This window comes from Vigna umbellata, chromosome 1, assembly GCF_029865625.1.
Source record: "Vigna umbellata cultivar VRB3 chromosome 1, Vumbellata_1.0, whole genome shotgun sequence".
Lineage (NCBI taxonomy): Eukaryota > Viridiplantae > Streptophyta > Magnoliopsida > Fabales > Fabaceae > Vigna > Vigna umbellata.
The window spans coordinates 4402706-4546884 of NC_142165.1; the positions used below are offsets into that span (position 1 = coordinate 4402706).

A 144179-nucleotide genomic window follows, 5' to 3' on the forward strand; every position below is an offset into this window, starting at 1 on the left:
GGTTAAATTATTCCATTCCTACTTATTTTTCTAGAGAAATTTCAATTTTTTTTTAATTTTCTTTTGTTTGTATTCGTTTTAATTAGGTTTTTATTTTAAAAAATTTGATTATCAATTTTTTTTTGTCATTATTATATTAACACTGTTAAACATATTACGGTCATGATTTTTTTCATATTCATAAATACTTTTTAAATTATTTTTATTTTCATTTTTTATTTCTTATGTTTTTTAATTGTTACATTTCAAGACATACCTTAGTCTCAATTTATTTTTTTTTATTTTTATTTTGTTTTAATTTAGTATATAAAAAATACGATAATTTTATCTCTTTCAAAATTAAAATTAATTAAATTTTTATATAAATGTTACACAAATATTTTTATTAAATTATTGTATATTTTAAAATGAGTATAATTCAATAATTTTTATACAAATTTTGAGTCGGTTTAAAAATAATAATTTTACAAATTCAAATGAAAAATTTAAAAATAATTTTAAACAAATAAATTTAAAAATAATTTTAAATAAAGTTCAATGTAAAATATAAATATTAATAAACTTCATCTAATTAAAAAGTATTTAATAAAAATATTTGTATAATATTTGAATTTGGAGTGGGACAAAATTGATTAAAAAATAAAAAAATTAAATTGAGACAAAATAAAAAAACCAAAACAATGACACCTAGTATGATAATGACATGTGACACTATCGTTGCCCGCATACACTACCAGTACCACGTGGCACTACATCAGTTTGATATGTGACAATTTTTTATCTTTTTTAAATTAAAAAATAAAATAAAAATTAAAAGTATATTAAAAAAACTCATGAATTGACACATAACACATTTTCAATAATGTTAGTGCAATACTATCGAGAATGACTTAATTGCATCAAATTTTTTAAATAGGAACCAAATTGAGAAAAAAAATAAGATAACTGATTTGAGATTTTCTTATAAAAATTAAGATGAATGAAAATGATTTAACTTTTTTAAAAGTTCTCTTATTCAAATTGACTAACATATCCTAATTAATAAAAAAATAGAAATTATGTAATTATACAGATTAAGACAAATATTCAAATTAACATTATTAGCTAACAAATTTAATATTATCAATGTTTATATTACTTAGGGTTAAATATGTTTTTAGTCCCTAAACTATTGGTCGTTTCTGGTTTTCGTCTCTCTTTCAAAGTAAGGTACAATTTGGTCCTCATTCTTTTCGAAACGTTCGTTTTAGTCCTCGGAATTTTGGTTTTAGTCCTCATTTGTTGCTAAATAAGGACCAAATTTTTAAACAGTGTTTAGTTTTCGAGGACTAAAACGAACGTTTCGAAAAGAATGAGGACCAAATTGTAGCTTACTTTGAAACAGGGACGAAAACCAGAAATGACCAATAGTTTAGGGACTAAAAACATATTTAACCCTATTACTTATATAATCTCAATTGTCTAAAGTTAGACTTGATATTCAAAGATGGATGAGACATCCAAAGGCTGACCTAAAGTTTATGACGTGTATGACAAGTTGACATTATATTAACATATATTATTGTATAATAGATATTTGATATTTTGTTATTATCTTTATGTTTTGTTATTATTTTTTTGTAGTTGAAATATTTTCTTATTATACGGATAATATACGATGTATAACCAATTTATTTTATGTTCTTATCAGGATTTCGACTATGACTATGATTTATTGAAGAATCCTTATGTGTACTCCTGAGGGTTGGAACATAGGAAAAAATCCACTTGCAAAAGACTTTCTGACGCTCAAGTCAATAAGAGAGTTTGAATCTTTTAAGTAAAAGAGGGAGTGTGATAATTAATAGAAGAATCATAATAATAATGTTATACCTTAGCTGATTAACAAAATATTATGTAAATATATAGTATTAAAGAATGTTATAACGTAATCAAACTATAGAGATTTGGTCATATATTTTGTTACGCTTAATACCATTTTTTGTCCTTATTTTCGTCAACTTTGTTTAATGTGAGACTCATTTTTTTTAGTGTTTAATTTTGTCCTAATTTGTGTAATTTATGTTCAATTTGGTCATTTTTCATAACGTCGTCTAAATCGTTAACGACACCTAAACAGTGTGTGCCACGTGTTTGGTTGTGGTTTTTTTAATTTTTTATTTTTTCTTAAATATTAATATTTTTTAGATTTTTTCTTAATATTAAAAAAATTGTCCACAGGTCAAATCAATATTGAGCCATATGGTAATGTTAGTGCCATGTGTCAAAACAATATCAATAGCACGTGTCAAGTCAGTACCAATGCCACGTATGAGCGTCAATGCCACATATTAGTGTCTTATATTCAATTTTGTCCTAAATTTTGTTATTTTTGTTCAATTTAGTCCAATTTTTTTTGTTAATTTTGTTTAATTCGGTCTCAATTTTGTTCCTCTATGAATTGAGATTAAATTAAACTTTTATTAAAATTCACGTTATTATTAAATATTTTCATTACTTTTAAACCAACACTATAAAAAAAACCTGGAATTATTAACAAATATAGGCAATCGATAACGTCTGAAATCCATCGGTATTGCATGTTTTTCGACAAATTATCGACGGACTTAGATCCGTTGGTGATTCCATTGTCGGAAACAATTGCCATGACAGTTTATGGTCATTGATAAATTACCAACGGTCTATATCTGCTGATAATTACCGACGCTCTATATTTGTCGGTAATTATCAATGGGCTATATTCGATGATAATTACCTAAGGTTTGTATTCGTCGATAATTATCAACGAATATACTTGTTAGTTATCCATCGGTAAATGACAAAACAGGTTCAAGTGTAGTGGGAAACACGTGTTTCCCACCACATTGAATTTGGACATAATTGTTAAGGTACGACAAGTTCGTCACAGGATAAGCTCGTCCAGGTAGAAAATCGAAAAAAATTGTCAAGGTATTACAAGACAAGATCATCTACAAGAAACCTTGATCTTGATTTTGAAAATTAACTAAATAACATAAATGAAGAAGTCTCTGTGTATGGAAAGCTAACTTTAACTAGAAAAACACTTAGGACAGGAAATCAATCCTTAGAACACTCTAATAGGAAACCATAAAACTATAGAACCATCCTTAGGATAAAAAACACTAAGCTATAAAAACCTCAAGATAGGATAGAGCAGCCAGAAACACCTCAACCCATAAGAGAAAACCAACCCTCTAGACACTAGGACAGAATAACCCTAGAATAGAAGAAAATCACTCTAAAGAAACTTGAAGACATAGGTCAGGAAAAGAAGAACACAAAGCCAAAAGATAATGAAATAAAAACTTCACAAAGGTAGGATAAGAAACAAAACATATCAAGAAGAAAGATTAAAATAGTAAAGAAATCAGGATAAGAAACGTAGGACAAAACACAAGTAGAAAACTTAGATGATAAACACTAAAAACGTAGAGCCAAAACCTCAAACAAACCAAAATTAGAACTTGAACCCCAAACATAGAAATCATAGGAAAACACTTAGATCCTAGGAAATAGAAAAACACTTACGCTAGAACAACCAGACGCATGACTAGATGATGTCTTGTCTAAAGGTGTCTGAGGGAGAACTAAGTTAAACACTCAATACTTAAAATACCTGAAGTAGGTATTTGGTTTCACTCGAAAACAGAAACAGGTCGAGACGATGTCTTTAACTAAAACAATTAAAAGACATAATTGTTAAAACATATAAGAAAGTCTGAGCAAGCTAAACGCCATCTACAAAGAGACAAAAGCAAAAGAAGCGTTTATTTGAATCAAAATGATACCATGAGCGAAATATACATGTCATATTGTGATGAAGTATCTATACATTTAGTATCTTCAAATTAAAAGAACTTAATGGTAAAACACCACCTAACGGTAGGAAATCAAAAAACACCTTATTGTTCTGAACAAACATTGAATGATCTTAAATGTTCAACATTCAAAACCAACAAAAGCAATATCTGATTAACTAATTGCACGATAAGTTCAATCATAAGCAGGTAAAAAGAAAGACATTTTCGAAATGTTTTTCTCATAGAAAACAAGAACAAAAAATCACGTCTAAAAGAAACACCAAAGAAGTAAAACATTAAAATACTCCCAAACAATAACAAGACACAAGAAAGCACAAAACTCTAAAAAAGTTTAAAAGATAAAAGATATATATATATATATATATATATATATATATATATATATTTTACCTTATACAGGACAATCACTACGAACGTTCAAATTATAGATATCAAATGAACGTTAAAGGCAAAAAAGAGTGTTGATCAGCAGTCTCAATGCCAACTTAAAAGACAAGTTTTGTCAACGGTCATGATGTTAACTCAAAAGACAACATGGTCATAACAGCTATAATCACAAGGTGTATAAATAAAAGAAAAGGAGGAAGAAGAAATGGAGGAAGAAAAAAAGAGAATGAGAGAAATGACAAAGTAAAGCATCTCCCTCATACTTCATTGTATTATATGCTTACTTTTGTAAGGAGAGAAAAAGAGAGGTGAGTGAAACACCTGCAAGTGTTTAGACTGCATTGTATTGTAATCAAATCCTCTCATAGAGACATATAGTCTAAATAGTTTGTAAGCAATCTGTGATTGCAATTCTGAAGAGAATCAAAACACTTACAACTTAACTCTTTCAAGTTAAGGAAATCTAGGCGAGATCGTCTAGTACCAAGAGTGGTGCGAATACTTAATTGATTTAGGATAACTGAAAGTTATCCGTTGATCAGGGATACCAAGAGTGGTGCAAATACTCAACTGATCTAGGGTAACTGAAGGTTATTCGCTGATCAGAGGTACCAAGAGTGGTGAAGAATACTGTGCAACCAGGAGTGGGTGAAACTTAGGAAATCTCGGCAGAAAGTTGAGTATCAAGAGTGATGCGAATACTCAATTGATCTAGGGTAACTGGAGGTTATTCACTGATCAGAGATACCAAGAGTGGTGAAGAATACTACACAACTAGAAGTGGGGCAAACTAAACTAAACGAGTCTCAAAAGAATTTAGAGTGTTTAGGGATACTAGGAGTGGTGAATAATACTACGCAATCAAGACTGAGTTAAACTTGACTGTACTTCATTGAATATCTAATGGAACCTTCTAAGTTAATTTAGAGGAGAACTGGATGTAGCCCTAATAGGTGAACCGGTATAAAACATCTTGTGTGTTTTCATCTGTTGATATACGATGTAGTTGTTAAGTGCTCTAAAGCTTACTCCCGCATAACATGCTTTATATTTGTCTATAGTCTACTCTTCATCTTGGATGCGTAAAACTGGTTAAGTAAACGATCCGACTTAGACAACTTTTATTAACCAAATAAAGTATCCAACTAATATAACGTACATCATAATCATATAGTAAGTTACAGAAAGTTTGGAAATACTATTCAACTCACACTTCTAGTGTTTCCCCGCATCTACAATAATCAGAGACACTAAGAAACAATCAAAACCATAGAGACCAGATATATCCAAACATCAATCAACCAATGTAGTGGTGACAATAAAATCCATATAATTAAAAACATAATATAATGTCAATAATACTAATTATATTATTGAAATATAATTATTATATTTATGTTTGATTTTTTCTTCATGTAATAAAAGGGTTAGAGTTTTTTTAAAAAAAATGAATAATTTTTCTTATATTTTTTAAAATTATGAAGAAATTTCCTTATAATTTTAAAAATAATAGAAAAGTTCCTTCTAATTTTAAAAATAACAATGAATTTTTCTTCTAATTTTAAAAATAATGAGGAATTTTTCTTCTAATTTAAAAATAATGAAGAATTTTTCTTCTAGTTTTAAAAATAATGAAGAATTTACCTTCGAATTTTAAAAATAACGAAGAATTATATTTTTAATTTTAAAAATAAAAATAAAAATAAAATATTTTAATTTTAAAATTAATGAAGAAATTTTAATCTAATTTTATAAACAATGAAGATCTTTTCATCTAAAAATTAACAAAAATTGAGACTGAATTGAACAAAATTAACATAAATGGGGACTGAATTGAATACAAGACATTGAGACGTGACACCGATGTAACATTTCATTTTAATAGTATAAAACTACTAAAATAAAACGTTACATATGATAAATTACAACGAATTTGAGGCTACTAGAGCAAAAGATTATACCTTTGAAGAACAAAATCTAACTATCTTACTGCTCTTCTCTCAACCAAACGTTGAATCAACTGAAAATATGTTATCTTCCTAAGCTCACACCAACTAAGGTGATCATTGCAAAAGAGAAAACAACACACAAACATACAAACACGAGCAAGGGTAAGCTAAAGTATCAAAAGAATATACACGCCTTTTTAAAACAATAACAAACACATCCATATTGTAAATCAAACAACACGTAAATAATCCCTTTAACTTTGAAACTTTAATTATCTAAATAAATGTATTGATGTCAAACTCATGGGAAACCGACACTCGTGTATGGTGGAGAAACTTACTCAGAATAGTAATAACCACAACCTCAACCACCACCATAATGCCATACACTAAGGTTAATCTACCAAATAAATATGGTCAAAACTAGTGATCATATACTAGAACCTTCTGTTACTCTCCACGACAAAATCACCCATCTGTACTTTAGATGATGTTATTGAGAGTGTTAGGATGATTCCCCAATCCAGGAGCCCCTACTTCATTACATTACACAACATAACAACCTCAGGATATTCCTCCATGGAATTCCTTTTATATCATACTTAAATCTACACTTTCCATTTCACTTGAACATCATTATACATGTCTCCCACATGTTTTCACCATACTTAATCATATACATAATCTCATGAAAACATCATCATACGATTCACATAAAACATTAAACATCCATCAAGAACAAAAACCATAAGAAATCTCAAAACATCATAAAACATCACAGAAAAACATCTGCAAAGAGGCGCTCAGGCACCTAAGAAGTGGCGCTCAACGCCCTAGCTACTGTAAATTGGCGCTCAGCACCCTAACACACCCTACACCACAACATACATTAATTATACTTCAAAGCAATCAATCAAAACCTTTCCAAAATTAGGACAACAGGCACGTAATCACTCCTTAAACCAAACATCTCAGGTCAATTTTTATTGCACAGAAAAAAGATTGAAGTATATTATGCTAAGGATTTGGTTCAAATATGGTTGTTGCCCTTACTCTCACAGATTTCATTATAAGAAATAATTACCTAACCATATATCTCATCCCATTACAAGCAGTGCACATTCAGAGGATATTCACGTTGGCAATTAACATTTAGGTTCAACCAATCCATCACATGATCATACTAGCCAAAAACAAAAATAGCATACTCTAATTTACAAAATTGAAAGCCAAATTAGAATCCCCTTCTTTGTTTTTCATAAGTTCCTAGGTTAACTAGTGCATAAAACAAAATTGACCAACCAAAGCTTAAAAAATTAATTAAAACCCTCCTAAGTCTATAGCACAAGTTCAAACCTCTTTACCTTAAGTGTTATACAACCATATCATCAAGCTAATCATATATGTACCACACATGTTAATAATAGCATAAATAAAACATTTTATACATTCGTCAAGAATTAAACACAAAACCATTAGCTCAACAAAAAACTCTCATCACCTGAGCTACATAACACTTATGAATAAGATTAAACTTTTCTTATTAATAAACATTAGTCATGCTACAACATCACTTTCATGCACTAAATTTTCCAAGGACTTACACAAACTACCACCAAGTAACTAGAAAGAGTTGCAATTTAAAAAAATAGAAAACAAGTAACTAGACCTATAAGTTGCAGATAGAATGCTCAAACTGAAATGAAAAAAAATTTAACAAGTAACACCTAACTAAGGATCAGAACAAACTCATTGGTTAAAATCATGAATCATAAACAAAAAAGCAAAGATTGGTGCAGAATAGTATTCAATTGCAACTCAGGAAGACATCCTGTAAAATCATACCCTCTTTGGGGTAATTAAGTTCCAATTCAGAACTTAATTTGTGCAAATGTATACTCTCTGTACCAAACCATAGCAATTGTGACTTTGATGCAAGCTTTTAATCAATATCAAATGCACACTCTAGTCTAAATGCACTTAAAACATACAATCTAACTCTAAAAACCTATAAACTTTCAATGAAAACAAACTGCCAGAAACAACTCATCATGAACAACAAATGAAATCAAGTAATAAAACCTAAACTATTATCAACCAATCAAAAAAAATCTATAAAAGGAATCAGAATTGCATTAAACTTTGAAGATAAAAGTACATGATACCAGAAATCACCGAAAATCACGGCCTGTCACCCTCGCAACTCAGTGAAATCTAGAATCGAAGAAAAGCGCGATAAACCCTAGCCTATGAAAGCGATAAACCTAGAACGAAACGTCTGTCACCTGCCACTCTGTACTCTATGAAACTAAAGAATGTAAAAGTTGTCTCTCGTTCTCGCGATCTTCAAGTCTCGTGAGTGGAGTTTGTCACTCTCCACCCTTCACACCTCTCAAAAGCTATTTACATCCCTTTATATAGGGTTAGAAAAATGAAGGAAAATGAAAGAGAACCTTGGCAGCTTGGATGCTTCGCGATTCCCATCGGACGACCTTCGCTTCTCATCCTCTCTAAGCCCTCCGATCATCTTCAACCTTATTACTTCTTCAGCCTCCACACGTGCCTTGCTGTCTCGATCATCTTCTCTTAAGTGACACTTGAGCATTTGGGAGCTTTCTTCCTCTCACACGAGCAAGCCCTAGCTTTTGGGTGTTCTTTCCCTTTCTCTGGAACCTTGCTCGAGGGTGCTTCCTTTTCTGCCAAATGATATGCACAGTTTGGACCCCTTCAAAGGCAGCATCGCCTCTCCACTAAACACACCAGAACGACGTCGTTCCACTAAAGGAGAATCAGCCCATTCCAATGCTTGCAACAGCAACATTTCAGCAGTGGGTTCCAGCAATTTCAGTGGCCCAATTCAAATGTGGCAGCAGCGACCCAAAATCTTTTTCCAATAAACCAAATCTACATCAACAACGTCAGCCAACCCAAATGTTAGTGCACTCAACACTTTACAACAGCAGCAACCCAACTTATTTCATATCTGCACTAAGGAAAAAAAAAATCAATATGAAATTAAAGAAAAGAAAAGGAAATCTAACAATTAAGAAGAAAGATTTTTATCAAAGATTTTCTAAAAAAAATAGAGTTTTCTAATTATTAACAAAAACTAAAAATTATATCTAAAAACCTAATTTTAACTAAATTTATACAAAACTAAAGAATTCAAGGAAAAACCTAAAGCTAGCCTAATTCTAAACAATTAAAAAGAAAAGAATTCTAAGAAAAGATTTTTAACCTAGAAAAATATGCAAATCTAGAGTGTTATCAGTATTGTATTTTTGTTATCTTAGTTTCTTTCCCATGGTTGAATTGTATATTAAGAAGGGATTTTGCTCTAGTTGGCATGGTTTGTCCCGTTTTAAATTGTAAATATTAAGACTACAAATTATTTCAAGTTTTACCAAAATTTGAGTAAAAGAAATAGTGTTTAAGGCATTCAAATTAAGAACAAAGTAACAGTTGTACTTTGACAGGAAATTTTTTGGCACTTGGCAGTTCAATGCAGAGTAAAATATTACTTCTTAATTCTAAATAATATTTACCATATATTTACAGTAATACAAAAGGTACGTAACACAAATGAAGTTTGTTGTTTACGAAGCCTTCCGCATTAACCCTATAGTGCGCTGTAGTTTGGGAGGGCGAAGAGGGACCTTCTAATCGAGAGCCATGATCACGCATTCCAGGAGAAGGATGAGGACCTACTATTCAGGTACCAACCGCTACTAAGGATCCTAGGATCTTCAAGAGGGTCAAGGAATTTGTGGGAGACCGATTCATGGGGGATGAAGGGGAAAAGCTCCTAAAACATGTGTTGTGGTTGAATGGACTCGAAACTAAATCTCCCACACTCGGAAACAAGCAATGTGCTGGGAGGATTTCGTGACCTTGGTCTCAAGGCTTCTTCTTGTTGAGTTTTTTTTATGACTCCTTCGATATTTAGGTTGGAACTTCTTGGTTAGGTTCTAAAGTCACCATAACCTCCCTCAAGAGCATGGAGAAAGGAGGGCTTCATGACACTTTTTTCGATGGGAGGAGGAGAGAGAAGGTTTGGCGGCAGAGGGAGGGAGGAAGGAAAGGACCGATCTTCCATCAGAGACGCTGACGTCGTTGGTGACAAAGGATAAAACAAAGTGGACGTAGTGGTGATTGTGAAGAGAGTGAGAGTTTCTAAGTGTACAACATGACACACCGTTAGCCAGCTTAAATAACATTTAACGTTGTTACTTTTGAAGGATTAAAAATTATCATTTTCTTAAAAAAAATCAAAGTGAAACAAAGTTTGGAAAAGGAACTAACCCGAAAACTTATTTGAGGGATTAAAAATATATTTAATCTTCTATATATATATATATATATATGTATATATATATATATATATATATATATATAGTTGGTTTAAACCCTCATTTAGTCCTCGTATTTGTGTGACAATCTCAAGTGGGTCATCGTTTTTTTTTCGGTCTCAATCGGATCCATAAACTTGTAAAAATGAGCCAATTAAGCCCTCACCGTTAAGTTTTCACTAACAACGTCTAATTGTGATGACATGTTTATGATGACGTGCATTGTTTCATTACATGGAATTTTTATTTAAATTGGTGAAGTTGAAGCCTCCACTCCCCTCTCGCCATTTCCTTCTTTTTTTCTTCTGTTCCCCTTCTATCCTCATCCCACCATTGCCCAATTTCTCTTTCTGAATCAAAACCGGAAAAAGGTTGCAACTTTGGCAAGATTTTGCGACCCCAAAATAAAATTAGATTGTGGGTGCCTAGTTTTGTTGTGGGTGTTGGAGCATTAAGACATAACTGGTCGGGTGCTAACATACGCTTTGTCGTCTAGGAATGGTTGGAATTAGATGGATCACTCAGCGTGAGCGGTTGAAAACTGCACCGTTCCGGTAACTCGCTCTACTCTTTATTCTTCATATTTCGTCCAGGCAATGTGTTTTTCTCCCTTTGCCTTCCGCTCCATATTGAGTTTCTCGCTCTACTCTGTATTCTTCAATTAATTGTAATTGTCATTCAGGCCTTACGTCATTTAAGGCAGATTTCTCAAGAGGTTTCTAAGCCAAGTGTAACAGGATGGGGAAGAAGGCCTGCAACTTTACATGCACTAAGTTAGAGATTGAGCAAGTTTGTGTCACTAATTGTCCTTTGCTTGATATAATTGACTAGTTATTGTATTTTGTTGTCTCATACTCTCTTTGTCCTTGTAGAATGTTCCTCCATCAATTCTTCTTAGATTCCTGAGGGAGCACCGGTCATAATGGGCATACAACAACATTGATGCCTACTTAGCTTCTGCCATTAAAGCCGGTCCCTATAGCTTGCCAGGGGCTCGACCAGGAGGAGGTTTTGGGGGTCAGGTTATTCTTCCGCTAGCTCACACAATCGAGCATGAAGAGGCAAGTTATTTGCTTCTAATGTACTATTTTCCTGCATTGAATATAGTGCTTATTATTTAGCATTTTATTTTCTTTCAAAAGGAAGAGCAAATGGAAAACACATACTTCTTTTGCCTTTGGATTTTGCATTAACATTCTTGTAGAGCTGATAGAGTTTTTGAGATATAATGGCTTGTTTAGCTGATAGAGTTTTTGAGATATAAAAACGTTTATTTCTCAAAATCAGTTATTTATCAAACAGTTTAAATTGGAGAGTGAGTATATAGCACTGAATTTGCGATCGTGTGATCTGGTGACAATTGATAAAGTGTAGTTGCTCTTGACAGTTATATTTGAATGCTAGGCAATGCTGATAAACATGGTGTTAAAGTGGTTGGAGGTTGTAGCGGCGTCAGCGTGAGCGGTTGGTACCAAGGGCGACGAGCCTTGTTCGTGATGGTGGAGGGCGCATCGACGGGGACGACGAAACCTCTCTCTCGTGCGTGAAAGGGTCGAATCGCCGTGTCCAGTGTGGTTGATGGCACCACAGACGTGCTGCAACAGTGACAGTGGCAACCCAGAGGCAAACGACACGGTGGATTCCAAATCCCTAATTCCTTTTTTAATTTTGCCAATTTAAATAAAAATTCCACTTAATGAAACAATGCACATCATCATAAACACGTCATCACAATTAGACACTGTTAGTGAAAGCTTAACGGTGATGGCTTAATTGACTCATTTTTACAAGTTTATGAACTCGATTGAAACCGAAAAAGAAACGATGACCCATTTGAGATTGACACACAAATACGAGGATCAAACGAGAGTTTAAACCTATATAGTTTTGAGAATTTTATTTTGATAATACAATAACATATTGATTAGTGTGTATACTATAGTTATACGGAGTTTTGCATGCTCTCTTATGGGTGCATTCTATTATCTGTATAGAAACCAAATACAAGTGCAGAAAAAAAAAGGTATCTCTATCTTGACGTTACCTTTTAGGGTTAAAAAGCCAAATAAATAAAGGCATCCTGAAAACTGAACCAGTAAAAAGGAAGGCATGGACAGTGAACCACTTTAATTCGAATAATAGCATGTTTTTAGTTATACGTGAAGGTGAAAAAAAAAAAAAATTTAAATTTTTTAGTGGTCGCAATCACATTGCACGCAATGATGAAATATTTTTCTGTTTGTGAAAAAAAAAACATATTGCCTTTGGAACAAAACAAGGCACTGTTTCGTGTCTCCCTGACCCTGATCCCATTCTCCATCGCCTTTGTTACCGACCCATTTTAACTCTCTCTCTCTCTCCCTCTCTCTCTCTCTCTCATACATTTCCCCGTTAATCTCTCTCCATTTTCATTTTCTTCTTCTTCTTCTTCTTCACTGTTTTCTCAGTTATCGTGTGACCTTATCCTAACCCCTTTTTCTGTTGCGGAGGTGCCTCTGGAGCGTTGTGCAGATCAACCCACAATCTTCAATTCTTGTTGGTCTGCTCCTTCTCTCTAAAAATGCTTTCTTTCTTTCTTATCCCTTATTCCCATTTAATATTTTCTACAATACTTTATGTGCCCTCTTTCATTCCCATCCTTTCTACTCTTTGGGTGTTTTTGTACGTGATGAAAAACTATTGCTTTACCTCAGGGATTCATAAAACTCTATCATCATATCACTCGGATGTTTGCCCTGTTTCCCAATCTCTTTTTTGTCTTATCCGTTGCTAAGTGAGGCTCTCCTTACTGCTTGCTGTGATGGGATAGTTTTACATTTTTGGTTTAGCTCGTTATCACGTTTAATTTCCTAGAAACGTGTTTAATTAGAATGAAATGTTGCACTCTATCCTCTACTATCATGTTTTACTATCCTTTCACTTTCCTGATTTTCATGTGTAGTTTGGTTTGCTGAAAGTAATTTGTGTTCTCCTAGTTTAGAGTTGATAATTTGTTTTCATTTTCAATCTGTCATTTTTACTGTCTGCTTCTTCTTGTTTTTACTGCTAGTTTTGTTTGGTTGCCTTTAACAATCTTTCTGGCATTTCCTAGGTGTTTTACCATGGATGGTATTCACGGGGGTGATTCTCGGATACACATCAGTGATGGACAGCATCCTATACATGTGCCATATGTGCAAGAACATGAGCATCATGGATTGCACCATATGAGCAATGGAAATGGGATTGACGAGGATCAGAATGATGGTGGTGATACTAATTGTGGTGGAAGTGAGAGTGTGGAAGGTGATATCCCCTCCAGCCATGGAAATCTCCCTGACAATCACGCTGTAATAATGGATCAAGGGGGTGATGCTGGGGATCAGCTTACGTTGTCTTTTCAGGGCCAAGTTTATGTCTTTGATTCCGTGTCACCAGAAAAGGTGCATCAACTTATGTTTTTTTTTTACTTTTACATTGACATGATATGACATTGCTCCTCATGTCTACAACCTACTATGTCTCGACTTCTCAAGCCTTATTTGGAAATATTGATTTCGAGTTGCTATTCAAGTATGTTCAATTTAAAGACTCTATATTGTTGTTCATCGGAGTATCTACTCTGAGCTTGGATATGCAAACGGATCATAAAAATGATGATGCTTGAGTTATAAATAATAGAATGCATTGATGAAACTATGGTCTAGTAGCACTAGGGTGAAAGTTTTTTTCACAGCCTCTAGACCAGCAGTGTTGTGAGGAACCGAGTATAAGAAAACAATAAACTCCATACACTAGAGGTAAGAAGTGTTGCGATGGATTAGTAGACACACTAGACATGAATGCAATAAAAGGAAAGTTGGAATAACACCTGTGAATGTAAAAGTCAGATGTAGAACAAGAGTGATAGAATCTATATTAGGTGGTTTGGATGTGGAGAAGACTTGTGGAACTCTTAGTAAGAAGAGTAGGTCATCTAGTGAGAAAATCATAGGTAAAGTCATCAAGAAATTTAGTGGTGAATGATTTGTCTTTTAACATGATTAACTATAGAACATGATGTTGTTGCTCAATTCTTGCAGCCAACCTTTCCTATTGGAAAAAATCTTGATTGTCAACTAGTTGTACCTGTCAAAACCATGGTGCTCATTTTATTCTTTTGGAATTTTATTCTTTATAACTGTCGTATCTCGCTGTGAATAATAGGTTTATGTGTTTAATAATAATCCCATGATCGCAGGGATTTGTCTCCTTAAGATTAGTTGTCCATATTTCCTAAACTAGTCTGTAGCTTCATGTATTTATAGGTTCAATGACCTCATAATTGATATAAAGTAGAATATTATTTCTTCTAAATTTGAGAGAATCAATTGAGAAGTGTTGACTAGTTATTTTCCTCTTACCCTTTCCAGCATCTACACAGGCGCAGATGTTTATTGTCAACCTTCAATAAATTCCATGTTAAATTTATCATTGTTTGCAGTTTAACAAGCTTCTTTGTTATGTATTATATTGTGATTGTACAGATGGCTTGAACAATTAAAATCAATAATTTGATCCATTATTGACCAAGTTAGGAACTACTACCAACATTGATTCATTGATGAAAATCCTGCTATGTTTTCCTCAGGTTCAAGCTGTTCTACTGTTATTGGGAGGCCGTGAAATACCTCCAACCATGCCTACCATGCCAGTGTCTCCTCACCATAATAACCGGGTATTACTACTTTATTTGGTTGGAATGCAGTTGATGCTCTTTTTCTTATCAAATAATTGGCTCATGAAGTATTTTATTAGGGATTTACTGGTACTCCGCAAAAATTCAGTGTCCCTCAGAGATTAGCTTCGTTGATTAGGTTTCGTGAAAAGCGAAAGGAACGAAATTTTGACAAAAAAATTCGGTATACTGTTCGGAAAGAAGTAGCATTAAGGTATGGTGTTTCCTATCATTATTTTTTAGATTAAGCTTCCACGTATTCTTGTTAACTTCTTTGGGTTAAAATTGGGACTTTATTGTAGTCCATTTATGTTTGTAATGTTAACACTAGAAGGTGAAAACAGAATCTAGCTGTGAGTTCCTTGAAGGATCTACAATAATCTAAATTTGTTTATTAGGGCATCGTTATAATGTGTCACCTCATTGTACTTTTTGGGATATCATGTCTAAATTCTTTCAGAATCCATGATCTATTATAGTTTGGTTTGTTAGGTTTTTTCAGTCTTTCAAGTTTGCCAAGGGCAAGGATATTTTTCTTTGAGAAAATGATAGGTATTCCAGACTTATATGAATCAACTTGACTAAATTGTAAAATATTATATAACATTCACTGAATTTCCTCTAAAGAAAGGACCCAAAACAACATACAAGTTTCTGGTTATTAGAGAGAACCAGACTCTTCCTCTCTAACTTTCACAAGTTACAAAATAAAGATAGAAACTGCTAAAACTGTCCATTCTGACTTTATAGAAGTCAGATATAACTTATTACAAACAAATAACTACCTTACAAACAGTTACAACTGTCTGTCACACAAAAAACTAACTCATACAACTTTTCTTCTGCTGTAAACCTTCCCTTTGTACCTATCAATACCCCCTCCATGAAGTTTCACCTTGTCCTCAAGGTGAAAAGCAGGAAACTCTGTATTGATGGCTGTTGCAGATTCCCAACTGTTTTCAATGGATGGTAGGTGTTGCCATTTAATTAAAACTTCCAAATATCCCGTTGGAGACGTGCAAACATAAAGCAGCTCCTCTGGAGAGACCTCTAGCATCAATTCTTCTATAAGTGTAGGTGGAAGAGGTTGAACTAGAGTGGTTGGTTGGATAGCACGCTTGAGGAGGGAGACATGAAAGACCGGGTGAATTCTGCTGTGGGCAGGAAGGTCCAACTTATAAGCTACAGGTCCTATGTGTTCCTGGACTACATAAGGACCGTAAAATCTGGGTTGAAGCTTCTCATTAGGTCTGTTAGCCAACGATTTCAGACGATAGGGTTGCAACCTAAGATACACCCAATCACCCACTTGGAACTCCACCTCCCTCCGATGTTTATTAGCCTGTTTATTGTTCTGTTCTTGGGCTTTGCATAAATTGTCTTTCAGCTCCCTCAAGATCTCATCCCGTTCTTGTTGTAATTGATTCACACTTTGCACTTTTGATGGGATAGTAGAACCTTTGAGCAACAAAGGAGGGTCACGGCCATAAAGAGCCTTAAAAAGGGACATCTTAGTAGAACTACTGTAGTTAGTATTAAACCAAAATTCTGCCCAAGACAACCAATGCAGCCACTTCCTAGGATGTGTACCAGTCATGCAACGTAAATAAGTCTATAGGCAGCGATTAACCACCTCTGTTTGGCCATCGGATTGGGGATGATATGCAGTGTTGAATCTGAGTTTTGTACCAGCCTGTTTAAACAATTCTTGCCAAAAATTGCTTAAGAAAATATTGTGTCTATCGGAGACAGTTGTAGAGGGAAGCCCATGAAGTTTTACTATTTCTTTAATGAACAATTGAGTGACTTGTGCTGCTGTAAAGAGGTGAGCAAGGGCCAAAAAGTGAGCATACTTCGTGAGTCTATCCATCACCACGAGGATGGTGTCTTTCCCTTGGACTTTAGGCAGGCCCCCAATGAAATCCATAAAGATGTTAGACCAGACTTGAGTGGGAATAGGTAGAGGCTGTAATAAGCCTGCTGGAGCAAGTGTTTCAGCTTTGTTCCGTTGACAAACTTCACATTGTTGGACCCACTCTTTAATATCTTTTTTCATACCCTCCCAATAAAGGACCCCCGCAATCCTTTTAAATGTCCTAAAATAACCACTATGGCCGCCTGTAGGAGACTCATGCATCTCTTTAATTATAGCAGACAAACCGGAAGAATTTTTTTGTAACACCAATTTACCTTTGTAGAACAATCTACCCTTCTGTAACTCATAACCCTCATGAGATGAAGGGTCCAGCAGTAAATCCTGAATCAGGGCCATCAAACCTGCATCATGTTGTGATTCTTCCAGAAATGGCCTTAAAACAGCCCCTGTGAGACAAGGCATCTGCTACTTAATTGTCTTTGCCAGGTCTAAACCTTATCTCAAAGTCAAACCGAAGAAGCTTGGAAGCCCACTTAACTGCTCCTCTGTCAACAACCTTTGGTTTGTGAGAAACTTTAGGCTTTTCTAGTCTGTGAGTATGATGAAATGGTTGCCCATGAGGTAATGTTTCCACTTTTTAACGGTCTGGACTATGGCCATTAATTCCCGTTCATAGATTGACTTTTGCTATCCTCTTTCCGATAAAGCTTGACTCCAAAAAGCTAAAGGCCTCCCTTCTTGTTACAAAACAACCCCTAGACCATTGTTGGAAGCATCTGTTTCCAAAGTGAATGATTTAGAAAAATCAGGGATTGCCAAAACCGGTAACTGGGAAACAACCTTCTTCAACTCCTCAAAGGCCTGTTGTGCCTCTGCTGTCCAATGAAACCCCTCTTTAGTTAAAGGTTTGACAATCTTACCATAGCCTTTGACAAAACGTCTATAATAATCTGAGAGACCCAAAAATCCCAGCCTTAGGATTTTGTGGAACTGGCCACTTCTCCATGGCCTCAACTTTTTGTGGGTCTGCTGCCACCCCTTGCTGTGAAATAATATGGCCCAGATATTCCAGTTGCAGTTGGCCAAAGACACACTTCTTCTTGTTGAGCTTCAATTTGTGTTGATGCAACACCCCAAAAACCTCATTTAGGTGGGTCACATGAGCAGCTAAGTTTGGACTATAGATCAAATATCATCAAAGAAGACAAGGACAAATTTCCTCAGAAAAGGTTGGAGTATCCGATTCATCAAAGCCTGAAAGGTTGCTGGCGCATTGGTCAATCCAAACGACATGACTAGGAATTCATAATGGCCTTCATGAGTGCGGAAAATATGGTTGCGCCTTCCAATTCATCCAACAACTCCTCTATCACAGGAATGAGAAACTTGTTGGGAATGGTGACCTTGTTTAGAGCCCTATAATCGACGCAAAACCTCCATCCTCCATCTTTCTTTTTGACCAAAATAATGAGGCTAGAATAAGGACTAATGCTAGGCCTAATAACTCCGGCTTGTAACATTTCCTGGACCAACCTCTCAATCTCATTTTTTTGCTGATGAGAGTACTTGTAGGGCCTCAAAGTAGGGATAGCAGCGCCCTCTTGTAAGTGGATAGAATGATCATGTTCTCTGCTAGGGAGTAATCCTTCTATCTCCTGAAAAAGTTCCTCATTGGCTGCCAAAACTGATAGAACCCGTGGTGGTACTGGAACAGTCCCAGAGTCCTTAATTTCTTCCCACTTGACAACAAAACACTCCCTTTGCTGCTTAAAATCTTGCCACAAAGATTTTAAAGAGGATTATGATCTAGACAATGTGGGATCTCCCCTTAAAACATGTTCCTTCAACCCTTTTCGTATAGATAAACGTAAGTTGCCAAAATCAGCCCAAACTTCCCCAAGGGATGCCAACCATTCCAACCCCAACACAATATCAGCATCTCCCAATGAGAAAACAAAGAAATCTTGTTGAATCTTCAACCCCTGAACCTCCAAAATCAACCCCTGGCACTTCCCTTGGCAAGGCACCTTGTGCCCATCCCCTACTTCAACCATATATGGCAGGGTTGGATGCTGTTGCAGCCCACAAATCAATTCTTGTGAAATGAAGTTGTGAGATGCGCCACAATCAATCAAGATCACCACTTTTTCATTGCCAATCATTCCCCATAATTTCCAAGATTTTTTTGTAGTGAGCCCAACCATTGTGCATTGGGATAATTGCAAAGTTTGTGCAGTGTCCTCCCCTTCCTCCGCTGGCAAGGGTAGAATGTCCTGGTTACCTTCCAAATCCTTTATGTCTTCATCAGAAATCAGCAGCATATGAAGCTGTTTGTTCAGCAACATATGAAGTTAGTATTAGATCGCTGCACCACCAAAGATCCTCCCTTGGAAGTGATCTGAACTTTTTCCTCCACCATTAGAGCCTTCATCATTGATTCAACAAGGCTCTTAGGCTCTTAGGCTCATACAACTTAACCTCCACCCTCATTTCGTCCTTCAATCCATTCAGAAAAATGGCAGTCAAATAATCTTGCCTTATACCTTTCAATAACCCCGCATATTACTCAAACTGTTCAATATACTCTCCTACTCGCACAATTTGCCTAATCCCAATTAGGACTTCAAAAGGATTTTGAAGCATTGTTGGTTGGAATCGTTGAACAACCGCCTCTTTGAAAGCCTCCCATGTGGGATTCAGATAACAAGTCTCTCACCACTGGAACCAATTCAGGGCTTTTCCCTCCAAAGCTACCATAACATCCCTCATTTTTTCCTCCTCATTGACTTCTTTCAATCAGAAATATCTCTCCAACCGGTTAGTCCAGCCATAAGCATCTTCTCTTGCAAAAACAAGAATATCTAGCTTCCTCCATTTTTCTCCAATCATTCTTGAACGCCCACTTTCCATCCTTCAATACTGCCTCCGCTGTTTGTTTATCAGAGGATGTGAAACGTTCCACCAACCCTGACAGCCCTGTAATCATTTCCTCCAACCGGTGGAACCTTCTCTGATTTTCATGTTCCTGTTCTTGCACTAGGCGCTCCAAACCATCCAATCTTGCCTTCATTCTCGTATTGACCATGCCTCACAACCACCACAGCACCAGGAAAGTGGCTCTGAATACCAAATGATAGGTATTCCAGACTTATATGAATCAACTTGACTAAACTGTAAAATATTATATAGCATTCACTGAATTTCCTCTAAAGAAAGGACCCAAAACAACATACAAGTTTCTGGTTATTATAGAGAACCAGACTCTCTCCCCCTAACTTTAACAGGTTACAAAATAAAGATAGAAACTGCTAAAACTGTCCATTCTGACTTTATAGAAGTCAGATGTAACTTATTACAGACAATTAACTACCTTACAAACAGTTAAAACTGTCTGTCACACAAAAAACTAACTCATACAGTTTTTCTTCTGCTATAAACCTTCCCTTTGTACCTATTAGAAAACCATAAAAAGCATAACTTTGATAACAAGTACCGATGATGTGGCTTAGGTGTAACTCAGCAATAAATTAGGGATTTGATTGCCAGACAATCCAATGCATCGTAATGTATTGTGCAGTATACGATACAAATCATACAATATGATTATTCTCCCCCAGAATACAAATTGTTGAAACACTCATTTTTGCTCCCAAATCATTCTTGTATTGTGCGAATTGCTCTTAGAATCGTGTGAATTGTGATTGTTGTTTGAATCCCACCTTGAATCGTAGAAAATTGCATTCGGGTTTTGCCACAAACTGGATTAGGTTGTGACCTGGTTTGATAAAAACCCTAAATTTACTTACTTTTTCAGTGTGAACTTAGTGGAAATAGAAGCGTATTGTTCATCCACATAGATGCGTATTGTTCATCTGCTTGTTCGCTCCAACCCTTAGCACAAACTTAGTGGGAACAGCTGAACAGTGGAGGATTGTGAACAATAGAACAGGGTAACAACATAACACTAAAAAGCGGAATAGTCATAGTGAACTGAGTGACTCTTCAACAACACATGCTGGTGCAGTGATGTTGAAGTAGGAGATGAGGAAGAAGTTGAAGACACTGAAGAAGGGGAAGAACTTCTAAAATTACTTGAGTGATGTAGATATTGAAGAGGAAAAGGATGGAATATGATTGATTAGGATAGATTTTTTGTCTTTGTTTTTGAGGTTGTTAAGAAGTGGTCTTTAAGCCTAATTCAACCCCACAAAACCGGCTTGTAAAGTGAGGTTTGCACTCACTTATATACTATAAATTGGTCTTATCTCTAGTCGTTGTGGGACTTCCAACAAAGGTTTAGTATGTGTAAGCAACGACCATAGTATACAGTAAATATGCAGTAGCAGCAGCAACAACACAACACTTTGGATAGTTATTATGCAAGATTTGTTTAGTTGCATATAGCCATGGTTATAGGAATCTTATGCAGCAACAACATTTTTCTTTTGGAGGTTGTGTTGCTGAAATTGCATAGTACATGCACATAGATACAACCACTGTTTTTGACTATGTGGTTGTTTTGTTATTAATTGTATCTTTGCATGTTTAATGTCTTATATATTTAAGAATATGTTGAACTTTTGAATGTTTATGAATACAAAATGTTTCATGCTTTAAAATATAAGTTTTCTTATACATAATTCGTTGCTCGATACAACTACCATGATCCATTGAAGTTCCATCTCAAACCTGTGAAATATGTGCCATCATCTATCTTCTTATCGCTCAAGCTTTCTTAAAGTGATGTAACAGCACAGTGAATGTATGATATCTTGCAAGTTTATGTGTTTGTATTTTTATCATGTAAATATATTTCTAAATCCAGATCCTGACTGGCAATGTTACCTTAATATATCTGCACCACTTGCTAACAAACACAAGTAACTTCTGTAGGATGCAAAGGAATAAAGGTCAGTTTACATCTTCAAAGTCCAATCACGATGAATCTGCATCAGCTGCAACAAGTTGGGGGCCAAATGAAAACTGGTCAGCAGAGAATAACGGATCCCAGCAGCAAGATATTGTGTAAGTTTACTAGTTCATCCTAGGACTAGAGGGAGATTATGTCTTGTATATCATTTAACAAACAGTGTTTTCTGTCAATTTATGTCAGTTGTAGGCATTGTGGCATCAGTGAAAAGTGCACACCAATGATGCGACGTGGGCCTGAAGGGCCAAGAACCCTCTGCAATGCTTGCGGTCTTATGTGGGCAAATAAGGTAAATGAGAGTTATCTTTATTCCTCACGTCCATTGCTATTGTTTTATATATTCCATGTTGCGCCATAAATTTAATTATTGTCTGAACATCACAAAATTAAGGTACATTGTGGTGGTTTATTTTTGTCCAATTCATTATTGACATCCTAATACTTTATTATGGCATGTGTGTATACTAATGCAGTGTCAATAATTTGATGGCTATTAAAATATATCTGTTGACTGTAATGCATAGTCCAGCTGGTCACACAATGATATTAGATGCTGTTATTCTCTATGCTTATTTCATCTACTTATTAAATAAAAATAATAATATGTTTTTGCTCATCAAATTTTAAAAAACTCTGTATTTAGTTCCTTCTCTCTAGAAAGTCTTCCCGGTTTTTAAAGTTAGGAGGTACTAGATGCGCGTGTTTTACAAGTTTGAGGTTCAAATTTATCAATACGGAAGTTTGAGAACCTTGACTATATTTGACTGAAAGTATTGAATAAATATGCCACTGTAAATTATAGCACCTTGGTTCCCATGAGTTAGCTGTGCCTTGGCCCTTTGATAGACCATGTCACCACTTGTGTTACTAGTTTGGAAAAGAGAGAAATAGTGGAAAGTTTTGATAGCTGTTAAGAGAAACCAAACCTTGTGAAACTATGTCATAAATACTTCAATTTGTTTCACATATCCGTTTTTAATATTGTCTCTTGATAAAGAGAAGTTGAAAGCTGTTCAATTTATAAACTATTTCAAGAAAGGAATGAGATTGTGGGTAGTAATTTATGACGACAAGGGTTTATAATTTTTTATTTTAGCAATGTCTAGAATATATTTTTGATATGGATTTTCGTAATTTCAATTATTTATTTATGAATTTTAATACAATTTTAAACAAGAATCTTAATATTTTTAGAATAACTATATCAGAATCTTGTATTATATATGTGAATCAAAGGCATAAACTGACCATTGTTGTTGGAGCTGCCAATAGGCCAACACTAACCCCACAATTGGATCAAAACAAAATGTTATGAAGTTTTATTGTCATTGGCTCAATATCATGTGTATTTATATTATTTAATCACGTGAAGTTAGGAATATGTGAATGTAACTCTGCATAAAATCGGAAATATAAAATTACTTTGAGAAGAAAACAAAGATAATAGATGAAAGCTTTGCAATGAATGTTTTGGCACTGATTTTGAGAGAGAGAACAGCTTCGATAAAAGATTCTATATATCCTTGTGGGGTATGGACCACAATTTGCCAGTTCACTCTCAAGCCTTTAATAGGTTTTGAGGAAAGTATAAAATATTAATTTGTTTTCTTCAGTGGTATCTCACCAAAATGCATTTAGGGACATTACAACACAATCAGTAACTTTCTCTTCTCTTAAATATCTGATCCATTTACTATATGGAGATGAGGAAAATGTTTCTCTTATTTTATTACTAATATAAGTTACATTCAGCAAATTCTTTTTTATGTCGTATATTAATTTAGGGAACCCTGAGGGACCTATCAAGGGCGGCACCCATATCTGGACCAATAAAAAATGAGGTAAGGTAGCATGCATTCAATAAATTTCATGCTGTATTTCTTGCCAACTTAATTTTATGACCTTAATTTTTCCTTGAATTGAATATTTACAGAATAAAAGTTTAGAGACCAACCAGATAGTAGTCCATAGAGTTGCCGGAGAAGCTGATGATTTATCGTGATGAACTTTATTTTGGTCAAAATGGAGAGATTTCAAGAAATAAGGATGGTGGGAGAATGTTTGCACCAAGATAAAAAAAAATGAAATTGTAGAAAGTGGGCTTATTCTACTATATTTTTAGTGAATGAAAATGTTTAAATGAATATTCTGTATTTTTTTTAAAATATATGCAGAAGACCATTATTGTCCGTGACAGCTAGTTTTTTTTTTTTTTGAGATTTTTATTTTGGGTACGTTGAACAGCTTCAATCAATGCACTTGTTGTAGCAGTATTTATATAAAGAAAAAAAGAACGTTCCTTTTTCATTTACACCTTTCAGTGATTAGTGATTTTCATTTGACCTTTTTAAGCTTTTCAACATGGGACAGCTCGTTACCAGGAGCAGAACATGAAAAAGAACCCATCACCCAGGTGTAAAGAACAAATAACTTATACTAATTGAACAAGCAAATTCTGAAAATTGGTACAACAACCTTGATATAAAATCCTTAATCTATCATGATGGGTATATCTATTATAAGTCCTGCAGTAGACGCACTTAAACCGCTTTTAGATTGCCTCTTGTTCCTGCAGTTTCAGGCTACGGTCTGCCCACATAAAATGAAAGCTTGAATTAGGCATTGAGCAGCATGAGTTTGATCTGGTGCTCCAGAGACAATCACCAGACCCTCGGTGGCTCCAGGTTTTGGATCATGAATCGCCACGTTTGCACCAGACGTCTGAGCAAAACCCAATGGAACAAAACTGCTATAAGACAACCGTTCAGCAAACAGTAAGAAAGGAATTACTTATCCGATATAAACAGACCTGTCGAATCTGATTAAGGTTGCCATTCTTCTCTCCATAAACGTGGGCTAAATACATATGAGGAATAGTGATCTCAATTGTTAAGTTATTTGGATTCTGTAATGGGTGTCCATTCCTGCAAATAACAAAACACCAGCATAAGATATTTAGAACAACACCTGCTTTTATAGATGTTGGAAACAGCTATCGACTTAAGATAAAATATATTCACATCCTAAACTCACTTTCCAGGGTTCTCATTTCTGGAGGAAAAACTAGAAGTATCAGCTGTTCCTGGATTTCCTCTGTTAACTGCCTGAAATATAAACCTAAAGCGTTATATAAACATAGTTCCGAAATATAAAGGGCAGGCTGCAGGGAGGTGTAACCCCCCATACCCCTCCTCCCCTCCCCTCCCAAACTCCAAAAAAAAAAAAAAAAAAAGAATCCCCGGGCATTAAACCCTATATTTGAAAGGGAGACTGACCAGAGGATGCCATGATCTTGGAGAAGATGGCCCTTCATAACCACGAGGATAGGGAACTCGATCCATGTTTGGGGGACCACGTCCCATACCATGTACAAATGCATGTTGCTGATGGTCAATAGGCATGGGGGGAACAGTTGAATGGTCGATTCCATGGTGCCCAACTTGAGGAGAAGGAGGAGGGTGGCCAGAGGACATCATGTGATTTCTTGGCCTAAATAAAGGAGGTGGCATTTCTGGATATGGTGGCAAATGTGGCGGTGCATTAAAATTTGGAGGGGTCCTTATTGGGAAAATGGTTTCCCTAATTCTGCTTGTTATGTGAAACAAAGCATCCTGTACGGATTGTAAGCTCCCAATAACCTGTGTAGAACACAATTTTATTTAATCTGATAGAACACAATTTTATTTAACTAGGAATTTTTGTCCAGGAACAAGTATTTCTCAACCCACTAGACTAGAAACAAATTTCGCTCGCAGTTGTAACTGGTGCTAGCAGTTTCGCACACAGCAAAAGATCAAACAAGGGTTATCCGTACAGGATCGTTCCCAAAGTGTGTGAACGCAGGAGAACCAACTACTATGCTAGTCCACAGGTTTTTTTAACTAGGTTTTGAATATTTGGAAGGGATTAAAAGAGCAAAATCAAGGGATTTTATGATTTGAATCTGGATTTTAACTACTATGACACCAGCATAAGAAGTTATCAGCACATCCTTGTACTCATTACAATAAGCATTTATTTGGATTCTTAAAGTGTGAGAAAGAAAGATTAAAAAATTTGTGGGATCCACAAATTTAGCAATCCATCCAAAAAGCGGAGAGAAAGATATTGTAAATGGCCAGAATACCAATATTTTGTATCTATTTCTTAAGAATATTTATGATATTATATAAATATAATTATATATTTCCTACCAAACAACATAAAAAATCATATTTGCATTTGTTCTCTTTCCTTTCATTTTCTTCCCTAAACTGGGAACACGAGGTATTTCAATAGCCGTATGCAGAAAAGCAACTAGCTCAAAACCTGGGCAAAGCTCACACAGGATTGAAACTAAAGTTGAACGGTAGGATACAAAGTTGGAGTAAGCCAAAGAAAATGAAAAGACATAAGTTGCTTTTCCTCACGATACACCAAAAAATTAGAGCAAAACTCAAATTAGAGTCAAATTAGATTCAAGGGAAAGAGTTATACGACATTTCCTAATGACTTGGTAAAATGGGAAATTTTGCACCCTTTATTCTATCTGTCGTACTTTTATCTCTATTTGGTATAGAGGAAAGAAAATGAGGGGAGAAAGAAATGTTGAAATTCAAGTTGAAGAGAAAATGGAAGAAAAATTTTCAATTTTGTTTCTGAAGGTTATCTTTCCTCTTTCTTTTATTTTAATTTTCTCTTTAACAATTGCACACAATGAAAATGCATAATATAATTTCAATAGTACATATCATTAAATGTGCATATAATCCACATGAAAGTGTCTAAAGCACCAATTACCTGTACAACTTCTTCATTTTGGGAAATGAACTTGACTTGTTCCTTTGAAAAAATGCGTATACTGGCACCTGTGGCCCTTCGCATTTCAGATATAACAAGACCTCCCTTGCCCAAGAGGCAGCCCACCTGTGGTGAACGCACAAGAAGCTTAGCAACAACTGCAGCACTTGGCTCAAATCCAATCTCTGTAAGTCGGCAATGAACACGGATGACAGCTTCTTGTGCAGGGGAATGCTTTTGCTCGAACACCTGCAGAAGACTATATCATGTTTAGTTTGTTTACTTGACAAATATCATGGAAATTGTATATCAGGTTTATAATTTTCTCCTACAACACTCTCATAAGCTGCAAGCATGTTTTACAAAGAAAACTACCAATACAGAGAAGTTACCATGATTAGAATAACTCAACAGCAACTCAGAGTAAACACTCTGAAGATGAACCCCAGCCACAAAAATCAGACAAAGGTTACCTGTTTGATTATAACAAAAGAACAATCATATTTTAGATTTTTAACCAAGATCTCCAGAATAACTTGACACCAGAGAGCCAGCTCACAATAACCTCAACAAGCAACCAAAGTTACAAACAAGAAACTTTCCAAGACAGTATACTGAAGATCCGACATAATTTACTCCCATCAAAGCAAAACTTTGCAAACAAAGATATAACAAAGGTCAACTTTGTGTAACAAGCTATCATACACGGGAAGAGCATTGTTTATCAGACAAATAAAGTAGTTGATCTCATACCTCTCGTGCAGATATCACAACAATGCGCTCGTCTGAATCAGGTCCAGCCTCAACAATTTGGATAGAAGCACCAGTTTCATTCTGCAGAGCCCGCACCACAGAACCACCTTTGCCAATAAGACTACCAACTTTATCATGGTGGCACAACAGCTTGAAGACAACCTCCTCTTCCACAAACCTATGAGGAGGTCCACCACTTTCTGGACCCGGAAAAGAAAAACCTCTGGAATGGTGATCAGGTGGAGCATATGAACCAGACGACCCATAACTACGTTGAGAATAACCATCAACCTGAGCAGGAGCTGCTCCAGAAGGTTTAAACGCACCAGAATTTGGCCCATTGTTATCATGAATACAAGTCGAAACAGATAAAATCGCTTTCTTTACTGCCGTAAAGTTTCCTGTTATCTGCACACATCACAAGACCGAACTCATCATCATTGTATCATAGTCTATAGTAAGAAAAAGACCCAAATGTGTTTTAATAAACTTCTCCAAAGCATTTACTAGAGAGAAAAAAACCAGGTTAAGTGTATAATTTAGTCCCGGTACATGTAGTGAATTCTTAATTTGGTCTCGATATCTAAAAATCCATAAATTTAGTACCTATACGTGTCAATTTGGTTTCTGTCACCGTTGTCCCCTTGCACACTCTTAATTTAGTCCGTTTGTAGTGTATTTTTAATTAAATCTTTATTGCAAACGTCAATGGCCACAACTCAACATCATTGAATCATAGTCCATATTAGAAAAAGATCCAGCTCTGTTTTAATAAACCTCTACTAAGCATTTAAAAGGAACAAAAAAAAGGTTAAATGTATAGTTCAGTCCTTGTAATCCTAGTATATGTAGCAAATTCTTAATTTGGGTTTTGTACGTAAAAGTCTACTAAATCGGTTCATATTCGTGTAAACCCTACTTCATTTGGTCTAAGCCACCATTATCCCCTAGCAGCTCAGTTTAGTTCCTAGTAATGTCGCATATTTTTATTTTGATCTTCACACGAGTAAAGCATCTTTTAATTTGGTCACATACATGTATCACATTCTTAATTTGTTGCCTACATAAAAATAAAAGTAAGGAAAGTTTCTCCATAAGCTAATCTGAATTACTTATATACCTTAGTCTTGATTTGGGCAAGAAGATGAACTTATGCTACAAATTCTGTAAGTGTTTACGAAGAAATTTATCAAACGGCAAAGAGTGCGCGCGTTTAGATTAGATAATAGTAGTACCTGAATGAATTCGTCTCCGGTAGGAGGAAGAGGAGGTTGATCTTTGGGCAAAACCCTGATGTGGGCCCCAGTCTCTTGCCTGATCTTTTCGACGATCTTGCCTCCTCGCCCGAGCACGCAACCAACTTGATAGCTGGGCGCCACCAATTTACACGACACTGTAGAATTGCTGGAATTCTTAGTTTCATCTTCCACCGTTCTTTCAAAAACCCTAACCAATGCAGCCTGCGCAGCCGATTCCTCGGAAGAAGTCGCGCCCGCCGCCGCCACGATTACAACAACGCGCTCCTCCGCCGCGCCCAAGTCCTCCACCATAATCTTAGCTCCATCGCCGGACAGAACCATTACGTCTGCCGCCTTCGAGGCCGGACACACGATGCGGAAAACGGCGTCGGCTGCTGGTGGCGGCGGAGCATGGCGGCGCTTCTTGCTGTTGTTGTTCGACATCACATCAAACATCAAACTCACTCCAACCCAACAATCACTTCCTCATCGTTTATTTCGCATCCCAAATGCTATGCAATCTACACGTGTGCACACACGAAGCTGGGTTCGCTGCGTCCGTTTTTCCACGAGACTATGGAGTCAACTAATCAGATCCGTTGGATACGATTTGAATCTAAGTCCTTATTGCATAAACAAATTTTAGTTTCTAAATTTTTTAGAGAAATACGTAAGTTTTACAGTGTTAAATTATGTTTTAAGTTGATATTTGAGTTGAAATATAATAAATTGTATAAATAATTTTTATATCATTGTAGAACATAATGTGATTGAATTAAGATGATTATTTTTATTATTTTTAAAGTTTTATATTATATATGAAAGTTTAAAATAAGAATGAATTTTAATTTTATATCTAAATTAAAAGATAAAAATATATTAAAACAATTATAAGATTTGTGAATGAAATATTATATAATTTTTTTATGTCATATTGGTCTTTGTCATTAGAATATCTTTATGTTATGTTTTAGTAAATGAAAGATAAAAAGTATACTAATTATAAGTAAAATTAACCAAAAAAAGATATGGCCTGAACATGCCTTAAAAGTATAAAGTGAAATAACAGCTATTAATAAAAAAAATAACTATCTAAAAATTAAAATTCTGTTCAGCACAATTAAGTGAAAAAGAACATAATTACTCGGATTTTATTAAATGAAAACTTTAACATGATCTCTCGAATAATCTTTTTATGTATAAGATTGTCCATTTATATATAAAAAATTTGTAGATAACATGTCTGTAATAAATTGTGGTAAAAAAAGTTATGATTAATAGTATAATCTTTTATTTAGTAATAAACACTCAATCCAAAATATTGAATTGGGATAATTATTTAAAAATAATAAAATTATATATATAATATGTGAGTTTGTATATTCTTATATCCATATTTGAGTATATAATTTAGAAGTTGAATATATAAATTTAGAAATGAAAATAAAAACTTATATATTTAGTTGTAATTTTACGAAACGAGAAAGTGCAATTATTCATCCTTGTATTTATTTGACTTACCATTATGAGTTATTATTTTTATCTTTCTTATCTTTGGATTAGATCTTTTATTATAAAGATTATGTCACTTTTTTATAATAATTACTTGCTGATAATTTTACAAAGATTATCTTTATTTTTATTGGATAGCTAATTAAAATTATTAATTAAGAAAATAATGTTTTGTATATGATTTTTCATTTCATTTTATAATTTCACATTTAAATAGAGATAGTCAAATGGAATTATTATATTAGAAACAAAAAATAATCACATTTTTTAATCATGTCATATCGATATGTAAGATGTGGTTAAGAATGATAATTATATATCTTTTAATGGAGGTGGTGAGCCCTTTATCAAAAATAGACTAAAAACAAAGATATCTGTTTAACTTTAAAACTAGAAATTATTTAATGTGTGCTCTTTTTTAAGAGGAGTAATAAAAAGTTCACGTTTTCAAAGATGCAAAAGAAATGTGAGACACACTAGTCATTACATACAAAGGCTCAAATGACATCAAAACAAATAAGTTAAGTTTGTTGACTAGGCAATACGAGTTATTCTCTATTTTGGACACTGAAAGCATGTAGGCTATGTTCAGTAGGTTTCATACGATCGTAAACGAATTAAGATCGTTAGATAAGGCCTATGAAAATTTTGACAATTCTTTAAGGATTCTTGAAAGAAAGTGAAGATTTGAAAACAAGTCCTTTTCAAGAGGGAGTCATGACCAAACACATTCAAGAAGATTCATAATCATTTGTGGCAGGTGGGCCCAAACTCTTATCATCGTGGGTCATCAATGAGTTCTTAGTATAATAGATTTATTTTAAGTCTTATATTATGGGCCAGTAGTATAAGGTTTCCTTTTGGGCCAAGTAGTGTAGGGTTTTTAGGCCTTGAGATGACTTAGAGGTTGGGTGCATTTTGTGATGGACTACCAAGTCAACATGCGCTTAAGAGAGAAGGCTTACTCTCCAAGGTTGAGGGCTTTTTGGTCTTTCATCCTTGGAAAAGTATTTGTCATGTGACATATTCCTAATGGATATTAATGTGGCACTCTCTTAATGGAGAAGATTTCACCTTAGTAGTGACCATGTGTCTTTCTCCTAATGGAGAAGATTTTGTCTTGGTTTCCAAGTTATAATGTTAAAGTTTTGCTTCTATAATTTAAAGACATTTTTAGGGTCACCTAAGCTTATAAATAGAGGTGTATCTCGCATGTAAAAACTACCTTTGAATTTAGTATTATTATATTGTCAAATTTATGTCATACTAGTCTTTTAGGTCACCAAAGGCTAGAACACTCATTTTAGATTTTCTCTAGCCACCCTTCTTCTTGAGTTGTTCCAAACCTCTCTTAAGAGCACCCAAATACAATCATCTCACTGCCAATATCTCACCAAAATCGAGTCATATCACCTACCTTTCCATAGCTTCTGCACACCACTCACCTTTTGGGTCGTCTACCTTCCTTGAGTCATATAGCTAGGAGGAGCCTACCATCATGTTTAGGTTAGACCATAATTATTTAACCTCCACAAGACCAATTGATGTGAACTCATGACCTTAACTTTAATACTAATTATTGGATTGAACGCTTACCATTAGGCCAAAAATTATAACTAATAGTCAAGGAACGAACAACTATTTTTACTTAAGAACGTAAGCGTCAATGATTCGATTATGACTTAGTCCACCTGACCTCCATCATAATACAATCGATGATGCATCGTGCAACAATTTAGTTATTATTAAGACACATAATAAGTCTAAAATATTCAAAGTTAAGTTAGGCACAAATTTAAGTACATTTTAAATATGAAATCTAAACAATCCATAATTTTAAAAGTATGGTCTAAATTATCCATATTTTAATAATTAATGCTTATAACTATCTACATTTCTTAACACGTTGCTTAAAAAAATATAAAACACTTTTATCATACACTCTGAATTAAATATAAACAAAACTCATTATATAATCAAGAATAAAAAGTCGTAGATAATATTGCTATATATAAGTTTGTCTAATGTATATAATAGTAATAAATTTAACCTTATCAGTGATAGGTTGTAATAACTTTGATTCAACTTTTTTTTATCTTAATGCCAACACAAAGATATTTTACATTTTTTATTTATAAAAAAAAAATTATGAGATGTCATTTTCATACATAGTTGCTAAACTATTACTAAACTCGACCAAATATAAAATTTACTAGGTAAGTGATATGCGGTAAATCTTTTAATAATTAGAACATGCTCTCGTATGGTTTTAGTGAACTTCAATTTTAACTTGTTTTCAATTAATTTTACCTTAAACATTTCAATTTTCAAACTAGTAATTCAATTTTCAATCAATGCAATCACACAAGCTTTTCCAACTATCAATAATAATAATAACAAGAGAGCTTTCTAGATTGTTTTGGCAATCTTTTTCAAAAAAAATTGTCTAGTTTTAACCATTTCAATTTTCAATGAGTTCAATCACCGAAGCTTTTACAACTATTGATAAAAAAAGTAGAAGGTGACTAAAATGACCCGTTAAACACAACTTAGGTAACATATAATTTGAGAATATATGTTTAATACGTGGTTTATGTTAGCTTTTAACCTTTTCTTTCGGTTAACATTTTTCTTTCACTTTTTTTATGTAAGAATTTCTTTTTCAAAAATCATATTATTTATTATGTATGGATATTTACGACCAAGATACGAACCTTGTTGATGCGGCTTTGCTATTTCTGAATGTCTGAGACGCTTTCTTTTCCTCCACTGATATCACCTGTTCACCTTCTTGGAAATTGTCCACGTTCCTTTCACTGGTATAATGTGTCCACCTTAATGGAAGATGGGGGGCGGTACCTGCGAAGATACTCCGATGCTAAAGTCACATGAGTTATGGAACCTCAGTTCTCAAGACAATGATCTTTTCTTATAGTAAGATACTTTCAATCTTATATTCAAAACGTACCCTTTTTCCTTAGCCTTTATTGTATTTAACCTAAAAATGTAAAACAAATTGATTACCTTAAAATCTGGTTAGTTACCCGTAACTGACGTTATTCTTAAAATCCGGTTAGTTGCCCCCGTAATCCGCGATATTAAAGTCAGATATTTTTGACTATTTCCTCTTCAGTTGGACTATTGGTCGAATTACTTAAATGTTGGGCTAATTGGCCCAACATCGTTTAACTTAATTGAGCGTCCGCTGAATCTGGTTTGGTCTGATTGATTGAGTGTGGTTTGACTTTTCCGTGCGCTGACCTAATTGACGTGGTTTGAAGAGCGCTTTTAACTTTGGTTGAGTTAACAAGCGTTTGGTAGAGTTGACGAGCGTTTCTATAGTATATAGAGCGATCGGTCTTGGGTACTAATCGCTCGACGTAGATACCATATTATACATAATGTCCCCCAAGTCCGAGTTAACCATTACGATTTGTACGGGTAGGTTGACTACAGGACTTCGGAGTTATGGTCGTCGTGAGGAGTACTTGATGCACACCGTTTCGTTTTGACGCTTCATTTGGCCAAACGAGGCATTAGGTTTTCCCACTTTGGAGGCAATTGCAAAGTCTCAAAAACAGAGCCGTTGGATTATCTTGATCTTGCGGCGCACAGCGCTTTGTGTCAGTTTTCCCCTCATTAATGCGAAAGGATATTTGAGAAAAGCCGGAGTTATTCAACCGTCACTTATCATTTCTGCGTTAGTTTCTTCTATCTTCGATTTCCCTATCCTTCTTTTTCGCACTTCACCAGGTAACCATGGATCCTTGCACTATTTTAGATTACACTCCAAAATCGGGGGAAGAAAGGGGACGAAGTAGCAACGTCGAAGCATCGGAAGCGTCGTTTGCCGGGATTCATTGTGAAATCACCACTATACTTAGTGGTGAAAGAGATTTTTTATACGGAAATGTCGTCACCGAGAGCCCGGAAAACCCATCTTCATCGTCTCCCAGCGTTAGCGGCTACGATTGGGCATCCAGTGACATAAGCGATTTTGCTAGTCTGTTTAATAGCAAACCTGTATTACAAGATTGGGTAGAGAATAGTTGTATCCTTAGAACCCTAGGTTACCAATCTTGTATAAAGTTAAATGCTTGTCGGGAGAATGAAAGGGTTTTTCATGGGAAAGAGAATTCTGCCGATGATTTCTTTTATATTTACTCTTGCCTGTTTTATGATATGTATGTGAGGTTGCCCTTGAGCGTTTTTCAGATAAATGTGCTGAAAACCCTAAACGTTGCCCCTACTCAGTTACATCCAAATAGTTGGGGGTATATCCAGCCTTTTGACGCTATGTGCCAAGCTTTGGCCGTTATACCGACCCCATCTTTGGTCGTACACATCTTTAAGGCTCACCCAGTTGCAAGGAGAGGTTGGGTTTCTTTGATTTCTGAGCCTGGAATGCCATTTTGGAATTGTATTCCTAATCTTTTAGAGATTTTAAGGATAAGTTTTTTGGAGTGACGATCACTGAGCCAGGTCGTCCTTTCTTTTTCAATAAGGATAACAACCCTAGATTCCCTCTTTACTGGACTCAAGACCCTCTGAAATTTACCTCTTGGTTGGAAGATAAAATGACTATTGAAGAGTTGGACGCTTTGAACATTTTGACAGCGCTGCCACGCCTATTTTCTTCCCGCAAAATTATAAATTGCCTTGAGCATGATGATTTTGGCTCAAGGGTATTTGGTATGTTCTTCTTATTAACATATTTAATTGTTATCTATCCGTGATTTATCTGTGGATATTTCCACTTGCCTACAGATATTATGGGAAGAAAATGTCTTGTTCGTGATTGGTTTAAGGCAATGAGTGATCCCAAGCCAGGTAGCGCTCGCGATGCTCACACAGCTGTCGAAGGTACCGCAAGAGGAAGGGCCATTAATCCTCTGCAGGTCGATCGTCCTCCCTCCCCGGATGTGATGGTCGTCGGAGATCAACTGTTAATAAGGAAGCGTAAGGTAGGATAGGTAGTTGAGAAGCCAGCAAGTTCGAAGAAAATGAAAAATGTAAAAGAGCCAAGCGATCACCCTTTTCCAGGTGGCGTGTGGGATCCAGCTTTCAACCTGGGTCACAAAATTACCTTCAATCTGGACGAACCTGAGAAAAAGGTAGTCGAAGGCATGACCGAGCAGTAGATTGCTGATACGACCCTAGAATTTGCGCACCGATCGGCTATGGCGACCTGGCATCTGGCGTACGCCTTGGATAGAGGTGTCCTAAGGACCGAGTTGCAAAAAGTCAAAACACAGCTGAAGGAAGAGATGGATGCTCACTCGTAATGCGAGTATAAACAAAAGCAGTCCGAGCAACTGTTGACTGAGGCTCGCGTCTTGATGGGGAACATGCAAAAGGTCGGTTCTGAACTGCACAAAGAGCGCGATCAACTTGCGGCTGATGTGGAGAAGCTGAAGAAGGAGGTCTTTGACCAGTAGAGTGTTATGACTTCGTTGAGGGTAGAGAGGGACGCCCTGCTTCGTGCGGCGGTTGAAGATAAGGAATTAAAGGAGGAGATGGGTGAGGCTATTCTGTTAGAGCATACTCGAGGCTTTAAGAAAGCCTTGAGGCAAGTATCTCATCTCCTCAATACATCCACTAAAGGGGTTGATTTTGACCCAAGAAAAGATGTTTATCAGGGGTGTCTGGTACCCCTCAACGAGATTCCTGAGGGCGCTCTGCTGGAATCTGAGTCTGCCAAAGCTAAAGAAGAGGCTGTCGCAGAAATAGCTGTTGCTGGGGAGGTTAGGGAGGAGGATCCCGCAGTTCTCTCTACCAATGTTGATGATGTTGTACATATTTAAATAGATTAGGCTTTCGAACTTGTTTTATGTATGTCGTCTACTATTTTTATGAACTTAAGGTATTTGGTACCTCTTGCATTGTCTATTTCGTATATACTTGTGATAATTACCTATGATAATTACATGTTGTCGAATACTATTATTGTTCCGTAGTGGGTACATTGCCTTTATGTTGGCATGGGCTAGGTGTTCTTGGGCGAACATAACCTAAATTAGGTGATGGTCCCCTAGGTTTGATGTTCTGGGTGTTCTAGGGCGAACATCTACCAGAGGGAGTGTATCCCTATATTTAATGCGCCTGGGTGTTCTAGGGTGAACATCTACCAGAGGGAGTGTATCCCTATACGCGATAAGCTGGGTGTTCTAGGGCGAACATCTACCAAGTCTGAGAGTGTCCTTGGTTGAGTGTCTTGGCACGATCGATTCTCTAACGTCCGCTCTTACAGTTTACAGGCAAGGTGTGATCATTGTGAGTAATTAATCATGTTTCAACAAGCTTGTGAAACTTGTAGATGGAAAGCAACCTGCTTGTGTTTTTCTTGAAGATAATGTATATGACAGAAGTAAAAAATGGATACAAATTTATTACTGTAAACGGAGGAACAGTGTTTCATAAACATGGAAAAATAAATTTCAACTGAAATAAAATTTAAGATGAGCTGCGTTCCAGGTGTTTGGGATGGCTTGTCCAGTAAGGAGTTTGAGACGATAAGCTCCATTAATTAAATCCTCTGTAATGTGGGACGGTCCTTCCCAATTGGCTGTCAGCTTTCTGTGAGCTCGATTCTTTCTTGCTTCTCGTCCTTTTCGCCATACGAGGTCGCCTTCTTTGAAGGCTCCGTTTCTAATTTTAATATTGTAGCGGTGGGAAAGCACTTGTTTCTGGGCCGCCGTGCGGATTGTGGCCACTTCTCGACGTTCAGGTAGCATGTCGAGGTTCATCCGCAATTGTTCGTCGTTAAGGTCCATATTTTGGATGTCTCTCCTTAACGGAGTCTCTCCAACTTCTATTGGAATCATGGCGTCTGTGCTGTATGTGAGGTTGAATGGAATTTCTCTAGTGGATCCGTGCGGGGTGCACCTGTACCGCCATAGTACTTCCGGCAACTCTTCTACCTATAAGCTTTCAGCTTCACCGAGTCGCTTTTTCAATTATGTAAGTACAACTTTGTTGGCAGCTTCAGCCTATCCATTCGTTTGTGGGTCTTCTACCGAGTTGGTGACATGTTGGATGCCTAAGCTCTTGAGGAAATCTTCTAGATTTTTCTCGATGAATTGTCGGCCGTTATCAGTGATGATTTTCTGGGACAGACTGAATCGGCATGTCAAGTGCCAGATAAATTTTTGTACACGTTGAGCGCTTATAATCGCTAATGCCTCAGCCTCTATCCATTTTATGAAGTAATCGATCGCCACCAGGAGGAACTTATTTTGAGCTTTCGCGATCGGTAATGGCCCGACTATATCCATTCCCCATTGGGCGAACGGTCACGGTGAGACAATGCCATGCAACTCCTCGGGAGGGACTCAGATATCGTTGTCGTGTGCCTGGCAGGATATACATTTCCTAACGAACGTTTCACAATCACGGTCGATCGTTGGCCAATAGTAACCTGTTCGCAGTACTCAGGCCCTGAGCGTACGCTTTTCTGAATGCAAACCACATACTCCGTTGTGAAGTTCTCACAGTACGTAATCTGCCTCTTCTTCTGACAAACACTTCAGCAGCGGTACGGTGTAGCCTTGCCTATATAAATCGTCGCCGAAAACAAGCAATACGCTTAGAGTTGGTTGTACTAACCTTTTCTCCCTGTTCCTGCTTCATCATTAGCTCTCATATGCTTTGTTGCCAGTCGGCTTTGGGTGTCACTACGTCAATGGAAAAGGTTTCAACTACTGGTTTGTCGAGCGTCATCTTAATGATCAAAGACAGTTGTGTCTTTTCTTTTGACTAAGTCAACTTAGACAAGAGATCTGCTCTGGAATTTTGTTCCCTAGGCGCGTGGACCATGTTGACGTTGACAAAATCTTTGAGGAGATTACTAGCTTTATGGAAACAGCGCAATAGTTGATTATCTTTAACCTGGAAAGTTCTTTTCATATGTCCGACCACCAGTTGAGAGTCTATTCGACATTCTAATCGAGCAATCGCTAACTCTTTGGCTAGAATCAAGCCGGCAATCAAAGCTTCATATTCTGCTTGATTGTTGCTGGTTTGGAATCGAAAAGTTATGGCTTGTTCAATGACCATACCGTTTGGTCCTTCCAGCACAATGTCAGCTCCTCCACCCCTTCTGTTCGAGGAACAATCCACATTAAGATACCATAGCGGTTCTGATTTATCAGGTATAGGTGTTAATTTGGCTGCAAAATCTGCCAAATGTTGACCTTTGACGGATCCCGAGGCTCGAAGCGTAAACCGAATTCAGAAAGTTCAACAGACCGTGAGACCATCCTACCTGCCAGGTCAGGCTTCTTGAGAATCTTTGCCATTGGATTATTTGTTCGCACCACCACTTGATGGCTCTGGAAATACGGTCGGAGGCGACGTATTGCTGTTAGCAAAGACAAAGCTACCTTTTCTATTTGCGAATACATTTCTTCCGCCCCCTGTAAAGTTCTGCTGATAAAATAGATCAACTTAAAATTTGGTGTCTCTTGGATAAGAGCGGCACTTACAACGTTGTTGGACGCAGCTATGTATAACTACAAATCACATCCGGCTACCGGTCGGGCCATGATTGGAGGACTTGTGAGGATATCCTTGACTGTAACGAAAGCTTTTTCGCATTGATCATTCCAGTGTTGAGTGTTACCCTTCTTCATGTTCTTAAGGATGAGTCTTATATGCTCTGCCAATTTCGGGATGAAACATGACAAAGCAATTAGTCGACCAACTAGACGTTGCACCTCCTTCAAATTAGTTGGGCTTTTCATCTCCAGGACCGCTCGACATTTATCCGAATTGGCTTCAATTCCCCTACAGGTTAGCATAAACCTCAGAAACTTTCTAGCTGGTACACTAAAGGTGCAATTTGATGGGTTTAATCGCATATTGTATCGTCGAACTTGAAGGAAGACTTCCGCCAGATCTTTAAAATGCTGCTCTACAGATTGACTTCTAACGACCATGTCGTCCACGTATACCTTCATGCATTTTCCAATTTGGTGGTGGAAAACTTTATCCATAAGATGCTGATAGGTGGCGCCTGCATTTTTTATACCGAACGACATTACCTCATAACAGTAGTTGGCACGTTCGGTTATGAAGGTTGTCCGCTCCTGATCTGGTACATACATCAGAATTTAGTTGTATCCTGAATAGGCGTCAAGGAAACTTAGCATCGCGTGTCCGGAGGCCCCGTCCACCAATCGATCAATGCTTCGAAGAGGGTAAGAATCTTTGGGGCAAGCCCTATTGAGATCCGTGAAATCGACGTACATTCTACATTGACCGTTTGACTTCTTAACCATGACGACTTTCCCCAGCCATGTAATGTAGGTTACCTCTCTGATGAATTTAGCTTTCAGCAGCTTGGTGACCTTCGCTTGTATGGTGTCTCTCTTTCTTCACCGAATCTCCGCTTTTTTTGAGCGACAGGGCGTGCTTCTTTGAAGATGGACAACTTGTGCGTCATGACACCTGGGTGGATTCCAAGCATGTCGGCTGCTACCCAAGCGAACAAATCGGCATTGGTTTTCAACATCTTTGTCAAATTTTGCTCATCGCTCGACTCCAGGTTTCCCCAATGGACGTGGCTTGTGATTCGTCCTTTCCCAGTACAAACGACTTGACGTCGCCCTAAGGTTGGATACGATCGTCGACGTTTGTTCTAGGGTCAAGGTCGATCGTTGTCGTTTCCGCCCCGCTAGGTTTTCTTGACGGTACGAAGGGTGTGACTTTTAGGCCAACAACATAACATTGTCGAGCCGTCCTTTGATTTGCTCTTACTGTACAAACAGTACCTCTTTCTGACGGGAACTTCATAGCTAAGTGAGAGGTGGACACGATTGCTCTAAAGGCGTTCAAACAAGGTCGTCCCAGTAATGCATTGTATGAAGTGTTCGCCTCTACGAGCAAGAACCTTACCCTGAGCTCTCTTGCTTCTTTACATGTCCCAAGTCGAGTTCTTAAGTCGAGATATCTTCGAGTATCCATTCTTTCTCCTGTGAACCCTACGATCTGCTCATTGAAAGGGACTATCAAATCTTCGGATAGATCCATTTTCAGGAAGGTGGTCCAGTACAAGATGTTGGCCAAACTGCCTTGATCAATTAACACTTTACTGACATCATATCGTGCTATCTCGGCGGTGATGACCATGAGGTCATCATGATCAGGATCAGGGCGTGGAAATTTGCATTTGTGAATATGTGTTTGGCATAGACCGAGGTTGTCGATCCACCATGTGCACAGTATTTAAGCTCCTCAAATGTCTCTTGCGGGCAGAGGATGATGCCCTCCTCTTGCGAAGCCTCCAGATATGGTGTCGATTCGTCCCTAGACCGACCTTTCTCGCTCAAGGTCTCGAGTGCGGCTTTGGGAGCGTCGTCTTTATCGATCGTCTCTACGAGATAGACGTTCAGGACTTCTACGTAAAGTTCCTCTCCTTGGGGCTTATTGCCCTGGGCACTTCCCCCTTTACATATTTTTTGGAGGTATCCGGCATTGACAAGTCTTTCTATCTCATCTCTTACTATGGTGCAGTCCTCCATGTCATGACCATGATTTTGGTGAAGACGACAGACTTTACTTTCATCAGCATTCTTTGGTGAAAATTTCCTTCGAACTATGAGGAGTTCAGCGTGCAGGGCCTCTTTGAGTACCTTTGCTCTGGGTGCGTTAAGAGTGGTGTAATGATCATACTTAGGTGCCCAGGCTAACTCCTTTCAAGGAGATTTGTCACCTTTGTTGCTGTTAGAGGGTCGCTTCGCCTCCTTCTTATTCCCGTTGGTGGGGACTTCTTGTTGCTGCTTTCTCCTTGAGTTCCTCAGGTCCTCGATACGAATAAATGTAGCGATCGTTTCCTGGAGTTCTTCCATAGTTTTTGGTGGTTCGGCATATACTTGTTCAGCAAAATACTCTAGTTTTAAACACGATGGTAAATTGCTAATAATGAAGGTGTGATTGGCGTCTTTCACTCTTCTTGCAGCCTCGTTGTACCTCTGCATGAACGCTTTCAGGGTTTCATCCTTCTCCTGTTTAGTGTTAACAAATTTTTCCGGTGTCATCTCCTGTCTTCGGTTGGCGGCATACTGTCTTCTAAAGAGAGTTTTCATGGTGGCAAACCAATCTACCGTATTTGGAGAGAGGGTGTGATACCACTCCAATGCTTCATCTTTTAAAGACAAGGAGAATGCTCAGCATATGACTGGGTCACTATCCGTGTAGAATGCCATCGCATCGATGAAGTTTCGGAGGTGGTTATCTGGGTCTGCCGAACCATCGTATCTTTCTAATGTCGGAGGAGGTTTCTCCGGCATAGCAGTCTACATGATGGTTTCCGTAAATGGAAGTAGATTGGTGAGCCTACTGCTCCCGTATGGTTCTCGCCTACGCTTCTATATGGGCTTGTAGCTCCCTGATCAAATCTTTGGTGTTGTTTTCTTCCATAATTCTTGCGGTCACCAATGGGGATCTCCGAATCTCGGTCCCACGGTGGGCGCCAAAATGTTTCTGTATGGATATTTAGGACCGAGATACGAGCCTTGTTGATAGAGCTGTCAAAACGAGTAACTCGGCCCAACCCGACCCGACCCACCATGGGTTGACCACTTAGTGAGTCAACCAAACCCGACTCATTTATTAGCGAGCCAAAAAAATTCGAACCCGACCCAACCCACCATGGGTTGGTGGGTTAAACGAGTTGACTCATTGGCTCACTTAATTAACTTTTTTTTTCACCCTCTTCTTCTTAGATTCTTAACATGTTACTTTAATTGATCAAATTGAAACAATAATAATTGGACCAATTGATATAAAAGAAAATGAAACAAAAGAAATACATTTTTATATATATTATAAGCTATCAAACATAAAATTTTGTCAATTTAGTTTAATGAGACATACACAACCGTTTGACCCATAAACTACATATATAGCCGTTAATAAAAATATATAACATAAGATAAAATTGTCATACTTGTAGATAGGTCTAAAAACAAGATCAAACAAATGTTATATTTCTGAATTATCCAATCTATAATATTATTCATCTATTAAATTGGAGTCCTGAATGGATAAATTCACAGTATTATGCTCTCTTGAAGCATATTCTTCTTTATCTCCATCTATAATATTATCCAATCTATAAACTTCGGGTTTTATTTGCATAGGGGAACTTTTGGAAAGACAACAGCTCGAAAGGCTCTATTGCTAAGTAAAGGTTGTTCATTTTGAATAATTAATTTGATTTCAATAAAAGAATAGGATTTGAGTAATTAATTTAATTAAAAAAAATAGATGGGTTGGTGAGCCAACCCAACCCACCACGGGTTGAACCTGTGTGAGCCGGGTTCTTAGTGAGCCGGGTCAAAATTGGCTCACATAAAAAATTTTGCATTTTTTTCCAACCCAACCCGGCTCAAACCCGTGGTGAGCCGGGTTGGCTCACAGGTTTCAACCCATTTTAACGGCACTACTTGTTGATGCGGCTTTGCTACTTCTGAATGTTTGAGACGCTTTCTTTTCCTCCACTGATATCACCTGCTCGCCTTCCTGGAAATTGTACATGTTCCTTTCACTGGTATAACGTGTCCACCTTAATAGAAGAGGGGGGTACCTGCGAAGATACTCCATGCTAAAGTCGGATATGAGTTAATTCTCAAGACAGTGATCTTTTCTTATAGTAAGATACTTTCAATCTTATATTCAAAACGTACCTTTTTCCCTTAGCCTCTATTGTATTTAACCTAAAAATGTAAAACAAACTGATTACCTCAAAATCCGGTTATTTGTCCGTAACCGACGTTATTCTTAAAATATGGTTAGTTGTCCCCGTAATCCGCGATATTAAAGTCAGATATTTTTTACTATTTCCTCTTCTGCTGGACTATTGGTCGAATGACTTAGATGTTGGGCTATCGTTTAACTTAATTGAGCGTCCGCTGAGCCTGGTTTGGTCTGATTGATTGAGTGTGGTTTGACTTTTGACGTGCGTTGACCTAATTGATGTGGTTTGAAGAGCGCTTTTAACTTTGGTTGAGTTAACGAGCGTTTGATAGAGTTGACGAGCGTTTCTACAGTATATAGAGCGATCGGTCTTGGGTGCTAACCGTTCGGCGTAGATATCTTACTATACATTTACACTATTTATTTTATTATAAATATCAATATGTGATAATGATAGTTTTTTTATCACGTTATTGTTTTATGTAATACAATGAAAGTATTATGTGCACTTAGTATGTTTACTTTACTTTAAATTTGATTGAAAATACACCAAGACTTTTATAACTTAACGATATATAAAGAGGATTATTTTTTAAAATTTTCTGAAAATTGTTTTCACATGCCTATTATATTTAACCCTTTAATATAAATTTTTATATTTTACTTTTTATACTTTATAAATATTTTATAATTTAATTAATATGATTTAAAAAAGTTACCTATATTAAAGACTGATTATTTTATAACCAATTTATATGAATATAATTTTATTTATACATATTTTGTTTTTAATTTTACCTGTGACAAGTTTTTTTTTAATTAAAATAATTGTTTTACCAATTTTACCTTTTAGTAACTTTTTTAAGTATATCCATTTTTTGAGTTTGACTTTTTTATATTAAATATAACATTTTAAAAACTAAAATAACTATTTATAATAAAAAAAATTATCTACACAATAAATAAAATAAATCTACCCTGAAATTGAAAAATTGATTTATATTTATTTTTATAATAATAATAGTAATTTTATTTTCATAAAAATAATAAACACATGTATAGTGCTGGTATTTTTATTATAGTAATAATAACAATAAGACTAGGATGGACACATAAGTGTATAAGTAAGATGTTAATGAGTTAACTTATCATAAATTGATGAATTAATTGAGTTGACTCAATTAAAGATCACTACAAGAAAAAATTCTATTATTTATAGTAAAAATATGTCGATAACTTACAAAATCTATAAGTAAGACAATTTTATCGATGAATTGCCTACAAATAAAAATTCGTAAATAGTTATAGTTCCACAAATTTATCTACAAGTAATTATTTATAGATTTATTTGTATGTAATTATCTAGAGATAAATTTGAAGGTAATGTGTTTATTATTTTGATGACCCCACTTTTTGCCTAAAACACTTATCTGAACATTAAAATACATCGTAAAAGTTCAAGATATTACTTCACTACAAGGAATTTATTTAATATCTAAAAATTAGTCACTAAAGTAAATAATTTGAACATACAATATTTGTACCTAGATTTAACAACGTAAAAAATCAAAAACATTATATAATACAATGGTTTGAATATAAAAAGAAATTCAGTCATGTGATAATATCTAAGTAAGATTTTCTAACACAATAATAATATCTAAAATTTTCTAACACTAATAATCTTCTTAAAAACGACGTGAATTAGTGAGTTCTTCATCTTTTTATTTCACTTGTTGATTGTCTTCAACCTGATTGACTTATTTAATATTTGGCTGTTAAAAAGTATTTTATGCAAAATCATTGCTGTCATGAACATCCTAAATTGGTTTAATTTGATCCACATTTAAAAAAAAAAAGGTATTTTTTTTAACCTAAATTACTCGAATATGCGGTGAGTGAAATTAACTCAGGAATTAAAGATCATAGGAGCATCTGTTTCCATTAATATAGTATAAGATAAATAATAGAATACATTTTTATTTAGTAATAATATAATGCATTTTATTTTATTTTATTTATGTTCTTTAAATCTAATATATTGTGTAAAATATAGTAAAAATCAATTCAAATATAGGAAATGTTTACAAAGAAATTTTGAAATTTAAATTTAAATTTCCAAAATTAATATATTTCAAAAAAAAAATATAAAAATTATACATAAACCTTCGTAATCATCCACACAATGTTCTCTTAGGAGAGCCTCACAATAACACATTTCATTGAAAGGTGAATTCCCAAAAACATTGAAACCAAATGATCACCACACCATAAAATGCTCATTTGTAACACGTAGCATCATATCACACAATGTACCCAAAAAAATATCATCATTCCATTCATCTCTTCCCCTTGGTAATTTTCTTGTGTCACTTTCAAAAGGAAAAGGTAAATTCATTCTGTGTCACAAAAATTATCGTACCATTCAGATTTTTTTCATTATTTCTTTAACGATTGCGAAATGAGAAAAATGAAAACATGAAATGTTTATGTGGCTCTTGTTTGGTGCAACCAAAGTTGAGGCTATTGCTTTGCTCCATGTGGATATCATATTAATAAACCCTCTCCACTTCCACCTCTTTTCAGGTCCCACTCAAAACACATTCTCATCATTTATATACTGTATTTCGCTTCTTATTTTTCAACCGTCAAAAACCGAAAAAATCAACGTTAAAAATGATCGATGATATTGCTATAAATAAATACAGTAACAGAGACGTCTGAATTGTCAAAATTTTCGACGTTATTTATTTAATGTTTGAACACACGTTGTTTAACATTGATCCACTGTGTTGTGTTGTATTATAAAGAGAAGAGTAACGTGTGTTAGAAGAGAAGAGTACGTTTCTTAATGGAAAGTGTAAAACATGTGTTTGATTTATCATAAAGTTTTCATGTGTTATTATATGTTAAAGGGAAGATTATCTTTAGAATAGGAAAGCTTAAAACATGCGTCTAATTATAGAAATTTGACATGTGTGGTATGTGAATAAATTAGGTTTGGATTTAGAAAGCTTAAAATATGTATCTAATTTATCGTGGAGTTTTGATGTGTTATATGTTAACAAGGAGACTTTATTTAGTATATCAGAAAACATAAAACATGTGTCCAATTTATTATAGAGTTTTGGCATTTGTTGTATGTTAAAGAGAAGATTGAGCAATGGAAATATGTATCTAACTTCTCATAAAGTTGTGACATGTGTTGTATGTTAAAGAAAAAATTAGGTTTAGTATTGGAAAGTTTAAAACATGTGTCTAATTTATGATAGAGTGTTGACAAGTGTTGTATATTAAAGAAAATAGTTTATTGTCGAAAAATTTAGAAGACGTGTCTAATTTATCAGAGTTTTGATGTGTTAAAAGAGGAGATTAGATTTAGTATTCAAAAACGTAAAATATGTATCTAACTTAGCATATAATTTTAACATGTGTTGTACGTTAAAGAGGAAATTAGATTTTTAAACTTGAAAAATACGTGGCAAATTTATTATATCTTTTGTGTGTTAACTACGTTTTTAGTTTTTAAATTATAAGGTGAAATTTGAATTTGTTTTTGTCCAAAATTTGATTTAATTTGGTCTTTAAACCTTAAAAATAAATTATTATAGTTTTTTAAAATTAATAGTGTTTTATATTTTTTTACGTATCAAAACAGTAATTTAAACTAACATTTGAGTTATTTATGTCGTTCAACATAATAAATGTCAATCTAAATCACTGTTTAACACTTAAAAAAAACTAAAATTTGTTAGACTAAAATGACTATATCTATTTATTTTTAAATTTTAAAAATTAAAATATATTTGGAATATAAAAAAAAATTAATTTTGTATCAAATTTAGGGATTAAAAATATATCTTATCCATAAATTTTTATGTGTTGTATGTTAAAAGAGAAATTAATCTTAATATCAAAAAACTTAAAATATGTCTAATTTATCATAAAGTTTAGACATGTGTTATACGTTAGTGGGAGATATTTAACCACTTTTTTTTAATCAACTAGTATTAAAAAGCATAAAACATATATCAAATTTATGGTAAAATTTTTATATTTTGGAAACAATTTAGAAATCAAACAACAAACAATTCACAACATTTAATAATAGCTTGAATCAAATTAGAAAAAAAAAAGTTAAGAAAAAAGAATCTAAAATGTATGATATACCCGTTTCACCAATGGTAATTGATATTTTGACATGCAATAAGTTTCTATACATTATTCTTCAGTCTCTTTTACTATTTTTCACTCATAAAATATAAAAGTTGACCCTTTTGGAAGTATTGTAGTCCTAAGTAGTTTGATTTTGGTGTTAGAGGATGTTTTTCTTTGACGAATTTTACCATGTAGAAGAATGGGTATAAACGGAAAAAAGAAATTGTGAGACGTAGTTTAAAAGGAGACAGGTAGAATTGAATGAAGGGTCGTAAGAACAACATTAGTTTTGTTTGGTGCAATCCATCAATGTGGTTCACACATACCTTATTTATTACGCTTCTTCCGGATCTTGCCACTTCATCTACTGCTATTCTTTTATAATTTTCATTTTTACATTTCACATATAATACAAAAATAAAATAATCATAAAATAAATTTTTGTATTTTTTTTCAAATAAACGTAAAAAATTTATTCGTTAAAATATTATTTCTGGTTGATGACGTTCTCACAGTATTCCTTTTAATTTTCGTGCACCTAAGCAACCACTGCAACCACCCTTTTCAATTTCATCTTCCATTCAAACTTCAAACTCAATTTATACCACCTTTCTACTTTCAGATAAATAATTAATGAACTATATATTTATTTCCACTTTTATATTTTTTAAAACTTGATCATTTTCTTAATCTTATTTTTTGGATTGATCAAGCAATAATAGGGTTTCATGATGAGAATGGAACGTGGAGAAGAATCGCTGATAGATAAAATTTGTGGTGGAAAATGCTTCTGACGTGGTTCGTACTCATTCTTCACCATTTCAACATACAGATATTTTTCTTTTTTTTGTGTGTACAGAATCAGATATTTTCCACCTCCGTCTTAATTACCAACCACTTCTATTTTCTTAGACCTTACCCTAACTTTAGCTCCCACTTTTTATCAATTTTCAAAAATCAAATATTAAAACCATTTATTGTGGCGAAATTAGTAAAATATATAAATAGAAAATGACATTATGCAGAAAAAAATAATTATTAAAAAGAGTTCGAGAGAGACGAGGTTTTGAATGCCAAGGATAAGGCACGAGAAACAGACGTAGCAAACTAAGATAACCGAAAAACCAGAAAAAGTCACTCTTTCCATCAGTTTCAATCATTTTACGTTGTTAAAAGAACGCTGCATTATATGGAAAAAAATAAAGAACAATTTTATTTATTTTTATTAACATAAGTAAGAAAACAATTTTTGATGGACAAAAGAATTGAATATTTGATAACGTTATTCCGAAAAATAATGTTAATAAATGTTTTTATTTTCTTTTTGACAGTGTAAAAGAAGAGGCTAAGAATAGTGGTGGCAACGAATATTACTCGTGCTGTAGCTTGGTTATATTAGGTATATAAACATTTTTTCCTCGTGTTTTTCCTTGTTTTAGAAAGGGGTGTTAGGCACACGAATTTTTAATCGGTGTGGATACTTCAAATGTTATAATAGCACGTTGATTGTTTCTTAGATTATTATTGTAGTTAAAAGCTATATTAGTAAAGTGTATACGAAACAAATAAATGAAAAAGATTCAGATTTCTTTCCTATGTTTCGTTTGTTTCGTTTCGATAAGTAACAATTAGGATGTTTCGGATCTAATTTGTGTGTGTGTGTTTTTAACTCGACATGCACCGATTTCAAAAATAACTAGCTATAAAAGTTCAATCTATGGCCTTTAAAAGTTAAAATTTGTTTAGTTTTTCTAAAACTATAAATTTGAAGTGACATTTTTTTTTAAAAGTGAAGTGGATCGATCGTGTACCTAAAACAATAGACAATGTTATTAATTTGATATATTACATTAATTATTTTTTATAATTTATATATATATATCTTGCTTTTGATATGATGTTGTAATGATTAGAGGTAGTAAATAGTATATTAATGTTTGATTGAAAAGATATTTTATAATTAAGTATGTCCACAAACAATATTATATATTATGAAATATTATATTAAATGAAGCATGGTTGATGTGTTATGCATGTATGTATGTATGTACGAAAGCATGCATGGATGTATGGTGTTTAACTGTTAGGGGTGAAGATTTGAGGAGCTCACATTCGTAGCCACAAGTAAAACAAAAGGACAGAAATAAGCATTGGAAAGCAAAAGGCATAGTTTTTTTTGGTTGCGTTACTTATTTTAAATATGCTATGCTATGTTCGTCACCAGGGGTATTAATATGAGACACTGTCCCTAACATTGTATACATAACACGAACACGCCCTCTGCAATTTTCGCCTTCTTCTCTCTCACTTTTTTCTCAAACCCTATTCACCGAACAACGCAATTTTTTTTTTTCAAGTTAACGTTCGGAGGAAGGTTCTTGCGACGATGGGCAAGGCTTGCGAGCTTTGCAATAACCAAGCTTCCCTCTATTGTCCCGCCGATTCCGCATTTCTCTGCGGCGACTGCGACACCGCCGTGCACGCCGCCAACTTCCTCGTCGCTCGCCACTTCCGTCGCCGTATCTGCGCCAAATGCAATCGTTCCACCGGAATCTACATCGCCGGCGCCACCTTTCCATCCAACTGCACCTCTTGCTCGCCGGAGAAGGCTCTTTCCGACGACGGCGATTCTCTCCCTTCGTCCTCCACCTGCGTCTCGAGTTCCGAGTCCTGCGCCACGAAGAAGATTAAGGCGACGCGCGGCGCGGCGGGGAAGAAAAGGAGGAGGAGTTTTTCGAGTTCGGTGACCGACGACGCGTCTCGGGAAGCGAAGAAGCAACGGGAGAAGGTCGGATCGGTGGAGCAGGAGGAGGTGTTCGCAAAATGGAGCAGAGAGATAGGTTTAGGGTTGGGAATAGGAGAGAACGGTAACCGCGTGGCGTCGCACGCTCTGAGCGTGTGCCTCGGAAAGTGGAATTTGCTTCCGTTCAGGGTGGCCGCGGCGACGTCGTTTTGGCTGGGCCTGAGATTTTGTGGGGACAGAAGTGTGGCCACGTGGCAGAATCTGGCGAGGTTGGAGAAAATCTCCGGAGTGCCAGCTAAGCTGATTCTGGCCGCACATGCAAACCTCGCACGTGTCTTGACGCTACCCCGCGATTTGCACGAGGGATGGGGCGAGTCATAGCCAATACATGGAATTGTATGTTGTAATCCTACGATTAACCAAAGTGTGGATTTCTTTTCAATTTTCTTTTCCGTTTTCGCATTTAGGGTTAGAACACTACAAATATCTTCATTATTAATGTGTTTACCAATGTGTATGAATTGGATGAATCAACCCATTCCCAAATTTCTTCATAACAAAACATTATACTTTTGTTTATGTTAAAGTCTTTAAATTTCTGATTAAGGTTAATAATATTCGACCTGAATCATAATCTTAATCGAAAATTTTGTTTTGGCTAAACAGAAAATGGATGATGTTTGAGAAGAAAGGCAAATGCGTGAGACCACATGATTGTTGTAAAGAAAATGAATGGTGATGGAGGCACGTGTCTGACTGAGTTAGTAAAAAGAAAAAGCGGCAATGGTAGGTGCCACTTGTTATCGAAAGGGCAATATCTGAATTGTGGAAGAAATTTGATGTTTGGTTTTGTCAAGGTTATTGATTCGGTTCTGAACAGGAACCAACAACCATAATTGATGATGTTGTATCACTGAGACAGTAACTAGGAGTAGCGAGTTTGAAAACCACACGTCTGCTACGTTTCTGGTTTTGGTCCCAGCCGGTAATAATAATGCACGTCAACAACCAGTGAAAAAGAAGCGGTTAAAAAAAGCCTCAATCAAATATATGTATGTGAGGTCTAAACGTGCTTCTCAAAAGTGCCACATGAGCTGGGTCGTCTATGAGTAGCAAAGCACTTCGTTGTGGTTGCAGTTTAAAGTTATTATTGCAAGAATCCTACTACCAAGAGAGAGAAGCAGTTGTTTTTTTATTGTTGTTGTTGCGTTTTTAGATTCTTTCTGCTCCAATGGGCTTCATTATGTCTAAACCACATGTTTCACTTACTTTTAATTTTAATTCATAACATTGGTTTTGTTGTCATGGCTCATTCTTAGCCATTATTTGATTTCCTTAAAATATTCATCAACTCATGGCTATAAGCTTTCCATCGTTTTTAATTGTTTAATTATAAGAGAGGTTTTTAAGAAACTTAAGAGACCATGCTACTGTCTCTCATTTCTCCAAAATCATCGTTAATTAGAGTCAATACATAAAAGGTTAAATTATTCAAAACTAACTTTCACTTAAACCAATCCCTCCTTATATTTTATTCTACTTTCCATTTAAACCAATCAATCTTTGAAATGCTGTATATCAACCATATATCTCTACCCATTTTTATGTACATATGTCAAACACGTTATCTTTAATAAATATATAAAAAAAATAAATTCCTTGAGAGCCAATGATCAATAACCAATGGATTAATTTAGAACAAGTGCATATTCATATTTAATTATAGAAGCGTTTATAATTTTAGAGAATCATTGAAATCTTAAGGTGCAATTATAAATTTTTCTTTCATAAATTGGCCTTAGTAATGTTACTACCTTTAATTTTTTATAAAATAATAATAATATATACATAGTTGTTTTTCTTAAATATAAGAAATATTATTTTCTTTTCAACAGACGTATTATGCTTACTATTTTTCTAGCGAAACTCGCAAACTTATTTTTAATTTTTCTTTAATTAATTCCTAAGGCATTCGATCACTTTCCATGCATGTAAAAACATCCGTATACCAATTAACATAAAAGTCACATTCATTTAATAGAAATATTCATTCATTAAATTAATAGTAAGGACATTATTGTATAACCGCTACTAATTAAAGAAAAATGATAAACATACACATGCACTTATTCTATACCTCCATGTGTTATTTATTTAATTTTTTAGACCACAATACATTGATTAAGGTAGTGCAATGTTTTAATTAAATTAGAATAATTGTTGATTAAATTAATGTTTGAACTATTATTTGAATTGTAATAGACATTAACACAAAAATAGTTATTTAAGTTGCTTAATTTATGTTTAACAATGAAGAAGTTAACTAAAAAACAATGTGATAATATTTTTGTAAATAAGTTGTAGCAAATACATAAATTTCTTCTTATATATCAAATTCAAGATTCTCTTTCTCATTTCCTAGTACACAAAAACAGTAAAAATGCTTTTGCAAGTTAGGATTTATTCTCCTATATGACGAAATAGTGGTGATTTGGGAATTTATTTTTGTATTCTCGTTGGCTTTGTTTAACCCGTTAAGGTTTGTTTGCTAATATTTGCATTTGTATTTGTAACGTTGACTATTTATTGAGGAACTTAGTCACAACTTTCCATCAATGTCCCATTGTTTTATTTGTAAAAATATGTTCTAGTGGTAATGTTTTTTATTTTATTTTTATGATAATTAAAATCAAAAATTGAACCCTAATTATCACATATCGGTTCATTTCTATAATATGAATAAAAAATATTATATTGAAATGGGTATTTTTGAACTTGTTTTAGTTTGTGCAAATTAAAGGAAAAATTATTGATAAAATTGAGGAAGAATTAGTTGATAAAAAAGTCAAACTTAGAAGAAAGGTTGAGTAACTCAGGAAGAAGATTGAGTTGAATAGGTTCAAAGGTATCTAAGTTATAAGGATACTAAATACCCTTAAACTTGTACAACTTAATTTTCTTCTCGTGAGTCCAACCTGTGTCTTAAGTTTGGTTTCTGGATTCACCAACTCTTCTTTAACTTTATCAAAACCCTTCATTTGAAATGTAACATGCTAAACTTAAACAAACTTAAAAACATTAATTTCATTATAGTTCGATGTGAATTTACGCTGGACACTACCAAATTCGACATAAATTAATTCGACATAAATTTACACTGTGTGTTTTTCCCCTAAATTTACATGTTTTGCAATAACGTAAGACCAAAAACTGGTCTAAAAATATCTAAAATATGTAAAAGGCCTTGTTGTGTTAGTTACATCTAATACTACATAACCATTAAAAGAGTTTATGAAATGTTTGTAATATCATCAACCTTGTAATAAAAATAATATGAAGAATCTATATTTTGAAATCGAGACCAATTTTGATTAATTAAGGACGTTAAAATAGTTGGTTAAATAATTCAAATTTACAATAATGATAAGATTATATGAATAAGAAGTTTAAATTTTGATAAATCATCAAGCTATCTTGTCTTATGCAGATTCTAGATAGTCTATTTTTTAACATTTATATTACATAAGATGCAAGATTCTTAAAGACAATATATTATAAGACAACATCAATACGAAATTATCAAAGTGTTGTGTAAAGTCTTTGGCCGGTTGACCATAAATTCCTATAAAAGCTCTAATACAATATATCAATGTATGTTGAAATTGGTGCTATATATCACTACAAGAAAGGATATTTAAAAATATAAAAATTGTAAAGGGCAACAAGTTGAATTAATGTAGAAGAAATTATTTCAACTAAAATAATACTAAGTACTAAAACTTTGTCATGCAACAAAAGATAAAAACACTAGTCTTATTCAAAATGCGTATATGAATATAGTTTCAATACATAATTTGTTGATGATTTTGTACGAGATATCAATGTTTTTTTGCTTGTGCGTTTGTCTTAAGCATACAAGTGCTAGATCATAAACATTTTACAGATGATTTGAAAAAGTGTTAGTTGCAAAAAAGTTCACTTTGTGAAACGTTCTCTTGGCCAAGAGTTGCATTTTATATCGTCTTTGAGGATTATCCATCCACCTTAAATTTTTTTTTTGTGATAAATATAAATGACAATTAAAGAATAATTGTAAAAGACATAAATTATTAGTGAAAAAAAAATATTTGTATTCTTTTATCTTAAGATATGCGAAAGGGGATAGTGAAGAGAGTGGTGATGTATGCGTGCTGTATTGTTGTAAGCTAAAAGTCCTAGTGAACATACTTGTAATAATGTATTAATTAGAGGAATCCCTTACATTTCAATTTGTAAAGAGAAATGCACATAGTCTTGGGTGAACAAATATAATATTAAGTGTTTCACTACAATCTTTTTTAGAAACTTTAGGACCGGTTAATCACTATGATCTTGTAAAATATTTCAAAACTTTATTTAATCTCCTTCTAAAACTAATTTCATTTCAATTTAAATAACCAATTATATATATATATATATATATATATATATATATATATATATATGAGTTTGCTAACTTATGTAACCTCTTAAAGTGTATCAAATTTTAGTTGACAAAAAAATCTTTATTCATAAAAAAAGACATACTTTAAACACAATAAGAGTATTTTAATAATTTTTATTTTTAATTCAAAATAAAAAAAAATCAGAAATTATTCAAATATTCTTAACCTTAAAACTTAAAATCCATAATGTATGAGACTATTTTTGTCAACTAAAATTTGATACATTTTAAATTTTAAGAGGTTACATAAGTTAAGCAAACTCCATATATATATATATATATATATATATATATATATATATATATATATATATATATATATATATATATATATATATATATATCTCAATAGACATATTAAAGAGTACAGTTGGTCCAAACATATGATGTTTTAATATTATAATTATTATTTATGATGAGGTATCATTATGTTGTTATGAACTATCTCTTATTATATACTTGTGATAAATATCATTTAAATGATAATATAAATCTATGGTTCATGTTGATTCTATAAATACAAATAGTATTTCCTAAGAAATACTTACTTAGTAATCACTCGCACTTACTATTATATACATAAAAGATCTAAACTCTCTTATTGACTTGAGATGAGAGTTTATTGCAAGTGAATCTTCTTCTTTTAAACAACAAAAAATTCAATTTCAATCATAAAAAACACTTGTGTATGGATCCACTCCCAAGATCTAATGAGATTAATATATTTGCATTTTTCATGTATATTGTATTCTATTAATACTTTTTAATTTTGTTTCATAGTATGCATCACTCCTTAAATTCATTTCTCTATTTTTTTTTTACTTAAGGTGTTAATTTGTAAGGTAATTCAAATTTTAATTTAAAACTTATATAGAATATTTTCATTATTTAGAGAATTTCAAATTTCATTAAAGAAGCAAAAGTTTAAAATTCTCCAGACCCTCTTATCTCAATTTTTTTTTTCGTAATTTCTCTTTTATTTGACTGATGTAACATCGACCTGATTTTTACTAGAACATAGTTTACTTGACTAATTATATTGAAATGTTGTTAATTAAATGTAGTTTTTGGACTAATATTGTTGGCATAGTTGTTTCTTTTATAGATTGAGGTCATTTATCTTCCAATTCTCAAACAAAAATAGGTAGAATTTTCTTTTTCAACATCAATTATATTTTTAAATTGATGTCAAACACATTTATTTTCCGTTAACATCACTTGTTATTTTTAATTGGTGTTAGTTGAAATTGTTTATCGACTAATGTCAACCAAAATTATTTTTTTTATTAAAGTTACTTTTTTGCTAACATAAGTTGAAGTTATTTCTCAAACTATTTTTTTTTCTTATATGTTAACTAATTTTTTTTATTTGTAATAATAAAAATATTTTCCAATTTGAAGTTTCCATTCAACATTAATAGAGTTTGTTTTTGGTTTACATGGCTTAAATTTTTCAATCAATATACCTAACATGCAAAACTATATATATATATATATATATATATATATATATATATATATATATATATATATATATATATATATATATATATATATATATATATATATATATATATATATATATATATTCTTATATTAACTTTTTTTTATTGGTAACAATAAAACTGTTTTCTAATCTATGAAAGTTGGAGTTTTCACTCAATGTTAATGATTGACATAGCTCAAATGCTTTTTCAATCAATATAAATTAAAGTTATTTTACAATTAAGGTTAATTAAAATTTTCAATCAATTATGTTAAAGTTAATTTTTTTTACAGATGTCACTTACATTTTTTGTTGACTTCTTTTACCGATATTTTTTAGTTAATGTGTAAATGAGTTCTTGTTGACATTGGTTTAAAAACCAATAAAAAAACTTTCCACCAATAATATTGAAAAAAATATCATTATGTAAAAAAACAAAATTGTGTCCATGATAAGTTTAAAGTAATTTCGACTTAAAAATATCTTATTTGATCCCAATAAAAAAAATAGGTTTAATAATTGAAGAAGTCCTTATTTTCGAGAAGAATCTCAATTTGGTCATTTTCTTTCTTGGCGTCTCGATTGGGTCTTATTTTTGTGAAAATTACAACAATTCGGCCCTTACCGTTAAATTCAACCGACGTCAGTATCTGATAAACGTGGCACACTGATTTTTTTTTGGTTTAATAGCCAATTTAGTCCCCACTTTGGTTGAAAAATCTCAATTTAGTCCCTCGTTATAAAAGTGTTTTACATTAGTCCTAACTTTTAAAATAGTGGGTCAGATTGGTCCCTTTCGTTAAATATAAGTTAACGAAATTAATGGATGATGATGTGACACAGCTTAAAGCTGATGTGTTAGATTGGTCCCTCGTTAGCTTTAAGTTGTGTCACATCATCATCCATTAATTTTGTTAACTTATATTTAACACAAAGGACCAATCTGACCCACTATTTTTAAAAGTTAGGACTAATTCAAAACACTTTTATAACGAGGGACTAAATTGAGATTTTTCAACGAAAGTAAGGACTAAATTGGCTATTAAACCTTTTTTTTTCTTGATGTGTCACAGTGAACTAACTAATGCTGAATGACGTGGATTTAGTTTATTTTAAAATTAAAAAATTGAGAGTTTCATGGGATAGCCACCCACCGCAGATCTTCTTTCACAGGTTAGAATTTTTTCCTAAAGTTCCACCGGAGACTTCTCTCCCTCCTCCGATTCTACCACCATTCAGATTAACTTACATATAAGGTACTGGAAGGTGTGTTTTTGTAACTACTTCGTAAGGTTCAATAGTAGAAAGTTCCAAAAATCCCACCAAATCTCGAGGTTCATCAATGATGTCGTCGCTCGCGGTTCTCTTCTTCATCCCCTCCTTCGTCTTATCCTCTCTATGCCATGCACTACCGCGCGAAGCCGCATTTGACGTCGTCGATGTCCTCTTGGATTCAAGGTTCGTATCTATGGCTCTAACACTAGAAGTTGTTCAAGAAATCTGGCCAGCCGTCCCTTGACCTCCTCCGCTTCCACCTCGCACCGTTCCCGCTCACCTCGTCCAGCCTCTGCCTCCTAAGCGTCGGCGCAAGGATCCCGACAACGCTCCCCGGTCAGTCTCTCACCGTCACAACCTCTCCATCCGATTGCGCAACCTTCATTAACAACATAAAACTCACGCCATGGTCAATCTACGACGACGTGGAGAAACTTGCGATTAAGGTGCGAGTTAGGTTTTTGTAATTAGGGTTTTTTTGTTTTTGATTTGGGAATTTTCTCAGTTCTTATTTTGTCTTGCAGTGGTTAAAATGTTGGACGAACGATTGGGTTCCTGTGCAGTCTAAGGTGGCTGCCATGGAAGGTGGGCACTGAAGAAGATGAAGGATGGCATTCCAGGAGATGGCAGATGACTACTTAGTCCTTATTTAAATTTTATTTCCCCTTTTTACAGTCCATTTTTAATTCAAAAATTAAAATAACACACTTCACATATATTTTTAATGCCACATCATTTTAAAAAGACATCATCAACATGCCACGTCACACTCTTCTTAACGGCGTCTTCTAAATTTAACGGTAAGGATTTATTTGATTCAATTTTACAAAAATAAGGACCCAATTGAGACGTCGAAAAAGAAAATACTTGAGATTCTGAAGAAATATTATAAACCTTAATAGGAAAATAAACTCGGTCAATTAAAAAAAATTCAACAATTAATATTTTTGAATTATTAAATATATTTTGATACTGAAATTAATTTACATATTTATTTGTAGTAAAAATGTTTTCTTTATATTCATCTATACTATAATAAAACTTAAAAGGAATTTATCCGTACACATTTTTTTTTCAGTTTTATTTGTAGTAACTATTTTTTTAATTTAAATAATTCCTTATAATGAAAAATCACTTTTCAATTTTACCTTTTTAATAATTAATTTTTTAATTCAAATAATTATTCATATTACACAATAAAAAATTATAAAAATGATTTACTTTTATAATTACATTTTTATTAATATTTTTTTTTCAATAATTAAAAATCATTTTGTAGTTTAGCAAAACTTCTGTTATAATAAAATAAAAGTGGATACATAATAGCACTTGTGTTTCTACTAGTTATATATAAATGAGATTTGGTGTTCACAATTTTTTTTTTCCATTTTATCCTTTAATAATTAACTGTTTTTAAATTAAAGTATTTACCTTATTAATTGTATTTTTAAATTTAATATTTTTATTTGACCATTTTTTAAATTTAACCTTTTTAAAATTAAAATAACTACCTATAATAAAAAAAATTACCAACAAAATAAATAAAATCTATATACAATAAATTTAGAAAAATTATTTATAATTATAATTTTATTATTTGTTATCATCACAAAAAAAAAAGAACACATGTATGCCATATGTTTTGACTAGTTCAATTAAAGAAATTAAAATGTAATAAATTTAATTTATTTTACCAAAATAAAAAAGTTTAAAAAAAATGGAAGTAAATTCAACCCATTTAATTTTTCTCTAAAAATGAAGAAATTTCCTATAGGAACACAAGGTGGGTTTGGTGTTCATGATTTTTAAACTGTTTAAAATAGAAAAGAAAGATAGCAAGTGATTTATACAATTCATATACTATGCTCTAAGAGAGTGATTACTTCAATTGTTACTCTGTGAGAACAAAGGGATAAACTACAAATGACCCACCAAGCCAATCCTAGAAAAATTCATGAAAAAAAGTTACCAAAATGAGCAAAATTACATCTTAACAAAGAAAACTGTTCTGGGTATAGAGAAATGGAATCAAACTCAGCTTTCAGCAGACACAATCTTGAATCTTCTGTTCCAAACTCTGAGGACTAAATAGCAGCAGCAAGTTTCAATGTCTGATTCAGTTAGCATGATGGATATAAAAGGATCCAATTTCAAAGTGGTTTTGGCAACACAACATTCCATTTTTTCACCACCTTTCAAAGGCTTTGCACTGGTTTGGTCTGAATTTTCTTGTGTTCACAATTTCAGCTAGCAGAATCTTAAGCTTGATGCCAAATGGCCCTGGCTTTACAACATCAACATTACCAGATTCTGAGCACAAGAACTCTTCTTCTTGTTCTTCTTCCTCAGATTCTGAAACCCCTGTGGTCTTATTTGTTTCTGAGTTTGAACACCACTCTCCTTGAACCAGCCCATTGGATGATCTGTTAAGGATCAAATCATCAATTTTCTCGAGAACCACATCACCTTCGCCAAATGGACGAGCAAATGCAGCACCAGTTTCCAGCATTGTATCATAATGTGACATATCAAGAAATTGGGATTCAGATGGATCAGTGTCCCAAAGACTGTACATTAGATTATTGTCCACAGTGGTGTTTTGGAACTCTTTGGAGTTGCACAACACTGTGTGGAAATATGATTCCACAGGGTAAGCCACATTGGTGAAGAACATTAGAAGTTTTCTTGGTAAATTGTCCCACCCTGTGACACAGTACTCCATGAAGGCTCTTGTAAGAACCATCCAGGGTGAGCCTATTAATTGAAAAAAGACATGAATGAGAAACCAATGACCGAAAATAGTACTTTTTCTTTATTAAAATTCAATTATCAGACTCTGTTTGAAGGTGAACTCACCTCGAAATAGCTTAAAAGCATCTGGGGTATCTCTTGATTCCACAGCAAAAAAAAGTGGACTATTCTTTTCATAATGCAAACTTTGGTCTACCACAATTTGATTAATGTCTCGTTGCCTGCATCATCAGGTCATCGACCATTTTATAAACCTATTAGACGAATGGTGGTGATATTTGAAAAGGCCAATTTTTTACACAGATAGCACAGTATCATTTTCTTTTACCAAAATAACATACTGTAGGTTTTATTTATCTAGATAGCAAACCTTTTTCAGAATTTGATTTTTGAAAAACTGAATTCTGAACATGTATTTGATGTTTCTGTTAAAAAAAGCAAGCTAATGTAAAATTATGTTCTGAACTAGCACAGTAAAAGCCTGCTATCTGAGTAAATAAAGCCTACATTATGCTATTTTGGTAAATAGAAATTGACAGTGTGCTATCTGTGTAAAAAAAATCTTGAAAAGGCTTGTTTCTTTATTCTCTGATACCATACCAACATGAAAGGTTGAACACATTTTGATTAAGATCATAATCTACACCTTTTTGAGTGAAAATGATGAATAAATTAAGAAAGAAACCCTGGTGTCTTGCATCTTTTTGACAGCAACAATTGTGAATTGTGATTAGATGATTTCTTTATTGAAGTCAGATAATGTATGGCTCTTCACTATACATAACAAATAAAGGTAACTGCTAGACTACTTCTTTATGTTAGCAGTTAATGTTATCACTATGATTATTTGATTAAAATTTTACTCTTATTATATGCATATAGTTAAGGAAATATGCTACACCTTAATTTGCTGACTACTTACTCGTTCCGAATTGTCTTGTTAGTGTAATGAATGAAGTTGACATATCTTGGCAAGAATGTGAAAGCATGAAGGATATCTGCACAGAAATAAATAAAACATGGTTGATTTGCTATCCCATTGAAGGCACATTGATAGAGAATGCCTTGGTTATTACAGTTTATGAAACACTAAGTACTATGTAGGTGTTAAGAAGAAGATCATGAGAAATTGCATATGCTAAATCATTGCAGCATCTTTGATGGATCATTTTCTTTCTAGATCTCAACATAACCACGCAAACCAAGAAAAGGGCAATTCTAATATTTCTTGCAATCAGTTTTTTTTTTTTTGCTTGGTTGGAGCTATTGAATTAAGAGTCCTCTAACATTTCAGATTGACCTGAATTTGGAATCCAACTCATGATGCATACTATTAACAGCAAGAAAACTTCAGAATGCAAGTTTTTATAGTATGTAAAAAATTTGCATCATTGACACTTACCATCCTGAGTCATGAGAGGATAATCTGAAGCACTTAATGTGATGAACCAGTCCCAATCTGAGTTCAGTTTAAGCAGCAATGCAGCAGCATGCAGAGGAGCTGAGAGAGCAGAAGATCCCATCCTATTTATGGCATAACTTTTCCCAATGACATTCACATTTCCAAATTCCTCAAACACCTTAATTGACTTAACTGAAATGGCTAAATCCATTCTTTCAGACTCAGAGGAACAATCATCAAGCTGAAGCAGGTACTGGTTTCTTGGATGGTACACAGCCTTCAACAGCCTCAGCATCTTCTTAGTATCTCCTTTGGTGCCAAGAATCCAATATGCAAGCACAGGAGGGTACCCTTTTCCTTTTGATACAACATGCTTAGGATTGAAGTGCCTTAACTCAGACACTGTGGCATGAGAAACGTTTGCAGTATTCAATCTTGAAACTGTTCCATACAACACCAGACACACAACAAAAATCAGAAGATACAGACGGTAATCTAATCCCCTACATGGAAATTTGGATGTTCTCATTGGAGTGGTTGTAATTGGATGTAAAAAAGGTTCTAGAAAGATTAAAATTCAGATAAACTTGGCTGCCATGAAGAAGTTCATCTATTGCGAAAACAGATTATCCTGCAGCAACAAAATTTGCCTTTGATCTGACTTTGATCTGGGGATCTGATGCATGGATGAAGTCTCCAAATGCTAAAGAATCTCAGAAAGTGCAAAAATGGGAGATAGAAACTAAGGTACATCAGAGAAAAAAATGCTTTTGTGTATAAAAACATCATATATTACTTTTTTTTTTGCATTATTGCAGCATTTTGTTTATAAACTCATCTTAAAAAGTGAGAGAAGTAAGGTGATAAATCAGTGTAGAAGGTGTGATTGTGATCGAGAATGGAAAAAGGTGAAGGATGTTGAAACTTGTACCTAACGTTTGAAAACTTGAACTGGAAGGAAACAAAAAGCATGGTTGCAACAGATTTGAAAGCTTATTATGACCCTTTCCGAAAACAATAAACTTTCTGTTGGTTGAATAAATTAGTGAAAATGGTATGTGATGAGAGGGAGTTTGCATGAACAATCCTTTCCCTAATAAAATGGCAGTGAAAATGATTAATGAATATTTTGTTTGCTTCTTCTTTGGTTTCCTGAAATTCCTCTTGTTAGAACATCAAGTTCACCTTTAAAAAAAGATTCAACAAGAAAATGTTCAACTCTACTCTTTTCTTGATTGATTCTTACAGTGAAAAACATTAAAATTTTTAAATTTCAATCATCATTGACATCTTTGTTTTTATTGTAATTTATAGGAATTATAATATATTATTGCCTGTATTTATTTGGATATATATGTATATATATTTATTTATATATTTATATATATATATATATATATATATATATATATATATATATATATATATATATACCAACGTCATATAAGAAACAGAATTCAGTGGATTGGTTTCTATGATATATTGCTTTTGTTGTATAAGAAAACATATATTATTATTTTTTTCATTATTGCGGCATTTGTTTTGTAAATTTATTGCAGTATCTTACAACCTTGAGGTTTCAAATGTTTTATTGGTCTTGAAAACTTTAAGGTGTGTTCTTTTGGGTGTATTTGGGGGAGATGATTTGAATGGATTTGAGTGGATTTGAGGGCAATTTTTTAGTTGTTTTTTTGAGTGGATTTGTGGTTAATTGAGAGTAGATTTGGAAGTAAAGTTTGTGAGAATTAGTTTAGGATTTGATTAATGTGATAGATTTTAAAAATTAGTTTAATTGGTAGAAATTAAATATTACTAAAATGCCCTTAGTTATAAAAGTAATATAAAATGTTATTTTTTAATGTTATATTTAATTGTAAAAATGTTTATAAAGAGAAAAAAATTATGAATAATTTATAAAATTAAAAAGTTATAATGTAGTAAAATGAATTTATTTTAAAATGTAGTATTTGCTTGTAATATAATTTACTGCGAAGTGATATCAATTTATTTGTTAGGGAAAATTTATTTGTTAGGAAAGTGAGAATGATTAACATTAAACAAACAAATAATTAAGTAGCAAGTTATAATATTACATGACCTAAAAAAAGTTGCAACAATTAAACATACAAATATTCTTTTAATAGTTCATGATCACGTTGATTCAGCAAGGTATCGTTGCAATGCATTGAAACGATATTGTATTGGCATCCCTATTAGACGTCTTGTATGAGATGGATGCGAAGATAAAAAGTCAAAACACTATGTGAATAAATTATGATCTTCAATGTTCATAGTTAAACTGATAATTTTTAATTAAAAATGGTTAAACTTAAAAAAAACACTTAAAAATAAAATCGCAAATCATATATATATATATATATATATATATAGATCTATATATATAGATCTATATATATAGATAGATTTATATATATATCTATATATCTATATATATATATATAGATCTATATATATAGATCTATATATATATATAGATCTATATATATATATAAATCTATATATATATATAGATCTATATATATCTATATATATATAGATATATAGTGTGAAACACACGTATTAAATTAATCATGTCATTAAAAAATTAACATAACTTAAATATAATTATCACTTATAAATTATTTTATAGATGTATTTACAGTATAAAAGCACATGTTCTTATAATTTTATATTAGTTATAAAACCATTTTTAATTAATAGAGAATATTTTGCATTACATGAAATTATATTTACAGTAAGTTTGTTAATTTTTAAATATTTATTTTTAAATATATAGCGAAATTTAAGTTTATATTATTATTTTTTCCTTCCATTTAACTTTATCTATAATGATAAAATTCACATCAAGTTAAATTTATATTTAAATTAAATGTTTTTATCAAAATTTTGGATTAAATTAAATAAGAAAAATGACAAACCCAACCTATACTTAATTTATCCTCAACTAATGAAACAAACTTATGGAAAATCACCTAATCATCAACCATCCAGACTTCATGCGGGTCTGTGAAGAAGAAGAAGCTGCATCCCATCCGCCACGCTCCACCATCCTTCACCTTCCTCTCCTTCATGCGGCTCTTTCAACAAGAAGAAGAACAACAGTTTTGAAATGGAATCTCGTGGGTGAAAACGAAATCAGCCATTCATGGTAATCGATTACTGACTGCTTAACCGAATACCATGCCTTCCTTTTCACATGCCTCAGCGTAACCGGTTACACCCACCAATAACCGATTACAGCACCCTCAATTTTCACTTCGTTCATCGAAATCCACAACTCTGAACCGTAACCGAATACACACAGTTGTGTTCTTCCTCTTCAACCGCATGCTTCATCTTCACCCAGCCATTTGCTTCCCTTCAAAACACACCACCCTTCTTCGTCTTCAACTGGCAGACCACCACACACATGCCTATATTATTTTATGTTATTATGTATAAGGTATTTGAAAAAAGTATCAAGGCAAATATGTAAATGTGGTCACAATTAGCGCAAATCATCTCACTTGTGCAAAGATATCCAAATCGTGCATTTCTGCAAATCCATCGCTTTCCGTCGTCGACAATCAAGGCAAATGAACACGTATGGAACCTTTAATCCTCGCTCGCAAATCAATGCAAACAGTGAATTCCCTTGAACATAGCCTTAAGGAGCTAGTTATAATTTTTCTTATGTTGGAAGGAGATTTAGTAAACTAGAAATACTTTATTATAATATCTCTTAACGAAAAGAGAAGATGAAGATGTCTCGGTTTATAAAGGGTAATGTAACACATAATATTTTTATAATATTTTCACACACTTTTATTAGGTCTAAAATAAACGATACATTAGTAAATAAATAATAATTAGTGAAAACATAACATGTATATTATGTCAAAATATCATATATGTCAAAATATCTTTTTTCTATTTTAAATTCTTTTAGTTTAAATAATATTTTTCCTATTTTAAATTCTTTTAGTTTAACATAAAATAATAATATATTCTAGTCAAGGTTCAATGGTTTAATCATGGTTAAATTAAGGTAAAACATAATTAAAACATTATTATATTTTTCCTATTTTAAATTCTTTTAGTTTAAATGATATTTTCAAGACATAAAATGATATTATATTCTAGTCAAGGTTCAATGGTTTAATCATGGTTAAATTAAGGTAAAACCGAATTAAAACATTATTATAAAAATATAAATCACAATTCTATGATGTTAAAAATTAATATAAGATTTAAATTTATAGGTTCTTAAAATTTAAATAGTATAAATCTTAAAATAAAATAAATTATCATATTTATATTACAATTTCAATAATATTTATTAATAATAAATTTATTTGCAAAATAAAAAACAAAACATAAAAATTTTGGGTTAGTTTTGACTATTTTAAGAAAAAAACTAAATTAATAAATTATATATTTTTTAAATAAACTGATTTAGATTAAACTTTGATGGTTTTTCCAATTTTTTGGTTCTTGATTTTGGGGTTTATTTGAATATTCCGTTTACTACCAGACTTATCAGTATAGTTATTCAAATAGAGATCTAAACTCGCGAGAATTAAAATAAATAAAAAAAAAATGAATTACGGACCTAACAGAAATAGTTTTTAAGCATAAAAACTATTTTTTTAATTAAGAGAATCAGATAAGTAATTTAATCTAAAACAAATAAAAAAATGTAATTAACAAACTGCTTAAAATTGATTAAAATACAATAGTTAATAATATTTACAAAACTGATAGATGTATAAGATAACACATAAATAAATTTATGAAGACACGTGGTGAATATTAAGCTTTTTCACAAGTTTTAAATTTTTATAATTTTTAATTAGTTAAAAAGTATATTAGAAAATGTTAAAAAGAGTTTGCTATCATAAAAAATATATTTAAAAATATCAAATAGTATTGGATTGGGCACGCAGAATTTGAAGTAGTATTCCAGTTGGCAAAACAATCTCAATCTCAATCTCAAGCCGATCAGAATCACTAATCAACCGATAATTAATCCAAGCAAATCAAAATTAATAACCAATCAACAGATAAATAACGATATTATAGTATTATATTATATTATATTATATTATATGTCAGCAGCAACAACAGCAACATCAACCTCTGTAACCTCTGTATCATAGTACACGCTAATTTTTGTTCTACTTCTGTACTTCCCAAACCAAAACCCACCCGAAACGAAGTCTTCTATGGAAGCACTCTCCATCATCTCCGATTCTTCTTCGCTCCTTCTTCGCACTCCTTCTACTTCCTCTGCTGTGAGAACCCTTCCACTTTCTTTCTTCAAAATCACCCAAAACTCTCACTCCCATCTTCTCCCTCTTCGTGTTTCAAACACTGGTGGCGATGAAGCCACCAATGATTTCGCTTTAGCTTCTCAGCCTCAGGTTCGACCATGCTACTTTTTCTTCTTCTTTATCATATTTATTAATTTGTTGATTAACTCACGCGCCACTTAAATCAAAATCTGTACTTTAACTCTGCTTTGAAATTGGAATATTCTTATCAAATGACTCTCCTGCTAAAACCCTATTCGCGGTTCTATTCCGCGTTTTGTTATTGTTTTTTGTTTTTACTAGTAATTTGAATAAACTTGTTCTCATGAGATCATGATACTGCTGGCCTATGTTTATTTGGTTAGGAATTGAATGTGATGAATTTCCCTCTTTTTTAGTTCCTTATTGTTTTATTTCACTCCATAGTAATGCTCAATTGGGTCGTTAATTGGTCATTGCTTCTTTTTTTTTTTTATCTTATGCGTCATAATCAACAGATAACTTATCATTGAATTTTGACTTTGTTGGGTTCTATTTTGTTATGAAGGAAAACTTGAGCCATTCTGAGACTGAGAGTTCTGAGGACGATCAAGATGCGCCTCTACAAATGAACATGTCATGGACAACTGTTTCAACCCCAGGAGGAGGTGGAAGTGCATCGGGTGGTGGCACCAGGGCTGGACTTTTCAGAACTCCTATTTCTGGTGGCGTGCAGAGTGCCACATCGGCTCACGGTTTACCTAGACCTGCTTTAGCAGTTCGTAACCTGATGGAGCAGGTAAGCTGCTTGTGTTATTTCTGGTAAAAGCTAAATGAATATTTGTGTATTCTGCTGTGTAGAACTGAATTTTGCGCAGTTACAATCACGGATCCCCTTTATTAATTTTCTGTTGCCTTTTCGGTCTGTAATTCAAGGCAAGATTTGCTCACTTGTGCACTGTAATGTCTCGTATGCACCACCGACGAGAAGGATATCCATTTGGTTCTCTAGTTGATTTTGCACCAGATTCGATGGGCCGTAAGTCAATAATTCTTCATTTTCTTGATTAGTTACTTCCGTTCAGTCATGAATATTTGATGCACTCATGGATTTCAGTGTCTAGTTGTGTATCCATGGAGATGGGAGTTCTTCCCAAGGTACATGTCTGATACTATCATGATAATAAGCATTTGGTAGACTCAGCTAAATTGATGGGGTCAGGATAATTAAATTGTTGTAAATTGGGCATGCGTTACTGAGGATTTCAATCTAGTATTGGTCCTTGCTGAGAAAAGAGAGAGAATGTGATAAAATAGGGTGACCAAGCACCTTACAAACAGGGTAACCCTCTGATAATAATAATAATAGCAATATATCATAGAAGAAAGCAGGAAGATAACTATGGAGATTGTGCAGCTGAACTGAACAGAATGCTTCAGCCCACCCGAACTTTTCCACCTCACTCAATTCTTACCTTTGTCCTAAATTCTTCTTCACCCTCTTTACCTCTTGGCCCACAGTTCAGGTATCACCACTCAACATGTGGCAATTTTCTGTTTCCTTACAAAATTCCTGCCCTTTATCTATGTTTATAAACCATACTACTCATAAACGGTTGAAGGCATTTGTTCATCCACTTGTTGTTGAAATGTTCGTATTTAATGTCTATTATAGCATATCAAGTATAAACTAACATAGAACCAGAAAGTTATAGTTAGGTGTAATTTTGAATTAGCTTAAAATGACCATATTGTGTGCCATGCAAGATAAAAAGTTATAATGGAAAGCTAACGATTCATACTTGGCCTTTATATGTTGGCAGTAGACCTTATTTAGCTAAGCAAATATTTAGGTTGGATTAAAAATTAAAAGAAATCAAAACAACCATTTCATACCACCAGTTTTCTGAACCAGCTGGTCTGTTGTTTACAATCAATGACTCCTCCCCCTGGAATTTTCTCTGCAGTGGGCCTTTTTCCATTTTTTCCAATTCCCTTCTTGCTTCTCCTTTCTTACATACACAGTCCATCACTTCAATTTAGCCCATCCTTCATTTTTGTAGCATAATCGTGTGCCATGAGTAAGGGTATGTGGGAACTGGGGATGTGTTAGGTACCTGGGTTTGGAACCCAACAATAACACTCACTCGATGCAGATAAAAGAGATGAAAGAAAGAATTCTCTTATTTACACTGTTGAATCGTCGCTCTACAAAGGATGGGTTGGGAGCATAACTTCCCTGGTTGAGAGCATAACCTCCCTCTACAGGCTAAAGACCTGACTTTACAAACTATACTCGATGCCCTCTACAGAGTTATAAGAGCTCTATTTATAGCAGCTCTGACCCGCTCCCCCTTTACAACCGACACCCTCACACCCTTAACCGCTCAGTCCTCAACCCAATCTATCTAGATCTTAACATTACACCCCGCTGCAGAACAACCTTGTCCTCAAGGTTGGAACCGAAAAGCTTGGTCTCTTGGCTCCTCTGCATCATCTTGTTATCATATGAAGTGAACCCACTGGCTACTGTCCTCCAATTTAGGTCTGGAGACTTGGGTGGTCGCAATTCCTCCTCCAATAACTTCCCTTCTTCCTGGATTCTATTAGCTTCCAGCATTCTGGTCACCTTTTTTCCAGAATCACAGGCCCTGAGAGAATGGTCTTCAATGTCTTTCGTTGCTTTAAGCCGCTCTCTCCCCTCTGCCGCTGTATCAAAAACTGCAAGCCCCCTTTTTTGTTCGCTGGCCCACCTCCTCACAGAATCCATTCTTCTCTCCTGGGCATTGATTCTTCCATCCACTCTTCCCTCCGAAGCCTTCATTCCTTCTTCCATCACGCTTCTCTCCCACTGATCCATCCCTCCTAGACTGTTCGGTTCTTGCCGTCCTCTTCCGTTCGGTTCTTGCCGTCCTCTTCCGTTCGGTTCTTGCCGTCCTCTTCCGTTCGGTTCTTGCCGTCCTCTTCCGTTCGGTTCTTGCCGTCCTCTTCCGTTCGGGTCTGGCAGTCCTCTTCCGTTCGGGTCTGGCAGTCCTCTCCCGTGCGGATCCGACAGTCCTCTCACGTTCGCTTCCTGACGTCCTCTCCCGTTCGGTTCTGGCAGTCCTCGACCGTTCGGTTCCTGCAGTCCTCTCGACTTCGCAGCCTGTAGTCCTAGCCCGTTCGGTTCCGGCCATCCTGTCACGTTCGGCTCGGGCAGTCCTCTACTGTTCGATTCTGGCAGTCCTCTACTGTTCGATTCCTGCAGTCCTCTCAGGTTCGCATCCTGTAGTTCTAGGTCGTTCGGTTATCAGCCGTCCTCTTACGTTCGGCTCGAGCAGTCCTCTCCCGTTAGGTTCCGGCCGTACTTTCACATTCGGATCCAACAGTCCTCGACCGTTCCGTTCCGGCAGTTCCCTCACGTTCGGTTCCGGTCATCCTCTCACGTTCGGATCCAACAGTCCTTTGCCGTTTGGTTCCTGCAGTACTCTCAAGTTCGCTTCCTGTAGTCCTAGCCCGTTCGGTTCTGGCAATTCTCTCGTTCGATGCTGGGATGTATTCTTCCGCGGTTGTCGACTGCTTACTGGCCGCCACCCTTTCAAAGGTAGTAGCCTCGTTCCGTTCTCCAAATCGCACCACCACTGCCTTCAGACTTCCCCAAGAACGATTCTTTTCTTTCTCCTTCCAGGCTCTGAACCAGTAGCCAGCGCTCCCCTCCATACTGATGTCAGCTAGGTGCACCTTTTCCTCCTCTGCCACACCTTGCAACTCGAAGAACTTCTCTGCCTTAGAGACCCACCCCAACGGATCAAACCCTTCAAAAGTGGGTAGTTCTACCCTTTTTCCCCAATTAGGTTGGGCGTCTCTTCAGTCTTCATCCATTTCCTCCTCCGAGCATTCCCTTCCCCTTCTTTGATTCTCGTTAACAGAATGTTGATCTTCATCTACAGACCCTGGACTGCCTTCTAATCCCTTTTCCTGGTTCCACACCCTTCCTCCAAGAACTTGCAAGAGTTCTCTAGTTTCCTGCCGCATTTCTTGCATATTTCTTCTCCATTCTGCTAGCTCCCTTTTCTGTTTGCTGATCCTCCTTTCCCAAGAATTGTCTCTTCCTTCCATGCTTCCCCCCTTTCTTGATCACTTGTTGATCTGTTCTTGACCCCTTCTTGATCCGGCACCCCTCTCCTAAGGATATTCGACAACTTCTCGATCCGGCAACTTCTCGATCTGACACCCCTCTCCTAAGAATATCCGGCAGGTCGGACCAATTTGTTAGGTACCTGGGTTTGGAACCTAACAATAACACTCACTCGATGCAGATAAAAGAGATGAAAGAAAGAATTCTCTTATTCACACTGTAGAATCATCGCTCTACAAAGGATGGGTTGGGAGCATAACCTCCCTGGTTGAGAGCATAACCTCCCTCTATAGGTTAAAGACCTGACTTTACAAACTATACTCGATGCCCTCTGCAGAGTTACAAGAGCTCTATTTATAGCAGCTCTGACTCGCTCCCCCTTTACAACCAACACCCTCACACCCTTAACCGCTCAGTCCTCAACCTGATCTATCCTAACATCCTAGATCCTAACAGGATGAGAGTCATGTTCCCCTTGTAGTTGGAATGTGGGCACGAATTTTAGAGTATTCTAATCTAATTGACTATTTTGATACTACACAAACAAAGAAAATAAAGAACACATGGAAGATTCAGTCCACTCAAGATTCTTGTGTTATAAAGTGCTCCTTGATTTATCTCTGCTATCTGTCTCATGTTGATTGTTCCTAATTGTGGAGCACTTAGGTTTTCTTGTCTATTTGTGGTGTTTATCTATAAATGCCTTATATTCTTCTTTTGTAGATCCAATATTTTCATTTTCTCCTCTTGCAATTCACACAAGGAATTTGTTGGCTGACCCAAGATGCACACTGGTTGTTCAGGTTTGAAATATGACATTTCCTATTTAAGCTTTTAGATTTCCATTTTTTTTTTCCATTTTTTGGGTTTTATTGACTGTTATATTTTTCAGATACCTGGATGGAGTGGCTTGTCCAATGCTAGGGTAACTATTTTTGGGGATGTCTATCCACTTCCGGAAGATCAACAGGTTGTTTGTTGATGAATTTGTTTTTGTGGGTTAGGAAATGTGCACTTGTTGGTACCTTCAATTATTCACTTAGAGATACTTCTGAATTAGAGGTGTACCTGTGCATTTCATGGTATCTATTTGACTTTTTTGTACTAACAGGAATGGGCTCATAAGCAGTACATTGCGAAACATCAACAGGGTCCTTCTCAACAGTGGGGCAACTTCTACTATTTTAGAATGGAGAGTATAAGGTTGGCTCCTTTCCAGTGATATCTATGGGGTGGATCTAGTAATTTTTTGTTATTTCTTTTTAGGAGTGAGGGGTGTGAATCTTGATTATGCAATCATACATAGATGGTCTACATTATCTACTCAAGATTAAAGACTACCTAAAATCACACGATCATTTAAAGTCACATGACTTTTGAATTTTAATATTGATTATTCCTTGTATGCTTTAATAGTTAATTGGTTCCTCCCACTTACACATAAAAGTGACTCTAATTTGATATTTGTCTGCACTATCTTTAACGCAAGCAGCTGCTGCCTGCTGCCAAGTTGATTGTGTTGAACAAATAATCTTGTGTGCAAACTTTCTTGCATATTTTTTGGGGCATTTTACTTGGGCCTGGCGTATAAATGTCAATCTTAGCCAAAGAACCCAATCGCCTAGACATTGACAACTAGTTTTTTTCTTTAATGGTTGAAATATGAAACAACCATATTTGGGTGTTTGGTAAAGCATTAAGAACATGGGCAGATCGATTTTATCCTTTAGAATTTTTCATTAAAATTCTAGTTCCTCTTAACAAAAAGTTATGGTGCTCGTGAACAATAGAATCCATGAAGAATTGGGAAATTCAATTTCATCAGTTGTTTGGTACTGTCATTACCAACCTGTGTAGCTAATTTAATCAGTTCATTATTGACAGTGACATATATTTCATTGGAGGCTTTGGTACTGTTGCTTGGGTGGATGTAAAGGAATATGAAAAACTTCAACCGGATAAGATTGCAGTCGATGGTGGTGAACAGTATTTAAAGGTGAATTTTCTGATCTTTTTTCTTACGCGTTAAAGGAAATAATATCTGGCTTGTGTAGGCAAAAACAATTTTGTATGCTCACAGACTGTGTTTCTCTCTTTCCCACTAAAAAGAAATTTATGTGATTAGTTGGGATGGGGCATTCTACTTTTTTCAGCATAGTAGCTGGAGATGGTCCAGATGGGTGTATACATGTGGCACATTCAAGGTTGACATGACTGGGGTTGGTTTTGTGGGGTTCTTAGTTGACCCTAGTGCTATCCCTTAGTCAATAAAGCTACCTAAAAGGATAAATTAATGTCAACCCCCCTCCCCGGGTAAGTAACCCAATAGGGTTTTTTGTGAAGTTGAAATGAGATCTTAGTAGTTGTTTCAGTCAAACCTTAATCAATGACTTTCTATAATCCATATGCTCATTGATACAATTATGTAAACCAACCCTAGAGTTATAACCTCATTGCTTGGTTTTATGTTTGAAATAATAGGAACTCAATGCTATCTTCTCAAAGCCCCTTAAGAAACTTCTATCTAATGAGACTGAGGTAGATGATGCTGCACTCATTTCCATAGACAGTAAAGGGACTGATATCAGGGTCCGTCAAGGTGCCCAGGTATGTTTTTTCTTTCCATAGTCAGATTCTTTCTCTGATAATATCTTTCATTTAATGTCTTTCTTGTATGCAGTTCAACATTCAGAGGATATCATTTGATGAAGGGCAGAGTGTAGAAACTTTGGAAGAAGCTAAAGCTGCACTTAGGAAATTAATACACAAAGGAAAAGTGTACAATTTGCAGCAATAAGATGTTGGATGCCCTCTCCCTCTGGAACCCTGCCAGTTTTCTAATCTGACTTTTTCTGGAATGGTTAATTTTATACTTTTTGCCTGGTTGACATGCACCAGAAAGTGTATTATATCAAGTCTGATGGTTAGAGGGCCTTTTGTGGGCTATCAGCATAATCAAACTAGAAATAATATATCAGAACTCAGGTGAAATAATAGTATGCTTTTTCCCCCTAAAGAAGTCCCTTCCATGCTGTTGTATTTGCTGATAATAAACCAATAATCTCAGGTTGTTAATTCAAGATATGACATGTAGTTCACATTTGATGTTTTCTTTACGGTTTTTTGAAAAATGTTTCGATGGACTATTTCTTTGGTGTTTATCATATTCACTAATTCAAGCTTTCACACACACACACACAGCTATAGCTGTCAAAATAAGTTCATACGATGAACTAGTTTGAAAAGTTCATAAAAACAGAACAAATTAGATTGGACTATTTTTTATTTGATTTGCCTGAGTTGTCTGTGGGATCTTAATATCTTATATAAATTTGATTTCTCTCGAAGAAACTGACAATATTTCATATTAATTTATATATCATTATATTTAAAATTTAGATTTAAATTCAGTGAAATGATATTAACTTAAAAAATATATAATTAAATTTTTTTATATTTTTCGTTTGTTTATTTAATTTGTATTGTTTAAAATTTGATATATTGATCAAAATGAGTTGTGGCCCATGTAAGGTCAGGCAAAAAGGTGGCAACTTGTTTTAAAAAGACGAGTTGAAAAACAAATTTTCTAGGTGACTTGTTTAACCGGGATAAATCCGTTCTATACAAGACACATTAAAATTAGGTGTTTATATGTTTTTTTTTTACGTAAGATTAAAAGGTATATATTTGCTACCTATTTTTTCTGTTCGTCGATACAACTCAAGAGGAGAAGGTATCTTCCACGAATGAGTAATAGTATCTGAAAATGGTTCTAGTATAGAAGAAAAATAAATGCACAATTAAACGAGAAAACAGAGGAGAGGTTGATTTTAATCAATGCAATAAAAATAATATTTTTTACTTTCATCCACTTTTATATATCTTTGAATGCCTTTACTATGATCCACGATTCATTATTGTTAATAAATATTCTAGTCTATTCAATAAAAGAACATATACAATATAAACAACACTTAATTATATACTTGAATGAACCACTACGGAAGATATTACATCATGATTGGAAAGTCAGTTTTATGATCGGTCAGACAATCAATTTTAATGTTGAAAAATTAAAATAAAATATGATTTCTATCACGATTTCTATCAGTTAAACTGTTATATATTGAACTGATTTTAATATTGAAATAATTTTTGTAATTGTGATCCGAACAGTTTAGATAAATAATTAAAAGATACTTTGAAATCGAAAACAACATTTTGATCATTAATTTTTTAAATGTTAATAGTTGACCTCGACCTATACCTTGAAATAAAACATATATTTTTCTTTTCAATAATAAAGACTTACCTTTTTCTAGTAAATTCCTTCATATTATCTCTCCATTTTCATTTTCAAAGCAAGTAGATTATGAGGAAAATGAAATATAGAGTATGCAAGACAAAGATTGGAAGAACAGTAGCAAACTGAAGAATATAGAAGTCAGTTAGAGATTAATAAAGACAACAAAAGTCGACAAGAATTTAGTTGGCGGGTCCAACCATACTCTTTATAGTTATTATAATATCATTCAAAATCCTTCTAATCCTGCATAGTAACACACTCTCCCCTTCCAAAAGTATCAATTTTAGCTTTTAAAAAAAATTAAAATTTATCCAAGTCAACTTTCGATGAAATATCAATTTTTCCCTGATTTATTTCTAAATAAATTACATCAATAATTATATTTACCAGAATAAAAAAAATTGTGAAGATAAAATGAAATTAAAATAAAGATTGTGTTATTTTGGTATGGTTGTGCAGAGAGATAACATGAGATGGCATGCAGGAGAAGATGATGTTGAAACAAAAGGCAATGCTCATTATTTCTTACAGACGACAAATGAAATGGCCACCCCTTTCATCTGTCCTACATCAATCTCTTTCCTCTTCAAACATTTTCACCATTTTCTTCAACTTCAACACAACACAACAAAACTCATTCTTTTCACCATTTACCAAATTACTAGTTATCTATCTCTCTTTCTCTCCCACAACACACTCCCTTACCATTCCACCATGCTATTTCCCTCAAACAAACCCTTTCCTCCTTTTTTTCTTCTTCTTCTTCTTCTTCTTCTTCTCCTTCTTGTTTCCTCTTCAACCATATAACAACATCACTTGGTTGGTCTGTTCCAAGAATCATGGAAGAGTCTGAGGGAAGTGGAAGTGGATCACCAATCACCAACATGGCTCAGGACTACCTCATAACCATTCTCCTCCTCCTCCCCATAGATGCAATTCTCTCCCTTTCCATGACTTGCAAGAGATTCAGGTCTCTCACTTCCTCAAACACTATATGGAAATCTTTGTGCAAAAGGGACTTAGGTTCCACTTGTGTTGAGGCACTTCTCAACTCCTCCAACAATCACCACCATCAGTTCCCATGGATGAGGCTCTACAGACAAGTCTCTCTCATGGATTCAGTTTCCTGTCATAAACTTCTCTCAGAGCCACATGCAGATTTGGATTTCCCCACTGCCAGAGCATCTCACTCTCTCAACTTTGTCTCGGATTGTCTCGTTCTGTTTGGTGGCGGCTGTGAGGGAGGTTTGTTGCTTTCTCTTTCCATCTTCTGAATTGGATTCTGCTGCTGTTCTTCTCATTAAATATCATCTAATCATGTGTGTCCCCTGATATGGTGAAAAGGAGACAACTTATGTGTCCTTTTTCCACCACAAAGGGAATCGAATTCAACTCAAAATTATTAAACCAACCCCATTGTACGGCATTTTTATGTCACTATAACCTACCTAGGTGACTTAGCTTGTAACTTTAAGGCATCTAATCACTACATGTTTCACTTTGGTCGCCACTGTTGGGAACTCTCACGTCACTTATATCATATCAGTTCTTGGGATGATGCTGTAACTTCACTTCATGTAAATTGGTTTTGAGATAAATTCTAACATAATATAAAAACTTGTAACCCATCTTACTGAATCACCTATTGTGTAGGCAAACATGTTTCTTTGACAAGCATTTATATATATGTTAGGTAACTTTACTTAAATATGTTGTTATCTTCTTGTCAAGTTTGATAATCATTGTATTTCATCATTAGAAACAGTTAAGTGTATATTCAGCTTTCTTCTTTACAATAACCAATGTATATAACTAAGCCTATCAATTTGCCTATGACACTTTCAGTTTGCCTTAAGAAAGAATTGTTTACATAAACTCGTATAGCACCCATGAAACGAAAACCATGTCCCTTTTGCTCTGTTCTCTTCCTTGGTTAATTATTTATGACTTCCTTTTAGGCCTTGCTTTTTATGTAGACATTGAAAAGAAACAGATTCCAGAGAATCTGACCTACGTGATATCTGAAACTATGAAAGGGAACTGCTGTTTCCCTCCATTTCCAGTGACTGCTTGATGAAGAAATTATGAAAGTGTTTCATGCTATTTTTAAATAAATTATTCAGATAAAGGGAATTATTGACTAAGCTTGAGCAAACCCTATTCAAAATGGGCCACTTTCTAGTTGCAAGTCTGTAGAGGCTCCCATTGTGAAACTGTGATGTTTTACTTTGTTTTTCTTTTTATCTTGTCCACTTTCAAAACCAAATTCTGTTGTGACATAAAGGAGCAAGGACACTTCATTTAGCACTGCATTCTGACCTGAATGCTGCATTTTTCTTTTTCATTTATGTAAGAAAAATGATGTTTTTAGAAACATAGTAAACTTATGATGTTATCATCATGATTATAATTATTGTTGTTGTTTAGGACGACATCTTGATGACACGAGGGTGGCATACATTGGCAATGATTTCAGGAGAAAGTTGAAATGGCAAACAGTTCATGCAGGCATTCCAAGTGGGAGATTTGGGCACACATGTGTGGAAATGGGTGACTTTCTTGTACTCTTTGGAGGAATCAATGACCGTGGCAACCGTCAAAACGACACATGGTTGGGGCAAGTTGTGTTGAATGAAAACAAAGGCATAGGATTTTCATGGAAAATGCTTGAAGTGGGAAATGTTGCACCACCTCCAAGAGGAGCACATGGTGCATGTTCCATTGATGAAAAGAGAATGGTAATCCATGGGGGCATTGGGCTTAATGGCCTCCGTTTGGGGGACACATGGGTGCTGGAGCTGTCAGATAGTCCCTGCCATGGCACTTGGCATGAGATTGTGTCATACCCTTCACCTCCACCACGCTCAGGACACACCTTGACATGCATTGGCAAAAGCAGAACAATACTATTTGGAGGCAGAGGCTTGGGTTATGAGGTGCTTGATGATGTTTGGTTATTGGATACATATCAAGGTTATTTCAAATGGGTTCAGATAGTTTATGATTTGCAAAGCATAACAGATGGTGTTTCTCTCCCTAGAGTTGGTCACACAGCAACATTAGTTTTGGGGGGAAGGTTGCTAATTTATGGAGGAGAAGATTCATATAGACACAGAAAAGATGATTTTTGGGTGTTGGATATCAGTGCAATTCCTTACCCTAACATCACTCTGCAGCATCCAACCACAGTGAGCTCCAAGAAAGAGTCAATGACAAGAAGAATGTGGAAAAGGTGGAAATCAAGTGGTTTTGAGGCAAAAGCAAGATCATTCCACCGTGCTTGTGCAGACAGATCAGGGCGTTATCTGTATGTATTTGGTGGAATGGTGGATGGTTTTCTTCAGCCTGGTGAGCCTTCTGCATTAAGGTTTGATGCTGAGCTTTTTCTTGTGGAGCTTGTGCTGCAGCTCTAGTACTAGTTATAGTCAATGCCTCCTCTTTCTTGAGACCAAGACCATTCTGTAATGTGCACTGTCTTCCAACTGCATAGCTTATCATGTCACAGTCACTGTAGTGTCTTGTGTTGGGCTCTTGTAAAGGATATAGCAGTTGCATCATGTATTGGGTCACCTAGTGTCAATATCTTTTAGGAACTGTCACTGCATAATTACAAAGCAATGAATGGTATGATTGTGAAGATTACCAAAATGTTTGCATTTGTTCATTGTCAATTTAAAAAAAGTATTTTTACTATATTTTCAGTTTTTGGAGGAGAAATAATATGGGCAAATTCTATAAGCCATCAATACAGAAAATTCGTATATATATATATATATATATATATATATATATATATATATATATATATATATATATAAATACCCCAGAGTAAATATCTTATACTAATTTGTGGATGGGAAAAAAGAAATAGTTGGAAGAGAAGATCTCGTTAAATTTTGTTTGAGATAGATAAGTCACTATCATTATATATTTTGAACCTATAATATGGAAAAAATGAAACATGCTTTATGTCAAAAGACCGGCAAGGAAACAAATAAACATAATATATACATGTGTAATCATATACAAAATTAATAGATGAATTTATTTTTCAATATAAATTCAAAGGGACTTCATCATCAATTTTATTTTTACTTATTGTTTTGTTTGGTACAAAATATTTTTTTTATTATTGGTTTTGAAATTGTTCCAACTTTATATATTCAAAAGAAAATAAAAATTGTATTATATATTGTAAAAATAAACTGATTAAGAAATTATATTTGTAAAGAAAAGTGTATATTCACTCAATTAAAGCTAGTCAACTTAAGTAATTAAATATCTGTAAGAATGTAAAAGTTTTATGAAGAAAATCTTTAGTTTCTATAAACAATATTTAGTAGCAAAATTTATTATAAATAATTAGAAAATAAAATCTAAGATAAATTGTAATGATTTAATTAATTATTATAATCTGTCAGACATAAAACAAATATATATATATATATATATATATATATATATATATATATATATATATATATATATATATATATATATATATATATATATATATAGCAAAAGAGGAATCACCTAAAAACTTGAACATTTTTGGCATAGTAATATCTTAGCCTTCTTTTAAAACTAGATTATGTTCATAATTACTTGAAGTATTAAACCTGAAAAACAAAGTTAAGCATGTAAATAAGTATGAAATTGTAATGGTTCGAGTAGATCAACTTCAAGAGAATGAACTCTTCCATGTTTGGAAGATTTGAAAACAAAATCTTCAATAATAAGCCTATACGAATTACAATTGGTATAAACTAAATTCATCTGTCAATATTTACTTGAATACAAAAGCAAAAAATATATAGGATGGAAGAATACAAAAGCCGAGTGGTAAAAAATTGATTACAACAGTCAATGTGAAATTAAGTTACAGTCATTCTCAGAATTACAACAACGATGAGTATTGTATTGACAAAGAATGTGCTATGTTTTGGCCTCTTTGCCTCTGCTATTGGAGAAAGACGCTACTGAAAGATTCCACAGCAATTGCTCAGTCATTGAGTTTTAATTTTGTTCTCCACATCTCGCCAATAACCTTTTTGGGTGATGGATCATCAGGTCCCTTGTCTCGCTGTCCTGAAGTGAAGTACAACCATCCATTCCAAAATCCAACTAGAGTGGTTTTCACTCGGAATGGTAATTTTCCAATCACTGACCACTTCTGAGAATTTATAACAGCAGAAATAAACAATCAGCTACAAAAAAATAGCATGATGCCCCTACTTGCTACAGTATGTCACCATGTGTCAGTTATACATATGAAACTACATGTGTGGACTCGTCTTATCATATATATACACTTTACAATCTTATTTCATCAACTCCCAATATTAAAGCTATAGAAAATCAACAGGGGCCGAGGATGGGAACTTGGAATTAATACATGGGAAGCTAAGATACGAGGTTTAGCTTAATACCAAATCACAATAACTCAAAGGCAAATGGAAGACAGCCCAAAAATTTTGTTGTCAAATACCAATTTCCCAGCTAAAGTGAATAGAGGGTAACAAGGAAATTACAAAAATGGAGTACACCCTCCATCCCTTTTCAGAAGATCTTTTCAAATAATTCACATCATTAAAGAAAACTAGTTAACATAGTAGATAAGAGCTAATTTTGACAATAATTTGTTTAGTTGTTTCAAAATGATGCTTATTGTACATAAAAGTCAGAATAGTTTAGATGTAAGGCTTGAGTATTCTGGCTACTATTCTTGAATCAGAAAGAAACTTATGTTGTTAGTTTCTAACATTAACTATTTTAACTTCTTCCTAAAAGAAGTCAATAAATTAAGGGTATTTTAAGAAAAAAAAAAAATGAATGTATCAAATAATTACAAAGGGGACTTATAAAAAGAGAAAAATAACATTTTGAAAAGGGTTTTTCAAAAATAGTACCGGAGAGTGTTTATTAGTATTCTCACATTATTAGCATTCTCACGTGTAATTGAGTAATATGTGTATTATAATGTAAATTCAGCCGATTGAATATGAAGAAATATGCAAAAGTGGAGACCCATTTTCTCAGTGCTTTGAAAAAGAGAAGTCATTACCAAAGTATTCAAGTTAAACTGGACTACTTCTCCGTTTAAAACCATCTTCTTGGTTACAGGGTGCTTCTCTGTTGTGCCTCCAGTAATGACAATGGAGTTATTTACAACCGCCCAAGCAAATTCAATATGTGAATTTGGTTTTAGCATTCCAGGCAACGTTTTCCACTTCATCTCATCATCCAGCATGTAAACATCAGTATAGACCACCTGACATGAAAATGAACAGTGAGACACAGAGTGTGTCAAACCATGGGATAGCATTGTAGATGATCACAATTTAGCATCAAATAGGTGACAACTGAAAAGGAGATAAGGAGATGAAACACACACACACACAAAAACTCTGGCTCAGACAACTGATATCCAGGATACCAAAGTAGTCCTTCATTTGAGCAAATAAAACACGAATAATAATAATTGAATCCATTGCATACCTCTGGTCTGCGTGAACACTTAAAAATAGGTGACCCGGGTTTGGCCATAAAATCACCTTCTTGACCACCGAGAACATAAAGACGATCATCAACCACAACACAAGCCCTAAAAGAAGATATTATTAAGTAATAAATTCCAGGTAACATAAACACACAGGAAAATGCATTTCAATAAACCAAGATTATATTGTTTGGAATACTAAACACCATAGAGAAACTGCACCATATTCCATTCTTTTCAACGCAACAAAGTTTACATCACTTAGCAGCATAAAGGTTAAATGAATCAAAAAGGGATAAGAGAACATATTGAACACGTTAATGTCAGAAAGTACAAGAAAACAAAATAAACTCCCATGTTGTTTTGTCGCTCCGATCAAAAGGACACCAAATGAGGAGTATAAAATCCCATTGAGAAGTCCAAATGAAGGGAGGATAAGAAAAGGCAGCAATGAAGTTTTTTCAATCCCAAAAAGGTTACCCAAGAGACCAAAATGATTCAAGATTACCAAGATGTGACTTTCCTATAAATTCAAAATAAACAAGTAATTATTTAGAAAAGCATGTAGATAACAATGGTAGTAAAACACACTGATTTGAGAAAAAAAATAATTTATTAATTTCAATTAATATTTTTATGGCTATAACAGAATTCCATACTCAATGTCACAACTATTATAACTTTTCTACAATATAATAGTACTCTTCTAGGACTCATTAGCCAAATCAAACAAATTCAGTTCAGTGAGTTCACAAACCTGTGAGGTCCACCACGGGGAATGGGTATCTCAGCCTTCCATTCATTTTCTAAAGCTTTTCCATCCTTCACAGCAAGACTCCAGTGTTCTAATCCAGGCGTATGCCGATTCTCCTTACTGCCACCCATCACGTGAAGCCTACCTCTCCAAAGTTGAGTTGCTGGTGCATACCTGAAAATAATATTGTCATAAGAACCTTCCACCCAAAATCATGATACAAGAAAGAAAAAGCACATGATTATTTTATCAGAGCCAAAAGGAAAGCCAGACTTGGGAAAGCCAACGTAATATTGCCAAAATTACTTTGATTCAGTTCTAAATGTAGTTGATAAATTGTTATTGTTATTTTACTGATAAATTTACCAATATTTTGGGTAACCATGATATTCGTGTTGAAGTACCATTAGCTTTGCCCATGATTAATCGCCATCATAATATATGTACTAATATAGTAATAAAAATATTACTGTAAATAAAAATAACACAAGCCTATCATCTTAGAAATGTACAAATCCAACACCTTTATCTTCTTTCTCAGTCTACTGCTGTGCTACAGTTTATTCATCTGTTACTTCTTCCACACGTCTCCAACTTAATTAGTTGGAAAAAAAAAATTGATGAAACTTTCGCACACCTCTGCACCTGCACATCCTGGTTCTCTATAAACTCTTGACTGTGACGAAAATTTGTGCATCATCCAAAAGCAATACAGGCACACAGGAAACCAAGAAAGAAGGTGGGAAAAAGTGAGTTTGACCAGATCCTTCCCCTTTCCTCTGAATCTGTTCTTTATGTTTCATTAGAGTCACCTCTCCAAAGTATTATTGTCCACTTGGCGTTTAGTGGTTCCGTCACCATTCTATGCCCGAAGAAGTACGCCAATGTGTTAAGGACATAAGGTGTTTATAAACTATCACTAATCTCAACTGGTAAGATATATCAAAACTCTTAGTATATTGGAAAGAATATAAACTAATTGATTAAACTTGCAAAAAATTATCATTATTTGAGAAAAAAAAAAGATATACATAATGACAACCCAACCCCATGTAACTAATCAGGACAACCCGACCCCATGTAATAAGGTTCCCACTGTGTGCAGGATCCAGAAAAGTTGTGAATGATTGTCAATAACAACATCTAAGGGAGACCAAGATCTACTACTAGTATTTTGTTCCACCACCCCTGAGCAACACAAAGAACAAAAGGGGGAAAATAACGAAATTCATTCAGCAGCAACTTAATTGCAAAGGGAAAGATTAATTTGAAGCATGACACAAACCTAGGTACCGGCAAAGGAGGTAGGTCCTGCCATTTCCTGGTTTCAGAGTCGAGCACAAACGTACGAGCAGTGGGACCTCTGCACTGCGGGCCATACTGTCCAGTAACGACATAAATGTATCTACCATCGGTCACCATTCCCAAATGCGAATGCGCCATCTCTTTCGGCATGTCGAATCTCCCTCCCCAAGTATTATCACTAAAATTGTACACATCAACGTGAGAATGCACCTGAAACCAAACAAAGAGACGAACCGCAATCATTAGAATAGTAACGAAGACAGCAGTTGAGATTAAAAGCGAAAGGAGAGCAGTCGGTTACATAATCGATGGTGCCGTAACCGGCGAAGACGAAGAGGAGATCGCGAATCTGAATGGCGGCTCCGTCAAGGCGAGGAACGGGACACGGAGCCATCTTCTCCCAGTGGAGGTTGGGCGCATCCAAATCGGCGTAAGCGGCGGCGAGGAACCTTCCAGAAGCCGTGACATTTTTGTGATTTTTCTTGTCAGGGACGACGAATGTGGAGGGTTTGGAAGTGAGAAGCGTGGAAGAGGTAGAGGCCCATAGAAAATCGGCGACGAGAGCAAAACCCAATAGGCCCACGCAGATCACCACCAACTTCGCCGAACCCAACTTCACCGACGCTCGAACCATAGCAATCTATCAAATCAACTCCACTTCACAAAACCAAACTTCTTCTCCACACACACCATTTCCACTCTCCCTCTCACACGCGCCTCTTTCTTTACTCTCCCGTTTTATACTATTTTCTCTCATTTTTCTAATTTTTTTCATTTTTTTTTACAACTTTATTATGGAAGAAATATTTTTTAATTTTTTTATTTACTAATACCAAGTTAGTACGGTTTGAATCAAATCTGTGGTCGTGTTGTAGTTATTCCATCTTACCTTTTACAATATTATATTACAATGAATAGTTTTGTTTTTGTACATTTGCGCGTATAGTATTTGAATAATTTATTCATGACTATTAACAGATTCTTTTATTAAGAAATAAATTAGAATAAAACATGAAAATAAAAGGGTTGTTTAATCTTGTATAAGAGAAAAATTAGAAATAAAACATGGATGTTATATCATTGGTGAAAAAAATTCGAAACTTGAAGAAAAACAGAAAAAAAAATGTTACATTAATATCGTAAAAAAAAGGAAAAAGAAAACATAATATCAAATGAACTTAAAAGATTTTTCTATATGAAAGTTTGATTATAGAATAAATCGGTATTTATTTCTGAAGACGAAATGAAGTAATATTATTATGATTATGCAGAAGAACTGAGTTGTTTCCCTGGCCATCTCCACCATGAGAAGGTGCTTGCAAGCTTCCCTCACATGCATCATTTGGGCTTGCAGTTGAAGTTGAGGCAGCATTCTTGCCACCTCCAAAACCACTCTCACCATACATTGGATTTCTACCATTACCTATGCATCCACCTCTCAATGCTACTTGCTGGTGTAGCTGTTCTTGAGGATTAGCAAATTGCAATGCCATATTTAGAGGGGAAATTCTTGGTTGTTCATCAATTGCTGCAACCTGAGGGTGTTGCATGCAGTATTCTGGTTGCATCCTCATTTGCTGCAAGTGCCAAAATCAGGTAATCAAACAAAGGCTAGTTATTAAGAGCGCGTCATAAGGGAAATTTATCATACTGGTGTAAATGTTTTACCTGTAGAGGCATCACTTGTGATTGTGAATGTTGCCAGTCAGCAAGTGCAGCTAAATACATTAAATTCTTTTGAAGTTGCTCTTGGTACCTAAGACATTCAACCATCCACAGCCAAACAATGTCAAAAACTATATATAGAAAATCACTCAAAACTTCAGCAGAAACTGTCCTGTTTTCATGTTACAAGAAGCTTGAATTAACACACCAAGAGGGTTAAATCCAACGAACAATACAAATACTAAGATCAGCAATGTCTCACAACAGTAATTCTTTAAAACAATATAGGATGAACTAAAATCATAGTAAGAGGTCGATCACTTACTGGGCACAGTTATCAAATTTCCTGAGTTTCATGTTTTCAAATATTGCCATAATCAGCCTCTTGTTCTCATCAAGATACTGCATCATGTGACATAACATGCCATTAAAATTAAACGCGATGATGCTATGAAGCCGAAAATATAAGACAATTATCCAAAATAGGCCTAAAAAAGAAATAAAAAATGAACAATAGCATCTGTTAACATTTGATATACATAGTTAAAACATCAAAAAGAGTGGCATACCCATTGAATATCATTGGTGGTTACTGTTCTGGGAACCCGCATATTCGGTTGTGACTGGTTCATGTTTCTGCTCATTGACATACTTTTTCTTTTCAATTTCTAGTTTGAATTTTCAATAAAATCAATAATCAAATCTGCATTTGCAATATTACAAGATAAAAAAGAACTATAATTTTAAAATCCAAAACTCCTGAGTTACAATATTCTTACCATGGATTTTAGAATTTGAATGGTCCTTTTACTGGAAACAAATATAAACAAAGCAGTTACCTGAGATGAAGCAAAGAGCAGAAAGAGATATCAAATAGCTAGGATGGAAGAGTAGATTATAAGCCACAGTAACTTGGATTCATTCCTCATAGTACTAGGTAGAGTTTTAATGATGGAAACTTTTTAAAAATAACATCATCACCAACCAAGATTTTCCAAGAATGATCTTAGTGGTGTTTCCCACCAAAAAAAAATCCTATAAAAAAGGGTGGGAAACTAAATAAATATGGAAATTTTATTAAAAATATATCATGTTAATTTTTAAATCATTAAATGTGTTAATAAATCAATGATTATGATAAATATTTTTAGGAAAACCTTTCACCAACAAACCAAAATTTAGTTATTATAAAACTTAAAATTCTCAATATTATGAAAATATTTTATCTTGTAACATGTATAAACAATTATCAATCATCAATTTTACCAATAAATATGAATTATTATGTTATATTATATTATCTTATATCATATTATAATGTATTATATTATTTTATATTATCTTATATTATCTTTATTATATTATATTGTAACCTATATTTAATTTACACCTTACTCTTTTTATTTTGAGCTGTGTTCTTTAAGTTTAACATATTTTTAAAATAAAATTTATTTAGATTTAAATTACAAAAATTTTATAACTTTTTAATTAAAATATATTGTAATTAAATAAATCAGTGAGTCAATCCGTTTAACTCATCAATATGTGATGGACTAAACCAAATTTGAATTTTTTTTACTTCTTAATAACATGTTTAACTCACTAAGTGATCAATCCATAATGAATCGAACCGAATAACATGTTTTTACAACATTATATATATATATATATATATATATATATATATATATATATATATATATATATATATATATATATATATATATATAGGGGTTTGCTAACGCGCGTACGCCTGTTTTTCAATTGGTACATTTTAGCAATGTGTACCGAGTTTTAGTAGACAAAAATACCCTTATATATATATATATACATATATATATATATATACATATATATATATATATACATATATATATATATATATATATATATCATGGATTCTAAGGTATTTTAATAATTTTGATTCTCAAAAAAAAAACCAAACCCTTACTCACTTCTCTCGTTCCTCTCAACCCTTTCTCTTTCATGTCTCTCACTCCAACCTTTTCCTCCTCTGTCATTCCTACTTTAGCCCCAATTGAAAAAATCAGAAACACTTGACATTAAACAATTTGTCTTTGTAAAGAGTTGAGTCATTCACATATTCACCTTCAGGAGGCAAAGGTTCATTCAAGATCTCTTCAATTTCACCATCTTCACTAACTTCTCTAATTTCATCATATGCATGTGTTGAATCATCATCTCTAAGAAAAACCTTCCAAGTCAATTACCAATTCCTTCGGATGTCATTATGTTTGTGAAAATTAGATAAAATTATATACGACAAAAATTATAAAATGAAAATTCATTATAAAATCATTTTTTGTAAGAAATTGTTTAACAACGAGGGTTTCTGATTTTTTTCCATGTCAATTACCAATTCCTTTGATGTCATTATGCTTATGAAAATTAGATAAGACAAAAATTATAAAATGAAAACTCATTATAAAACCATTTTTTGTAAGAAATTGTTTAGCAGCGAGTATTTCTCATTTTTTTCAGGTCAATTATCAATTTCTTTATGCCTGTGAAAGTTGCATAAATTAGATAAGACAAAAAATTATAAAATGAAAACTCATTATAAAATCATTTTTTGTAAGATTGTTTAAAAGCTAGTGTTTCTGATTTTTTTCAGTTGGGGCTACCATAGGATGACAGAGAAAATGTTAGAGTGAGAGAGATGAAAGAGAAATGGTTGAGAGGAACGAGGGAGGTGAAGGGTTTGGGTTTTTTTTGTTTTGAGAATGAAAATTATTAAAATACCCTTAATCTTAAAACTTAGAATCCATGATTATATAAGGATATTTTTGTCTACTAAAACCCGTTACACATTACTAAAATGTACCTGCGTTAGCAAACCCTGTATATATATATATCAAAAAAGTTATACATTAACAACTTCCTTGAAAAAATTAAAGAAAGAAGCTAAATAAAGTAAACAATTAAATAAATCAATTAAGAGCGAGTATATACTTAAGTTATAATGTGTTTAAAGAAAATATCATGGAAAATTTTAGTTACTTGGGAAATTATGCTCTTTTACTTATATTTGGTTTATTTTAAGAAAATAATATTTAGGGAAACAATTTTTCCAAGAAATAATGTTTTGAAAAATTGTTTTTAATAAAAGGATTGCATGGAGAAAGGGTGGAATACTAACTTTTCCGCTTTAAATTAAAATTGTAGCCATGGTACTTTTATTAAATTATTTAATACAATAACAAACTGATATTTTAATAATATTGGAATATTACCTTTTGACTTTTATTCTAATGTCCAACTTATGATTCTAAAAAAAATTATAAATCATAATTTGTGTTAATGATTCGCATTAATGATTTTGATTTTGTTTTATGTTTAAAGAATTTGTGAGTCTGTATATTTATATATAAAAATATAATTTATAAAAGTAAAATACATATAATTTTGTAAATATAAATTTTTTAAAAACGTTACTTTTGAAGTCATAAATTATGCACTCTCTTAGTTAAAAAGATGCTTTATGTATTTTTTAAGCTAATTTAAGTTAATTATATTAAAAGTTAATTTTAAGTTTAATTTAATTTTATAAAATTAGTCGTTTGTAAGATTAAGTTATTATCTTATATAGGATTAAATATGTTTTTAGTCCCTAAACTATCGAACGAATTTGATTTTAGTCTCTCTTTCAAAGTAAGGTACATTTTAGTCCTCCTCTTAAGGAAACTTTAAATTTTGGTTCTCCAAAACTAACAGCGTTAAAAACAAGTTGATGTGGCTAACGTTTGGCCACGTGTGTTCACAGTTTTCCTTCATAACTTTTGTCACGTGTGTGTGATTGACGCTTGTTGCCACCACGGGGAAGCCACCGGAGTTTTCCTTCCTTTTTCAATCTCTGCAACGCTCATCAGGAACGATAGAGGCACCATCGCGGTCCACTCCAACCAGATTCGCCGGGGGTGGCATATGGAGCCATCGGGGGTGTCGCCAATGTCAGCGTCTCCTTCTTCGATCCGCACCGACCGCCGCATCTCCTCCTCCTCGAACCTAATCCTCTTGTTCCTTTCCTCAATTTCCTTGGTTTCCAGAACTCCAATCTTCCTCTCCAAATCCCTAATCCTAACCTCACCCTTTGCCTTCACCTTTTTTAAAGACGTCAGTTCCTTCTCCAGAGACTCAACCAACGACTCTTCTCCCCTAAATTCTTCCTTAATTCAGAAGCATCTGCCCTCGCCTCCTCCGTCGCAACCATCTCCGATATCAAATCGTGCTGTAGCCTCGCCACATCCGTCTCCAGGTTTGCTGCCCTCACCGCGATAACCTCGGCCGCCTTCGCCGCGTCGCGGCGCGACTGCGCCACCTCTCGCTGCATCTCCTCGATCTTCTCGCTATTCATCGCGTCGTCTCTTCACAAAATGTCGAGCTTCGCCGTCAGCTTCTTGATCTCCTCCTTCCTTGTGGCATTCTCGTTCACCAATTCATCGCGTTCGCGTTGCAACACTTTGATCTTCGTCGTCGATTCCTCACCGTACTGATCATCTATGCCGTCGTTGGCAACACCGTCATCCGCCATGATTGATTCTGCAAAACAAAGAAAAATAGCACGCAGTCAGTTCATCAACTAAGAAAGCAGTAATCAAAATCATTCACCAATTCATCGCCAGGCCGAACGGCGCCTCCGGTGAGTTCCCCTCCTTCCTCCGCCACCACGACAGCTTCTGTCTCCGCCACTGACATCGTCTTTGTCGAGATCGATGATCATCCCAAACCTGTCCCTACTCCTCCCCAAAACACAGCCATTTTTCCCAACGCCCCTGTTCCCAAAGATGTTGTCTTCGCCAATTACTTATGCACCTATTTTGGATTTAATAGGTTTTGGAGGATCAGTTGATGCTGCAACAATTTTGGATTTTGTTGATTTGGGTCATGATTTGATTTTTGCTGCTAATAAAGAAGGGAATCCAAAACGAAATTAAGAAGAAATTTTTTGAGTTTCTAGGTTTGATTTGGGGTTTTTTTGGGTTGCTGTGTTTTCTGATTTGAGGATCTGGGTTTTCTGGGGTTTGAACTGCTGTGTTTTCTTGGAAGATGATGGCGGCCTCGCGATGATGAAGGGAGAGTGGTGGAGGAGAGATTGAACTCGTAATGACACTGCTCGCGTTGGGTGGTGGCGTGATGAGGTTGCTCGCGTCTGGATGTTGATGGTGGAGGTGTGTGATGGAGGATGGCGACGACATGGTGGTTGGCCGGCGCGACATTGTGTTGGCAGTTCGGCATTGACGACGGGAAAGATTCATGATATGTCACAACACCGTTAGCCACATCAGCTGGTTTTTAACGGTGTTAGTTTTGGAGGACAAAAATTAAAGTTTCTTTAAGGAGAAGGACTAAAATGTACCTTACTTTGAAAGAGGGACTAAAACCAAAACCGCTTGATAGTATAGGGAATAAAAATTTATTTAACCCTTTTATATATTTTGTGGATTGATCTTATTATTTTTTATTAATTTGAGATTTTTAATATATTTTCTTATGTTGAGTATAGAACTAATAATTAATAAGTGGTATGATAACAATTGAATATTGAATTAAACAATACATTTAATAAATAATAAATTTGATTGGATAAACTTTAACCTACCACTTTAATATAATGATAAAAAATATATTTAAGTCTTATTAAAATTTAACAAATTGACTTATAACATAAGATTTAGGTTAATATATTATCAATTGTCATTATCATGTCATTATCACTTGAAAAGTTTTGGAAATTAGTATTCTAATTAGTAGTTGATGGGATAATTATAATTTTAAGGTTTAACTGTTTTGGAAGGTTCCCACTTTAAGGTATTGTGTTTATTTGTTCTTCGCTTTTAAAAAAGTGTCAATTTCATTGCATTTATGCATCAATCAAATTCATTTTTGTTCAATCAAATTCATTTTTGTTCACGGTGTTTAAATAGTTAAATAATTAACGTTGACTTTTAGTCATGTTGTATTGGGAATTATTTTAGTGTCATGACATTTGTTTAGTGATGTGTAACCTAATAACGGCTTGGTGATGTGAAAATTTTGGGATTAGGGTTTATAAAAAAAATTGAATGTTTATGAAATTAAGGATAGAGAAGAAGAGTTCAAGAATTTGGGTATTTCGAGCAAAGAAAAAGAGAAACTCAACTCGGGGTTTCGAACATAGAAGAAGAAAACATCAATTGGGAATTTCGAACAAAGAAGAGATAAAGCGAAATTGGAGATTTTGAATAGAGAAGAAGAGAAGCGAAATTGGGATTTCAAACGCAAAAGAAGAAAAACGAAATTAAAGATAGGGTTTCCTATCTTTGCCCAAAAAAGGAAGGGAGAAGAAGGAAGAAGGAAATGAACATCGCAATATTTCTCAGATCGTCTTTTTCATCATCATGGTATTAATCTTGGTGGCACAATCCTCCCCACGGTAGAAAAACAGCATCATGAAGGTCCACCTATTTAACATCTCAATCTAGTTCAAAGGATAAGCGTAACTCATTAGATATTGTTCAAAGAAGAGATTGTGAAGGTGGTGTTAATCATAGTGGTCGTAACAGTGCTTACAAAAGTGGATTTTGATTCAAGTTGCTTCACCGTAAAAGAAAGAGAATGAAAAAATATTACATATTGTTTATAAACTCGTAAAAGATGATGATGATGAACTCGGTAATTATGTGTCTATAAAAGTATGAGAAACAATGGATTTGTTTTTTTAGATAGATTAATTAATTTGTGAAAAGTTGTAACTACCAAATTTAAATATTATGTGTTGTAGATGGAGAAACCCATGTCAAAAGTGCAGGTGCTGTTGGGGATTGTCGGAAACTCCAGTTTCGCTCTGACTCCGACGTAGTGGTGGAGGAGGCTCTTAACGACTTTCTAACACAATAATTTTTTTTCTAAACCCTAATATCGAATTTTCACACTAAAAAACTCGTATGGGTTACACGTTACAAATATGTTTTGCCACGTCACCGTTGAATTAACACCATTACTCAAAAATTGGAATATTAACTCAATTACGATGATGTTGATACTTTTTAAGAGCGGGACAAGTAGACACATTATTCTGAAATGGAACTACCCAAACAACTAAACTTAATTTTAATTAGTATTTTGGACATTAAAATTGGAATCATAAGTTATATGCATAAAATATTAAAATTTAAAATAAAAAATATAATTAAAAAGGTCAAAATTAACTGCTGCAAAGAAAAGAGTCAGAGTTAGATTTTTCTTAATACTCAGATTCACTAAAATCAGAAATAAATATATAATTATTATTTTTGTACTGTACCGTCGTATTGAGTTAAATTTAAGGAGGTTAAAACTCATGAAAATATTATTAACCTGACTCAATAGTATTTTGAGTTGGGTAAAAACAATTGTGAGCATAGTAAGCAAATTTTAACTTAATATAATAACAGAACACTAAAAACACTAATTGGATTGAGTTGTCCAACTTCACGGATTGAACTCAATCCACTTATATCTCTACCAATATTAGAGACTTCAGAAAATAATTCATATCATCAGTTTTTATTGTTTATAATAAGACAAATAAATTCATACTGAAAACTATTGGTCAAAATTATATACAAGTATTCTAAAAATCATTGCTTTAATTTTAGAAAATAAAAAAAAAAGTAATTCATCACCACATAATTAATTACAATAATATAGTATTTATATGCAGTAAATTTCATTTATCTAAAAAAAATATTTTCATCTTTCCATGTAAATGATTTTGTGAAAATATTTTTGCTAAAAATTATTACCAGAAAACAGTATTATTTCTTGGAAAAAGTTATTTTTTAAAAGATAAATTAAACATAATAAATTTAAGATTTTTTTTTTCTAGTGAACTCCTAAAAGACAAGCTTTTAACACTTGTGTACATGAAGTTAGAGAGAAAGAGTGCATGAAAAAAATATTTGCAAACACAAAGAAAGATTGTATTCTATTTAACATGTTAGCATAATCACAATATGCTTGTCCAAGTAAGAATTTGCACTGCACCAAACATTACCAAAGTTTACAAAGCCTAGAAGAACATGAAGACAACCAGAACTATACAACAATTCAAGGTGAAAAATAAAGAGCACACACACACAACTTTGGCATCTTAATCTATAAAAATTTGTCAATATGATATTCCACCGCCACTAATAACAGAGGGGAAAAGAATACAATAACACTATCTAAGGAGGCCAATTAGAAGATGCTACAAGCATTCTCATTTCACATACCCTACTGTTAAACCGGTATCACATCATTCTTGGATGCGTCTTCACATCTTAACACTATACCCTCAAGACTAGCTGGGAAAATACATTTGATCCATTGGCAACCAGTAGTGATAGGATCTGGTGGAGGAAGAATCATAAGCACATTCTCATTCCTCTGAACCACCCCCATTACACTTACTGTGCTTCCTTCTTTGATGTACCTGAATACAAATACCATGTTATATTATTTCTGCTCAACAATTTGCCTGAAAATGGAAATTCATAACTTTGTTGCCAAAAGAGGTTGTTCATTCACACTTGTCTACTTGGGATACCCCTTATGGAGCTTTTGGTACAAGATAAGTCTTGGGAATCATGATTCCTAAGTTTTTCAAAATCTGTCTGTTTTGTCATAAATACTCCAGCAAATACTTATAACGTTTCCCAGGAATTCAAGAATGACATGATTTTCTTACCAGATGTTTTCATTGTTTACAAGTTTATTTTTAACTCAAGACAATGGATTCCCACCTCTTCATGGAAACAATTTTGTGGCTTAGCCAAAAACATTCCTAGGAAACACCACCTCCTTCACGGTTTTCTGGTTTTAAAACATAAACCAAACATGAAAACAGATTTGCGGAAAACTAGATTCTTCTTGTACCAAAACGTTCCCTAAATCAAGGCTGACACTAGATGGATCCATCCAGAGACAAAATGGTAGCATAAAAGATCAAATGCAAGCAAACATGAGGTAAGTTTTACCCTTCTTCCAACCGCATGATGCGGTCATCACTTGAAAGATTCCTCTCTCCCAACCACCGGAGAAACTCTGGTGAAATCTCTTCTTTGGTTGGATTTACATTGATGAGAACTGAGTCATCAACATAAGGGGTGACTCTTGACCCATGACCTGTCTTAACCAATGCCCTTAAACCAGATTGGAAATCCGAGATGTAGAAGTCAACAACGCGCCTCTGTCACATCACATATATTCCAGTCAAATCAACAAGTGAAAAATAAGTAGAAGTTCTAAGCACAGACTCCTCATGTGGCATTCTTTACTGGTGTACACTCATAAAGACAAGTTCAGTATAGGTACAATAGCCAATGAAGGGGATACTAATGTTAGGGAACCATATATAACAACACAAATAGGTCAATTCAATCTAAAATGCCATCAAAATGCTTGACTATAAATGTCAGAGGGGGCGGATCCACCCTGCAATCCATCCATGCATATATTTAACAAATCCACTAAATAATGAAAACAAAACTTAGTGGAATGAATCAACAACCATCAATTTTAATCCAACTCATATTTTGTCTATTCCATCCATTTTACACCCCTACTCAATGCATTGTAACTGGCTTAAGGGTAGAGCCCCCATCTTAATCCATCCTTTGCTCAGTAAATCAAATCTAGTCCAAGGTAAATTGGAAATAAGAAGGAAAACATCATCATATCAAAAAGAAAAGCTTCCCTTTCCTCTCCTAAATATGATAGTAAGATTAGTTCAAAACAATAAATTCAACTTGAAATTTTATCAGATAAACAAACACGTCCTTCTGTGACATACCTTCCCGGCAAGGATTGAAGTAAATTGTACACAAGATGTCAAAGTAGAATATTAAATTTCATAATAACCAACCCACTAAAATAACATGGTAACTTACTTCGAGCAGTCTAAGGCCCCAGGAAAACCGCCGGTGTTTAGGATTGGCAGCTTTTGAGTCCCAACCTCGATACTCATATAAACCTGTTGATGTATATACACATCTGGGAACTTTCTGGAAAGATGACTCTAGAGGCACATTACCACAGGTAACGACCTTCACATACAACAGCCAAACATATTTGATTTGATTAGTCATTTCAGCTTGTACGTAGTTATAAAAAGGATTCATAGCATGAAACATCAACCAAGTGCAAAGTTCTCATTCACATATTTAGATGTTTATGGGGAAATTTTTATTATGGGAAGACACCAATATTAAGGCACAGGTATCATCCTGAAGATGAAACAAAATGCACTCATCGAAGTATCCCGAAGCTCATTCAATGAAAATAGCATTGTTTTAAACAGCTAAAAAGAGTGGATTACAGGCTTTACATTCATGATAAAAATTTGCTCTTAATTTCATATTTTTCTTTGCTTATGATGACATCATGTCTTTTAAAAAAATTAGAGCAATGAAATTTCAATATTGAACAGACTAATTCATTTAAACCATACCAAAATCATGTTTGTGGAAACACTTGATACATATCCACGCTGTACCAGTTTACAAACCTAATACAGGTAAGGTTATTGACTAGGAGTAAATTTGTTTTTGTAATTGGCAAAAATTTAGGTCCGCATCAGATATTCTAGAAGATTTTCAATCTTTCCTTTATGAAAAAAAAGGCATTCCTGAAAAGCTCCTGTAAATTAAAAAGCAAGCTTCAAATAATTCAAAAGCTGGTGAAGAATAATTCATAATGCAAAATCAGAATGATGCAGAGACAGGTGAATAAGGAAAACATTTGAAATTAATACAGCACGATTAGATATAAAGAATTTACTTATTAGCCCAAGAAGTGAATATGAACTTTCCAAGAATAGCCAATAAAATAGGCAAGAGGACCAAAACATACCCCAGAGACCTTCACAAATTGCCCATTTTTTGCAGTTCTGAGCTCAGAGTCTGGATAATTAGCAACGAAGCCCATAATAGATCTTCTTCCCCAGTAAGTATTCCAAGAGAAAGATGCAGCAACTAAGCCAAAAAGAACCACAACTACAATAAGGAGAACGGGATTGTGCACAGCTCCAAGAATAAAAGCACCAGCAATGAAACCCATGACAAAAAGCAGAATTAATAACCATAACACCGCCTTCGGAAAATTCCTTCTGAAGGAATATTCATCACCTTGACTAAGAACAGTCACAGCTTGGTTGTGAACTGCGGCAGATCCTTGCATCTTCATTGAACCTGTTGCTTCCAAAGGGCCAGACACTTTACGAGGAGCCCCAGAAGAATTTAGCGGACCAGAGGATATGGGTCCAGATGTAATGAGACCTGTTGTAGGTAGAACAGGAGTAAGAGGACCAGAGTTTTGACGCCCAACTGGTGTGACTCCCCCAGACTGAGGACCAGAAGACTTTTTAACAGGTTCCCCATGCTTATTCAGTGGCCCAGAATTTGATTTCTTCATTGAACTTGAACCACCAGAAGTCATTGGACCTGAAGTGGTATAGGCGGCTCGAGCAGCAGCATTAGCCTGTATTGGTCCAGAATGTGAACCAGCTCCTCCAAAAGATCCTGTCCGTGAAGGAGCGCCGGTTATTGGTCCAGATTTCCTGGATTTAGAGCCATCAACAGGAATATCAAACATTTTCCCCAACTCTCCAGATTTTTTTATGTCTCCACCAGTATATGGCACAGCTGTTGATGTCATGGTTGGAGTCCTCTCTTTGGGCTGCTCTGGCCTCCCAGATACATAGAGGCCATTGCTAAGCTGATGAGATGGGATTCTAGAACTCATCTTCCTTCAGTGGAAGAACTCTTGAGAACTCAGACAATGGTAATACCAGAAGTTGGTGCTGGACAAGTCAAACTGTCAAAGTGATCCTGAAAGATGCAAAATATGAAAATTCCCAAACGAATTGGAATTATTGTTCAATCAAAATTACTAATTTGCAATCAATTTCCATGTCGCGTAGCGATACGACAAAAGGTAACAGAAATCACAGCACAATATCTACCTATTGATGAGAACAAAAGTTTAGGCACTTTTAGTTGGAATAAAGAATGTGTGAATAGCCAATCATGGCCTTCGGAACATAACGTGTCATGTTTATAATTAACACAATAAAGGGAACTTGATATCCCAAAAGGTCGCCCTAATCAGAGAAAGAGTAAGCAAATCTGGTATATAACCACTTTAACAAGAATTAATTATGAAGAAACAAAGTATATGATAGTCAACTTCTTAGTGTACTTCATTGCATGAACACATCCCAAATGAAGATAAAGAAGAGCAAGTCAACTCCCCATTGTCATTACCAGAAGTTTAATGAATCTATGGAATGAAGAAACACCTAAAGTTCTTACATAATCACTGACCTAAACAAGGGGGGCATGTCTATAAATTTTTGCACGCAAACATTCAATCATAGTGTTTATATCCTATCCTCCCATAAGCTTCATCCATCCTCCAACCAAAACTACTCTAATTTGAGATAAATGAATGAGGGAACGCTAACACTAGAATTCTAAGATAAAATCCCTGAAGTGGAACAAAGTGCACAAGAAGAAAAGAGAGCGAGTCCAGAGCCAGGAGTACGTTTTCTGAATTGCAGTAACTTTTCTCTTCTCAAAAAACCCTACACTAGGAGGAAAGGCTAAAAGTACGTCAACATCCACAAGAGTCAAGCCCCACTTTTTTTCAAACTTGTGCCAATCTGTAATCCAGGAAGAAAGAGACCCTGGATCCATTATTCCAAATTAAAAACCGATTAAGTAAACGGAAATTGCTCGAGGTCATACACAATAACAAGCTGGCATTTATTTTTTGGTAGAATAAAGAATGCCCCAGGATTGAAAAACCAAATATATTATTGAAAAAACGAAGCTTCCCCGACCATTTTCGCCACCAATCAAGCAGAAAACCAGCACTCAACAAAATAAAAACACGGAAAAAAAAAAAAAAGAAAACTCGGTCGAGAACCTTGTGATTTCCGAGTAAAAAAAACCACGCACAGCACCGATGCCACACACATTGCGTCCCGAAAGTCAAATGTTACTGCCGAGAGTAATGAGAGAAAGCAGACCCACATCACGAGGAAAACGATCTGGAGAATGAAGTTGTGATCTCAACTTTGGGTAGAAGCAATGTGTGTAACAGTCAGAGTTGAATACTGTTATGAATTTCTGGGGCATTTTCTCAACAAACAAAATATAAACCCAAAGCACAGAACTTTATGTACTGTGTGTGGTGTGTTGTGGCATGCACATGAGGAAGGAATTACAGTGGCGAAATTCCCAGTTGGGAGAAAAGAAGGATCTATAAAGAGAGAGTGAAGAAGGAAAGACCTACCTGGAGTGAAATCTGGAGTCGGAACCATGATGGGTACAATCAACAACGACAAAATAGCAACGAGTCTGAGTTTCAGTGTTACAACAAAGGGAGAAAATAAAAATAGGTTTTTGGCTCGGAGAATCTAAGGTTGTATTGCGCTGTGAGAGGTTGAGAAGAGAGCCGCAACTAATTTGTGTGTTGTCTGACTCTGGTTTTAGCAAAGTGACTAAAATTTTCAATTAAAGAAAACCAAAAACGTATGTTATGGTAAATTATTAATTACAAAATATTAACAAAATTACTATTACTTTCACGCTTTTTATTTTACTAATGAAAAACCCTTTTCCAATTCCTTCAAACTTTATTACAGACGAAGATATCTAATTTCCCACTGAATAAAAATGCTAATTAAGTTTATTATAAACTACATTTATTAAAGATGATATTTTGATACAGTTAACTTAATTAAAATTGGTTTATATTTAAGTTAAGATGATTACATTGTTGGATGCAAAAAGGCATTTCAACTTGCAAGAAATGGGAAACTATCTTCTGTTTTTGATCACCCACGGGCACTGACCCTACCTTTCCTAACACCCAAACTACCCTTCTTTTTCTTTTCTATCTATCTAATCACGGATTCTTATATCTTGTTTTCTTCCTTTTTACCAATTTTTATAATTAAGAAGGAAATTTTGTTAAAAGAGAAAGCTAGATTACCAATAATATGGTTAAAAAAATATCACCGCAAAGTGTTTTTTTTTTTGTTCAAGATTAGATTGGGAGATTTTATAAAAAAAATGAGGTTATCCCAAAAGATAATTCCAAATATTTTATAAAAAGTTTTCGAATTTAATCTTTGCTTGTATTTTCCGTTTCAAGAAATAAAAAAGGTCAAACTGGTACGTTACATCGGACTCTCTCGTTTAGACTGAATATTTAGCCTTTTGGATTTTTCTATATGATTGAAAAACAACATTTTTCTTGATTTTGTGTTGTATTTTTTTTTCTTGTGTCATGGTCTTATATCGCTATTCGATTAAAAACTAAGTGGAAATAGATGAAATGAAACACTTTAATGGTTTCTTCTTTTTGCAAACCAAAGCTAGAAGGAATGATATTTTACTATAAATCAATCATTGGTTTACAAGTTTTTATCGTGTTTGTGTATATATTGAAATCTCGAGATGCTGAGATTCAAATCTCCATCATGTTTATGTATATAAAAAGAAGTTAGTGTGCACAATATAAGGACGCGGATCTTTTATAATAAAAATGAAATCCAACCTGTATTCACACATTGTTTTCAGGTTGCAATGTCTAACTGTCTCGTCACGACAGCCTTTGTCTCACTGTATTTCGGCTGTCCAACTTGCTTCACTTGGACCTAAATTCCATTGCAAAGCAACAAGGGAACAGACAAATTCTCCTCCCAGTGTTAGACCATGTTGTCTCACAACTGACTGCATTTTGATTCGGTTATTTTATTTTACTTTGAAAAACTGAAATTGACATAAAAATCAACAAACCTATAAATACAGTATAAATGCAGTATATCATACTCACTCTATTCTCTCGTACGACATACTCATATACTCTCCTTGTCATACTCATATACTATCTTTTTAAAAGAATTAAAAGAGTGTTTATGTAAATTTCACATAACTTCGGCATAGTTAGAATGATTTACTGTAATCACTTTGTGTCTGATAAAAAATTTACATCATTCTTTCAAAGTCAATGCATATTACAACTCTCTTTATTCACTCTCAAAATGATAAGAAAAAACGAGTTGATACAATTGCTTGAAGCAATGTGATGGAAGAAAATGAAAATTGATGCTCATTGACTCAGTTAAACTTAGAAGCCAGAAACTATAACACTTAAAAGCTAGTGGCTACGCCCTAAGTCTACATAGCTCTTACAAGCTGGTTACCTAGTGAATACATCACACACACATACACTAATACTCGCGTTTAAGCTTCATACAATTCTCAACTCTTTTAGCCAAAGGGAATGCAAAGGGCATGGGTCTGGCTTGCCTTGGGCCTTAGCCTTCTCAGAGAGAGCATAAAACCAACCATTTCTCCAGTGAAACTGCAATGCAAATATAGTATAGATAAGAACTTTTACACATTAGAGTCAACTTGTGAATCCAATATTCTTTTCCACTTATATTAACATTTACCTCCTTAACTGCTGTGGGAAAGTGAGCTACAGCTCTAGAATATGCACATAAACGCTCTTCCATGGCTTCTTCAAATGTTAACCCCTTTTCACTTGCTGCAGCTGATGCCAGTTCTGTTATAAGGCTAGACAACTGAAACTGGAAATATTAGTCACTTCTCATTGTTGTCTTATTTTTTAATATTACTTGTTAAATGCATCTTTAATGTTAAATGAAAATGTTTGTATAGGAAGCTCACAACGTCTCAAAAATGGTGTGTCCCTGTGTACGACACATATCGGACACAGACATGCATACAACACTTGTACGACACATATCGGTAAAGTGTCTAATTCAGAACATTTTTTTGCCTTTAACATAATTTTGACATGACTTCAATACAATGTTAATAAAGACAGATACAATGATTTTCTTAAAAATCCATAAACTTGTAACCATATAGCATAAATTTATATTATGATTATAAAAATAAGGAACAAAATCCTATATAATCATTACTTTTCGTTTTTTTTTTGGATATTAGATGAATTAGCACATATGAGTTGGATATTCGTCACTGAGAAGCATCTCTTCAAGATCCAAAAGAAGAAATCTCAGAATTGGAGGGAGAGGATACAGATTGCAATCACCAACCATCCTATTATTAACTACCCAGTTTAATCTAATCATGTACAAAATGTTACTGATTAAGGTCATCATGTTATGATAAGTTTCTCCATAAGCATTTGCAACAAAAGAAAATAAAACACGTGAATAAGTTTTTCCGATAAACTAAAGGTAACTCACAATAAAGTTAAAAATCAATTTTTTGAAGAAGCAAAATCATTAGACCTCTCTAAAAATACTGATTTTAGTTTTTAACTCCTGCATAAACTAATTTAGCTTAGAAGAAAAACTTATTTCGTTTATCTTTCTTACTCTTCTTCATGTAAGTATATTCACACAGGATCCAAGAGAATAAGCAGATTAATTTTGAGAAGATGCCACTACAAAGCTTACTTCAGTGCGGAATTCCTTTTCCACGACACCTACAGAAACCCCTCCATGACGTGCTCCAACAAGCATAACGGAACAAATCCATATAAGCTTCTCCAACATCTGCTTTTGAAACGCCTCCTTTTCCAGAACCTGGCTTTTCAGACATACATTAGACGTTTGTAGATATTTGTTTTTGACATTGTATAAGGATACCCAACAACTTCAATATTGATGCTAAACAAACCAAAAAACAACACATGAGAATCAAAACACTCGTGTCCCCAAAAATTAAAAGAAGCTCCTTCATATTTTTTTTTCTTGCTTTTAGCCCCAATTTTGCGAGGTGCTGTCGTAGCAGTACTTAGAATTAAAAAGAAAACAAACAAATTTCTAAAATTAAAATTACTAAGATTGGAGTCCATGATACATACAACTATGCAGAAGAAGAAAAAGTAAATATATGATGTTATGTATACCTTGCAAGAGAGGCCTCCAGCCTTTAATCTTGAAGCTACAGCAGAAGCCCAGTTGCCATATGCAGCAGTGAGCCCTTCAGGATTGGTATCAGTCCTTCCATCAACAGGGGCTTCACCAATTTTCGACACAGCAAAATAAGCCAACACTTGGTTTGCATCCTTCAACCCTTTCCTCTCGAGCCACGCCTCCACCATTCCATTCTGGAAAAACACCAAATCTGTGCCACCATCAATAACTCATCAATAACAATCTCCAGCCCTATGACGAAATCATAACAAAAGGACTCACCTTTCCATCTAGATGGTGGTGTAGATTGAAGCACCGACTCGAGATCATCGTTCCTCGTGCACACAAAAATGGGGCCTTCAAAATCAAGCGGCACGGACTCCCCTCGGCGAACGAGGAGGTCTTTGCCGGTGCCCATGTCTTGCAAAGCCCTTCCTACTCTTCCGCCGCCGACAATGACGGCGGGAGTGACCGTGGTAGGAGGGGTGGTGACGGTGGTGGGGACGGCGGCCATGGCGGAGAGTCTGAATCTAGATGTGGTTATGGTTGTGGGAGAAATGGAGAAGGAGAGTGAAGTGGCCATGAAGGAGTGACTATTCAGTGGCGACGGATGGACCGAAGAACATCATGGCTCCTTTTGCAGTGTCTGTTTGTGGAGCTAAGTTGTGATGTGTTTGTCGATATTCATTCACTCGTTCTCTGTCACAAGTTAAGCCACTCGTTCGATCGTTCTTTCGTTATTCTGAGAAGGTTCTATCTGATCGTGATTTGATTTGTATTTAGTAGGAAATAATGTTAAGCTAACCCACTTTTACATTTATTTAACGCATAAAGTAAAACATAATATAAAGGTAAAATAATTATAAAAAGCCAAATTTTTATATTTTTAAATACGGAGTTTGTTAACTCGCGTATATCTGTATTTTAATTGATACATTTTAGTAATATGTACCGGATTTTAGTATATAAAAATAGTTTTATGTATCATGGATTCTAAATTTTAAAGTTAAGGATATTTTAATAATTTTCATTCTCAAAACTAAAAAAAAACCCAAACCCTTACACACCTGTCCTATTCCTCTCAACCCTTTCATCTCTCTCACTCCAACTTTTTCTCTGTCATCCTGTAGTCCCAATTGAGAAAATCAGAAACACTCGCCGTTAAACAGTTTGTCTTTGTAAAGAGTTGAGTCATTGACATATTCCGCTTCAGGCAAAGGTTCATTCAAGATATCTTCAATTTTACCACCTCTAGACCAATTACCAATTCCTTCGGATGTCATTATGCTTGTGAAAATTAAATAAAATTATATACGACAAAAATTATAAAATGAAAACTCATTATAAAATCATTTTTTGTAAGAAATTGTTTAACAACGAGTGTTTCTAGGCCAATTACCAATTTCTTTGATGTTATTATGCTTGTGAAAATTAGATAAAATTAGATAAGACAAAAATTATAAAATGAAAACTCATTATAGAATCATTTTTTGTAAGAAATTGTTTAACAAAGTCTGATCTTTTCCAAGTCAATTACCAATTCCTTTATGCTTGTGAAAATTGAATAAAATTAGATAAGACAAAAATTATAAAATAAAAACTCATTATAAAATCATTTTTTGTAAGATTGTTTAACGACAAGTATTTCTGACTTTTTGAATTGTTGGAGCTAATGACAGAGAAGATTGGAGTGAGAGAGATGAAAGAGAAAGGGTTGAGAGGAATGAGAGAGGTGAGTAAGGGTTTTGGGTTTTTTTTGTTTTAGTTTTGAGAATGAAAATTATTAAAATATCCTTAACCTTAAAACTTAGAATCCATGATATATAAGGGTATTTTTATCTAATAAAACCCAGTACACATTGCTAAAATGTATCAACTGAAAAACATGTTTACACACGTTAACAAACCCCTTTAAATATATATATATATATATATATATATATATATATATATATATATATATATATAATGAATCATCAAAATATCATTTCTTTAATATCTATTTTAGTTTCAAACTAATATTCACATAAATCATCGAAAAATTATGTATTGTCATATAATCTCATCTTCTTTCCAACATTCTTTACTCCATCATTATTAGTCACCAAACTCTCCTTCCTTGTTATTACGTCGTTATTTTCATGTACCACTATTGCAAGATAGTGAGCATCTTCTTTGAACAAGCCACAAATCGTAAATAAGCAACCTGACGAGCAACTTGCGAAAACCCTAAATTGTGCACTAAATTGGAGAACCTTCATGACCAACCAAACACAAAACCACCAATAGCGCAACCATAAACCATCACAGAAACCTGTATTAGCCACCACTTCCTCGCACCATCAACATAAGTCACGATCCTTATGACCCATTTTGTGTCTCCTCCACACAAAGCCCCACTGTGAGTTCCAACTTACAAATCAGAAAGGCAGAGATCACAAATTGCAAATGAAGTCCAACATCGCCACCACTACAAATTGAATCAATCACGACGAGACACCATATTTGTTCAACCACCACAAATTTGCATAACTACGAAACCCAACTCGTAAATCATCATCACAATCAACCATGGAAGCATTAAGAACCACGAAACCCTCACATTAGCCACCTTCAAACACAAGCCCCAAATGGGACCAGGAAATTTCGAACAAAATCAAAGCAACGAGAAATCCACCTGCATGCCACCATGTGAAGCCAGATCGTGAATTAAAAAACCTTAATCGCATAATCGTCATGGGCAGCCACATAAAAAAAATAAAACATGTCATTCATTGATAGCTTACGTGGATATTGTGTCGTTAATTATTTAAATGTCGTTATAAAAAAGAACCAAATAGAATAAAAATTGAGACAACTTTGACCGTCCAAAAAAGTAAATGACCACTTTAAAAATAATAACAAAAATAAGAATCAAAATAGATATTAAGACTTTTCCTTTTAATAAGTGTGTTGGTTAATGTCCGTGTTTGGTTTCAATTGTCAAATTTCTATAACTTTAAACGGTAAAATTCAAACATCAAACCAATGTTTACTACTGCTTCTTAAAGGTCCAGCTAAAAAAAATGCACATATAGGAAAAAGTAAATCCTTTTAACACGAAAATTACAATATATATATATATATATATATATATATATATATATATATATATTTATAATATTTTTGTTATATAGTCATTTGATTTTTTGACAAACTCTTAACTTCGTCTACGTGTCGTGTTCTCATTGATCTATGTGAAATAGAATTGAAAATTTTAAAATGACGTGGAAATACAAGTTAGAAGGAAGTTTTAGGACTATTCATTTTGCGGGATTATTTTTGGGGTTTCAAAATTGAAAACCTCAGAGAACCTAGGAGAGAACGTGAAGTCACTCACTAGCGTCACTCGAGAGGAACCTACCGTTCATCGGCTTTGCACCGTTCATCGGAGTATTGTCTGCCGCGTTCCGTCGTTTTAAACCATTAACGAACATAAAAATCACCATTTATGTGATTTTTGAAGTTTGTCGTTATTCTTTTCGCTAATCCTTTCAACTTCTTCGGTGATTTAAGTTGTTGGAAGTCTCACATCGACTAGAGATAAGGCCAATTTATAATATATAAGTGAGGTGCAAACCTCACCTTACAAGCCGGTTTTGTGGGGTTGAGTTAGGCTTAAAACCCACTACTAACATGGTATCAGAGCCAGGTTAGAGCCTATCCTAGCGAGTTCTAAGTGGGCATTCTATTCTTCTATTCCACCCGCAATCGGGCCGCTATTGGACCACCCAATTTCTACTATCACGCACGAGATGTCTATACCTCGGCGTTGTTTTGTGGGGTTGAGTTAGGCTTAAAACCCACTACTAACATAAGTTGTTCTTAATTTTTTTTACTTTTTAGGGATTGTTGATAATTTGGAGTTATTTTGGTTTTTGAGTGCAAAGTTTCGCGGAACCCACTTTCGCATAACCTCATCGTATAGGAGAGATATTTTATAAAAGAGACTAAAAATCACTTCAAAAATGTCAAATTTTATGACAGGTTAATTTTACATTATTAGCCATTTTAACTTCTAGTAAATATATTTCCTACAATTACAAAAACTGATAAATAATTACTGACCATTTTTTGTTTAACCGCTACGTGACTTGTAGGTTTCAGAATCGCTACTACTTAGTGTCGTTATTTGTTGAATTTCCGGAACTCCACTGTTTGTTAGGATTTTTTCAAAACTATCACTACTTACTTACTAAGAATTTTATTTCCAAAACTATCATTACTTACTAAGATTTTTAAAACCGCCACAAATTACTGCAACTTTTAAAATTGCCTGCTACTTACTAGGACTTTTAAAACGAACTGAAAATCGTTTTAATTTTTCTTTTTGATACTATTAAAATTATTTAATTATCATAAAATGTTTTAATAATAAAATATACAGTCAAAAATTTAAAACTAAAATAAAAGTTAAACATTATTCAATACATTTAATTGTTGACTTAATTGTTGACCATAAGAAATATCATTGTTCAATAATAAGTTAGCTGATCAGTTAGTTGCCCAATCCATAAGAAATAACAATGATCAAACATACTATAAGTTAGCGGCTGCCCCAAACCAAATAATGCAGCGTTCTGTCCAACATATTCAACACTTAAACATAGCTTATGTTGCACCACAAACCAGCGAAGGAAAAACAAAATTCCAACATTATACAATAACAATTTCCAGTGTCAAAAAAACACTATGCAGGAAACATGTACCTTCACACCAGTAAAAAATCGTATTTTTAACTCACATTATGTTTTGATTTTTTTGAAACCAAAGCGTATCAAAACGCGGTGACTGTTTCGTAATTTTTAAAACAATATATACCTCAGTTGTTAAAAAATCGATGTCTAAAGAGAATATTGTCTCGGTTGGCAGGGTGAATCGAGGCATAAACCTCACAGGACATAGATACTGTCTCGGTTGTCAGGATGGACCGAGGCATATAAGTCTTTCTAATTGGACCGTGGGACCTTCAAGTTAGGAAACTTTTCCCCAAATGCCTCTTCTCCTCTCCTCTGCACGCGAGTCTCCCTCGTTCTCTCGCACTTCACTCGCAGCAGCCATAACTTCGTTGTCCTCAGCTTCACAAATCCACCATCACAAAACCTTCACTGTAAGTCGGATCCATTATTTTACCTTTCCTTCATTCTCACCGATTGAAATCGGGTTCTAGCCATTTACACCGGTTAAATCTTCGTTTCTAGCCTTTTTCACCGTTTAATCAGACCATTTCACCGATTAAACCACCATACAACCTCGATCTCTAACCTTCACCGAACAATCCTTCGGATCTAGGGTTTGCTCGTTCCTTTTCCTCTTCAACACCGAAACCTAGAGTTTATAGATCTGTGTGCTACTTCTGCTGCCTCATCTTCTCCAACAACGCGTTCAGCTCCAGTTCTCGGATGGTGCGGCTGTGATGGCGGAGAGAGAGCAGTGACGATGGTGCGATGATGATGAGAGCGCAACGACGGTGTGGCGAGGGCGTAGCCGGTGGATCTGCGTTTCTCTTCCTTGGGTTTTTGGTTTTGTTTCTCTACAGGTGGATGGAAAAATGGATAGTGTTTGCGGTTTGGATGGCGAAAGGTCTCGCTCCCACCGGCGACTGATGGAAATACACTGACTACCAGGTGTCAAAGAAGTCATAAAGAGCTTGGCCCGTCCATAAGCTCCCTCCGTAAAGGAAAATAGTCTTATCCGATCGGCCTGTTCGCTCATTGGGTGGATGGTGATGGGCTTCAATCGGTCTGTCATGCAGAGTTGGGCTCCAGGTATAAACTAAGTTCATTTCGCAATTGATCTCTTCTCTTTGAAACTTGTTTGAGAGTTAAATAACTGATGTAAACCACAATTTGTGCAGAATGTTCGTGGATGCAATGATGCACAGATGTATGATTGTAATGGAGTTAAATATTGAACAGGACATCTTCCTTTGCCCCCACTTGTGTAAAAACATTTGCAGGATAAGCTTGAGATTAAAAAATAGAAAGAGAAATTTAAGGCAAAAAAGAGAAGGAAAAGAGAAAGCAAAAGAACATAGAAAAACATAACAGAATGAGGAACCAAAATTAAAAACACTATACTGCCTCGGTTGTCTGTGAACCGAGACAAAATTCGAATCTTTTTTACTCGGTTCAGAACCGAGGTAAAAAGTTTATGTATATGTCTCGGTTGTAGAACTAGTGCCTATAAGCGAAAATAACCGGTATTATTTCCCTTGTACTAGTGACATGAAAATATGACACTTCATTTAGTATTTGTCGGTATGAACACTACATTATTAACTAATTAGATTAACTATTTAGACATCATTATCAAATTAAATAAATTTTACAAAATATAGAGAGAGATGAAAACCTCGTTAAATTAAAATGACGAAAATATGGACTAAAATAAATATTAAAGATTTAGTTTTGCAATGAAGCAACAAGTACATGATTCTATCCTTAGGCCAATATATTCTCCATAACTTTTAACCTACTTCTGCAACTTGTCGTCAATATTGATCGTGATTAAAATTTTGTTGGTGAATTTAAGAGAAAGAGAAAAAAAAATCGTCTTCTTATATTTCTTCGTATTAATTAAATTTTTATGGTGATTAATTTCTTTCTGTTTTATCTTTTTTCATAGCCCTTCATGGCTTTTTCATCTTATCTCTTATTGTTTTCACTTGTTCCCACTTTGATGTTATTAGGCTATTTATTTCTATTTTATCACTTTTAGTGGTTGCGAGGTTTTATTATTTTGGTTTATATGTATATACTTTTCTCATCATGACAAATTATTTGCCAAACATGTTAGGTCATTTTCAACTTAAATTTTCATGTTTATGTATTTTTTGTTTGAATTTCTGAAAGTCATTTTCAACTTAAATTTTCATGTTTATATATTTTTTGTTTGAATTTGTGAAAGTTGAAAGGACTCTCACATTGTCTGAATATATTTAGTGGAGTTAAGAGACTGTTAAATATGACAAGACTATCATATTTTTCTTTCAGTAAACCAAAATACAAAAAGTTGTTAGTTTTATTATAAAAATTTTAATTTCGCTAATTTTATTTAAATTTCATTGATGATTGAGGCAATTGAATATATTTTAGTTCTTAAAAATTATCATTATGTTCATTAATGAAAAAATTTGATATTAATATATATTAACCTTAAAATAACTACTAAGAACAAAGTAAAAGTTAAAGGATATTGTTTCAAATTATCGTCATTTTTTCCCTCTAATAAACATACGAGACAACTAATAGAGAATGTGATCAATTAATTCAATTATTATCGAAGATTAAATAAAATTAAGAAAATTAAAATTTATGGACTGACTATAATTTTTTATTATATTAAAAATTAAATATATTAATACACAGAATTAATTAATCATTTTATTTATTATTATTATTATTATTATTATTATTTCAAGTAGATTTTAACCAGATAAACATTAACGAAAGAAATATCTAACATAATTATTTCAGAACATGTAAAAAAAATATTTAAAAAAAGTGATTAAGTTATAATTGAGATATACACTATCAAAAAGTATAAATTGTTTTTTTATTTTAAAATATATTATTTTATGTGTATATTTGGTTTATCTGATTTTTATTTTTTTATTACTTATTAGTCTAAGAAACACTTGTGTTTTTTTACACATTTAAATTAAAATTGTTCAGACTACTCTTCTCAGATTTTAAGTTAGACATGTTCTCTTTTAGATTTTAAGTATTTAAAAGAAATGTTTAAGTCAATTTCCTTTTTCATTAATTATTATTTATTTTGAAATTTGAAATTTTTTCATGATTATCTTTAAATATATTTTTAAGTATTAGTTTAAGTATAATACCAATTTAAGTCTAACATTATGTAAAAAATAAAAAAGTTAAACAATATTAAAAAAATCCATAAATATATTGTGTTAGATTTTAAGTTAGAAAAGATGACAATCTTTTCTCATAGTTTCACTTAGATCTCATTCTTATGATCAAATATGTTATTTTAAGGTGGATATTTACCTAAGTTTCATAATTAAGTGATAAAGAAAAATAATTATCAAAACTATTTTAGAATTCACTGATGTAAAATAAGTTTTCTACACTTATTTAATATTATATACTGGTTTAAATCCAAAGAGATATAAAAAGAGAGACAATGATAAAATAATGTGATATCTTCTATTGATTAAAGTTGAAACCAATACAGAAAATGATGTAATGATATTTTTGTAATATTGGAGAACACTTTTATACTGGTTATACATAGAACTGGTATAAAAAGTGACTTTTTTAAAATTGGAGAAGTCTTCTTTACCAGTTCTTCACTACAACCAGTATAGAAAGTTGAATCTTCTTTCAGCTTCTGCACTTCACATTTCATCTACTCACAATTTAGACTTTTTTTATTCATTTGAACCCACCCTTTTCTTATCTCCACTGACTCACCACATTGTCCAATGATTTTTCTTGTGGTCATTCCTCCGTTATTCGTTCCTTGCAGTTGAGTATAAGAGGTCTAGTGGTAGTTGCATGCATCTTGTCATTTGTCGTTGTTTGTGTTCCTTCGTAGTTGTCGTTGCAAGTTTCATTGTTGTTGGCATTTCTACCATTCTCCATGTGTTTGCATGCTTCTTACTGCTCAAATCTCACTCTATCTTCCTCCATTTCCATTTTTAACTAAATTTTTCTCCATTCAAGTCTAACCTACATTATTGTTATCTCAATTCAGTACTTTTATACATTTTACATTTGATTTCTTACAATACATATACATTTTTCTTAACTTGGCATTACGATACATTAAAAAAGCCTTGGAGCGATATTGGGGATGAAAAATATTGAATTTTTGTTCTTGTTTTTCGTTGTTCATGTCTAGAGTCAAATGGGTAATTATTAGCAAGCAAACCATGAGCCATTTGAGTAATGCAAGGCCCAAAAGGATTACTACCACACCATTGCACCCGCATAATTTAGTTATGGGATTTGGTAGATTGTTTTTTATTTTGTAGATTTCCTTGCCCACCAAATCAGGAGGACCCTTTGATTGTAACCAATTATGATTTGTAATGGCTATATTTAGCCTTTCGTATGAATGAAAAAGGGGCTGGAAATTCAATTATCTCTTTCTTTCTCTTATCTGTTTCAGGGGTTCCCTTAGCCATCAATTAAGGAAGTAAAACCTAACAATTTGGTGCTTTCATTGAGCTCATTTTTCAGCCATGGCCAACCGACCCACCAACGCAGAACGCTTGGATGATTTAACTCTCAAAGTTGATTCTATTCTGGAACAACTTTCTCTTTTGATGGTTCGACCACCCTTCTCTCAACCACACGTTTCTCCTTCACAATTCCATTCCCCTAACGGGTTCCGCCGACCACACATGAAGCTCAAAGTTCCCAGGTTTGATGGGAATGACCCCATTGGTTGGATCTTCAAAATTTCTCAATTTTGACTACCACAATACACTGGAACAGGAAAGCCTTCAAGTCGTCTCTTTCTATATGGACAGACCAACTCTCAGTTGGTACCAGTGGATGTACCAAAACAATCAGATTCAGACTTGGTTCGGGTTCCTCCGTGCCTTGGAAACACGTTTCGCTCTGTCACTCTATGATGAACCTTCCGATGCTTTATTCAAGCTCACGCAGAAGGGGACAGTCCAACAATACATCACATAGTTTGAACGCCTCGCAAATCGCATAGTGGGCTTACCTGCCCCATTTGCCCTGAATTGCTTCATCTCTGGTCTGACACCAGAAATCCGTCGCGAGGTTCAGGTTCTCCACCCTGCATCTCTAGATCACGCGACCCAGCTTGCCAAGTTGCAAGAAGACAAAATTGAGGAACGTCGGCGTTCTTTCTTCCATAAAACCCCAGTTTCGACACCTAATTTAAATACGATGTCCCCAACCGCCAATGCATCACATGCACTCCTGCCGGCAACCCAAACCTGCGTCAACTTCCTCCGTCTCAGCCCAGACGACATGGCGGCTCGTCGAGAAAAGGGCCTTTGCTATAACTGCAACGAGATCTTCACCCCATTCTACCGTTGCAAGGGGAAATTTTTTCTTTTCACTACCGAAGACCCCATCGCGGATGATTTCACCCCTGACCTTACCTTGGTCCTGGATTCACCTTCTCCAGTGCCCAATGCTGACGAAACCCCTTCTCATGTTACCTTTATGCCTTCATTGGTGGTGTTGGTTCATCCACCATACGTCTCCAAGGGCAAATCGGCAACAATCCTGTTTCTATTCTCGTTGACGGTGGTACTGACCACAATTTTGTTCAAGATCGGGTAGCCAAATTCCTATATCTCCCTTTAATCCCATACAACCCCCTGACCGTTATGGTTGGTAGCGGCAATCTCTTGCGATGTGATCGCCTTTGCCCTGAGGACGAAATAAAAATTCAGGAGCACACCCTCCATGTTAATTTCTACATTCTTCCTTTGAGAGGTGCTGACATTGTTTTGGGCGCGCCCTGACTCAAATCTATTGGGCCTGTCCGCATGGACTACACCCAACTTACGATCTCATTTACCCACCAAGGCCAACCCATCATATTAAGGGGGATCCAACATAGTCACACAGACCCAATGTCTAGCTCATAACTCAAACGGTGCATCCAAACTAACAGTGCATCTGAACTTTTCACAATACAAATCATACCCATACACGAACCCACCATCACAAACTCATCGCCCCACACCACTTCCCTACCACCTGACATCACTATACTTCTCCTCCATTTCGACCACCTTTTCCAATCACCACCATCATTACCCCCCTCTCGCCCAACTGACCACCGTATCCACCTCCTTCCAATTCTACGCCGGTAAACGTCAAGCCTTACCGTTACCCCTATTCGTGGCTTTGTTGTGTCAATTACAGGCTCTTAACACCGTCACTGTTCGTGACCGCTTCCCAATGCCTACCATTGATGAGTTGTTGGACGAGCTCGATGGTGCGACATGGTTTTCCAAACTCGATCTTCGACAAGGCTTTCATCAAATCTTGATGCATCCTGATGATATTGCTAAGACAACATTTCGTACACGTCAGGGACATTATGAGTACCGAGTGATGCCTTTTGGTCTCTGTAATGCACCTCCAACGTTCCAAGCTACCATGAATACCCTCCTCGGCCCATTTCTTCGTCGATTTGTTGTTGTATTTTTCAACGACATCCTTGTTTATAGTTCGACCCTTTCACAATATGTTTCTCATTTGGAACAGGTATTTCAATGTTTGTTGGAGAACAAGTTCTACCTCAAACTCTCTAAGTGCTTATGCTTATTTGCCCAAAGGCAACTGGAATATCTGGGACATATCATTTCTGTTGCAGGGGTTCAACCTGACCCGTCCAAGATTCAAGCAGTGATGGCTTGGCCTCCTCCTTCCAACGTCAAGGCTCTCTGTGGCTTCCTACGCCTTACTGGTTTTTACTAAAAATTTGTCAAAGGTTATGCCAATATTGCCTCCCCTCTTACGACTTTACTTCGTAAGGATGCCTTTTCCTGGACTCCGGAGGCTCAACAAGCATTTGATGCTCTCAAGGCAGCCATGACCCGCACACCAGTTCTTGCCTTGTCGAACTTCTCTGTCCCTTTTACTATTGATACGGACGCATCTGGCACAGCTATGGGTGTCGTTCTAATGCAACACAATCAGCCAATTGTGTTTTTCAGTAAACCATTCAACCCCAAACTTATCCATTCATCCACGTATGTCCGCGAACTACATGTTATTACTTCGGCTGTTAAGAAATGGCGCCAATACCTGTTGGGGTACCCATTTGTTATTAATAGCCTCAAAGAGATTTTGTCCCAAGTTATACAAACTCCAGAACAACAACATTACCTCTCTAAGTTACTGGGGTATGAGTACACAGTCCAGTACAAGCCAGGATCTCATAACGTTGTTGCTGATGGTCTCTCTAGACTCCCAGATGTTTCCTCTGGCATGTGTTATGCCCTCTCCATGCCTAATTTCATTTTTATGGATCAATTGTGACAATCGGTGGAAGCTGGTTCTGCTTATACTACATTATTGTCTCGCATCCAAACTGACTCTACCGCTCATCCTGATTATAGGTTGCATAATGGGTTGATCTTATTCAAAAATCGCTTATGGTTGAATCTTGATAATACATTTCGCCTCAAGCTTATTGATGAATACCACAGTACTTCAATTGGTGGCCACATAGGCATATCCAAAACTATGACTCGATTGCTGGCAAATTTCTATTGGGATGGACTCCGTAAAGACGTCAAACTTTTCATTCAATAATGCTCTATCTGCCAACAAGTGAAGTCTGGTACACACAAACCAGCTAGCCTTTTGCAACCTCTGCCTGTCCATACAGCTGTATGGGAAGATTTATCCCTTGATTTTATAACTGGCTTACCATCTTCTCAAGGCTTCACCGTTATTTTGGTTGTTGTAGACTGCTTTTTTAAGGGAGTTCACTAGGGCCCTTTGCCACAACAATATTCTGCGTCTAAGGTGGCTCATTTATTCCTTGATATTATCTGCAAATATCATGGCATACCATGCAGTCTTGTATCTGATTGCGACCCTATCTTTATCAGTAAATTTTGGCGCGAATTATTTCACTTATGTGGTACCCGACTTCGAATGAGCACATCATATCATCCAGAAACGGACGGACAAACTGAGGTTTTTAACCGGGTCTTGGAGCAATACCTTCGTTCTTTCGTCCACTCCAATCCCTCTTAGTGGTCTAAGTATTTAGCTTTGGCGGAATGGTCTTATAACACTTCTACTCACTCTTCCACGGGGTATTCTCCTTTCCATATCATTTACGGCAAGCCAGCTCCATCCATTCCCCATTACTTACTGGGTTCATCATCTATAGAAGTTGTCGATACATTGTTGGCATCACGCCAAACCCTATTAGCACAATTGCAGAGAAAACTACTTAAAGCCCAAGCCACTATGAAGCATTATGCTGATCCCAAATGACGTGATATGTCTTATGAGGTAGGTGATTTGGTTTATGTTCGACTCAGACCATATCGGCAACAGTCTCTTTCTAGTTCCACTTATCACAAACTTTCCAAAAGGTTTTATGGACCTTACAAAATCCTTGCCCGAATTGGTACGGTTGCTTATCAATTGGATTTACCACCTGAGTCCAAAATTCATCTGGTCTTCCATTGTTCATTGTTGAAATGTCATCATGGCCTTGTCCCAGACCCCACCCCACTTCCTTTGGAGGCCTTCAACCAACAACCAATAATTCACCGTATGGCAATTTTGGATACTCACATGGACAACTCCACAAATCCCTCAACCCAAATGGTCCTTGTTCAATGGTTCGGACTATCACCGGATGATACTAGTTGGGAAGAGTGGACACAACTCAGTTCTGATTATCACCTTGGGGACAAGGTGATTTTTCCAGAGGCAAACATTGTTAGCAAGCAAACCATAGGCCATTTGAATAATGCAAGGCCCAAAAGGATTACTACCACACCAGCCCATTTGACGAATTACGTTCCATAGAATCTCTCTCTGTCAGCATGTTTCTATAAGTGTCAGATCATGTTTTTCATTGCACCAGAATAATTTAGTTATGGGATTTGGTATATTGTTTTTGATTTTATAGATTTCCTTACCCACCAAATCAGGAGGACCCTTTGATTATAACCAATTATGATTTGTAATGGCTATATATAGCCTTTCGTATGAATGAAAAAGGGGCTGGAAATTCAATTATCTCTTTCTTTCTCTTATCTGTTTAGGGGTTCCCTTAGCCATCAATTAAGGAAGTGAAACCTAACAATAATTGTGGTTATTTTCTTTTTTAGTTTATAATGTTTATGTTTGTTTTATTGTAGACACATTAAGAAATGAGTTTAAGCAATGGCATAAATGAAGCAACATAGCCTAAAGTCATAATATAGATGGTGAAATTGTGAACAATAAGAGCAAAATATTCAAAATCTTCGTTGGGTGTGACTGATTAAGCAGTCGGATATAAGAAACTAGTTTCTTTTTTATTTTATAACGTTTATGTTTGTTTTATTGCATGACAGGCACATCAAGAAATGAGTTTAAGCAATAGCATAAATGAAGCACCATTAACCCAAAATGATGAGATGATGGTGAGATTGTGAACAATGAGAGCAAGGTATTCAAGATGTTGTTGGGTACAGATTAAGCAGTCAAATATAAGAAATTAGGGTATGTATCTATCTCATGTCTGAAACTTTCTATACCCCATGTTTTTATTTAATCAGTGTAAAAAAACCTATTTTTCACCGGTGATTATTACCACAATCTTATAAGTCTTTTGGGTGTATAGAAATTTAAGTAGTTTATGTATCACAAAAAGATTTGAGTTTTCAATACAAAATTTACATGCTGAATAATAACACGTTAACACCCCAATATAGTAAAATCTTGGATTTGGATTACACATAAAGTTCCAAAAGATAATATTTCCACACTACAATTAGTGTTTATCTTCAGTTTTATGTGTAAAATCCTTGGTTGTTTTATTTGAAAGTAGATATATCAACTGTTTGTCTGAAAAGTAAGAAAAAACTCTAATTGTAGGTTTTACACGTACATTTCCTCATCATGCGATATGTGAGAGATTTATTTGGATGTTTACATTTGTATTTACATGAAACAAAAACATATAATGCAATATCGTGATTTTGAAGTTATCTCTTAGTTGATTTAACAGAAAGATAAGGCCATGGGTCCCAAGGTATTTCCCGAAGCTAGAAATTTGTTTAAAATCTAGAAATTGGTGTATTCATCATAGTCATTTCGTGTTTACACGTAGTGGTAGATTACTAGATACTGTGAAGTTGATAGTAACCACATACCACATTACATGATGTTTAATTTTACTAAATTAGTGTAGGAAATTATTTCATCATTTTTAGTGGATCTTCTTTTCTAATCGCCTTTATGTTATCCAAGTGACTTCAAAATACTACTATACAAAAATTCGTTTTTGTGTTTATTCCTTTATTGGTATATATCCATCAATATCTTTTATAAAATAGAAAATAGTTAACAAATTATTTTTTGAGTTTTAAACATTCAAACGTGATAACTGTAAAATTTTCAATTAAAGCGATGTGAAAAATATTCGATTTAACCATATTGGTATCATCTTCAAATGTTATTGAGTCATTTGGTTATGATAATGTTGTAGACTTTGAAGTTAGACAATTTGTTAATAATTATGCTTTTATCATGTATTTGGCTAATTGGAAAATCATTTCCTAAGCAATAATAGCTTTGTTAACCATTGAAGTTATGTATATGACATTTAGAGGGCATGTTGTTGAAGGTTGGATGTATGTATGACCTTAAGCTTTTGTGAAAAAACACAAACAGCTATAAGAGTTAGAGTGTGATTTGTTTAGCCAAAGATTTATGTATCAAATACCACTTTTCAATCGTATTAAAGAGATTATAAAAAAATATTGATGTATTCTCATGGAGTCTAATATTAAATTTCTACAAAACATGAGAGTCTATGTCATATCCCGAAAAATATAAAAAATGATCCAAAAGACTTCTTCTCAGCAACAAATCAGGAAAGTTACTCTATATAATTTTTTTCTTGTAAATTATATTTGAGGAATACATTATTGATATCCAGTTGATAAAGAGTGCGAACAAAAGTCGACAATTATGGAGAATAATATTAAACAATAGTGAACTACCACGAAACTTCAATTAAGACAACTTTGACAAAGAAGATTATCATTAGTAGTGGATGACGACAAACAATGGCAAACAACAACAGACTGCAGGTAGGGATGGCAACGGATCGGGTTGAGCACGGATAGTGCCTACCCGCAACCCGACCCGCCGAATTAAACTATACCTGCTACCCAACCCACTACCCGTGCGGGTACCCATTTAGAAAATACTCACGGATATTTTAAAACCCGTGGGTAACCGCAAAATATAAACAAATAATATTTTATACATTTTTAAAATAAAAGTACAAAATATATATATATATATATATATATATATATATATATATATATATAGATATATAATATAGTATAAATTAAATTAAATATAAACTAAAATTTAATTTTAATTAAATTTAACCTAATAAAATATAATTTTATTTTATTTTTAATTAAAAATATATAAATTAATTTTTTTTTATTTTTTTGCGGGTAACGGATACACGCGGGTTGGGTAGTATACTACTCATACCCGACCCGTTTAGAAGCGGCTATTAAAATATCCGCTACCCGTTACCCGTTATCTGTGAGTAGTAAATATCCACGGATAGTAATTACTCGCCGCAGATTTTACCCGTGGATTTTTTTGTCATCCCTAATTCCAGGCCACCAATTCGTTATTGATGATAATTTAGTCCCTGCAGTTTGTCCTTGTTTGCTATTGCAGACCCCATTAGTTACTAATGAAATTCTAGTCCCTACAGTCCATCGATGTCTGCCACTGGTTGACGTCGTCCGCTACTTATGGTAATCTTATTTGTCAAAGTCATCATAGTTGAAGTTTCGCGGCAGTCCACCCATGTCCAATATTATTCTCCATAGTTGTTGTTAGTTGTTTGTCGACCTCTGTTCGCACTCTTTATTAACTGGATGTCAATAATGTATTCCTCAATAATGATTTTCAAGAAGAGGTTTAAATGGAGCAACCTCCTAGGTTTGTTGCTCAAGGGAGTCTTTTGGGTGATATTTCGTCTTTTATATTGTCTTCACAAATCATTAACAATTTGGTGTCACTCGAGTACAGAAACATACATTTTCACTAAGTCTTTATTGATTATATTTGTAACAAGATTAGTACATGCGATTTGTATGCACCATTTTGTAGGGGAGTGTAAGATATATTATATCTAAGATAAATAAATATAGTTTATTTTATCTTTATCTATTATCTTTAATTACTTTGTTATTATTCTTTATTTGTATTTTGGGCTTAGGTTATATTCTTTCTACTATAAATACAATATCTATATGTATATTCAACACAGAGGAGATTATTCTTATACATAATTTTTCACTGTATTCAACAATATAAAAGAAAACCATGTCAAAATGTTTATAAACCTGAGTCTTAGAAACAAAATCTTGCTTTGTTGAACAATTTGAATTTATAGTTTAATAAATAATTTATAAATAATTTTATTTAAAATTTACAATAAAATAAAGTGTTAAATATGTTTTTAGCCTTTAAATTTGATGTGATATTGGAATTCATCATTATTTCAAATTTTGATATATTTTGATCTCCAAACTTAAAAAACGAATTAATATAGACTTTTTTAATTCAACATTATCAACTTTTTACGTGTATTTTAAATTAATATTTGAGTTAAAATTATTATTTGATGTAAACACCTTAAATATTATCAACTTAAAGACAAATTCACGCATTTGAATTAGAAAAAATATATATTTATTTTTTAAATTTAAGAATCAAATTGTATCACATATTAAAATAATGACAGATTTTAATTTTATATCTAAATATAAAAGTTAAAATATACGGTTTATTTTATGTCGGATTATCTAAAATATAAAAAGATTTATCAGTATTTTTCAATTAGATATGTATAACGAGATAAGTTTTATTTTACCGAGACATATAACTATTATTATCTCAACCCATTTACATATTTAGTGATAGGAATTAAGGTTTTCTCTCTTCTAATTTCAAATAATTTTCCACATTCCAAGTAATTATTTCTTTTATTATTTGTTTTGGATTATTATTATTATTATTATTATTATTATATATTATTCCTAATAAATGTATTTGACTTTTATTACATACGTGCATTGTTCTTTCTTTTACCTTTTTCAAAAAACTTCTTTTGACTATAACATGATCTAAACTGGTTTATGGTCAATGAGTTGAGAATATACAACTAATATAAATTATATAGAAAATAACAACATAAAGGAAAATAATAGTGTTAGATTCTATATATCTATTCAATTTTATATTTGTTTTTTCATTTTACTTCACATCAAATTTCTGCACTAATTTCATGTCGGCTTTCTTTATCCAATTTATATCAAATTTCTACTTCTCAAGTCCCACTCTCCAATTATTCAGTTCCTCCGCACGTTACTTTATTTTTATTTTAATAGTTTGATTATATGACAGTTTTTAATTTGATTAATTTTATGTGTTTGATTAATTCTTATTTTTATATTTATTTTTAACTTAATGAATATTTTTTAAAAACTAAAGTAACTTTTTTATTAAATTAATATTATCACTATTTAAAAATATTACCTATTAAAATATAAGTCTATTAAGTGTCAAAATTTAAATTATTTTTTATTTTAGAATATATTTTAAGTAAAATTTTAATATATACACTTTCATATAAAAGTTAACCTAAGTTTAAGTATAATTCAAAATTTCACACATTTTCAAACAATATTAATGTTGATTTAACAAAAGATATCACTTTAATTTTTTTTATAAAAATAAAAGTTCAATTAGATTTTTTTTAAGGGTTAAATATGTTTTTCGTCACTTAAGTATCACACGATTTTGGGTTTAGTCCCTACTCGAAACTTTGATAATTTTTTTAGTTCTCATAGTTTTAAAACTCTTACTATTAGTCCTTAAAATTGGACGGCGATAACTTTTAGTAGATGTGGCAAACGACGAGGCCACATCTTATGCCAGCTTGCCTCTTCACTCTTTGTCACGTTGCTTTTCTTTTTATCTAGCCAATAAGAATCTGACACATGTCAGCCCCCTTCCACCCTAAATTAGGGTTTGCCAGATTGGGGAAACTTGCCCCTGCACCTCCGCCACGATTTTGCTCTTCTATCTTACGCCGTCATGAGCCAAGAACGCGAGAAGGGAAGCGTTGCTCTCTTGAAGGTGGCGAATGGAGTTTCTGCTGTGTTTTTGGATTTGCAGGTCTGTTGCAGGTGATGGTGCCTCTGAATGACGGTGATGACGCGAGGGAGGATGTCGCGGCTTGCAAGGATTTTGCGCGTTGAAGGTGGCGTTGGTGGAGGATGGCGTCACTGCAGGGGAGCTTGCGAGATGAAGGCGCGATGGCGGAGAGTCTTAGGCGATTTAGGGTTCGTCGCAACACTCACGATTTGGGATTTCGCTTGGCCGTGGTTCTCGATTGGTCGGAGCGAACTCGGTGTGCGTCTTCCGGCACGGTGCGATTTGCGATTGGAGTTGCTCGCGTTTTCTGGTTTTGTCTGAGTTTCAGGTGATTCTGGGAATGCCATGGATGCTCGCGTTTTCTGGAATGCCATGGAGCAGGTGTTGACAGCGTGGAATTGTGGATGTTGGCGGCCGTCTGCTTCGCCGAAATGGGGATGATAACCCCTGCTTTTGGGTCGCGCCGAATCAGAGGAAGGGGAGACAAGTCCTTACGACTCTGACCGGTTATCGAGGATGGCGTCGGCGGTGACCATCCTGGTTTGTGGCTCCGGGAGGCTGGGCTCTCTCAGGCGGCGATTGGCGAAGGAACGAGAGAGCTTCTCTCTCGCCCGGAGAAAAGGCAAGGAAGGAGAAATCGACGCCGCGACCGGCAATGGCCCTGGTGGCGATTGGTGTCGTCGGCGACGCCTTGGACTGAGTGGAAGGTCCGACACAGCGGTTGGTCCGATGGAGGCTAGGCTCTGCCGAAGAAGACGAACGAAGTTCTCAAGCACAAACAACGTGGCAGAGAGTGAAGAGGCAAGTTGGCATAAGACGTGACCTCGCCATTTGCCACATCTACTAAAAGTTAACGCTGTCCAATTTTAAGAACTAATAGTAAGAGTTTTAAAACTATAAGGACTAAAAACCATCAAAGTTTCGAGTAAGGACTAAACCCAAAATCTTGTGATACTTAAAGGACAAAAAAAATATATTTAACCCTTTTTTTAAAATAAGATCCAAAACAAATTAAAGATATAAATATACGTAACAAATAATAATTAACCATTTAGAATTTATACGTTGAATATCTCTCTCCAACCTTTTACCCTGGAATTATTTCTTTTATGTTTAAGGACCTGCCTCCATTCTTTTTATGTTTCGAGCATTTCTCTTCTCTGCTTTTATATTGAGATTTTTGGGCTACTTTTAGTCCTTAAATAAAATTAATTATATTATATCCTTACATATATTTTATTATGATATTAAACTTTTATTTCTCTAAATTAATTGATAAAAAATAAAGTAAACATCCAATTTTATTTCTTGATATTATTTATTTGCACGCATAAGATGAATAAATTGAATTTTTTAATATCAATTTAAAACATTATATATATATATATATATATATATATATATATATATATATATATATATAACTCATCCCCATAAAATCAGCTTATAAGGTGAGGTTTGCACCCTACTTATATATTATAATTTTGTCTTGTCTCTAGTCGACGTGGGACTTCCAATACACCCCTTCATCCCTGAAGTCCATTTCTTAATATGGTATGAGAGTCATGGTTAGAGTCTAACCTAGCGAGTTCTCGCTAGGTTAGACTCTAACCATGACTCTCATACCATATTAAGAAATGGACTTCAGGGATGAAGGGGTGTATTGGAAGTCCCACGTCGACTAGAGACAAGACAAAATTATAATATATAAGTGAGATGTAAATCTTACCTTACAAGCTGGTTTTGCGAGGTTGAGTTAGGCTTAAAAACTACTTTTTAATAATATATATATATATATATATATATATATATATATATATATATATATATATATATATATATATTAGTTTTATTTTTACTTGTGTATTTTCTTCAATTTTGTTTGTTGAAATTAAAAAAAAAACGTTTTTTTTAAATTCAGTTAAAAATAAAATAAAATTAAAAACAAATTGTTTTCTTTTACTTTTTTTATTAATTCTTATTTAACCTTTTAACCGTTTTGCAGAATAATAAAATGTTAATATTATATACATTCTCATATTTTATTCTCACATCTCTTTTAATATTATTTTTTATTCTGATAAATTGGCAATACTCTCATTTTATATAATTATATTATAATTATTTTATTTTTATTTTTTATTGATCTTCCCTACTGTTTCTTTTACTTATGTTCTTTAATCAAAGTAGTAAGTACGAACCAAACAAAAAAGTGCTTACTATACTGAGCAACTTCCAGCTCAGGCACAGCTCAAATCCAACACTCACTTTCTCTAAACCCATCACTCTCACACAACGCACACAAGAAATTACATAATATATGAATAAATTTATATTTATATGATACTGGTGTTAAAAAATATATCATTTGTATTTACTTATATTAATAATAAACACATAAGCATATACTTTTATTAATATATTAATAACTATATATATATATATATATATTTATATTTATATAAGATTTGATATTATATGTATTCATATATATATATATATATATATATATATATGTGTGTGTGAGGTTTGCTAACTTGCGTACGTTTATTTGGTATATTTTAATAATGTATACCAGATTTTAGTAGACAAAAATACCTTCATGTATTATGGATTCTAAGTAAGTTTTAATGTCAAGGGTATTTGAATAATTTTCATTTTTAAAACTAAAAAAAAACAAGAAACCTCCAAACCCTTACTCATTTCCGTCATTCTTCTCAACCCTTTCTCTTTCATTTCTCTCACTCCAACATTTTTTCTTTCTCTGTCATCCTATGGTAGTCCCAACTGAAATTTTATAATTTTTGTCTTATGTAATTTTCACAAACATAATGACATATGAAAGAATTGGTAATTGACTTGAAAAAAATCAGAAATACTCGCTGTTAAACAATTTTTTACAAAAAATGATTTTATAATGAGTTTTCATTTTATAATTTTTGTCTTATCTAATTTTCACAAGCATATGACATCAAAGGAATTAGTAATTGGCCTGGAAAAAAAATCAGAAATACTCGTTATTAAACAATTTCTTACAAAAAATGATTTTATAATGATTTTTCATTTTATAATTTTTGTCTTATCTAATTTTATCTAATTTTCACAAGCATAATGAAATTTGAAGGAATTGGTAATTGGTCCGAAGGATTTTTTTTAGAGATGATGATTCAACATCTGCAGATGATAAAATTAGAGAGGTTAGTGAAGATGATGAAATTCAAGAGATCTTGAATGAACTTTGCATATGTACTCAACTCTTTACAAAGACAAATTGTTTAACGACGAGTGTTTCTAATTTTTTCACTTGGGCTACCGTAGAGATGACAGAGAAAATGTTAGAGTGAGAGAGATGAAAGAGAAAGGGTTGAGAGAAATGAGGGAGGTGAGTAAGGGTTTCGGAGTTTCTTGTTTTTTTGTTTTAGTTTTAAGAATAAAATTATTCAAATACCCTTGACCTTAAAACTTAGAATCCATAATATATGAGGGTATTTTTGTCTACTAAAACCCGATACACATTGCTAAAATGTACCAATTGAAAAACAAGTGTACGCAAGTTAGCAAACCCATATAAATATATATTTATAGTTATAGTTATAGTCATATTTAAATTATATAAATGTTTTCGAAGAGGTTAATGAGAAATATATGATATAAATATCTTTTCAGCAAAATATATAACTATTACAGCAATAGAACTATTATGTGTGACGAAAAACTTCTCATATTATATTGAATTCTGTTTATCGCAAATAAAACACAAGTGGAGATTCTCCTTGTAAAATATCATTAAATAAATGCTTTTGCAATATAAAAAAAAAAAAGCATGATTCTAAGGTTTTCCAAGATTACCTCAACTATATTAATATTTCCCCCAATTTAGTGCACACAAACAAGTCTTGAGTTTGATACGAAAGTTTATATTTAAAAACATTGAATTGAATTGATTTTATTTTAAATTATTTTATTTTTTAAATTTTTTGTTTAGATAAGGTAATTTAAATTTAGTAAATTTTAATTTTCTTGTTTGGATAAGGTAATTTTAATTTAGTAAGGTTGAGTTCATGCAAGGTTGGGCTGAATCAATATGAATTCAAGTTAATCCAAGTCAATTGAAGTCCAAGTCGAGTCATTCGGTATAGGCCTAACTTCAGTCAAGTAGGTTTAGGCCTTAGTTAGGTTGTGTTAGTTTGGACTCAAATCGAATCAAGTTGACATAGGTTAAGGTTGAACTAAATTGGCTCAAGCATAGGTTGAACTGAGTTAGCTCATCCCAAAGTCTAGTCGGGTTAGTCCAGGCCTAGATCCAGCCGAGCCAATTCCAATTTAGGTTAAGCCAAGTTGGTTCGACCCATGTTGAGGCAAGCTCATATTCAATTGAGTTAGGTCAAGTCCATGCTTACCTGAGTTAGGGTCCAAACCAGGTTGAACCAAGTCTACATGGACCCAAGTCAAATCAAGTTGGTAAGGCTATTTGAGTCAAGTCAGTTTGTGTCGGATCGAGTCAATTTGTGTTAGCATAGGCCTGATCGATCCAAAATGTATTCTTCTTTGGCATTGTTCATATTCTTTTTATTTGTTGAGTTCTCATTCTACATCATCCATGTAAATGCTTTGTAAAATTTGGTTATGGGATAAGAATAATGTTAATAGAATGAGATCAAACTTTACTTATATATTTGTAGTATATATATAATAAACATTTCAATATCTAGTTTGCTAGCAATTCATTTGAATAATAACTAGAATAACAATTACAATAAAATAATGACTTGTATAAAGGTTACTTTGAATAATATATTAAAATAAAACTAGTTATGCTTTTAGTTAATCATGCTACATAACATTTGGGATCTTTGATTTATGTTAGTGTAATTCCTAATTTATCTATGAATAAGATCTTCTTTTTGCAAATTTTTCTTTGTATGTCTAAGCTTCAAAATATCATTTATCTCTTACTCATCCTCTCTTTATGATGCTTGTTTATTATGTTGAATTATACATTCTCAAAAGCATTTTAGTCAACTTATCTTTTATTATTCCTTTTTGTTGTCTTTTTTCATTTGACATACCAAAGTTGTCGTCGATTCTTCATCATAAATTGTTGATGTATTAGGATAGGAAAACGACTAGGACAACTTTATAAAATAAATCTTTACTCTTTTTGAATTGCCTTTATTAATAAATCTTTGTAGAAAGGTTGATTATTCAAATAATGTCATTTGAGTTTTAATAAAAGGAATCTTTACTCTTTTCATTCATCCTCATTTAAGGTTCAACTTTTCCTCTTTTATAAGGCTTGTGAGTGACACCCAACAAAATTGCTAACAACAAAATGAATCCTAGTCTACCACCCTTTTGATCTTGACAATAATTGTTGTTAATCAATACTGTATTTATAGTAGTTGGTAATTTTCAACTAAATACTTTTTTTTTTCACATTCATGTTTGAAATTGGATTGATTGATGAGTTGAGTCATGATTGAGTTAAAATAATATCCTCTTTCAAATACCATTTGATACATTAACTTTTGTTGTCACTATTTCATGTTTTGTTGAGTGTAGTATAACTAAGTTTAGTATAAAAAATTATAAAACTTAAGTATATATTGACTAGGATGGGGATTAAGATTATTTATTAGATAGAACTACTTTAATAGTATTCATTATAGGTCTATAACATGACTGTTGAAATTTTGAGATCAATTAACTATTTGAACTTGATAAAGTTGGATGGTTTTACATATGATTGATTGTGAAGTTATTTGGTAGTGTAGAAAACACAAGAAAATTGGGCCAATATTTAGAATTACGAGCACAAGATGGATAATTTTGCATGTGATAATTAAAAAAGTCATTATATTAATTTTGATCCATTTCATAAACAATATGACATAGAAAATTCAAATAATAAAAATAAATTAAATAAAAAAGGGAAAATTGAAAAGTTGAAAAAGGAAAAAGTAAAAAGAAAGGCAAAAAATAGCTAAATAGAAAATTAAAACAATATATACAATGAAAGGGAGAGAAAATTAAAACAATATATACAATAAAAAATTAAAACTTTTAAGAATAAATGGATATAAATTTGAACTTGTAACTTCATATAACCTTGAGCAAGTATTTATAACATTGTAAATTTAAATAATTAGTATAATAATATAAATGTCATAGGTAACATTACAATGAAATATAAACAATGTTCTTATTATATATATGTTATTTTTGTCTGTGGTGGTTTAGTCTTGGGTCTCAATACACTTTTTAGGTTGCATTATGGTTTTTTTTGCAAATCATTGGGAGATACAATATCAATGAGACTTGAGCTCAACCGTATAAGAGATTGACATTACTCTCTATCCAAAACCTTAAGGCAATGGATTAATGGGTCTTCACCTTTATACGCTATTGCACTTTCTCATTTCTACCCAATGTGAGATTTTGACTCACACCTGAATTCTCAACAAAACAAACATATTTCTTCCAACAAAGAATGTATGTAAGTTTTAGCCTTATTGTCCTAATCACGAGTTTAGTTTCTTCTCCTACATTATTTTCTTGTAAAGTCCTCATCTCATCTCTAAAAATGGTTAAGATTGGAGTAACTAAAGAAAGTGCAATGAACTCTTAATCTTGTTATTTACAATCTATGTAAAGGAGTAGTGGTGAAATCTAAAACATTTTCTTCACATCTATGACGAAAATTTTGTGTAATAAACTTTGAACATTTTATTTCATAACATTTCTATGTAGACACAATTGTTTCAAATGTTCATCCATCCTTCCATTCTTAGGTTTTCTCAATATCTTTACCTCGTGTGTTACTTGAAATCCTTAATTATCTCAAATACTTCAAACTAAGGCCACCTATAAAGATTCAATCCATCAATGAATAACATATTCAATCTTTCTTGTGATCTAGTATCGAGAATAGTATATTCAAACTAAGACCACCTAAAAAGATTAAATCCATCCATGAAACATATTCAATCTTTCTTGTGATTTAGTATCGAGAATAACATATTCAAACTAAGGTTTTCTATAAAGATTCAGTTGATACATGAATAACATATTCAATCTTTCTTGTGATCTAGTATTGAAAAAGTTATGAATTTTCTATGTTACGAATGAGATATATTTATATTTAAAAGTGTTTTAAACCTAAACAAAATACACAATTACTTAACAAGTCATCCATAAAAAAAAAGTCCAAAGTTTTCCTAAAAATAGAAAAAATGAACAAAATACTTTATACTAATGAATGAATTTGATGTAACAAATATTTTGAAATGTTACACCAACAATAAATGAATTCCACAAAAGAAAGAAGTTTGAAAAAAATAATCAAATATGAACATGTAGATAAACGAGAACCTTCACATTAGAGAAGATACATCTTTCAAACTTTCTTAAATCTTTAAATTAAAATCAAATATTAGAAAATTAAGTCTAAAATAAAACTTAAAACATTAATTTCATCTATTCGTGAAGACCTTTTTACACAAATGGTATAAAGTATAGGAATTAAACTATAACATTTATTAATATAAGCATTTAAACTAATGTATATTGGAGATGAAATTTATATTTAATTATTTTTTGTTTGGGGTTTTTGTAATCATGTAAACATGATGTTAAAAAGACAAGAATGTGTAAGAAAGTTAATGTATTAAAAAAAAAACAAGAAGAGTTCAATAACATGAATATGTATCTTCTTAAATAAAATAGATACACATGAACGGTTAAAGATAAACAAATTTAATTCATACTCCACTATTTTGTGCGTACATATTTCCACCTCAAAGAGGAGTTAAACTCCAATAAAATGAAACTGTTAGTCTTTTTTCGGTTTAATCCCTAAACACAAATTATTTGGTTACAAAATTACATAAAAACAAATTGTGTTTGTAATTAAATCATATATGGATGTTGAAAATTCAAATCAATCAAGAATAATAAAACTAATCAAAACACTAAGTGCATAATACGTGTTAGTAATACCATCATCATATAAATATACAAAATTGAATGAATTTAAAAACAAATCATAAAATTAATTAAAATTTAATTATACTCATTTTAATCTTAACCATTAAAAAACGATCAATGATTTATTTTTACTATTCTTATTTCTAACTAAATGTTGTGAAATCTACACAAGTTGGTGGAGACAAATAACAAAACTAAATTGTTCTTGTTCTATCACAAATAAAACTATAAAATTTCATTCCCCCTTGTGTATTACTAAAGAATCTTCCATTGAAATTTATAAAATGTTTACTTGTACCCTAAACTTCTTTATCATGTTTTTTTGGTTGATTATCCCCTTTTGAAAAATAAGATATGGAAAGAGCAATAATGATATCAGTCTTCTAAACATCAAGCTCGAAATGAAAAATTGGTGCCCCAAATGAACCCAAATCACCAAAAATGATATCATCATTTTCAGTATAGATGTCTGGTCCTTGACTCTCAAAAATTGTTTGAATGTCTTCTGGGAATGTGCGACGAGAAGGATTTGACTCTGTAGATTGTGCTACATGCTCTGTTGTGTTCTCATCAGTGATTGAACCATGTTCATGTGAAACAAATCCTAGTTCAATATCGCCATTAGAGTTTACATTTTCATTTATAGCAACATTTTTGTGCTCTTCTTCGCTTTTAGGACCTGGCCAATTGATATAACGGCTCACGTCAAAGTTTGTAACAGCATTAGCTCCTCTGTATTCTATGGCTGCCATGTCATATGCTGCTGCTGCCTCTTCTTGTGTAGCTGCAAATATAACATGAAAATTTTAAAATCTAAATCAATTTAAGTTAAATATATTTTTGGCTCTTTAACTTTCAGTAAAAATCGAAATTAGTGACTCTTCAAAATTTTGGTCTAATTTAGTCTCACATCTTTAGAAGTAGGTGAAATTAATCTTTTTAATCAAATTTTGTTAATTTTATTTAAGGTTTTAAATGTGTTTCTCAACTAACATTGAAGAAAAAATGTGTCAAACAATGTAAACAACTCAAATGCTATCATGAAATACATTTGAAACATCAAATAAACTTAATAAATTTTGGTTAAAAAGACTAAATCTACCCATTTATAAAATTAAAGAACTAAGTTGGACCAAAATTTCTAAGAGGGACTATTCTAATTTTAAAAAAATTTAAGAAAAAAAAGACATATTTAACCCGATTAATTTTAGAAACTTAAGTTTTTGAGATTATATTTACATGTATTTATATATTGTAAATTAATTTTGTCTTTAGTACACATGAAATCCTTTAAGATAAAGTAAGTTGAAAATATATTAAAAATTAGATATTAAACTTTTCAGAAATAATACTTTAATATATATAATATTTTTACCTTCATTTAATACTACTATTTTTTTTTAAAATACAAAAATTCATTTTTTTTATAACTACTTGATCTTTATAATGGGTGTAAAATAAATATAAATATATGTCATTATATTGTTACTCTAAACTTTATATTTAATTAGGTAAGGAACAATAGCAGTTAAAACCTAAGGTACAATTTTGACATAATGTGTTGAGACATATGCCCATGTCACTACCAAACCTATGATATTTCTTCTTCTTTCGGTTTGGTTTAGAATAAAAAAGAACAGGGAAGAATGATGTCACTCTTAAATAGCTTTATTAAGCAGTTGGAGTTTGGTGATCTATATTGCAACCAATGTGATTTGATTGCACATTTTGACCTTTATATTTGTTATGCGGGACCTCTTGAAATGAAGTAGGTATTTTCTTGTTAGAATTACAAACAATGGTCAAATACAATTTCAAAATTTCATATTAAAGATGCATTTAAATGTAAAGACCATATGCTTCGTTGTAAAGATGGGAATTGCACATAAAAACCATTAATTAAAATAGACACCAACACCCTTTTTTTTCTTTTTTACAATTATGAGTCATACCTAATCTAAATATGAGATCATAGTCTAAGAAAATTACCATATGTTCCAAGATATAGGTATTTGTTGCCGAAGACCCTTCCAATTCGAGCTTCCCATCTTCCATTATGGTGGTGTCTAATCATTTTAAACAAAAATTCAGACTATTTTTCATCAATCTAACTAACTATATACAGAGAAATAATGGTTCAGTAACGTGCTTTTAAAACACGTTACAAAAATAAAATAATTATAAAAAAATAAATTTTTGTATTTAAAAAATACAATAAAAAAATTAAAAAACAGGGTCAAATGTATAAATTTATGTGTGTTGAAATATCATTTTTCTATATAAAGAGAAAAAGGGAATGAGGGAGAAAGTTTATGTTTATGAAAATTAACTTAAAAGTTAGAGACATTGAAAAACTTGTTTGGTATATATGATTGTAATTTCACACTTATTGTATTTTACATAATTGATCTTTAAAATATGAAATTTTAATAAATGTCCACAACTAATGGTGAGAACTCACTACTCTTTTAGCACAAAAATATTGTTCAATAATTATAAATGTAAATTTTAATTTTTCTTATATTTATTTTGCTTTTTGTATTTTTCTTCTCTCCCTGAGAGAATCCATCTAAAATGGGATATTTTATTAATTTTATTTTTCCTAATTGCCTCCAAGAATATTGGATACTACCTGCAAACTAACTCATTTATTGTACTTCAAAAGAAATAATATTTTATATAATTTACACTATTTATCCTTTCGTCTATCAATAGACTGACTTTTATTCAGCTACTCCCTTTAATTTCTTTTAGAACTGATACAATTACCACATTTATATATTTTAAAAATATATATATATATATAAAATGTCACGAAACCTAGCATTTTCCAAACAAAACAGAGCAAGGTTGGAATACCTTGCTACACCTCGGTATTTTGAAACTCCTCGAGAAAATCCACTGCTTTTTCTGCAAAATGAAAATTGAATATAATAAGAAACAACTTCAACAGTTCCAAAAATAAAGAAGACAGAGAAAAAGCTTCGGAAATGCATTATCATGTGTAGAAATTAATGGAATTAATAACTGAAAATCAACCTTCTCAAGGATCCAATGTATTCTTCTTTCGATTGACCCTCCATTTCCTTCAGCTTCTCCTCATAATTTGTTAACTGTGACCAAAAACATTGATCGATCAAATCTGATGTATGAACAACAAAAGTTGTTTATCGAAACATCATTTGAATCAAAGGTGAGAAAAATAATACTGGAAAATTGAGAATGGTATCTTGGCCCCAGTACTTCAATGCTGCCAAATCATAAGCACGTGCTGCGGCTTCTTCATCATCATACGCCCCTAACAAAGTCCATCGCAATCAATTTTCAATGCCAAAAATTAAGGAAGAAAAAAACAACATCAATGAAAGTTACCATGATTCATATCATACCTAGATACACTGCATCAACGGAGTTGTTTTCCATTGCCGGAACACAATCAACATGACAACATAAATCATGTGAAGAAAATCAGAAACAGAGAGAGAAGTGATAATGAAGAGATGAAATTAAAAAAGCAGCAAACCTTGTCTTCCTTTCTTGCTCTGCGATTCATTCCAACAGTTTTTGTCCCAGAGATGAGCCTCATACCGACCAGTCCAACGATGTCTGAAAAAAAAAAACCACATGCATGCAAACAAGCTCATGAGCCATTTGAGGAGAAGACAGCATTATGAAACACGGGAAAGAGCTAAGAAAGAAAACGAAAAAGAAAAATGTCAGAGACATAGATCTGGATTGATGAGTAGACAGTGAGAAGTGTTGTTATAATTATAACCTTGTGACACCCCTATAGATTGAACTTCGTTGTGGTGGTGAGTCTCTCGGAACGGTTTTGCGTGTGCGTTTTGCAGTGTTGTTGTTGGTGTCAGTGTTCTTGAGGGTTTTCTGCGATTTTCTGGCCATGAAAACTCAGCAGAGAAGAGAGGACCACTGCAGTGCATACAGTTCGAGAGGGTTATAAATATGACCAAGTCATCCAATAAAAAAGGCATTAATTAATAGAAATAGTGAGGGAATGAAAAAGTAGGTTTATTCTTTATTTCTCCCATAAATAAATTATATAATTTAATAATATATTTATTCACATTTTATTTTCCTTTTTATTGTTGATGCAGTAGCGGTTAGTGGTTGAACACACAGATTCTTCAGGATGGAAAGGAGTAATAATCTCTAACACTTCATTAATACTTTTTCTGTATTTTACTTTTCTATCATATCATTAATGCTTTCATAAACTTTTTCATCCATTCTTACATTTTTTAATAAGTTAATATTATTGAGTTTTTGTAATTATATTTTTCACTGTAAAACTGCTTCTGGTTGGGTAACCTATTCTCTTTTAAAGAATGAAAAAAAAAAAAGTAAAGTCAATGTGGTTACACGAAACCTAGGCAGTTAGTTTAGCTAACATAATCAATGAATTGCAACAATATTTTCTAATTAATTTTTATATCATAAGAAAAATACTATTTTTGAAGATTTGTATGTAAAAGTTATATTTTTTATTTTTGGAAAATAACTCTCTTTTGACCATTAAATTTAAAAAATATTAGATTAAATTAGTTTTTTGTTTTTAAGTTGTTATAAACAAATTATATTTGATATTTAAATTAAATAATAAAATATTTAGTTCTTACGTTTTATAAAAGTCATATAAGCTATCTATCTAACTAACGATCTAACAAACAGACGATTTCACGTATCTATGATTGACCTATTAAGGTGTTGTAGAGATGAAAACTTCTTTAAGATAGAAGAACAAAATACTTTATAATTTAATTTAAGAATTATATATATATATATATATATATATATATATATGGGGTTTGCTAACGCGCGTACGCCTGTTTTTCAGTTGGTACATTTTAGCAATGTGTACCGGGTTTTAGTAGACAAAAATATCCTTATATATCATGGATTCCAAGTTTTAAGGTTAAGGGTATTTTAATAATTTTCATTCTCAAAACTAAAAAAGGAAAAAAAGAAATCCCCCAAACCCTTACTCACCTCTCTCATTCCTCTCAACTCTTTCTCTTTCCTCTTTCTCACTCCAATCTTTTCTCTGTCATCCCTACTGTAGCCCCAATTGAAAAAATCAGAAACACTTGCTGTTAAACAATCTTACAAAAAAATGATTTTATAATGAGTTTTCATCTTATAATTTTTGTCTTATCTAATTTTATCCAATTTTTACAAGCATAAAGGAATTGATAATTGACGTGGAAAAAAATCAGAAATACTTGCTGTTAAACAATTTCTTACAATTTTATAATGAGTTTTTATTTTATAATTTTTGTCTAATCTAATTTTATCTAATTTTCACAAGCATAATGACATCAAAGGAATTGGTAATTGGCCTGAAAAAAAATTAGAAACACTCAGTTGTTAAACAATTTCTTACAAAAAATGACTTTATAATGAGTTTTCATTTTATAATTTTTGTCGTATATAATTTTATCTAATTTTCACAAGCATAATGACATCCGAAAGAATTGGTAATTGGCCTGGAGGGTTTTTTTAGAGATGATGATTCAACAAATACAGATGATGAAATTAGAGAGGTTAGTGTCGTATATAATTTTATCTAATTTTCACAAGCATAATGACATCCGAAAGAATTGGTAATTGGCCTGGAGGGTTTTTTTAGAGATGATGATTCAACAAATACAGATGATGAAATTAGAGAGGTTAGTGAAGATGGTGAAATTGAAGAGATCTTGAATGAATTCTGATTTTTTTTCAATTGGGGCTACAGTAGAGATGACAGAGAAAAGGTTGGAGTGAGAGAGATGAAAGAGAAAGGATTGAGAGGAATGAGAGAGGTGAGTAAGGGTTTGGGGGTTTCTTTTTTTTTTTTTTTAAGTTTTGAGAATGAAAATTATTAAAATACCCTTAACCTTAAAACTTGGAATTCATAATATATAAGGGTATTTTTGTCTACTAAAATCCGGTACACATTGCTAAAATGTACCAACTGAAAAACAGGCGTACGCGCGTTAGCAAACCCCTATATATATATATATATATATATATATATATATATATATATATATATATATATATATATTAATTTGGAAAACTACTTTCTTTTTAAGTTTAAGAGATTAAAACTAAATGTATCTTAAATTTGAAAAAAAAAATTCTTACAAATAAGTTTTTTTTATCACCTTTGTTTTTTTTTTTGCACATTTTGAATATATTCTTTTGTTTTTTGTTTTTTTTAAGGATTATGAAGTTTATATTTGCAGTAGATTTTGTAAGTTTTTGTTCTTTGTTCTTCTGACTAACTTAAATAATTCAGTTTTGGACGGAAAAACGAAAAAAAAAAGTGTTGCTTTTTATTGTGGCTGTCTCTAAGCTAGTCGTCCACTATGCTTTTGTCTCACTGTTCTTACTTTCATGATTGTAATCATTTTGATAAATTGCAATAACCTTTTTGAAAATTTTCAAATTCTATATAAAATTTCTGTTTGTTTTTTAATTTTTATCATCTCTAAGGGATATAACATTATATTTATGTTTCAAACAGTCAAAGGTTACTCATACTGTGCTGTAAGTGTTAGTGTAAAAAGAGAGTATAGGAAAAACTATAAAAAGAAAACACTTAAATTGTTTTTGTGTGAATTGGAGCTTTGTTTATTTAGATTGTAAATGTAATTTTATTTTTCAAATTTAAAATAAAAAAGATTTAAAAAAAATGCAGCAATTGATATATTTATAAGTGCATATAAGTCACTATCGTTGAGTAGACATTGCTTTTTGCAGTCCGGAAATTAATCATAACTCGACCATGTTTTTATTGTTTTTATTTTGGTCGGTATATTATTATTATTATTAATCCTAGAAGAATTTATATTTTTCTTTGAAAAGAATTTATCAGTGGGTGAATACAAACAATTGTTGTATCCTAGCTAAAATCTTCAAACATCTTAATGCAAAATCTCAAAATCTTAAAGCCTATGAAATCTAAATAGATCTTAATATTTTTTTTTGTTAATGAATCCACACTTAATTAGCATAAAATTATATAGATTGATGGCCAATTAGTTTATTCTGAAGACATACTCTCACACAAATGCACACTATTAAAATATAAAAGCTTAAATATTTGTTTTAAATTGTAATAAATACTATGTCACAACAATAAAATAATTTATGTATTCAAATAACACGTTATTGTATATTTATAAAACGAAAAACTTAATTATATGAACGTAATTTATATCAAGTATTGCGTTATTAATAATTTCAATATATTTTAAAAAATTATGTATTACATACATATTTTTGATTTACAAAGATTAATATAATTTTTTGGCTTAAATATATTTGTAATCAATGTAAAATGAATATATTTTAGTTATGATATCTATAATTTATTATTTTAGTCTCTCTAAAATTAAAATTTATTATTTTAATTTTCAGTATTATGTGGCACTTGTTAATTAGTTATGCATTCACTAAAAAGTTAAATGATACAGTGATGTTTATGAGTATTTATTTATACTTAAATGAATGTTAAGGATCAAAACTCACTATTTCAAAATTTTGGAAGATGAAAACAATAAAAATATTCATAATAAATAAAAATAATAATTTTCATTTCATAAAAAAATAAAAATAAGTAACTTTTTCATTATGATCAAAATCAAAATAAGTTCATTTTACAGAAAAAAAAAACTATTTAAAATTGATTTTAGTTTATATAACTAATCTGTATGAAATATTCTTCAAAGTGGTATATTTTATGAATACTTTTTAGACTAATTTATAATAGTGTTAATGTAACTTACACATGTGTCATTTGATCTATCACTACTTATTATCATAATAATTTAATGATTTTTATTTATATAATACTTATATTATTATTAGTATTAACATTTTAAAATTTGTAGTAAATTATTTTGGGATTTATTGAATCATAATAAAAGTATAGTATTGCATAAATTACTATCATGATTGTTTAAAAGTAAAATATAATTAATATTATATATTATATAATAAATATTTTAATATATTATATTAATATTTAATTTTATTATCTAATATCATCAAGACAAAAAAATTTACCATGTAATCGAATTTACCTCTATCATATAAGTTTGAGAAAAAAAAAAGTGCAGTAATATTTTTCTAATTAAATGATCAATGTTTACATCAGAAACGCCAAACATAAAAAACATAAAAAAAGGTTTACTTCTAAGGTTTATAAGTTAGTTATAAATTTATTTTAGTGATTATATGATAGATGTAAATGTGTTTGAAAAAAACTTACAATTTTTATTTCTTCTCATTTTCTTTTTTGTGCAAAGTTCCCCTTAACAACATTGATCATTTTGTGCAAATTAAGGCTTTTATTAGTGATAAAAATTACATTTTTGGTTATTTTTGTGTGCAGTTCATTGGGAAACATAGTTCCCTCCAAACATTTTTTTACATTAAAATTAGTTTCTTATCTTTCTCACTGTAGTTTCAGTGAATGCAATCATTTATGGAATAACTCATTGTTATACATGAATGTTTTTTTATATCGAATGTGAGTTTTATAATTTTTTTATTTATATTAAATATTTAATTAATTTTAAATTTATTACATGTTTTACTATTTATATAATTTTAGATCTATTAGATAAAGAAAAAAAAAATGAGAAGAGAAGAAATTTGGTGCTTGAGTATATTTATTGTTATACATACAACAATACATTTACATTTATTAAGTCAATATGTAAATTTACTCTACAAATACATCGTATGACTTTTACTCCACAATTACATAACCTCATATGTCAAAAGAAAAACTAAAATAACACACTAAAAACCTTAGTGTATTAAAATTGTATTAATTACTCTATATCAAATTAAAATAACAATAAAATTATCTAAGAAACATTATTAAAGTTTATTATTGTTGTAAAAACTTATTAAATAATTATAGAACATTTTTAAAAATCCACCATTTGTGTAATTTTTATATTTTTTTTAGAAATGTTTAGTTGTCTTTATTATTAAGTTACATCTAAGTTACAATGAATATAATAAAAATAGTGTATTAGTTTATTAAGGTTGAAGTTGTTTAATACCTTGATCATTTATGTTTAGGGTGAGATTTAGTAAAAATGAGATATTCTCTACTTCTAATTGTTTAAACTCGTTTCATTTTTAGTCAATGTGAAATCTTTAATCTACTCTCATATCAAGATACATCTCAAGCGTGAGACTGGATATTATAGATGGTTAGATATTGATTTCATAGTGAGTGATATGATAGATCCAACAAACAACAAATATCAATAAAATAGACTTAAACTCATGGACTTTGATACTATACTAAGAAATATAATATAAGTTTATCTCAATATTATAAAATTAGTTTATAAAAAGTAACTTACACTTGTTTATATACTATAAATTCGTTTTGTCAAATCTTAAACTTTTTTTTTAAATGAAAATAACGATCAATGTTATTGTTGATTAAGAGGATATAATTATTTTGTATTTATTTTTTCTTACATTTAAAGTAAATGTTGAAGAAAAAATAGTTCATTTAAAATGTAAAAAAATATAGTCTAATAATTTTAGCTACAAATTAAACATTAAAATTATATATGTTTAATTTAAAAGTTATTGTTTTGATGATCAAAATTAGTAATCAAGATTCAACATTGTTCAAAAGGTGTATCACAAACACATAGCCGGTAAATTGGTAATTACCTCTTATTGTGTCATGATTTCCTGACTCAAACACTTGGAGAAGATGAAGATAATTTTCATCAAGAAATTTCTATGTACATGTTTAAAGCTGTTGCAATTTTTGTTGATAGAAGAAACAGCGACATTTTATTTGTTCTTATACCATCACATGAAAACCTTGAAAAAGCTTCATTAGTGATGCCAAAGGTAATAAACACAACCACCATTTATCTACCGAAAACAAAGGTAGGAAACAAGTGCATGTGGAAGTGTATGAGAACAATAACATTCAAGGCACCTTTTTGGAATAAATGGTTCATTATATATTTCTTACCAATCTATATAATGGTCTTGTAATGTGAAAAGTTATCATGAAACTTTTAGAATTTATTTTTTTAATGATAGTGTGAAAAATAATTTATTCTAAGAATTAAATATGTTATTTTCTAATTTATTATAAAAATATATATTTTATCTCTAAAATAAACTTAAAAGTATTTATTTGTTGTACTTTATGAAACTAACATGAAATATTTTTTTCTCTAAATTGTCTAGTGTTTGACGAACAAAATTTCACAATAAACTATAATCTAACTTTCTAATATAATTATCACAATTATTTTCAAAAAAATGAAAACAAAAACTTAAAATTTAATCTAAAAATAAAATACAATTTTTTATAATTATTTAAAGAAAAAAAATCATATTTATATTTACCTAAATTCATACTTACAATACTTAAAATACTCAATCATAACCTTCTTGGAACTCATTTTCATAACCTTTTCATATAATATATAAATATACATACGACCTCATATATGATCACAAAACACACATAAAATCATTATTCATAAATCAAAGATTCAAAACAATGTATCAAAAAACATAGGACCAACTAAAACTGAAAAACCCAAAAGTTTGCTAAGGGATGTCCAATGCCTGAAAATGGGCGCACAAGCACCAAACTCACTGAAATGGGGCGCCTAGGGCGCTCGAGTGAGTTCTTCTCGGCAAAAGGGCGCCTTGGGGGCACTTAAGCCTAGAGCTCGCGCTAAAAGGGTATTCAGGAGGCGTCCAAGGGGTGCTTAGCTCGCACCAGAACCTAATATACCTTTAATATGATCTTTGCTACCCTCTATACAAGTTTAAGTAACTCCTAAGACCTTATAGGCACTGAGAAACATTTGAAAAACATGTCACTAACTCAAATTAGCTACCTAAAACCCAACTTGACTACTTTGAACTTGCCTAAACTCAATTCTACCATTTCTAACACCAATTTCAGCAAACCAAAAGTCTAGACAAGTTTTAAATGACTTAAACACAAACCCCAAACTCCTTAATTCAGTATGAACCCCTTACATAAAAATTTCACTACTCAAATCTCCAATTTGCACTTAAAACCACTCAAAATGTAAAGAAAAGACTACTATATATTCCTATATCAATTTCTAGCTATCTCACCACTCTAACGAGTCTCAAATAAAATTATACTAGTCCTGAAAAAACTATATTTCTCAATCAAAACACTATTTCACAAACTTGCATATTAAAACCTCCATTTTAACTACAAAACCCATAGATTTTCAATTCATTACTCCATAAACTTTGCAACCAATTCCTAACATCAATACAAGTCCATAACATACAATTCATGACAACAATAGCATCAAAATTTGTATCACACCAGAAATTAATCATCCAATAGTCAAATACACTCAATCAAAAGAATTAACACTAACATAATTATTTAAATCATAATTAAATCAAATTAACACTAACATAATTATTTAAATCATAATTAAATCAAATTAACATACATATAACTACCAAACATACACCACCAACTCAATTCAAAGTTGGATGACTAGTTTCCCTTACCTTACACTAAAACAACAAAACAAAACTCTATAAACATCAAACCCTTGCTTAGAGCTCAAGAAACTCTAGAAACACTTATAAAACACCAAATTGGAAACAAAATGAGTTATTAGGACCTCAGATTACCAAAGAATTGGGAGGAAAAGTCACAAAACACATGCAACAAGAATCTCTTCACGTGATTTCAAACTAAGAATAAAAGAGAAAAAGGAATCGAAACTTACTTGTTTTAAAGTAGAAACTAATCGATAGATGTTGGAGTTACTCAGCTATGATCTCCTAGGAACTTCCTGATCGTCAAATAGATGATCGAGGAGTAAGATAATCTAGAGAGAATTGAAAGGAAGTTAAGAGAAAGAGTTGTAGAGAGTTGATTTGTGTTTTAAGTAATGAGATGAGTTTAAGAAATTCTATTTATTTTATTGAATTATTTTAACTTTAAAACATTTAATCTCATTATTTTAAAACACATATAGACTCTAATACTCTATTTTCTAAGTTCTTACAAAACTAGTTTTATAAATCTATAAGAAATCATTATGCCTTTTTTTATTAGGACAATGGTCCTTAAAAGTAGCAAAACGAGTTAGTTTGACTTGTTTTGGTCCGATTCGTTTTTGGTCCATTAAAAGTGAGTCGAGACAGACTAACCATTTACATATCATGGGTCATAAAATACTAGTTCTGTCAAAATGGGTTGAAATTCGTGAGTCAAATTGACCCACCACGGGTTTAGACCGGATTGGATTGATTTTTTTTTGAAATTTCACTACAGGCTAATTTTGAACCCGACTCACTAAGAACCCGAGTCATCCGACTTGGACTCGGGGTGAGCCAGGTTGACTCACAAATCCACCTAATTTTTCTAATAAGTACTTTTTGTTGGGTTAGTCATTTTATAAAGGCTTAATAGCTTATTTTGTTTTGCTCAAATTTGTCAATTAGGTCCAACCTCTGAAAAAAGTGTCAAATGCATCATCACTTCGTAAATTTTGCATCAATAAAGACCCTTCCGTTAAATAGAAACAAACAGAGTTAAGGAATTAAAGATATGGCAAAAAATAATGTTAACATGTTATTTCGTAGGAGTATTTGTGCTCATGTATTAGTGAATTAGAGGCTGACGTGGAAAGTAATTCACCCTTCACGCACCATGGTCTTGATTCTTCAATCATTTCATCTTCTTTCACTTTCTCTGCCAAAAAGAAGTACTCATTCTTGCTCTTAGCAACATCATCACAAACAAATTCATCAACCTCATTCATCACTCCTAGTAAAACTCAGATTCATCACCCAGTATCACCCCCTTCACTCACACCTTAGAAAATCTCCATCATCCTCATATAATTAATCACCTACACATTCAAACCCAACCAAAATAGAGAAACACCGAAAAAAGAAGAAAAAAAATCCTTAACAATGCTTTTTAGCTTCGAATAGAAGTAGTTGAACTCCTTTGTCACGCATAAAAGGGGAAAAACGAAAAGGTTGAACTGCCGTAAAGGACGGTGGCAGTATCTCTGGCCAAGCTTGATGATCGTCACGGTGGCTGGTTCTGCGCGTGAGAGGACTAAGATGGTGGTCTACGACGACACTTTTGGCTGGTGAGGAGGAGCGACGACCCTAGCTTGGTCGCGGAGGTGACTTGCGCGGGAGAGCATCGTTGATGGCACCGACATCCTCGTCAGTCAGTGTTGTTGCAGCGACGAGAGACACAAGCGCAAGCAACGGTGTCGCTGACGATGCTTCACGGTGTCAGAGCCTACCTTAAGCGTGCACGGAGGGAGGAACACAGTAGTGGCTGACAGTGTCTCTAGCGATGATCGCTGCCGCTAGTGACAGTTTTGGCTGGCCAGAGGGAGGCACGACGACGTTGGTCATGTAGAGGGCAAAGCTGCCACTGATGAAGGTGGAGAAGAGACATTCGTTTTTTAAAAATAAAAAAAGAAACCCTAGAGAAAAGAGGGCTTGAGCCTGACCCAGAAAATTCTAAGTGCACCCCCAAATTGCATCTCTGCACCCATTCACTAACACGTCAGCATAAATATACCTACAAAATAACACGTCATCTGCCATATCATCAATCTCTTAACTCCATTTGTTTTTATTTAACGGAAGGAACTTCGTTGATGCAAAATTTACGAAATGAGGACATATTTGACACTTTTTTCAAAGGTTGGACCTAATTGACAAACTTGAGCAAAACCGAGGAAAAAAATAAGCTATTAAGCCTTTTATAAAATATTGAAACGAAAACTCGTGTGTAATTATTTTTGTGTGGAATAATTAGGCAACATAAAAAAATTTCCAAATTTATACTTAGTATTTCAATTTTTATGCTAAAACAAATTTGAATTACTATCAAGCTACTACAAATTTTGTTGAGAAGATTTTGTGATATATTTGTGTGAATGAAATCTTATGTTTGATTGATCATAAATATAATTTAAGACCTCCCCTTTTATTTATGTTTGAATTAGAAAATTTTTGTTATTTTTTTAATTGAAAAAAAACTTGAAATTAAGTGACCTAGTAAGCCAACCCGTTTAACCCACAAAATCATGTTGGGTCGAACCAGGTTCAAATTTTTTCGGCTTGCTAATTAGTGAACCAGGTTTGATTGGCTCACTAAGTAGCCAGCTCGTGGTGGGTCGAGTCAGGTTGGGTCGAGTCGGGTGGGGTCGGATGACCTGTTTTGGCAGCATTATAAAATACAATTTGTCCCGTGATAGGCTAATAGACTAACATGTGAGCCTATCTAGTCCATATTTTGTCAACACCTCCAACTCACTATTTCCCTCCATTCCACCATCTCCAAATTCTAGACCTAGTCTCTTCTCTCAAACACAAAATTACTCTCGAAAAAATAAAACAAGGCCAATAGATCCCAACAGAGAGTCCTATATATTATCAGCATCTCAAATAAAAATGAAGAAGAATAAAAAGTCACAATATTATGAATCAAATAAAAAGAGAAGAAGTGAAGAAAAAAGGTTGAATGGCCATGGAGAAAGAGGAGTGATGACTGCAACTTCCTCCCTTGGTTAGGCTAGTAGCAAGAGTGGGTTTGATCGTGAAGGCAATGTGACACTAAGGGTGTCTTCAGGTGTGGTGGTGGCCCCAATCTGTGTGATCATGGTCTCCACACATTCTTCTTCCCCAAGCATGAACAATTAGGTTACAACGAACCTGGGTCACAACTCGTCATTCACACGTTTTTCCTAGGTTTGTGACATGCTGATTTTTGATCTATTTTTATTATGTTTGCAATTTGACAGAGTTAGGAGGGGAAAGAGGAAGTGGTCTGCCATGATTTTTGTTGAAGTAAAACTACATATTTGGTACTCTAAGCCTCTTTGAATTTGTTCCTCGTTGTGGCTTTATTGGTTTCATTGATGGGTTGTGTTGTTTTTTTTTCTTTGTGGTGTTTGTGTTTCTTTCTCTATTGAATTCAGGAGAACATTAACCACATAACACAA

General features: G+C 33.4%; 11 protein-coding genes and 1 pseudogene across 17 annotated transcripts; 6 read left to right on the top strand and 6 right to left on the bottom strand.

Moving 5' to 3' along the window:
* Positions 1–12791: 12791 nt before the first annotated feature.
* On the top strand, positions 12792–24336 carry ZML2 (ZIM-LIKE 2). 2 transcript variants are annotated; one of them, XM_047312358.2, is made up of 8 exons: positions 12792–13066; positions 13619–13949; positions 15137–15223; positions 15304–15437; positions 21993–22124; positions 22213–22318; positions 23814–23870; positions 23963–24336. In XM_047312358.2, exons 2-8 carry the CDS (start codon positions 13629–13631, stop codon positions 24029–24031), a joined length of 906 nt encoding a protein of 301 aa, XP_047168314.1. In that variant the 5' UTR covers positions 12792–13066; positions 13619–13628; the 3' UTR covers positions 24032–24336. The 2 variants fall into 2 exon arrangements, with proteins under 2 accessions (XP_047168314.1, XP_087948101.1); XM_088091975.1 differs by lacking the exon at positions 12792–13066 and adding an exon at positions 13199–13300.
* A 109-nt stretch (positions 24337–24445) lies between these two features.
* On the bottom strand, positions 24446–29377 carry LOC124837072 (RNA-binding KH domain-containing protein). The gene is made up of 7 exons (XM_047312357.2): positions 28797–29377; positions 27562–27969; positions 26809–27057; positions 25305–25667; positions 25063–25133; positions 24839–24953; positions 24446–24750 (listed from the first exon to the last, which is right to left on the bottom strand). The coding sequence occupies exons 1-7, from the start codon at positions 29253–29255 to the stop codon at positions 24607–24609; spliced, it is 1809 nt and encodes a 602-aa protein (XP_047168313.1). The 5' UTR covers positions 29256–29377; the 3' UTR covers positions 24446–24606.
* A 4693-nt stretch (positions 29378–34070) lies between these two features.
* Positions 34071–36115, top strand: LOC148204440 (uncharacterized; annotated as a pseudogene).
* A 13264-nt stretch (positions 36116–49379) lies between these two features.
* BBX32 (B-box 32) lies at positions 49380–51213 on the top strand. 2 transcript variants are annotated; one of them, XR_015779889.1, is made up of 3 exons: positions 49380–50304; positions 50575–50694; positions 50789–51213. XR_015779889.1 is itself a non-coding variant. In XM_047312353.2 (2 exons), exon 1 carries the CDS (start codon positions 49552–49554, stop codon positions 50287–50289), a length of 738 nt encoding a protein of 245 aa, XP_047168309.2. In that variant the 5' UTR covers positions 49380–49551; the 3' UTR covers positions 50290–50304; positions 50575–51213. The 2 variants fall into 2 exon arrangements, 1 of the variants encoding a protein (XP_047168309.2); XM_047312353.2 differs by having other exon boundaries at positions 50575–51213.
* A 7727-nt stretch (positions 51214–58940) lies between these two features.
* On the bottom strand, positions 58941–62130 carry LOC148204441 (beta-glucuronosyltransferase GlcAT14C-like). The gene is made up of 4 exons (XM_088091986.1): positions 61306–62130; positions 60826–60901; positions 60009–60124; positions 58941–59906 (listed from the first exon to the last, which is right to left on the bottom strand). The coding sequence occupies exons 1-4, from the start codon at positions 61832–61834 to the stop codon at positions 59338–59340; spliced, it is 1290 nt and encodes a 429-aa protein (XP_087948112.1). The 5' UTR covers positions 61835–62130; the 3' UTR covers positions 58941–59337.
* A 4304-nt stretch (positions 62131–66434) lies between these two features.
* On the top strand, positions 66435–73811 carry LOC124845051 (Pyridoxamine 5'-phosphate oxidase family protein). The gene is made up of 9 exons (XM_047322086.2): positions 66435–66728; positions 67165–67395; positions 67533–67635; positions 71437–71516; positions 71606–71683; positions 71825–71916; positions 72598–72709; positions 73195–73320; positions 73394–73811. Exons 1-9 carry the CDS (start codon positions 66531–66533, stop codon positions 73508–73510), a joined length of 1137 nt encoding a protein of 378 aa, XP_047178042.1. The 5' UTR covers positions 66435–66530; the 3' UTR covers positions 73511–73811.
* A 1793-nt stretch (positions 73812–75604) lies between these two features.
* LOC124845050 (Kelch repeat-containing F-box family protein) lies at positions 75605–78714 on the top strand. Its single transcript, XM_088091989.1, has 2 exons — positions 75605–76264; positions 77447–78714. Exons 1-2 carry the CDS (start codon positions 75859–75861, stop codon positions 78430–78432), a joined length of 1392 nt encoding a protein of 463 aa, XP_087948115.1. The 5' UTR covers positions 75605–75858; the 3' UTR covers positions 78433–78714.
* A 1033-nt stretch (positions 78715–79747) lies between these two features.
* Positions 79748–84310, bottom strand: LOC124848704 (kelch repeat-containing protein At3g27220-like). The gene is made up of 6 exons (XM_088091996.1): positions 83879–84310; positions 83558–83787; positions 82276–82446; positions 81518–81623; positions 81084–81290; positions 79748–80192 (listed from the first exon to the last, which is right to left on the bottom strand). The coding sequence occupies exons 1-6, from the start codon at positions 84209–84211 to the stop codon at positions 80022–80024; spliced, it is 1218 nt and encodes a 405-aa protein (XP_087948122.1). The 5' UTR covers positions 84212–84310; the 3' UTR covers positions 79748–80021.
* An 8871-nt stretch (positions 84311–93181) lies between these two features.
* Positions 93182–98745, bottom strand: LOC124820482 (protein SHOU4-like). 4 transcript variants are annotated; one of them, XM_047292189.2, is made up of 6 exons: positions 98560–98745; positions 96390–97091; positions 96115–96236; positions 95154–95309; positions 94242–94453; positions 93182–93697 (listed from the first exon to the last, which is right to left on the bottom strand). In XM_047292189.2, the coding sequence occupies exons 2-6, from the start codon at positions 97003–97005 to the stop codon at positions 93505–93507; spliced, it is 1299 nt and encodes a 432-aa protein (XP_047148145.1). In that variant the 5' UTR covers positions 97006–97091; positions 98560–98745; the 3' UTR covers positions 93182–93504. The 4 variants fall into 4 exon arrangements, with proteins under 4 accessions (XP_047148145.1, XP_047148142.1, XP_087948127.1 ...); XM_047292186.2 differs by having other exon boundaries at positions 96115–97091; XM_088092001.1 differs by lacking the exon at positions 98560–98745 and adding an exon at positions 98191–98446 and having other exon boundaries at positions 96115–97091.
* A 1541-nt stretch (positions 98746–100286) lies between these two features.
* On the bottom strand, positions 100287–102921 carry LOC124820485 (uncharacterized). Of its 2 annotated transcripts, none has more exons than XM_088092010.1 (5): positions 102473–102921; positions 102184–102401; positions 101729–101857; positions 100730–100867; positions 100287–100638 (listed from the first exon to the last, which is right to left on the bottom strand). In XM_088092010.1, exons 1-5 carry the CDS (start codon positions 102771–102773, stop codon positions 100525–100527), a joined length of 900 nt encoding a protein of 299 aa, XP_087948136.1. In that variant the 5' UTR covers positions 102774–102921; the 3' UTR covers positions 100287–100524. The 2 variants fall into 2 exon arrangements, with proteins under 2 accessions (XP_087948136.1, XP_047148147.2); XM_047292191.2 differs by having other exon boundaries at positions 100730–100861; positions 102473–102913.
* A 12297-nt stretch (positions 102922–115218) lies between these two features.
* On the top strand, positions 115219–115755 carry LOC148204442 (uncharacterized). The gene has a single exon (XM_088107478.1). The coding sequence runs from the start codon at positions 115219–115221 to the stop codon at positions 115753–115755; it is 537 nt and encodes a 178-aa protein (XP_087963604.1).
* Positions 115756–129241: 13486 nt separating this feature from the next.
* Positions 129242–133072, bottom strand: LOC148204443 (AP2-like ethylene-responsive transcription factor At1g16060). The gene is made up of 8 exons (XM_088103433.1): positions 132899–133072; positions 132647–132729; positions 132513–132521; positions 132333–132421; positions 132163–132236; positions 131983–132033; positions 131113–131189; positions 129242–129907 (listed from the first exon to the last, which is right to left on the bottom strand). Exons 1-8 carry the CDS (start codon positions 133024–133026, stop codon positions 129507–129509), a joined length of 912 nt encoding a protein of 303 aa, XP_087959559.1. The 5' UTR covers positions 133027–133072; the 3' UTR covers positions 129242–129506.
* Positions 133073–144179: the final 11107 nt, after the last annotated feature.

Coding starts and splice junctions, on each gene's coding strand:
- LOC124820485 (XM_088092010.1), bottom strand. CDS start 102,773: ATGGCCACTTCACTCTCCTTCTCCATTTCTCCCACAACCATAACCACA. Junction 102,402..102,472: donor ACCACCATCTAGATGGAAAG/GTGAGTCCTTTT, acceptor ATGGTGGCACAG/ATTTGGTGTTTTTCCAGAAT. Junction 101,858..102,183: donor CTGGAGGCCTCTCTTGCAAG/GTATACATAACA, acceptor CTGAAAAGCCAG/GTTCTGGAAAAGGAGGCGTT.
- LOC148204442 (XM_088107478.1), top strand. CDS start 115,219: ATGTCTTATGAGGTAGGTGATTTGGTTTATGTTCGACTCAGACCATAT.
- LOC124820482 (XM_047292186.2), bottom strand. CDS start 97,005: ATGAGTTCTAGAATCCCATCTCATCAGCTTAGCAATGGCCTCTATGTA. Junction 94,454..95,153: donor GGGGCCTTAGACTGCTCGAA/GTAAGTTACCAT, acceptor GTGATGTGACAG/AGGCGCGTTGTTGACTTCTA. Junction 93,698..94,241: donor ATCATGCGGTTGGAAGAAGG/GTAAAACTTACC, acceptor ATTTGTATTCAG/GTACATCAAAGAAGGAAGCA.
- LOC148204441 (XM_088091986.1), bottom strand. CDS start 61,834: ATGAGAACATCCAAATTTCCATGTAGGGGATTAGATTACCGTCTGTAT. Junction 60,902..61,305: donor TCCTCTCATGACTCAGGATG/GTAAGTGTCAAT, acceptor ATTTCTGTGCAG/ATATCCTTCATGCTTTCACA. Junction 59,907..60,008: donor TGCTTTTAAGCTATTTCGAG/GTGAGTTCACCT, acceptor TTCAATTAATAG/GCTCACCCTGGATGGTTCTT.
- LOC124837072 (XM_047312357.2), bottom strand. CDS start 29,255: ATGTTTGATGTGATGTCGAACAACAACAGCAAGAAGCGCCGCCATGCT. Junction 24,954..25,062: donor AGAAATGAGAACCCTGGAAA/GTGAGTTTAGGA, acceptor TGTTATTTGCAG/GAATGGACACCCATTACAGA. Junction 24,751..24,838: donor ACCTTAATCAGATTCGACAG/GTCTGTTTATAT, acceptor GGTTTTGCTCAG/ACGTCTGGTGCAAACGTGGC.
- BBX32 (XM_047312353.2), top strand. CDS start 49,552: ATGGGCAAGGCTTGCGAGCTTTGCAATAACCAAGCTTCCCTCTATTGT.
- LOC124845050 (XM_088091989.1), top strand. CDS start 75,859: ATGGAAGAGTCTGAGGGAAGTGGAAGTGGATCACCAATCACCAACATG. Junction 76,265..77,446: donor TGGTGGCGGCTGTGAGGGAG/GTTTGTTGCTTT, acceptor GTTGTTGTTTAG/GACGACATCTTGATGACACG.
- LOC148204443 (XM_088103433.1), bottom strand. CDS start 133,026: ATGGCCAGAAAATCGCAGAAAACCCTCAAGAACACTGACACCAACAAC. Junction 132,730..132,898: donor ATCTATAGGGGTGTCACAAG/GTTATAATTATA, acceptor TTTTTTTTTCAG/ACATCGTTGGACTGGTCGGT. Junction 129,908..131,112: donor CCTATATCTTGGAACATATG/GTAATTTTCTTA, acceptor TTATATTTGCAG/CTACACAAGAAGAGGCAGCA.
- ZML2 (XM_088091975.1), top strand. CDS start 13,254: ATGTTTGCCCTGTTTCCCAATCTCTTTTTTGTCTTATCCGTTGCTAA. Junction 13,950..15,136: donor ATTCCGTGTCACCAGAAAAG/GTGCATCAACTT, acceptor TGTTTTCCTCAG/GTTCAAGCTGTTCTACTGTT. Junction 23,871..23,962: donor CTGGACCAATAAAAAATGAG/GTAAGGTAGCAT, acceptor GAATATTTACAG/AATAAAAGTTTAGAGACCAA.
- LOC124845051 (XM_047322086.2), top strand. CDS start 66,531: ATGGAAGCACTCTCCATCATCTCCGATTCTTCTTCGCTCCTTCTTCGC. Junction 71,517..71,605: donor GATGCACACTGGTTGTTCAG/GTTTGAAATATG, acceptor TATATTTTTCAG/ATACCTGGATGGAGTGGCTT. Junction 71,917..72,597: donor TTTAGAATGGAGAGTATAAG/GTTGGCTCCTTT, acceptor CATTATTGACAG/TGACATATATTTCATTGGAG.
- LOC124848704 (XM_088091996.1), bottom strand. CDS start 84,211: ATGGTTCGAGCGTCGGTGAAGTTGGGTTCGGCGAAGTTGGTGGTGATC. Junction 83,788..83,878: donor GTTACGGCACCATCGATTAT/GTAACCGACTGC, acceptor GTTTGGTTTCAG/GTGCATTCTCACGTTGATGT. Junction 81,291..81,517: donor AGTGTTCACGCAGACCAGAG/GTATGCAATGGA, acceptor TTTTCATGTCAG/GTGGTCTATACTGATGTTTA.